The 123898-nt window shown below is 45.9% G+C and overlaps 5 protein-coding genes across 9 annotated transcripts in view; 1 reads left to right on the forward strand and 4 right to left on the reverse strand.

The window, feature by feature from the left end:
- Positions 1 to 555: 555 nt before the first annotated feature.
- On the reverse strand, positions 556 to 32213 carry LOC133363004 (zinc finger protein 883-like). 3 transcript variants are annotated; one of them, XM_061582009.1, is made up of 6 exons: positions 31958 to 32213; positions 29954 to 30050; positions 27307 to 28675; positions 26938 to 26943; positions 12839 to 13584; positions 556 to 4698 (listed from the first exon to the last, which is right to left on the reverse strand). In XM_061582009.1, the coding sequence occupies exons 3-6, from the start codon at positions 28633 to 28635 to the stop codon at positions 3435 to 3437; spliced, it is 3345 nt and encodes a 1114-aa protein (XP_061437993.1). In that variant the 5' UTR covers positions 28636 to 28675; positions 29954 to 30050; positions 31958 to 32213; the 3' UTR covers positions 556 to 3434. The 3 variants fall into 3 exon arrangements, with proteins under 3 accessions (XP_061437993.1, XP_061437992.1, XP_061437991.1); XM_061582008.1 differs by lacking the exons at positions 556 to 4698; positions 12839 to 13584 and having other exon boundaries at positions 24107 to 28645; XM_061582007.1 differs by lacking the exons at positions 556 to 4698; positions 12839 to 13584; positions 29954 to 30050 and having other exon boundaries at positions 24107 to 28675.
- Positions 32214 to 32850: 637 nt separating this feature from the next.
- Positions 32851 to 50625, reverse strand: LOC133363070 (zinc finger protein 79-like). Its single transcript, XM_061582080.1, has 5 exons — positions 50621 to 50625; positions 37058 to 37115; positions 36818 to 36882; positions 36373 to 36611; positions 32851 to 32864 (listed from the first exon to the last, which is right to left on the reverse strand). Exons 1-5 carry the CDS (start codon positions 50623 to 50625, stop codon positions 32851 to 32853), a joined length of 381 nt encoding a protein of 126 aa, XP_061438064.1.
- LOC133363003 (zinc finger protein 883-like) lies at positions 48147 to 56253 on the reverse strand. 3 transcript variants are annotated; one of them, XM_061582006.1, is made up of 3 exons: positions 55998 to 56253; positions 53994 to 54090; positions 48147 to 52685 (listed from the first exon to the last, which is right to left on the reverse strand). In XM_061582006.1, the coding sequence occupies exon 3, from the start codon at positions 52673 to 52675 to the stop codon at positions 50927 to 50929; it is 1749 nt and encodes a 582-aa protein (XP_061437990.1). In that variant the 5' UTR covers positions 52676 to 52685; positions 53994 to 54090; positions 55998 to 56253; the 3' UTR covers positions 48147 to 50926. The 3 variants fall into 3 exon arrangements, with proteins under 3 accessions (XP_061437990.1, XP_061437988.1, XP_061437989.1); XM_061582004.1 differs by having other exon boundaries at positions 48147 to 52715; XM_061582005.1 differs by lacking the exon at positions 53994 to 54090 and having other exon boundaries at positions 48147 to 52715.
- Positions 56254 to 57359: 1106 nt separating this feature from the next.
- LOC133338954 (zinc finger protein 729-like) lies at positions 57360 to 88259 on the reverse strand. The gene is made up of 8 exons (XM_061547081.1): positions 86411 to 88259; positions 85630 to 85676; positions 83065 to 84343; positions 81443 to 81476; positions 78103 to 78199; positions 75051 to 76803; positions 65011 to 65018; positions 57360 to 61867 (listed from the first exon to the last, which is right to left on the reverse strand). Exons 3-8 carry the CDS (start codon positions 84301 to 84303, stop codon positions 60109 to 60111), a joined length of 4890 nt encoding a protein of 1629 aa, XP_061403065.1. The 5' UTR covers positions 84304 to 84343; positions 85630 to 85676; positions 86411 to 88259; the 3' UTR covers positions 57360 to 60108.
- A 26931-nt stretch (positions 88260 to 115190) lies between these two features.
- Positions 115191 to 123898, forward strand: part of LOC133338955 (carbohydrate-responsive element-binding protein-like) — a 25566-nt gene continuing 16858 nt past the window's right edge. Inside the window, exons 1-4 of the mRNA XM_061547082.1 lie at positions 115191 to 115286; positions 119396 to 119780; positions 121130 to 121285; positions 122783 to 123503. Coding sequence (XP_061403066.1) covers positions 119415 to 119780; positions 121130 to 121285; positions 122783 to 123503 — 1243 coding nt within the window. The 5' untranslated portion in view covers positions 115191 to 115286; positions 119396 to 119414. The remainder of the gene's footprint in view (positions 115287 to 119395; positions 119781 to 121129; positions 121286 to 122782; positions 123504 to 123898) is intronic.

A 123898-nucleotide genomic window follows, 5' to 3' on the forward strand; every position in this document is an offset into this window, starting at 1 on the left:
GTGGGGGTTGAGAAATGTGACGTCACATCAAAATGCGCAACTTTAAATACATATAGACAACACGTTCTACTTAATTAAATAGACTTTTTAATGTTTTCTCCTACATCAGAATGCAGCGCCACATTAAATACGCACTACAATGACAATAGTTTAAAGCAATTTGAAGCGTGTTATATTTTATTTGGGGGGCAGAGCTGTGTGACGTCATATTTGAGGGGGTTTGACTTTTTGTGACGCCGTGTGACGCGGGTGGGGGGGTCAAAAATCGTCCAAAATCGCGTGACCTCATTTATGGACGGCCCCCATAACCAGTGGAGATGATTTTTTTAACCGGTCCTGAGCCGCCCCTACATCGACTCAGCCTCAAATGCGTACCCGGTGCGGTGTGCGAATATCGCCACCCGCTAACAGCACTTGCTCCAATAGTCTGTGAAGGCTATACCGGGGGGATCTTTGTCTTTGTATGTACACACACACGTGGCCGATTACACAGATTAAAGGTCTCGACACACGTTGCCGTGAAAGTTCACAAATTCACGTGTCTGGTTTATTGTGTTTGGTTACAATTATTCAAAACTCGTAAATTACAGGGCGTTTCAGAAGGGTGGACCGCATCTGCTTTGAAATTGGGTGTTATGTCATTTCTGTACGATTCCAATCATTTTCGATTTAAAGTTTTCGTGACTGCAGGGATTCATCTTCTTGGTTCTTTCGGTAAAGTCACGTAAAAGGGAAATAATAAAACAATAAATAAAACATACTAAAATAAAATTCTCACGTTTCGGCCAAAACGCAAGCAGGTCTGTCACCTGAGGGCGGCTGCTTGCGTTGTGGCCGAAACGTCGTGAGAATTATTTTAAAAAGTTTTATTTTTATTATTTCCCTTCTACGTGACTTTACCGAAAGAACCAAGAAGATGATTCCAATCATTTTTACACGCTTCTATTTAACTCACTTCGTCTGTTGTATCCTCAAAAACGAAATCTTCTAACTCAAATTTTACACACTTCCCAATGTGCTATCGACTGCAAACTTGGTATAGCGATGTCATATTGATGACAACACGATATTATATCATACAAAATCCAAAACATAGATTTTTTTTTACATTTAACACGCTTTTATTTAAATTTACTGTATGTGTTGTATCCAAAAATCTTGTAACTCAATTTCAACCGTATTCCCAATGTATCGAATGCAAAATTCGTAGAGGTGTGTCATACTGATGACAATACCATATTTTATCATTAAAAATAAATAAATATTTTTTTACAATCTTTTTTACGGCTATAATTGTCAACGCTCAACCTGACGTTGCCTGTAAATCACCGCGGTCCCTTACGTCACGGCAAGCCTTGGGGAGCCACGCCCAGGGCCGGGGCATGTGGAAGAGGAGCGATGAGAGAAGGGGGCAGGGGCAGCTCGGACAGTACATTTCATTAAAGCGTGTTTTTAAAAAAAGTATTTTAAAATATTTTATTTTAACTGTCTGTTGTCGTTTTTGTCGTATTCTCAAATCTTGTAACTCAATTTTAACCAACTTCCCAATGTGGTATCGACTGCAAACTTGGTATACTTATGTCATACTGATGACAATACTATATTCTATCATTAAAAAAAATATATTTTTAAACATTCTTTTTTATATATTATGTTTCGGTCTAATTGTCCCCACAGTCAACTGACGTTGGCTATAATTGGCCACTGTCCCTTACGTTATGGCAAGCTTCGGGGCCATTTCCTGGAGTCGTGGAGTTCTGCCATTACTAGTACATTTCATAAAAGCACGTATGAAAAAACAAGTGTTTTTCTTAATTATTTATTTATAGTCAAAATCGCCAAATTTGCGGAGCTTCGCTGCAAGTACAGGGAGAGACGAGAGGTGAGGCAGCGACGCGCTCAGCCTCCCCTCCGATTGCGCAACCCCTCAGACACTGGATGGAACTCGGGCAGTAAGGGTGTGCCTGTTACTATCTCAGCATGTCACCAATGGAATGTGTGTAGACCCCTTCATTACATGTCCTCGCCTTCCATAGTCCAGGTAACTGAGTTCAAGTACAGTAGAATGTCTGGTCATGATCATAATTCGTTCCATAACTTTGGTCGCAACCTGATTTGGTCATGACTCAAACTTAATTTCCCCATTGGATTGTATGTAAGTACGATTAATCCGTTCCAGACTCCTACAAACTGTATATAGAGTTTTAAAAAGATTTTTAAGCACAAAAATAGTTAATTATGCCATAGAATTCAGTGTAATAGGAAACTAAATGTAAAAACATTGCATAACACTGAGAAAACCTTGAACAGAGAAAACTAACATTGCCGCGTCAAGGTGTAGAATCATTCAACAAGATTACTGTTTCGTCTGCTACATCAGTCGGTCGATTCTGGAAGAGAATATTCGTATGAGCAATTCATGTTTCTATTGAAAGTTAACAGTAATATCTGGGTACAGTATTGTTTTTGGAAGCATTCACCGTAATATCGTATGAACGTTTACTTCACCGCATCATCGTATGAATGATGCGAGAAGAGATTAACGGGTTCTTATGTTAGCGATTTACGTACTCAGCGTTTTCGCTCTCTAAATTATGGCTTGAATGAGGGGGGACGGGTATGACTACACTTACAAAATGTATACATATCTTACTAGGAATTTTATATAGCAAAATATATATACATAACTGTTACGCTTTGTGTAATTCAACAACAAAAATGGCGCGGAAGGGGAAAGCGGCCGTGTTTGATCGCCACCCGAGTATGTGTTCGTGACCAGATTAAATAAACTGCTGTAAATGTTTTGGTCGAAACCCAATTTGGTCGTGGTCAGAAGCATTCGTGACCAGAGGTTCTACTGTATGTGCATAAAGATACGTAGGCTCGCTGGTCTCGTCATGAAACTCCAATGAAAAAGCACCAGGGGAGGCAGCTATCACATCTGCCTCACTGAGGGGGGGGCGTGTCAGACACCCCCCCCCTCGGTGAGGCCACGCCCCCGGTGCCTCCCCAGCCACTGACCTCACGCCATGTCACTGGCTCCCATCCATCGCGTTCAGTGTTAATTACCGAGGCTCACAGAGCAAGACTAAGGCTCCCATAGGGTTCAGTGTTAATCACCGAGGCTCACAGTGCCAGACTAAGGCTCCCATAGGCTTCAGTGTGAATCACTGAGGCTCACAGACCCAGACAAAGGGTCCCATAGGCTTCAGTGTGAATCACTGAGGCTCACAAGAGCCAGATGAAGGCTCCCATATGGTTCAGTGTGAAACACCGATGCTCCTGGTGAGATATCTACCCAACCAACAGATCCACCAAGACTGGCCGTTCTTACCCTACAGGTTGAACCTAAGATTTCAATGTTCTACTTCACATTATTTTCATTAAAGGCCTGTGACAAAGGTGCATCTATTGGGAGCGACATCGTCTCAAGCTTACACATCTACCGAGTCTCCATTTGACTTTATATTGTCGAGGAAGTCCACCCACACCTCCACTTCCACAAACTGCTGCGAGTTGCCTCGCTCTGCCTCACAGTCAGAATTCCCCTCTTGCTTCACGTTGCCTCCACCGATGTGAAGGTCCCATTCTGGAGTCGAATTTTCATCTTCACATTTTACCTTCACATCTTCGCTCTTCAACGTCACCTCTTCACATTTCACAATCACCTCTTCAAATTTCACCTTGATACCTTTCAAAGTGCCCAAGCTGGGATTTTCTTCCGGTACTTGTTTCATGAGGGATGGGCTCCTTATGGCACTTTGACTTTCACAAGCTGATTTCAGACTCCACTCCTTGTGGATCTTCTGATGCTTCTGTGTTCTCTGGTGTTCTTGAAGATGTTGTGAACGTGCAAACGCCTTCCCGCACAGAGTGCACCTGAAGGGTTTCTCTCCTGTGTGTGTTCTCTGGTGTGTTGCAAGATTTGAGGACTGTGAAATAGCCTTCCCACACACACTGCACTTGAAGGGTTTCTCTCCTGTGTGTGTTCTCTGGTGTATTTGACAATTTGATGGACCTGCAAACGCCTTCCCACACACACTGCACTTGAAGGGTTTCACTCCTGTGTGTGTTCTCTGGTGTGTTGCAAGATGTTGTGACCGTAAAAATGCCTTCTCACACACACTGCACTTGAAGGGTTTCTCTCCTGTGTGAGTTCTCTGGTGTCTTGCAAGAACATATGACTGTGAAAATGCCTTCCCACACAGAGTGCACTTGAAGGGTTTCACTCCTGTGTGTGTTCTCTGGTGTTTTGCAAGATGTTGTGACCGTAAAAATGCCTTCTCACACACACTGCACTTGAAGGGTTTCTCTCCAGTGTGAGTTCTCTGGTGTCTTGCAAGAACATATGACTGTGAAAATGCCTTCCCACATAGAGTGCACTTGAAGGGTTTCTCTCCTGTGTGTGTTCTCTGGTGTATTGCAAGATGTTGTGACCGTAAAAATGCCTTCCCACACACACTGCACTTGAAGGGTTTCTCTCCTGTGTGTGTTCTCTGGTGTCGTGCAAGATATTGTGACTGTGAAAATGCCTTCCCACACACACTGCACTTGAAGGATTTCTCTCCTGTGTGTGTTCTCTGGTGTTTTTGAAGAGTTGATGAATCTGCAAACGCCATCTCACACCGAGTGCACTTGAAGGGTTTTTCTCCCGTGTGTTTTTTCTGGTGCTGTGTCAAAATTCCAGTCCGATCCGTGCTGTATGCACGCTGGTCGGATTGTTGCCTTGCCGTACCGAGCCGCGCTGACTGCCTGTGCTCCATTAGACCAATTCTGCAGAGGAAGCGTCAGAGGAAGCGACAGCTGCAAACAGAAAATAGCATCTACACGGCAGTATCAAGGCACAGAGGAATGAATATACGCATATATAAGTACACAATCTTGATTTGAAGTCACGTAGGTAGAATTAACATAAATGACGTTTCGAACGCAACACAAGCGTTCGTCTTTGGGTGAAAATCGCGATAGCTGAGATGTCTGCTGTGATTTATTTTAATAAACGCACTCATTTAACTCACTGTCTGTTGTTGTTGTTATCATTGTTGTATCCTCAAATCTTGTAACTCAATTTTAACCCACTTCCCAATGTAATATCGACTGCTAACTTGGTATACTTATGCCATACTGATGACAAAACTACATTCTATCATTAAATAAAAAAAAATTTTAACAATCTTTTTTACATGTTATGTTTCGGCTTGGGTCTAATTGTCCACGGTAAACTGACGTTGGCTGTAATTGACCACGGTCGCTTGTGTTACGGCAAGCCTCGGGGCCACTTCCTGGAGTTGTGGAGTTCTTCCATTACTAGTACATTTCATAAAAGCGTGTTTTTAAAAGTTTTTTTAAATTTTACTTATTTTATTTCTACCTACGTGACTTTACCGAAAGAACCAAAGAGTATATATAAATACAGTAACACATGACTAACACGTCTATACGTATTCATATATTCATGATAGAGTTAAAAAGTTTCCCAAATTCATCACACGGGCTGTTATGGCGCACTACGAGAGGGCAAATGGTCATAAACATTCCTGGAAGCCCTCGTATCTTCAAAATGAATGTTAACCCAAAACTCCAAGCACACAATTTTGGCTGTCTGGCTACAAAATGAATATTCATAAGAGCTAAATTCAGCTGACATAGCAAAGGGTGTTGAAAATAATACTACTTGTGTTATGCATAAATTCATGTTCAATCGCAACTTAGAGGTGTGAAGCCAGGCTCAGGTTTCTTTGAATGCTGGGATGAACAGATCTAACGTCAGCTGTATGTGTGCTGTGTCAACTTCCTGACTGCTTTCATTCTCATAAAGAGTTCCAGATGAAAACAAAAAACATAAACCATTGTTTTCATATATCCTCCATGTTCAATAGAGTTAATAGACTTCACTGCAAACACAAACTTGACACTGCCACACACTGCCGCGTTAAACAGGTGGTGGCGTGTCCAGAACCATGCCTGGCCACACACCTTCATCTGCTCAGTATTAATGTTTCAGTTTCATTTATTAGGTACTAGCTTTACTACCTGGCTTAGCCCGAGACTTGGATTCTTGTCTTGAATGAATCCACGGCCTACGCGGAGGGTGGGGGGTGCGTGACGTCAGCAAGCACACTGCGTGACGCAGCCGCATGAGGGTGACATCACAGACGTGAGGTCACCGCTCACTTGCCGTGCTAAATATATCCATTATTGCGCCCCCCCACCCCACAAAAATGCAAAAGTAAATTTTTATACTTTTTGCATTGTGTACAATCTGGAAGCTACCCACATGCCAAATTTAAAGTTTGTTGCATGTCGGAAAGTATGCTAAACATTTAGAACAGATACACATTCACAAATTTCCCTTTTATATATAGATAACCCCGTGAGCCATGCGGCTCTTGACTCGGGGGCAACTGCAACAAACAAAAACATGAACAAGAAACATCTTAAAGTGACTACACGCAACAGAAAAATCCAGGAAAAAACAACAGAAAAAACACCGTATTTCAACGCTGTGTGCAAAAATCCCAGTGGGATGCAAGTCAAACAATAACAACCATAAGACAACTTAGATTAAAGGTATCAGTCTAACTCTGTACTACCACAAACAAACATGGCTAAACCAAACGTTTTCAATGCTTACTCACTCCACCAAATAATTGAGGATCAAATCAACATAACCGAGTTTGCGTGTCTCCCTCTCTCTCCGTGGTGGCGTGGATTTTCCTCCGGATGCAACTCCACATTTAAGAGTGAACATCAGCACGCGTTTAGAGCCTTTGACCGATAGTCATTTCCACACGTTGACAAAGCCCACCTTTGTTGTGTGGGCAGGTCGCGTCTGAAAACAAGAGCGGACGCTTTTCGCACGAAACGTCGTGATTTATTTTATTTTCTGACCTACGTGACTCTACCGAAAGAACCAAAGAGTATGGATTCCTGCACTCACGAAAGGTTCAAATCATAAGAGCGGTACAGCAGCTCAAGCGGGCTTGGCCTGGTTACATTTCCTGCAGTCACGAAAGCTCCAAATCTCTCATTGCCATGCTCATTTCTCTACCCCCCCCCGTCTCTCTCTGCCCCCCTCTCTCTCTATTTAAGGCCTCGACACAGAGGTGGTGTTTCTGTGTGTGCCTATGTGTGTGTCTCTCTCTCTGTGTTATCTCTGTGTGTTTGTCTCTCTCTCTCTCTGTGCCTATGTGTGTCTCTCTGTGTGCCTATGTGTATGTCTCGCTCTGTGTGCCTTTGTGTGTGTGTCTATGTGTGTCTCTGTCTCTTTGTTATCTCTCTGTGAGCCTATGTGTGTGTCTCTATCTCTCATCGTGTCTCTATCTGTGTCTATGTGTGTGTCTCTGTGTCTTTGTGTTATCTCTCTCTGTGTGTGTATCTCTCTGTAATGCCTATGTGTCTCTCTCTGTCTCATCTCTCTCTGCTTATGTGTGTCTCTCTCTGTGTGTCGGTATCTCTCTCTGCTTGTGTGTCTGTGTGTCTCCGTGTCTGTGTTTAGTTCTCTCAAATTTAGCAATCTTTGGAAGAACGTTAATCAACCAGGTGGGGTGTTGACTGTAATGTTAGCCGACTCGCTGTGTTGTGTTGTATTGCAATGAACCAAAAAATATAGTTCTAAGTTTACAAGCTTTGTTTTCTCATTCATTTGTACCTGATGGTGGTTGCTCGTGTCGCAAAGGAAACGTCGTATGCTATTACTTAATTAATGTTTTCTTTCCACGTGACTTTACCTAAAGAACCAAATAGTATGGATCCCTGCACTCACGAAGCTCCAGATCAAGTTTAAACGAGATAATTCTATGTTTGTTTCGGTAAAGTCACGTAGGTAAAACAATAAAATGAAACAACTAAATTAAATTAGTTTTTTTTATTTTGTTAAAAACATTTTTGATGAAAAATAAAATATTATGAATAAACAACTAAAATAAATGAAACGAAATAGTTTTTTCATTTTTTACGAAACTAAATTTGTATTTAAAAAATATTATGAAAAAACAACTAAAATTTGAAAAAACAACTAAATTAAATTGGTTGTTTCTTCATTTATTGTATTTCTGCTGCCGTCACGAAAGCTTCCAGATCAAGTTGAAGCGAGATAATTCAAACAAAGGCCTTCAGGCGAGGGCAGGAGGCGAGGCCCCGCGTGGCTAGGCCCCGCGTTGTAATGTCCCAACCTTGACATGGATTCCCATACTCGCTGCGACTCAATTGACATCCATACGAGAGAGAGGCTCTACCTGGGTAAACAACAACAACCACAACAACCACCACAACAACAACAACCACCACGATGAAAATCTCTCACCTCAGATTTCATCGGCAGCTTGTCGTAACCTCGCTACGTTATGGCGGCAGCAGGATGTGACGTAAAATTCACTTCCGGGGTACAAGACACGCCCCCAACGAGCGGTGCTGGGTAACTGAATAACTTATTCGAGAATTGAAGCTTTCGTCAACTGCAGGAATGACTCAACTCGTTGTACACTCATTGGCTCTTTCGGTAAAGTCACACGTCGAGGGATGATGGGGCGTGGGTGCTGAACCCGTCGCAATAAAAAACAAACTCGCGACGGCTTTTAACGAATATATTATGTAAATTGTATTTCATTTCTTTACCGAAATAACCAATGAGCAATTCCTGCAGTCACCAAAGCTTAGATCCTAGATTATGTTAATGAGCCGCCAGTCACTGGGCGTAGCTTTGCCCAAATAAGGATTGTACGGGTCAGACATCGACGGGGACCAAGCAGGGGTGACATGACGTCACTAGCGAGGCGCACCGCCCCCCCTGGCGTTTCACGCCGATGAGGTAATGCTTAGTGGTGACGTCAGAGAGAGGGGTCAGAGTTAAAGTTTTGCGTACAGAGGCCGTCCATAAATGACGTCACGCGATTTTGGACAATTTTTGATCCCCCTCCCCCCTCGTCACACAGCGTCACAAAAAGTCAGACCCCCCTCAAATATGACGTCACAAAGCTCTACCCCCCCCCCCCCTTCAAAAAAAACACGCTTCAAATCGCTTTAAACTATTGTCATTGTAGTGCGTATTTAATGTGGCGCTGCACTCTGTTGTTGTAGAAGAAAACATTTATTAAAAAGGAGACCAGGGGGGTGGGGGTTGAGAAATGTGACATCACATCAAAATGCGCAACTTTAAATACATATAGACAACACATTCTACATAATTAAATAGACTTTTTAATGTTTTCTCCTACATCAGAATGCAGCGCCACATTAAAAACGCACGACAATGACAATAGTTTAAAGCAATTTGAAGCGTGTTATATTTTATTTGGGGGGCAGAGCTGTGTGACGTCATATTTGAGGGGGTTTGACTTTTTGTGACGCCGTGTGACGCGGGTGGGGGGGTCAAAAATCGTCCAAAATCGCGTGACCTCATTTATGGACGGCCCCCATAACCAGTGGAGATGATTTTTTTAACCGGTCCTGAGCCGCCCCTACATCGACTCAGCCTCAAATGCGTACCCGGTGCGGTGTGCGAATATCGCCACCCGCTAACAGCACTTGCCCCAATAGTCTGTGAAGGCTATACCGGGGGGGATCTTTGTGTTTGTATGTACACACACACGTGGCCGATTACACAGATTAAAGGTCTCGACACACGTTGCCGTGAAAGTTCACAAATTCACGTGTCTGGTTTATTGTGTTTGGTTACAATTATTCAAAACTCGTAAATTACAGGGCGTTTCAGAAGGGTGGACCGCATCTGCTTTGAAATTGGGTGTTATGTCATTTCTGTACGATTCCAATCATTTTCGATTTAAAGTTTTCGTGACTGCAGGGATTCATCTTCTTGGTTCTTTCGGTAAAGTCACGTAAAAGGGAAATAATAAAACAATAAATAAATAAAACATACTAAAATAAAATTCTCACGTTTCGGCCAAAACGCAAGCAGGTCTGTCACCTGAGGACGGCTGCTTGCGTTGTGGCCGAAACGTCGTGAGAATTATTTTAAAAAGTTTTATTTTTATTATTTCCCTTCTACGTGACTACCGAAAGAACCAAGAAGATGATTCCAATCATTTTTACACGCTTCTATTTAACTCACTTCGTCTGTTGTATCCTCAAAAACGAAATCTTCTAACTCAAATTTTACACACTTCCCAATGTGCTATCGACTGCAAACTTGGTATAGCGATGTCATATTGATGACAACACGATATTATATCATACAAAATCCATAACATAGATTTTTTTTTACATTTAACACGCTTTTATTTAAATTTACTGTATGTGTTGTATCCAAAAATCTTGTAACTCAATTTCAACCGTATTCCCAATGTATCGAATGCAAAATTCGTATAGGTGTGTCATACTGATGACAATACCATATTTTATCATTAAAAATAAATAAATATTTTTTTACAATCTTTTTTACGGCTCTAATTGTCCACGCTCAACTGACGTTGCCTGTAAATCACCGCGGTCCCTTACGTCACGGCAAGCCTTGGGGAGCCACGCCCAGGGCCGGGGCATGTGGAAGAGGAGCGATGAGAGAAGGGGGCAGGGGCAGCTCGGACAGTACATTTCATTAAAGCGTGTTTTTAAAAAAAGTATTTTAAAATATTTAATTTTAACTGTCTGTTGTCGTTTTTGTCGTATTCTCAAATCTTGTAACTCAATTTTAACCAACTTCCCAATGTGGTATCGACTGCAAACTTGGTATACTTATGTCATACTGATGACAATACTATATTCTATCATTTAAAAAAATATATTTTTAAACATTCGTTTTTATGTTATGTTTCGGTCTAATTGTCCCCACAGTCAACTGACGTTGGCTATAATTGGCCACTGTCCCTTACGTTATGGCAAGCTTCGGGGCCATTTCCTGGAGTCGTGGAGTTCTGCCATTACTAGTACATTTCATAAAAGCACGTATGAAAAAGCAAGTGTTTTTCTTAATTATTTATTTATAGTCAAAATCGCCAAATTTGCGGAGCTTCGCTGCAAGTACAGGGAGAGACGAGAGGTGAGGCAGCGACACGCTCAGCCTCCCCTCAGACACTGGATGGACCGCGGGCAGTAAGGGCTTGCCTGTTACTATCTCAGCATGTCACCAATGGAATGTTTGTAGACCCCTTCATTGCATGTCCTCGCCTTCCATAGTCCAGGTAACTGAGTTCAAGTACAGTAGAACCTCTGGTCACGACCATAATTCGTTCCATAACTTTGGTCGCAACCCGATTTGGTCGTGACTCAAACCTAATTTCCCCATTGGATTGTATGTTAATACGATTAATCCATTCCAGACTCCTACGAACTGTATATAAAGTTTTTAAAATATTTTTAAGGACAAAAATAGTTAATTATGCCATAGAATTCATTGTAATAGTAAACTAAATGTAAAAACATTGCATAACACTGAGAAAACCTTGAAAAACAGAGAAAACTGACAAGGTTTAGAATTGTTCAACAAGATTACTGTTTCGTCTGCTACATCAGTCGGTCGATTCTGAGAGAGCATATTCATATGAGCAATTTATGTTTCTATTGAAAGTTAACAGTAATATTTGAGTACAGTATTGTTTTTGGAAGCATTCACCGTAATATCGTATGAACGTTTACTTCACCGCATCATCGTATTAATGCGAGAAGAGATTAACGGGTTCTTATGTTAGCGATTGACGTACTCAGCGCTTTCGCTCTCTAAACTATGGCTTGAATGAGGAAGGAGGGGTATGACTACACTTACAAAATGTATACATATCTTACTAGGAATTTTATATTACAAAAGATATATACATAACTGTTACGCTTTGTGTAATTCAACAACAAAAATGGCGCGGAAGGAGAAATCGGCCGCGGCCCTGTTTGATCTCCACCCGAGTATGTGTTCGTGACCAGATTAAATAAACTGTTGTAAATGTTTTGGTCGAAACCCAATTTGGTCGTGATCAGAAGCATTCGCGACCAGAGGTTCTACTGTATGTGCATAAAGATACGTAGGCTCGCTGGTCTCGTCATGAAACTGCAATGAAAAAGCACCAGGGGAGGCAGCTATCACATCTGCCTCACTGAGGGGGGTGGGCGTGTCAGACACCGGTGAGGCCACGCCCCCAGTGCCTCCCCAAACACTGACCTCACGCCATGTCACTGGCTCCCATCCATCGCATTCATTGTTAATTACCGAGGCTCACAGAGCAAGACTAAGGCTCCCATAGGCTTCAGTGTGAATCGCTGAGGCTCACAAGAGCCAGATGAAGGCTCCCATAGGGTTCAGTGGTAAACACCGAAGCTCCTGGTGAGATATCTACCCAACCAACAGATCCACCAAGACTGGCCGCTCTTACCCTGCAGGTTGAACCTAAGATTTCAATGTTCTACTTCACGTTATTTTCATTAAAGGCCTGTGACAAAGGTGCATCTATTGGAAGCGACATCGTCTCAAGCTTACACATCTACCGGGTCTCCATTTGACTTTATATTGTCTAGGAAGTCCACCCACACCTCCACTTCCACAAACTGCTGTGAGTTGCCTCGCTCTGCCTTACAGTCAGAATTCCCCTCTTGCTTCACGTTGCCTCCACCGATGTGAAGGTCCCATTCTGGAGTCGAATTTTCATCTTCACATTTTACCTTCACTTCTTCGCTCTTCAACGTCACCTCTTCACATTTCACAATCACCTCTTCAAATTCCGCCTTGATACCTTTTAAAGTGCCCAAACTGGGATTTTCTTCCGGTACTTGTTTCATGAGGGATGGGCTCCTTACGGCACTTTGACTTTCACAAGCTGATTTCAGACTCCACTCCTTGTGGATCTTCTGATGCTTCTGTGTTCTCTGGTGTTCTTGAAGATGTTGTGAACGTGCAAACGCCTTCCCGCACAGAGTGCACCTGAAGGGTTTCTCTCCTGTGTGTGTTCTCTGGTGTCTTGCAAGAACAGATGAGTATGAAAATGCCTTCCCACACACACTGCACTTGAAGGGTTTCTCTCCTGTGTGTGTTCTCCGGTGTGTTGCAAGATTTGAGGACTGTGAAAATGCCTTCCCACACACTCTGCACTTGAAGGGTTTCTCTCCTGTGTGTGTTCTCTGGTGTCTTGCAAGAACAGATGAATATGAAAATGCCTTCCCACACACACTGCACTTGAAGGGTTTCTCTCCTGTGTGTGTTCTCCGGTGTGTTGCAAGATTTGAGGACTGTGAAAATGCCTTCCCACACACTCTGCACTTGAAGGGTTTCTCTCCTGTGTGTGTTCTCTGGTGTATTGCAAGATCAGATGACTGTGAAAATGCCTTGCCACACACACTGCACTTGAAGGGTTTCTCTCCTGTGTGTGTTCTCTGGTGTTTTGCAAGATCACTTGACTCTGAAAATGCCTTCCCACACACACTGCACTTGAAGGGTTTCTCTCCTGTGTGTGTTCTCTGGTGTTTTGCAAGATTTGAGGACTGTGAAAATGCCTTCCCACACACTCTGCACGTGAAGGGTTTCTCTCCTGTGTGTGTTCTCTGGTGTATTGCAAGATGTTGTGACCGTAAAAATGCCTTCCCACACACACTGCACTTGAAGGGTTTCTCTCCTGTGTGTGTTCTCTGGTGTCGTGCAAGATTAGATGACTGTGAAAATGCCTTCCCACACACAATGCACTTGCAGTCCGATCCGTGCTGTATGCACGCTGGTCAGATTGTTGCCTTGCCGTACCGAGCCGCGCTGACTGCCTGTGCTCCATCAGACCAATTCTGCAGTGGAAGCGTCAGAGGAAGCGACAGCTGCAGACAGAAAATAGCATCTACACGTCAGTATCGAGGCACAGAGGAATGAATATACGCATATATAAGTACACAATCTTGATTTGAAGCTTTTATGACTGCAGGAATCCATACTCTATGGTTCTTTTGGTAAAGTCACGTAGGTAGAATTAACATAAATGACGTTTCGAACGCAACACAAGCGTTCGTCTTCGGGTGAAAATTGCGATAGCTGAGATGTCTGCTGTGATTTATTTTAATAAACGCTTTCATTTAACTCACTGTCTGTTGTTGTTGTCATTGTTGTTGTTGTATCCTCAAATCTTGTAACTCAATTTTAACCCACTTCCCAATGTGATATCGACTGCAAACTTGGTATACTTACGCCATACTGATGACAATACTATATTCTATCATTAAATAAAACAAATTTAAACAATCTTTTTTACATGTTATGTTTCGGCTTGGGTCTAATTGTCCACGGTAAACTGACGTTGGCTGTAATTGACCACGGTCGCTTGTGTTACGGCAAGCCTCAGAGCCACTTCCTGGAGTCGTGGAGTTCTTCCATTACAAGTACATTTCATAAAAGCGTGTTCTTAAAAGTTTTTTAAAATTTTACTTATTTTATTTCTACCTACGTGACTTTACCGAAAGAACCAAAGAGTATATATAAATACAGTCACACATGACTAACACGTCTATACGTATTAATATATTCATGATAGAGTTAAAAGTTTCCCAAATTCATCACACGGGCTGTTATGGCGCACTATGAGAGGGCAAATGGTCATAAACATTCCTGGAAGCCCTCGTATCTTCAAAATGAATGTTAACCCAAAACTCCAAGCACACAATTTTGGCTGTCTGGCTACAAAATGAATATTCATAAGAGCTAAATTCAGCTGACATAGCAAAGGGTGTTGAAAATAATACTACTTGTGTTATGCATAAATTCATGTTCAATCGCAACTTAGAGGTGTGAAGCCAGGCTCAGGTTTCTTTGAATGCTGGGATGAACAGATCTAACGTCAGCTGTATGTGTGCTGTGTCAACTTCCTGACTGCTTCCATTCTCATAAAGAGTTCCAGATAAAAACAAAAAACATAAACCATGCTTTTGATATAACCTCCGTGTTCAATAGAATTAATAGACTTTACTGCAAACACAAACTTGACACTGCTACACACTGCCGTGTTAAACAGGTGGTGTCGTGTCCAGAACCATGCCTGGCCCCACACCTTCATCTGCTCAGTATTAATGTTTCAGTTTCATTTATTAGGTACTAGCTTTACTATCTGGCTTCGTCCGAGACTTGGATTCTTGTCTTGAATGAATCCACGGCCAACGCGGAGGGTGGGAGATGCGTGACGTCAGCATGCACACTGCGTGACACTGCCGCATGCGGGTGACATCACAGATGTGAGGTCACCGCTCACTTGCCATGCAAAATATATCCATTATTGCGCACACTCCCCAAAAAATGCAAAAGTAAATTTTTATACTTTTTGCATTGTGTACAGTCTGGAAGGTACCCACATGCCAAATTTCAAGTTTGTTGCATGTCAGAAAGTATGCTAAACATTTCGAACAGACACACATTCACAAATTTCCCTTGCCATAGGACAATTCAGATTAAAGTTGTCAGGCTAACTCTGTACTACAACAAGCAAACATGGCTAAACCAAAAGTTTTCAATGCTTCCTCACTCCATCAAGTAATTGAGGATTAAATCAACATAACAGAGTTTGCGTGTCTCCCTCTCTCTCAGTGGTGACGTGGATTTTCCTCCGGATGCCCCTCCACATTTAAGAGTGAACATCAGCACGCGTTTAGAGCCTTTGACCGATAGTCATTTCCACACGTTGACAAAGCCCACCTTTAAATTTTGATTTAAAGCTTTCGTGACTGCAGGGATTCATATTCTTGGTTCTTTCGGTAAAGTCACATAAAAGGGAAATAACAAAATAATATCAATATAAAACAACAAATGCACTCACGAAAGCTTCAAATCATAAGAGCGGTAACAGCAGCACAAGTGGGCTCGGTGTTGTATCCTAACCCTTCTTCCAAAACTGAGATTAATCATATTTGATGAGATTTTTATATATTATCTTTTACTTGTTTTTTTTTAATGAATGAAACACACCAGAGCGCAGCAAACTGCAAAACACCAGGTGTTGTTAAGTAATGAACAGGAGGAGGGCTAGGATGGCAGAATTTGCAACCTTGCTTCAAGGCAAAGGCAATGAAAGAAAGTAGAGGCGCCTTTGTCTACATCACAACCACAGAAAGCCAGGAATCATCACTGATTGTGTGTTCAGGGATTCCGAGCTAGTTAGAACACGTGCACACTGAGGGAACAAAGAAGTGGGTCAGCTCAAGGCTGTGTGCACAGGGGGGGAGCTGATTTAAAAGAGTGTTGTATATCTCTCAAGGCGGGCAAGACCCAGCTGAATAACAAGTCTGCGGGGGTCACCAGAAGTTCGCATTCGCCTAGTTAAGACAAAAAGCTCAATTATTCTGTATTGCTATTAAAGTAACGTTAAAGTCGGAATTTAACAACAGGGTAGGCTAAAGTTATTGATATTCACACCCACTCCAATTAAACCAGGCCACAAGTTACGCCTACTAAACCATCACCATCATTAAGTCAATATGAAATGTTATTTCCATACTTTAATACTTTCTATACAACTCGACCCGAAGCATATGACAATCAGAACCTTCCTAAGTCAAAATTGAATCGCACCCAGACAGGAGCGAATATATCATATATAAGGTTGAAGAGGGAAGGAAATTAAGAGCACGGCGGCAGACAAAAACCAGAACTGACTCCAAGGTTCAACCGCCCTCCCCTACAAGGAGTGACGGAAATTAATGAGGCCTTGAGTTAACGGCCAGCTGGACGGCAACAACAACGGCGAGCAGAGATAGGGTGGGGCAAAGACTGCGGGGCTATGAAATGCAACTTCGTGTCAGTAAAGCTCTGACAAACAAGTTAAGTTAAAGACATCACAATACATAATATCGGACATAACATCAATGTTAACGCTATTCACCGTAAACTATATTCCGCTTATATAACCATGCAGACACCAAGGAATACGAATTCCTAGGATCAAGAAGCTTACCCCTTGACCTAAGATATCGGAAATAAGTTAATAATAATAAGCATATGCATGAAAAGACAAAGTAAAACTTATGAAAAGCCAGGATAACGGGATGAATCACCACCAGGTCGAATATAATACATAATAAAAAAACGATGTTAAACCCAGGGTCGGAGAGAAAGGGAGATCCCGGCCGTCTTTGTATCCCCGCAGAGCGGGATAGGAGTGTGTATACGCTCGGGGAAACACCTCCACTGGAGTCAAGCACCACGATGGGAAACGACAGACCTTAGGTTACATACAGAATCATAACTGTGAAATAGTAAGGGACAAATGTTAACTTAAAACTTTTTAACCATTTCTTTGTGCGCCGGGTCGGAGAGAGCGTTGCCCCTCCCTCCAGGTGATGCAACACGAACAAAGACCCCTATGAGACGATTTGTGATGTCTGTGTTTTGGGTTCATGAAGAAGGCCAAACAAGAGATAATATTGCACCCAGACAGAGAGACGACCTCGAGGCAATTTGTAACATCTGATTGTTTGCTCGTGGGTTTATGGAGGGAGTGTGACAACGGAATATACCGTGGGTGATGCACACAAGGACATACGGACGTACGGACACACACATGGACACACCTACCTACGGACAAATCCTGACACGGCAAAAATCGAAAGAAGCCCCGCCTTGTGGGCGGGATCCAGGGGGATTTTTCGGCATAAAGGAAGGATCCTGAGCATTGGAAACTAGTGCGACCAGCGGGTCCACTCAGGAGTGCGACCGGGAGAGTCGGCTCAGGAGGAGTGCGACCAGCGGGTCCACTCAGGAGTGCGACCAGCGGGTCCACTCAGGAGTGCGACCAGTGGGTCGACTCAGGAGTGCGACCGGGAGGGTCGACTCAGGAGCGAGGGCGACCAGCGGGTCGACCCAGGAGCGAGCTCGACCGGGAGGGTCGGCTCAGGAGCGAGCTGCGACCAGCGGGTCGGCTTGACTCATCTTCAGCTCGTCAACCTCTGCCGAGTCGGAGGTCTCTGCTGCCGCCGGAGTGGCGAGGGTCGCGGTTTGGCGACGACCCAGCGCTGCGCGCTGCGAGCGGGTTGTGGGCGCCACCTACCGACCGGGTTCTGAACTGCGACAGCGTATCAACAGCCATCCGAACCAGTTCACCACGGTGACAGGGGAGCGACTGATACGTATGACGCGCACCGCCCCCTCACCACACGACCACCAGGCGTCTGTTTGACATAAAGAATCGACTCCGAACACTGACTATTCAAGACAACTCTTACCACTCAAACACACTCGAACCCATAAGCCATCCGTGGCTGGGAAGGCATCACAACGAGACCGAGTGATGGCCATCCGTCGTTTATAAGAGTCTTCGTAATTTTTATCTTTAATATTTAGTGGGCTGTACTCTTAATCGCATAAATTCCCAACAGATCCATCAATACGAACTGATTCTTGGCACCTCCTTCCGCCGAGCCACGCTCACGTGGGGAGTGGTGGCCCACCGGATCCTTATCAGGTGATCTGGTCCCCAATTAGTAAACTTGGTATAAGATAACGATCTTCGGAAAAGGAGCACCGTCGCAGGCCCTTACTCCGAGCCGTTCTGTTGGCAGATAACCTGCCGATGTATCTGTTGAGATTGGTGCCTTTAAGAATAATAACTGTTTTGATTGTGTTTTTTTATCGCCGTATAATCTTTCAAGTATCTTTCAGTCATAATCGCCGCACGTACTCGCATCCTCTACAGAGTATTCAACTGTTCCGTGACCCAAGGTGTTAACAACGTGATAAGGGTTGCGTATGATCAATAAGGAGTGCGGTACTGCGTGAACAATATTGAGTATAATCATTCATTAACGTTAAGGTTTTCTTAGCATAGTATTTGCATATTTTAACGACTCTCTCTCTCACTAACAACCATCGCGTTATGCGGGATCCATGTGCCGTTGTCAAAGTGAAATCAGACAATCGTTGATGATACTGTATTGATGCCGTGTTGACGTTCCGGGATTGAGAGTTCGCATACTATATCATAGTTAAGGTTGAATTAGTAATAAATTGATCAATACAGAAGTGGTTGTGTGATTCTTTCCTGAAATCTATGCATAAGATCTGCTTCTGCGTTGAGATCTGAACTTGGTGACCTTAATAAACACACTAATACATACTCAGTAAATGTTAAAGCAATAACGGGGTGAACCGGGGACCTAAATACAACCACGAGTACACACTCTGGGAATGTTAAAGCGAGAATGAGACGAACCTAGACAACGATGCCGAGTTAATCTAAGTTAATCTTGCATACTTACACCACACCTGCATAACTGCATACGATTAATTGCCTTATTCCGATCGATAACCCACCCTCGTCACCGAGGCGGGGTCTGGTTATCATAACGACTTGCATTATCATAATTACACCCACTCGCATAATTAATACGATTACCTCTCGAATTGGCATAATTAAAATGTGCGTAATTACATAAATTAACATATTTCCGGATAATTACACATTTGGCCAAATTTCATTTAATTATTATTTTCACTGAATATTCATAACCCACATATACAACATAATAATTTCACCCACGCACGCATACACCATAACAAATTTCGATACCCAACATATACAACATCGGCCTGGTTACATAAAATAGAAACTTAAGTTGTCCTCGTGTTGTATTTCCTGCAGTCACGATAGCTCCAAATCTCTCATTGCCATGCTCATTTCTCTACACCCCCCCCCCCCCCCCGTATCTCTCTGCCCCCCTCTCTATTTAAGCCCTTAACACAGAGGTGTTGTTTCTGTGTGTGCCTATGTGTGTGCCTACGTGTCTGTGTTATCTCTCCCTGTGTGCCTATGTGTCTCTCTCTGTGTGCCTGTGTCATCTCTCTGTGTCTCTGTGTGTTTATGTGTGTCTGTCTCTCTGTGTGCCTATGTGTGCCTATGTGTGTGTCTATCTCCATGTCTATATGTGTCTCTTTCTCTGTGTCTCTCTGTGTGCCTATGTGTCTCTCTGTCTGTGTTATCTCTCTCTGCTTGTGTGTATGTGTCTCCATGTCTGTGTTTAGTTCTCTCTCTAAAATTTAGCAATCTTTGGAAGAACGTTAATAAACCAGGTGGGGTGTTGACTGTTATGTGAGCCGACTCGCTGTGTTGTGTTGTATTGCATTGTAGTTCTAAGTTTATTTTATTTTATACCTATGTAACTTTACCGAAAGAACCAAAGACTATTGTTCTAAGTTTACAATCTTTGCTTTCTCATTCATTTGTACCTGATGGTGATTGCTCGTGTTGCAAAGGAAACATCGTATGCTATTATTTAATTAATGTGTTCTTTCTACGTGACTTTACCGAAAGAACCAAAGAGTATGGATCCCTGCACTCACGAAAGCTCCAGATCAAGTTTAACCGAGATAATTATTTGTTCTTTTCGGTAAGGTCACGTAGGTAAAAAAATTAATGAAACGAATAAATTATGAAATATTTTTTAGTATTAAAAAGTTTTAATGAAAAAAATTGTATTAAAAATTAAATATGAAAAAAAAGAAACTAAATACATTTTGTTTTTTCATTTATGAAAAAAAGTTTGGATAAAAAAAATATGATATAACTAAAATAAATGAAAAAAAACCACCACATTAAATTGGTTGTTTCTTCATTTATTGTATTTCTGCTGCCGTCACGAAAGCTTCCAGATCAAGTTGAAGCGAGAGAATTCAAACAAAGGCCTTCAGGCGAGGGCAGGAGGCGAGGCCCCGCGTGGCTAGGCCCCGCGTTGTAATGTCCCAACATGGACATGGATTCCCATACTCGCTGCGACTCAATTGACATCCCTACGAGAAAGAGAGGCTCTACCTTGGTAAACAACAACAACCACCACCACCACAACCACCACGATGAAAATCTCTCACCTCGGATTTCATCGGCAGCTTCTCGTTACCTCGCTACGTTATGGCGGCAGCAGGATGTGACGTAATATTCACTTCCGGGGTACAAGACACGCCCCCAACGAGCGGTGCTGGGTAACTGAATAACTTATTCGAGAATTGAAGCTTTCGTCAACTGCAGGAATGACTCAACTCGTTGTACACTCATTGGCTCTTTCGGTAAAGTCACACGTCGAGGGATGATGGGGCGTGGGTGCTGAACCCGTCGCAATAAAAAAACAAACTCGCGACGGCTTTTAACGAATATATTATGTTAATTGTATTTCATTTCTTTACCGAAATAACCAATGAGCAATTCCTGCAGTCACCAAAGCTTAGATCCTAGATTATGTTAATGAGCCGCCAGTCACTGGGCGTAGCTTTGCCCAAATAAGGATTGTACGGGAACAGACATCGACGGTGACCAAGCAGGGGTGACATGACGTCACTAGCGAGGCGCACCGCCCCCCCCGTGGCGTTTCACGCCGATGAGGTAATGCTTAGTGGTGACGTCAGAGAGCGAGGTCAGAGTTCAAGTTTTGCGTCCAGAGGCCGTCCATAAATGACGTCACGCGATTTTGGACGATTTTTGATCCCCCTCCCCCCCTCGTCACACGGCGTCACAAAAAGTCAGACCCCCTTCAAATATGACGTCACAAAGCTCTACCCCCCCCCCCTTAAAAAAAATACACGCTTCAAATCGCTTTAAACTATTGTCATTGTAGTGCGTATTTAATGTGGCGCTGCACTCTGATGTTGTAGAAAACATTTATTAAAAAGGACACCAGGGGGGTGGGGGTTGAGAAATGTGACGTCACATCAAAATGCGCAACTTTAAATACATATAGACAACACGTTCTACTTAATTAAATAGACTTTTTAATAAATGTTTTCTCCTACAACATCAGAATGCAGCGCCACATTAAATACGCACGACAATGACAATAGTTTAAAGCAATTTGAAGCGTGTTATATTTTCAATATTTTCAACCTGTCCATCAAAGAAGCATCAGTTCCTCTAGAATGGAAACATTCCTATGTTCGTCCACTTCACAAAGGGGGCCCTAAAGATGATCCAAATAACTACCGACCTATCTCAATTTTGTCCCCGTTGATGAAAATTTTTGAAAAATTATTGACCTACCAAATTAGCAGTTTCCTGTCCGCCAACAATCTATTACATCTAAAACAATCTGGGTTCCGAAAAAAATACAGCACCACATCTGCTGCATTAGACTCTCTGAATCACATTTACAGTAGCCTTGATAATAAGCAGTACTGCGCCTGTCTTTTTCTTGACTTGTCCAAAGCTTTTGATACAGTAGACCACAACATCCTGCTTAGTAAAATAAGTTGCCTCGGTTTTTCCGAAAACACAGTAAAATGGTTAAAAAATTACCTCTTTTCTCGCACCCAAACTGTATTCACAGATGGTTGGAGGTCAAACAGTGTTAAGATAACAAAAGGGGTTCCACAGGGTTCCATTCTCGGCCCCCTCTTGTTCTCTCTTTATGTAAATGACTTGGGCACTGAACTGGATTATTCCAGGGTAAATCTTTTTGCAGATGACACGGTACTAATTACTGCTGGCCGCTCTCCGGATGACGTGATTGCTAAGCTCCAGAGTGATTTCAACAAACTACAACATCAGCTAGTTGCTCTTAAACTAGTCCTAAATCCTGCCAAAACCAAGGTGCTATGCTTCTCACCAGGACTAAAGCGGGAAGTTATTTTTCCCCAATTACATACCTTAAATAATGATCAAATAGAGCAAGTCAAGATCTATAAGTATCTTGGGGTCATCCTGGATTCAAAACTGAATTTTGAAGATCACATTGATTATATTGGGAAAAAGACAAAAATTAAAATTGGTTTTCTATATCGACACAAGCACTGCTTCCCTCCTATGTTCCGTTTGGAATTGATTAAAGCTACCGTACTGCCTCTACTTGATTACTGTGACATTGTGTATAAATCAGCCCCAAGTACTGTACTGAAGAAGCTTGACTCAATGTATCACTCGGCCTTAAGATTTGCATTGAACTGCCCATATAGGACTCACCACTGTGATCTCTACATTGGGTCAAACTTAACATCTCTGAATGTTCGACGGCGTGTGCACCAGATCTTATTTATTCATGATGTACTTGCAAAAAAATCTGCAGATTACCTGCTGGATCTCGTCTCTGTTTCAAAGAACAAATTTGATCTAAGGTCTACACTCATTTACCAGCTTAATATTCCCTATTGCCGTACATATACTGGAGGAAGGGCCTTTGCTATTGATGCCCCCAGGGTCTGGAATGCTGTTGCAAATAAATTGAAACTTGAGTCACTACCTATGAGATCTTCACTCAAAACTGCTTTAGAGGAGTTGTACACCCCTAGCTGCCAGTGCTATTCAGTGACCTAAAATAAAATGTTTCGCTCCGGATGATCGCTACAAAGTATGACCTGTGTTTTGATTTAGTGTGCTGATCTTAAAGGTGCATTGAAAAATTACAATACTCCGATTGATGCTCCTGCTGTTGTGGAGTGACTCATGCAGCCAGCTATGGCTGCAGGGTTTTGGTAGTACATGTTGTTTATGCCATTTATTGTGAAAATTCCGTCAGTTCCTATGATTGCTTTTTCATTGCCTTCATGGCTTTATTTTGGTGATTTCGAAAAGTGTATTGGTTTAGCCATGTTTGTGTTGTTGTAGTACAGAGTTAGACTGATGGCCTTAATCTAAGTTGTCTTGTGGTTGTTGTTGTTGTTTGACTTGCATCCCACTGGCATTTTTGCACACAGCGTTGGTGTACGGTGTTTTTTCTGCAATATTTTTGCTGTCTTTTCTTGGATTTTCTGTTTGCACTTAGTCACATATTCACTTTAAGATGTTTTTTTGTTCATGTTTTTGTTTTTTGTTTGTTGCGGTTGCACCCGATTCAAGAGCTGAATGGCTCACAGGGCTATACCTAATAAATGAACTTGAAATGAACTTGAACTTGATTTGGGGGACAGAGCTGTGTGACGTCATATTTGAGGGGGTTTGACTTTTTGTGACGCCGTGTGACGCGGGTGGGGGGGTCAAAAATCGTCCAAAATCGCGTGACCTCGTTTATGGACGGCCCCCATAACCAGTGGAGATGATTTTTTTAACCGGTCCTGAGCCGCCCCTACATCGACTCAGCCTCAAATGCGTACCCGGTGCGGTGTGCGAACATCGCCACCCGCTAACAGCACTTGCCCCAATAGTCTGTGAAGACTATACCGGGGGGGATCTTTGTCTTTGTATGTACAAACACACGTGTCCGATTACACAGATTAAAGGTCTCGACACACGTTGCCGTGAAAGTTCACAAATTCACGTGTCTGGTTTATTGTGTTTGGTTACAATTATTCAAAACTCGTAAATTACAGGGCGTTTCAGAAGGGTGGATCGCATCTGCTTTGAAATTGGGTGTTATGTCATTTCTGTACGATTCCAATCATTTTCGATTTAAAGTTTTCGTGACTGCAGGGATTCATCTTCTTGGTTCTTTCGGTAAAGTCACGTAAAAGGGAAATAATAAAACAATAAATAAAACATACTAAAATAAAATTCTCACGTGTCGGCCAAAACGCAAGCAGGTCTGTCACCTGAGGACGGCTGCTTGCGTTGTGGCCGAAACGTCGTGAGAATTATTTTAAAAAGTTTTATTTTTATTATTTCCCTTCTACGTGACTTTACCGAAAGAACCAAGAAGATGATTCCAATCATTTTTACACGCTTCTATTTAACTCACTTCGTCTGTTGTATCCTCAAAAACGAAATCTTCTAACTCAAATTTTACACACTTCCCAATGTGCTATCGACTGCAAACTTGGTATAGCGATGTCATATTGATGACAACACGATATTATATCATACAAAATCCATAACATAGATTTTTTTTTACATTTAACACGCTTTTATTTAAATTTACTGTATGTGTTGTATCCAAAAATCTTGTAACTCAATTTCAACCGTATTCCCAATGTATCGAATGCAAAATTCGTATAGGTGTGTCATACTGATGACAATACCATATTTTATCATTAAAAATAAATACATATTTTTTTACAATCTTTTTTACGGCTCTAATTGTCCACGCTCAACTGACGTTGCCTGTAAATCACCGCGGTCCCTTACGTCACGGCAAGCCTTGGGGAGCCACGCCCAGGGCCGGGGCATGTGGAAGAGGAGCGATGAGAGAAGGGGGCAGGGGCAGCTCGGACAGTACATTTCATTAAAGCGTGTTTTTAAAAAAAGTATTTTAAAATATTTTATTTTAACTGTCTGTTGTCGTTTTTGTCGTATTCTCAAATCTTGTAACTCAATTTTAACCAACTTCCCAATGTGGTATCGACTGCAAACTTGGTATACTTATGTCATACTGATGACAATACTATATTCTATCATTAAAAAAAATATATTTTTAAACATTCTTTTTTATATGTTATGTTTCGGTCTAATTGTCCCCACAGTCAACTGACGTTGGCTATAATTGGCCACTGTCCCTTACGTTATGGCAAGCTTCGGGGCCATTTCCTGGAGTCGTGGAGTTCTGCCATTACTAGTACATTTCATAAAAGCACGTATGAAAAAACAAGTGTTTTATTTATTTATTTATAGTCAAAATCGCCAAATTTGCAGAGCTTCGCTGCAAGTACAGGGAGAGACGAGAGGTGAGGCAGCGACGCGCTCAGCCTCCCCTCAGACACTGGATGGACCGCGGGCAGTAAGGGCTTGCCTGTTACTATCTCAGCATGTCACCAATGGAATGTTTGTAGACCCCTTCATTGCATGTCCTCGCCTTCCATAGTCCAGGTAACTGAGTTCAAGTACAGTAGAACCTCTGGTCACGACCATAATTTCGTTCCATAACTTTGGTCGCAACCCGATTTGGTCGTGACTCAAACCTAATTTCCCCATTGGATTGTATGTTAATACGATTAATCCATTCCAGACTCCTACGAACTGTATATAAAGTTTTTAAAATATTTTTAAAGACAAAAATAGTTAATTATGCCATAGAATTCATTGTAATAGTAAACTAAATGTAAAAACATTGCATAACACTGAGAAAACCTTGAAAAACAGAGAAAACTGACAAGGTTTAGAATTGTTCAACAAGATTACTGTTTCGTCTGCTACATCAGTCGGTCGATTCTGAGAGAGCATATTCGTATGAGGAATTTATGTTTCTATTGAAAGTTAACAGTAATATTTGGGTACAGTATTGTTTTTGGAAGCATTCACCGTAATATTGTATGAACGTTTACTTCACCGCATCATCGTATTAATGATGCGAGAAGAGATTAACGGGTTATGTTAGCGATTGACGTACTCAGCGCTTTCGCTCTCTAAACTATGGCTTGAATGAGGAAGGAGGGGTATGACTACACTTACAAAATGTATACATATCTTACTAGGAATTTTATATTACAAAAGATATATACATAACTGTTACGCTTTGTGTAATTCAACAACAAAAATGGCGCGGAAGGGGAAATCGGCCGCGGCCCTGTTTGATCTCCACCCGAGTATGTGTTCGTGACCAGATTAAATAAACTGTTGTAAATGTTTTGGTCGATACCCAATTTGGTCGTGGTCAGAAGCATTCGCGAACAGAGGTTCTACTGTATGTGCATAAAGATACGTAGGCTCGCTGGTCTCGTCATGAAACTGCAATGAAAAAGCACCAGGGGAGGCAGCTATCACATCTGCCTCACTGAGGGGGGTGGGCGTGTCAGACACACCGGTGAGGCCACGCCCCCAGTGCCTCCCCAGCCACTGACCTCACGCCATGTCACTGGCTCCCATCCATCGCGTTCAGTGTTAATTACCGAGGCTCACAGAGCAAGACTAAGGCTCCCATAGGCTTCAGTGTGAATCGCTGAGGCTCACAAGAGCCAGATGAATGCTCCCATAGGGTTCAGTGTGAAACACCGAAGCTCCTGGTGAGATATCTACCCAACCAACAGATCCCCCAAGATTGGCCGCTCTTACCCTGCAGGTTGAACCTAAGATTTCAATGTTCTACTTCACGTTATTTTCATTAAAGGCCTGTGACAAAGGTGCATCTATTGGAAGCGACATCGTCTCAAGCTTACACATCTACCGGGTCTCCATTTGACTTTATATTGTCTAGGAAGTCCACCCACACCTCCACTTCCACAAACTGCTGTGAGTTGCCCCGCTCTGCCTTACAGTCAGAATTCCCCTCTTGCTTCACGTTGCCTCCACCGATGTGAAGGTCCCATTCTGGAGTCGAATTTTCATCTTCACATTTTACCTTCACTTCTTCGCTCTTCAACGTCACCTCTTCACATTTCACAATCACCTCTTCAAATTCCGCCTTGACACCTTTTAAAGTGCCCAAACTGGGATTTTCTTCCGGTACTTGTTTCATGAGGGATGGGCTCCTTACGGCACTTTGACTTTCACAAGCTGATTTCAGACTCCACTCCTTGTGGATCTTCTGATGCTTCTGTGTTCTCTGGTGTTCTTGAAGATGTTGTGAACGTGCAAACGCCTTCCCGCACAAAGTGCACCTGAAGGGTTTCTCTCCTGTGTGTGTTCTCTGGTGTCTTGCAAGAACAGATGAGTATGAAAATGCCTTCCCACACACACTGCACTTGAAGGGTCTCTCTCCTGTGTGTGTTCTCTGGTGTTTTGCAAGATCACTTGACTCTGAAAATGCCTTCCCACACACACTGCACTTGAAGGGTTTCTCTCCTGTGTGTGTTCCCTGGTGTTTTGCAAGATCACTTGACTCTGAAAATGCCTTCCCACACACACTGCACTTGAAGGGTTTCTCTCCTGTGTGTGTTCTCTGGTGTCGTGCAAGATGTTGTAACTGTGAAAATGCCTTCCCACACACACTGCACTTGAAGGGTTTCTCTCCGGTGTGTGTTCTCTGGTGTTGTGCAATTTGTTGCAACTGTAAAAATGCCTTCCCACACACACTGCACTTGAAGGGTTTCTCTCCTGTGTGTGTTCTCCTGTGTGTTGCAAGATTTGAGGACTGTGAAAATGCCTTCCCACACACTCTGCACTTGAAGGGTTTCTCTCCTGTGTGTGTTCTCTGGTGTATTGCAAGATCAGATGACTGTGAAAATGCCTTGCCACACACACTGCACTTGAAGGGTTTCTCTCCTGTGTGTGTTCTCTGGTGTATTTGACAATTTGATGGACCTGCAAACGCCTTCCCACACACACTGCACTTGAAGGGTTTCACTCCTGTGTGTGTTCTCTGGTGTGCTGCAAGATGTGGTGACTGTAAAAATGCCTTCTCACACACACTGCACTTGAAGGGTTTCTCTCCTGTGTGAGTTCTCTGGTGTTTTGCAAGATCATATGACTGTGAAAATGCCTTCCCACACAGAGTGCACTTGAAGGGTTTCTCTCCTGTGTGTGTTCTCTGGTGTATTGTAAGATGTTGTGACCGTAAAAATGCCTTCCCACACACACTGCACTTGAAGGGTTTCTCTCCTGTGTGTGTTCTCTGGTGTCGTGCAAGATATTGTGACTGTGAAAATGCCTTCCCACACACACTGCACTTGAAGGATTTCTCTTCTGTGTGTGTTCTCTTGTGTTTTGCAAGATTAGATGACTGTGAAAATGCCTTCCCACACACAATGCACTTGAAGGGTTTCTCTCCCGTGTGTTTTCTCTGGTGTCTTTGAAGAGTTGATGAATCTGCAAACGCCATATCACACCGAGTGCACTTGAAGGGTTTTTCTCCCGTGTGTTTTTTCTGATGCTGTGTCAAAATTTCAGTCCGATCCGTGCTGTATGCACGCTGGTCGGATTGTTGCCTTGCCGTACCGAGCCGCGCTGACTGCCTGTGCTCCATCAGACCAATTCTGCAGAGGAAGCGTCAGAGGAAGCGACAGCTGCAGACAGAAAATAGCATCTACACGTCAGTATCAAGGCACAGAGGAATGAATATACGCATATATAAGTACACAATCTTGATTTGAAGCTTTCATGACTGCAGGAATCCATACTCTATGGTTCTTTCGGTAAAGTCACGTAGGTAGAATTAACATAAATGACGTTTCGAACGCAACACAAGCGTTCGTCTTCGGGTGAAAATTGCGATAGCTGAGATGTCTGCTGTGATTTATTTTAATAAACGCTTTCATTTAACTCACTGTCTGTTGTTGTTGTCATTGTTGTCGTTGTATCCTCAAATCTTGTAACTCAATTTTAACCCACTTCCCAATGTGATATCGACTGCAAACTTGGTATACTTACGCCATACTGATGATAATACTATATTCTATCATTAAATAAAAAAAATTTAAACAATCTTTTTTACATGTTATGTTTCGGCTTGGGTCTAATTGTCCACGGTAAACTGACGTTGGGTGTAATTGACCACGGTCGCTTGTGTTACGGCAAGCCTCAGGGCCACTTCCTGGAGTCGTGGAGTTCTTCCATTACAAGTACATTTCATAAAAGCGTGTTCTTAAAAGTTTTTTAAAATTTTACTTATTTTATTTCTACCTACGTGACTTTACCGAAAGAACCAAAGAGTATATATAAATACAGTCACACATGACTAACACGTCTATACGTATTAATATATTCATGATAGAGTTAAAAGTTTCCCAAATTCATCACACGGGCTGTTATGGCGCACTATGAGAGGGCAAATGGTCATAAACATTCCTGGAAGCCCTCGTATCTTCAAAATGAATGTTAACCCAAAACTCCAAGCACACAATTTTGGCTGTCTGGCTACAAAATGAATATTCATAAGAGCTAAATTCAGCTGACATAGCAAAGGGTGTTGAAAATAATACTACTTATGTTATGCATAAATTCATGTTCAATCGCAACTTAGAGGTGTGAAGCCAGGCTCAGGTTTCTTTGAATGCTGGGATGAACAGATCTAACGTCAGCTGTATGTGTGCTGTGTCAACTTCCTGACTGCTTCCATTCTCATAAAGAGTTCCAGATAAAAACAAAAAAACATAAACCATGCTTTTGATATAACCTCCGTGTTCAATAGAATTAATAGACTTTACTGCAAACACAAACTTGACACTGCTACACACTGCCGTGTTAAACAGGTGGTGGCGTGTCCAGAACCATGCCTGGCCCCACACCTTCATCTGCTCAGTATTAATGTTTCAGTTTCATTTATTAGGTACTAGCTTTACTACCTGGCTTCGTCCGAGACTTGGATTCTTGTCTTGAATGAATCCACGGCCAACGCGGAGGGTGGGAGATGTGTGACGTCAGCATGCACACTGCGTGAGACTGCCGCATGCGGGTGACATCACAGACGTGAGGTCACCGCTCACTTGCCATGCAAAATATATCCATTATTGCGCACACTCCCCAAAAAATGCAAAAGTAATTTTTTATACTTTTTGCATTGTGTACAGTCTGGAAGGTACCCACATGCCAAATTTCAAGTTTGTTGCATGTCAGAAAGTATGCTAAACATTTCGAACAGACACACATTCACAAATTTCCCTTGCCATAGGACAATTCAGATTAAAGTTGTCAGGCTAACTCTGTACTACAACAAGCAAACATGGCTAAACCAAAAGTTATCAATGCTTCCTCACTCCATCAAGTAATTGAGGATTAAATCAACATAACAGAGTTTGCGTGTCTCCCTCTCTCTCAGTGGTGGCGTGTATTTTCCTCCGGATGCCCCTCCACATTTAAGAGTGAACATCAGCACGCGTTTAGAGCCTTTGACCGATAGACATTTCCACACGTTGACAAAGCCCACCTTTAAATTTTGATTTAAAGCTTTCGTGACTGCAGGGATTCATATTCTTGGTTCTTTCGGTAAAGTCACATAAAAGGGAAATAACAAAATAATATAAATATAAAACAACAAATGCACTCACGAAAGCTTCAAATCATAAGAGCGGTAACAGCAGCACAAGTGGGCTCGGCCTGGTTACATAAAATAGAAACTTAAGTTGTCCTCGTGTTGTATTTCCTGCAGTCACGAAAGCTCCAAATCTCTCATTGCCATGCTCATTTCTCTCCCCGTATCTCTCTGCCCCCCTCTCTATTTAAGCCCTTAACACAGAGGTGTTGTTTCTGTGTGTGCCCTATGTGTGTGCCTACGTGTCTGTGTTATCTCTCCCTGTGTGCCTATGTGTCTCTCTCTGTGTGCCTGTGTCATCTCTCTCTGTGTCTCTCTGTGTGTCTGTCTCTCTGTGTGCCTATGTGTGTGTCTATCTCCATGTCTATATGTGTCTCTTTCTCTGTGTCTCTCTGTGTGCCTATGTGTCTCTCTGTCTCTGTGCTATCTCTCTCTGCTTGTGTGTATGTGTCTCCATGTCCGTGTTTAGTTCTCTCTCTAAAATTTAGCAATCTTTGGAAGAACGTTAATAAACCAGGTGGGGTGTTGACTGTTATGTGAGCCGACTCGCTGTGTTGTGTTGTATTGCATTGTAATTCTAAGTTTATTTTATTTTATACCTATGTAACTTTACCGAAAGAACCAAAGACTATTGTTCTAAGTTTACAATCTTTGCTTTCTCATTAATTTGTACCTGATGGTGATTGCTCGTGTTGCAAAGGAAACGTCGTATGCTATTATTTAATTAATGTGTTCTTTCTACGTGACTTTACCGAAAGAACCAAAGAGTATGGATCCCTGCACTCACGAAAGCTCCAGATCAAGTTTAACCGAGATAATTATTTGTTCTTTTCGGTAAGGTCACGTAGGTAAAAAAATTAATGAAACGAATAAATTATTAAATATTTTTTAGTATTAAAAAGTTTTAATTAAAAAAATTGTATTAAAAATTAAATATGAAAAAAAGAAACTAAATACATTGTTTTTTCATTCATGAAAAAAAGTTTGGATAAAAAAAATATGATATAACTAAAATAAATGAAAAAAAAACCACCACATTAAATCGGTTGTTTCTTCATTTATTGTATTTCTGCTGCCGTTACGAAAGCTTCCAGATCAAGTTGAAGCGAGAGAATTCAAACAAAGGCCTTCAGGCGAGGGCAGGAGGCGAGGCCCCGCGTGGCTAGGCCCCGCGTTGTAATGTCCCAACATGGACATGGATTCCCATACTCGCTGCGACTCAATTGACATCCCTACGAGAAAGAGAGAGGCTCTACCTTGGTAAACAACAACAACAACCACCACCACCACAACAACCACCACGATGAAAATCTCTCACCTCAGATTTCAACGGCAGCCTCTCGTTACCTCGCTACGTTATGGCGGCAGCAGGATGTGACGTGATATTCACTTCCGAGGTACAAGACACGCCCCCAACGAGCGGGGCTGGGTAACTGAATAACTTATTCGAGAATTGAAGCTTTCGTCAACTGCAGGAATGACTCAACTCGTTGTACACTCATTGGCTCTTTCGGTAAAGTCACGCGTCGAGGGATGATGGGGCGTGGGTGCTGAACCCGTCGCAATAAAAAACAAACTCGCGACGGCTTTTAACGAATATATTATGTAAATTGTATTTCATTTCTTTACCGAAATAACCAATGAGCAATTCCTGCAGTCACCAAAGCTTAGATCCTAGATTATGTTAATGAGCCGCCAGTCACTGGGCGTAGCTTTGCCCAAATAAGGATTGTACGGGTCAGACATCGACGGGGACCAAGCAGGGGTGACATGACGTCACTAGCGAGGCGCACCGCCCCCCCTGGCGTTTCACGCCGATGAGGTAATGCTTAGTGGTGACGTCAGAGAGAGGGGTCAGAGTTAAAGTTTTGCGTACAGAGGCCGTCCATAAATGACGTCACGCGATTTTGGACAATTTTTGATCCCCCCCCCCCCTCGTCACACAGCGTCACAAAAAGTCAGACCCCCCTCAAATATGACGTCACAAAGCTCTACCCCCCCCCCCCCCTTCAAAAAAAACACGCTTCAAATCGCTTTAAACTATTGTCATTGTAGTGCGTATTTAATGTGGCGCTGCACTCTGTTGTTGTAGAAGAAAACATTTATTAAAAAGGAGACCAGGGGGGTGGGGGTTGAGAAATGTGACATCACATCAAAATGCGCAACTTTAAATACATATAGACAACACATTCTACATAATTAAATAGACTTTTAATGTTTTCCTCCTACATCAGAATGCAGCGCCACATTAAAAACGCACGACAATGACAATAGTTTAAAGCAATTTGAAGCGTGTTATATTTTATTTGGGGGGCAGAGCTGTGTGACGTCATATTTGAGGGGGTTTGACTTTTTGTGACGCCGTGTGACGCGGGTGGGGGGGTCAAAAATCGTCCAAAATCGCGTGACCTCATTTATGGACGGCCCCCATAACCAGTGGAGATGATTTTTTTAACCGGTCCTGAGCCGCCCCTACATCGACTCAGCCTCAAATGCGTACCCGGTGCGGTGTGCGAATATCGCCACCCGCTAACAGCACTTGCCCCAATAGTCTGTGAAGGCTATACCGGGGGGGATCTTTGTGTTTGTATGTACACACACACGTGGCCGATTACACAGATTAAAGGTCTCGACACACGTTGCCGTGAAAGTTCACAAATTCACGTGTCTGGTTTATTGTGTTTGGTTACAATTATTCAAAACTCGTAAATTACAGGGCGTTTCAGAAGGGTGGACCGCAATCTGCTTTGAAATTGGGTGTTATGTCATTTCTGTACGATTCCAATCATTTTCGATTTAAAGTTTTCGTGACTGCAGGGATTCATCTTCTTGGTTCTTTCGGTAAAGTCACGTAAAAGGGAAATAATAAAACAATAAATAAATAAAACATACTAAAATAAAATTCTCACGTTTCGGCCAAAACGCAAGCAGGTCTGTCACCTGAGGACGGCTGCTTGCGTTGTGGCCGAAACGTCGTGAGAATTATTTTAAAAAGTTTTATTTTTATTATTTCCCTTCTACGTGACTACCGAAAGAACCAAGAAGATGATTCCAATCATTTTTACACGCTTCTATTTAACTCACTTCGTCTGTTGTATCCTCAAAAACGAAATCTTCTAACTCAAATTTTACACACTTCCCAATGTGCTATCGACTGCAAACTTGGTATAGCGATGTCATATTGATGACAACACGATATTATATCATACAAAATCCATAACATAGATTTTTTTTACAGTTAACACGCTTTTATTAAATTTACTGTATGTGTTGTATCCAAAAATCTTGTAACTCAATTTCAACCGTATTCCCAATGTATCGAATGCAAAATTCGTATAGGTGTGTCATACTGATGACAATACCATATTTTATCATTAAAAATAAATAATATTTTTTACAATCTTTTTTACGGCTCTAATTGTCCACGCTCAACTGACGTTGCCTGTAAATCACCGCGGTCCCTTACGTCACGGCAAGCCTTGGGGAGCCACGCCCAGGGCCGGGGCATGTGGAAGAGGAGCGATGAGAGAAGGGGGCAGGGGCAGCTCGGACAGTACATTTCATTAAAGCGTGTTTTTAAAAAAAGTATTTTAAAATATTTAATTTTAACTGTCTGTTGTCGTTTTTTGTCGTATTCTCAAATCTTGTAACTCAATTTTAACCAACTTCCCAATGTGGTATCGACTGCAAACTTGGTATACTTATGTCATACTGATGACAATACTATATTCTATCATTTAAAAAAATATATTTTTAACATTCGTTTTTATGTTATGTTTCGGTCTAATTGTCCCCACAGTCAACTGACGTTGGCTATAATTGGCCACTGTCCCTTACGTTATGGCAAGCTTCGGGGGCCATTTCCTGGAGTCGTGGAGTTCTGCCATTACTAGTACATTTCATAAAAGCACGTATGAAAAAGCAAGTGTTTTTCTTAATTATTTATTTATAGTCAAAATCGCCAAATTTGCGGAGCTTCGCTGCAAGTACAGGGAGAGACGAGAGGTGAGGCAGCGACACGCTCAGCCTCCCCTCAGACACTGGATGGACCGCGGGCAGTAAGGGCTTGGCCTGTTACTATCTCAGCATGTCACCAATGGAAATGTTTGTAGACCCCTTCATTGCATGTCCTCGCCTTCCATAGTCCAGGGAACTGAGTTCAAGTACAGTAGAACTCTGGTCACGACCATAATTCGTTCCATAACTTTGGTCGCAACCCGATTTGGGGTCGTGACTCAAACCTAATTTCCCCCATTGGATTGTATGTTAATACGATTAATCCATTCCAGACTCCTACGAACTGTATATAAAGTTTTAAAAATATTTTTAAGGACAAAAAAAGTTAATTATGCCATAGAATTCATTGTAATAGTAAACTAAATGTAAAAACATTGCATAACACTGAGAAAACCTTGAAAAACAGAGAAAAACTGACAAGGTTTAGAATTGTTCAACAGATTACTGTTTCGTCTGCTACATCAGTCGGTCGATTCTGAGAGAGCATATTCATATGAGCAATTTATGTTTCTATTGAAAGTTAACAGTAATATTTGAGTACAGTATTGTTTTTGGAAGCATTCACCGTAATCGTATGAACGTTAACTTCACCGCATCATCGTATTAATGCGAGAAGAGATTAACGGGTTCTTATGTTAGCGATTGACGTACTCAGCGCTTTCGCTCTCTAAACTATGGCTTGAATGAGGAAGGAGGGGTATGCCTACACTTACAAAAATGTATACATATCTTACTAGGAATTTATATTACAAAAGATATATACATAACTGTTACGCTTTGTGTACTTCAACAACAAAAATGGCGCGGAAGGAGAAATCGGCCGCGGCCCTGTTTGATCTCCACCCGAGTATGTGTTCGGGACCAGATTAAATAAACTGTTGTAAATGTTTTGGTCGAAACCCAATTTGGTCGTGATCAGAAGCATTCGCGGACCAGAGGTTCTACTGTATGTGCATAAAGATACGTAGGCTCGCTGGTCTCGTCATGAAACTGCAATGAAAAAGCACCAGGGGAGGCAGCTATCACATCTGCCTCACTGAGGGGGGTGGGCGGTCAAGACACACCGGTGAGGCCACGCCCCCAGTGCCTCCCCAGCCACTGACCTCACGCCATGTTCACTGGCTCCCATCCATCGCATTCATTGTAATTACCGAGGCTCACAGAGCAAGACTAAGCTCCCATAGGCTTCAGTGTGAATCGCTGAGGCTCACAGAGCCAGATGAAGGCTCCCATAGGGTTCAGTGGTAAACACCGAAGCTCCTGGTGAATATCTACCCAAAACCAACAATCCACCAAGACTGGCCGCTCTTACCTGCAGTTGAACCTAAGATTTCAATGTTCTACTTCACGTTATTTTCATTAAAGGCCTGATGACAAAGGTGCATCTATTGGAAGCGACATCGTCTCAACGCTTACACATCTACCGGGTCTCCAATTTGACTTTATATTGTCTAGGAAGTCCACACCACACCTCCACTTCCACAAACGGCTGTGAGTTGCCTCGCTCTGCCTTACAGTCAGAATTCCCCTCTTGCTTCACGTTGCCTCCACCGATGTGAAGGTCCCATTCTGGAGTCGAATTTTCATCTTCACATTTTACCTTCACTTCTTCGCTCTTCAACGTCACCTCTTCACATTTCACAATCACCTCTTCAAATTCCGCCTTGTACCTTTTAAAGTGCCCAAACTGGGATTTTCTTCCGGTACTTTTCATGAGGGATGGGCTCCTTACGGCACTTTGACTTTCACAAGCTGATTTCAGACTCCACTCCTTGTGGATCTTCTGATGCTTCTGTGTTCTCTGGTGTTCTTGAAGATGTTGTGAACGTGCAAACGCCTTCCCGCACAGAGTGCACCTGAAGGGTTTCTCTCCTGTGTGTGTTCTCTGGTGTCTTGCAAGAACAGATGAGTATGAAAATGCCTTCCCACACACACTGCACTTGAAGGGTTCTCTCCTGTGTGTTCTCGGTGTGTTGCAAGATTTGACTGTGAAAATGCCTTCCCACACACTCTGCACTTGAAGGGTTTCTCTCCTGTGTGTTCTCTGGTGTCTTGCAAGAACAGATGAGTATGAAAATGCCTTCCCACACACACTGCACTTGAAGGGTTTCTCTCCTGTGTGTGTTCTCCTGTGTCGTGCAATGTTGTAACTGGAAAATGCCTTCCACACACTCTGCACTTGAAGGGTTTCTCTCCTGTGTGTGTTCTCTGGTGTTGCAATTGTGACTGTGAAAAATGCCTTCCCACACACTGCACTTGAAGGTTTCTCTCCTGTGTGTGTTCTCCTGGTGTTGCAAGATTTGTGAAAATGCCTTCCCACACACACTGCACTTGAAGGGTTTCTCTCCTGTGTGTGTTCTCTGTGTTTGCAAGATTGAGACTGTGAAAATGCCTTGCCCACACACTGCCTGAAGGGTTTCTCTCCTGTGTGTGTTCTCTGGTGTATTGCAAGATTATGACTGCAAAAGCCTTCCCACACACACTGCACTTGAAGGGTTTCACTCTCCTGTGTGTGTTCTCTGGTGTCTTGCAAGAAGATGGTAAAAATGCCTTCTCCACACACTGCACTTGAAGGGTTTCACTCCTGTGTGAGTTCTCTGGTGTTTTGCAAGATCATATGACTGTGAAAATGCCTTCCCACACAGAGTGCACTTGAAGGGTTTATCTCCTGTGTGGTCTCTGTGTATTGTAAGATGTTGTGACCGTAAAATGCCTTCCCACACACAGTGCACTTGAAGGGTTTCTCTCCTGTGTTGTTCTCTGGTGTGCAAGATTTGTGACTGTGAAAAATGCCTTCCCACACACCTGCACTTGAAGGATTTCTCTCTGTGTGTGTTCTCTGGTTTGTGCAAGATTAGATGACTGTGAAAATGCCTTCCCACCACAATGCACTTGAAGGGTTTTCTCCCGTGTGTTTTCTCTGGTGTCTTTGAAGAGTTGATGAATCTGCAAACGCCATCTCACACCGAGTGCCTTGAAGGGTTTTTCTCCCGTGTGTTTTTTCTGATGCTGTGTCAAAATTCAGTCCGATCCGTGCTGTATGCACGCTGGTCGGATTGTTGCCTTGCCGTACCGAGCCGCGCTGACTGCCTGTGCTCCATAGACCAATTCTGCAGTGGAAGCGTCAGAGGAAGCGACAGCTGCAGACAGAAAATAGCATCTACGTCAGTATCAAGGCACAGAGGAATGAATATACGCATATAAGTACACAATCTTGATTTGAAGCTTTCATGACTGCAGGAATCCATACTCTATGGTTCTTTCGGTAAAGTCACGTAGGTAGAATTAACATAAATGACGTTTCGAACGCAACACAAGCGTTCGTCTTCGGGTGAAAATTGCGATAGCTGAGATGTCTGCTGTGATTTATTTAATAAACGCTTTCATTTAACTCACTGTCTGTTGTTGTTGTCATTGTTGTTGTTGTATCCTCAAATCTTGTAACTCAATTTTAACCCACTTCCCAATGTGATATCGACTGCAAACTTGGTATACTTACGCCATACTGATGACAATACTATATTCTATCATTAAATAAAACAAATTTAAACAATCTTTTTTACATGTTATGTTTCGGCTTGGGTCTAATTGTCCACGGTAAACTGACGTTGGCTGTAATGACCACGGTCGCTTGTGTTACGGCAAGCCTCAGAGCCACTTCCTGGAGTCGTGGAGTTCTTCCATTACAAGTACATTTCATAAAAGCGTGTTCTTAAAAGTTTTTTAAAATTTTACTTATTTTATTTCTACCTACGTGACTTTACCGAAAGAACCAAAGAGTATATATAAATACAGTCACACATGACTAACACGTCTATACGTATTATATATTCATGATAGAGTTAAAAGTTTCCCAAATTCATCACACGGGCTGTTATGGCGCACTATGAGAGGGCAAATGGTCATAAACATTCCTGGAAGCCCTCGATCTTCAAAATGAATGTTAACCCAAAACTCCAAGCACAATTTTGGCTGTCTGGCTACAAAATGAATATTCATAAGAGCTAATTCAGCTGACATAGCAAAGGGTGTTGAAAATAATACTACTTGTGTTATGCATAAATTCATGTTCAATCGCAACTTAGAGGTGTGAAGCCAGGCTCAGGTTTCTTTGAATGCTGGGATGAACAGATCTAACGTCAGCTGTATGTGTGCTGTGTCAACTTCCTGACTGCTCCATTCTCATAAAGAGTTCCAGATAAAAACAAAAACATAAACCATGCTTTTGATATAACCTCCGTGTTCAATAGAATTAATAGACTTTACTGCAAACACAAACTTGACACTGCTACACTGCCGTGTTAAACAGGTGGTGTCGTGTCCAGAACCATGCCTGGCCCCACACCTTCATCTGCTCATATTAATGTTTCAGTTTCATTTATTAGGGTACTAGCTTTACTATCTGGCTTCGTCCAGACTTGATTCTTGTCTTGAATGAATCCACGCCCACGCGGAGGGTGGGAGATGCGTGACGTCAGCATGCACACTGCGTGACACTGCCGCATGCGGGTGACATCACAGATGTGAGGTCACCGCTCACTTGCCATGCAAAATATATCCATTATTGCGCACACTCCCCAAAAAATGCAAAAGTAAATTTTTATACTTTTTGCATTGTGTACAGTCTGGAAGGTACCCACATGCCAAATTTCAAGTTTGTTGCATGTCAGAAAGTATGCTAACATTTCGAACAGACACACATTCACAAATTTCCCTTGCCATAGGACAATTCAGATTAAAGTTGTTCAGGCTAACTCTGTACTACAACAAGCAAACATGGATAATACCAAAGTTTTCAATGCTTCCTCACTCCATCAAGTAATTGAGGATTAAATCAACATAACAGAGTTTGCGTGTCTCCCTCTCTCTCAGTGGTGACGTGGATTTCCTCCGGAGGCCCCTCCACATTTAAGAGTGAACATCAGCACGCGTTTAGAGCCTGTGACCGATAGTCATTTCCACACGTTGACAAAGCCCACCTTTAAATTTTGATTTAAAGCTTTCGTGACTGCAGGGATTCATATTCTTGGTTCTTTCGGTAAAGTCACATAAAAGGGAAAATAACAAAATAATATCAATATAAAACAACAAATGCACTCACAAAGCTTCAAATCATAAGAGCGGTAACAGCAGCACAAGTGGGGCTCGGTGTTGTATCCTAACCCTTCTTCCAAAACTGAGATTAATCATATTTGATGAGATTTTTATATATTATCTTTTACTTGTTTTTTTTTAATGAATAAACACACCAGAGCGCAGCAAACTGCAAAACACCAGGTGTTGTTAAGTAATGAACAGGAGGAGGGCTAGGATGGCAGAATTTGCAACCTTGCTTCAAGGCAAAGGCAATGAAAGAAAGTAGAGGCGCCTTTGTCTACATCACAACCACAGAAAGCCAGGAATCATCACTGATTGTGTGTTCAGGGATTCCGAGCTAGTTAGAACACGTGCACACTGAGGGAACAAAGAAGTGGGTCAGCTCAAGGCTGTGTGCACAGGGGGGGAGCTGATTTAAAAGAGTGTTGTATATCTCTCAAGGCGGGCAAGACCCAGCTGAATAACAAGTCTGCGGGGGTCACCAGAAGTTCGCATTCGCCTAGTTAAGACAAAAAGCTCAATTATTCTGTATTGCTATTAAAGTAACGTTAAAGTCGGAATTTAACAACAGGGTAGGCTAAAGTTATTGATATTCACACCCACTCCAATTAAACCAGGCCACAAGTTACGCCTACTAAACCATCACCATCATTAAGTCAATATGAAATGTTATTTCCATACTTTAATACTTTCTATACAACTCGACCCGAAGCATATGACAATCAGAACCTTCCTAAGTCAAAATTGAATCGCACCCAGACAGGAGCGAATATATCATATATAAGGTTGAAGAGGGAAGGAAATTAAGAGCACGGCGGCAGACAAAAACCAGAACTGACTCCAAGGTTCAACCGCCCTCCCCTACAAGGAGTGACGGAAATTAATGAGGCCTTGAGTTAACGGCCAGCTGGACGGCAACAACAACGGCGAGCAGAGATAGGGTGGGGCAAAGACTGCGGGGCTATGAAATGCAACTTCGTGTCAGTAAAGCTCTGACAAACAAGTTAAGTTAAAGACATCACAATACATAATATCGGACATAACATCAATGTTAACGCTATTCACCGTAAACTATATTCCGCTTATATAACCATGCAGACACCAAGGAATACGAATTCCTAGGATCAAGAAGCTTACCCCTTGACCTAAGATATCGGAAATAAGTTAATAATAATAAGCATATGCATGAAAAGACAAAGTAAAACTTATGAAAAGCCAGGATAACGGGATGAATCACCACCAGGTCGAATATAATACATAATAAAAAAACGATGTTAAACCCAGGGTCGGAGAGAAAGGGAGATCCCGGCCGTCTTTGTATCCCCGCAGAGCGGGATAGGAGTGTGTATACGCTCGGGGAAACACCTCCACTGGAGTCAAGCACCACGATGGGAAACGACAGACCTTAGGTTACATACAGAATCATAACTGTGAAATAGTAAGGGACAAATGTTAACTTAAAACTTTTTAACCATTTCTTTGTGCGCCGGGTCGGAGAGAGCGTTGCCCCTCCCTCCAGGTGATGCAACACGAACAAAGACCCCTATGAGACGATTTGTGATGTCTGTGTTTTGGGTTCATGAAGAAGGCCAAACAAGAGATAATATTGCACCCAGACAGAGAGACGACCTCGAGGCAATTTGTAACATCTGATTGTTTGCTCGTGGGTTTATGGAGGGAGTGTGACAACGGAATATACCGTGGGTGATGCACACAAGGACATACGGACGTACGGACACACACATGGACACACCTACCTACGGACAAATCCTGACACGGCAAAAATCGAAAGAAGCCCCGCCTTGTGGGCGGGATCCAGGGGGATTTTTCGGCATAAAGGAAGGATCCTGAGCATTGGAAACTAGTGCGACCAGCGGGTCCACTCAGGAGTGCGACCGGGAGAGTCGGCTCAGGAGGAGTGCGACCAGCGGGTCCACTCAGGAGTGCGACCAGCGGGTCCACTCAGGAGTGCGACCAGTGGGTCGACTCAGGAGTGCGACCGGGAGGGTCGACTCAGGAGCGAGGGCGACCAGCGGGTCGACCCAGGAGCGAGCTCGACCGGGAGGGTCGGCTCAGGAGCGAGCTGCGACCAGCGGGTCGGCTTGACTCATCTTCAGCTCGTCAACCTCTGCCGAGTCGGAGGTCTCTGCTGCCGCCGGAGTGGCGAGGGTCGCGGTTTGGCGACGACCCAGCGCTGCGCGCTGCGAGCGGGTTGTGGGCGCCACCTACCGACCGGGTTCTGAACTGCGACAGCGTATCAACAGCCATCCGAACCAGTTCACCACGGTGACAGGGGAGCGACTGATACGTATGACGCGCACCGCCCCCTCACCACACGACCACCAGGCGTCTGTTTGACATAAAGAATCGACTCCGAACACTGACTATTCAAGACAACTCTTACCACTCAAACACACTCGAACCCATAAGCCATCCGTGGCTGGGAAGGCATCACAACGAGACCGAGTGATGGCCATCCGTCGTTTATAAGAGTCTTCGTAATTTTTATCTTTAATATTTAGTGGGCTGTACTCTTAATCGCATAAATTCCCAACAGATCCATCAATACGAACTGATTCTTGGCACCTCCTTCCGCCGAGCCACGCTCACGTGGGGAGTGGTGGCCCACCGGATCCTTATCAGGTGATCTGGTCCCCAATTAGTAAACTTGGTATAAGATAACGATCTTCGGAAAAGGAGCACCGTCGCAGGCCCTTACTCCGAGCCGTTCTGTTGGCAGATAACCTGCCGATGTATCTGTTGAGATTGGTGCCTTTAAGAATAATAACTGTTTTGATTGTGTTTTTTTATCGCCGTATAATCTTTCAAGTATCTTTCAGTCATAATCGCCGCACGTACTCGCATCCTCTACAGAGTATTCAACTGTTCCGTGACCCAAGGTGTTAACAACGTGATAAGGGTTGCGTATGATCAATAAGGAGTGCGGTACTGCGTGAACAATATTGAGTATAATCATTCATTAACGTTAAGGTTTTCTTAGCATAGTATTTGCATATTTTAACGACTCTCTCTCTCACTAACAACCATCGCGTTATGCGGGATCCATGTGCCGTTGTCAAAGTGAAATCAGACAATCGTTGATGATACTGTATTGATGCCGTGTTGACGTTCCGGGATTGAGAGTTCGCATACTATATCATAGTTAAGGTTGAATTAGTAATAAATTGATCAATACAGAAGTGGTTGTGTGATTCTTTCCTGAAATCTATGCATAAGATCTGCTTCTGCGTTGAGATCTGAACTTGGTGACCTTAATAAACACACTAATACATACTCAGTAAATGTTAAAGCAATAACGGGGTGAACCGGGGACCTAAATACAACCACGAGTACACACTCTGGGAATGTTAAAGCGAGAATGAGACGAACCTAGACAACGATGCCGAGTTAATCTAAGTTAATCTTGCATACTTACACCACACCTGCATAACTGCATACGATTAATTGCCTTATTCCGATCGATAACCCACCCTCGTCACCGAGGCGGGGTCTGGTTATCATAACGACTTGCATTATCATAATTACACCCACTCGCATAATTAATACGATTACCTCTCGAATTGGCATAATTAAAATGTGCGTAATTACATAAATTAACATATTTCCGGATAATTACACATTTGGCCAAATTTCATTTAATTATTATTTTCACTGAATATTCATAACCCACATATACAACATAATAATTTCACCCACGCACGCATACACCATAACAAATTTCGATACCCAACATATACAACATCGGCCTGGTTACATAAAATAGAAACTTAAGTTGTCCTCGTGTTGTATTTCCTGCAGTCACGATAGCTCCAAATCTCTCATTGCCATGCTCATTTCTCTACACCCCCCCCCCCCCCCCGTATCTCTCTGCCCCCCTCTCTATTTAAGCCCTTAACACAGAGGTGTTGTTTCTGTGTGTGCCTATGTGTGTGCCTACGTGTCTGTGTTATCTCTCCCTGTGTGCCTATGTGTCTCTCTCTGTGTGCCTGTGTCATCTCTCTGTGTCTCTGTGTGTTTATGTGTGTCTGTCTCTCTGTGTGCCTATGTGTGCCTATGTGTGTGTCTATCTCCATGTCTATATGTGTCTCTTTCTCTGTGTCTCTCTGTGTGCCTATGTGTCTCTCTGTCTGTGTTATCTCTCTCTGCTTGTGTGTATGTGTCTCCATGTCTGTGTTTAGTTCTCTCTCTAAAATTTAGCAATCTTTGGAAGAACGTTAATAAACCAGGTGGGGTGTTGACTGTTATGTGAGCCGACTCGCTGTGTTGTGTTGTATTGCATTGTAGTTCTAAGTTTATTTTATTTTATACCTATGTAACTTTACCGAAAGAACCAAAGACTATTGTTCTAAGTTTACAATCTTTGCTTTCTCATTCATTTGTACCTGATGGTGATTGCTCGTGTTGCAAAGGAAACATCGTATGCTATTATTTAATTAATGTGTTCTTTCTACGTGACTTTACCGAAAGAACCAAAGAGTATGGATCCCTGCACTCACGAAAGCTCCAGATCAAGTTTAACCGAGATAATTATTTGTTCTTTTCGGTAAGGTCACGTAGGTAAAAAAATTAATGAAACGAATAAATTATGAAATATTTTTTAGTATTAAAAAGTTTTAATGAAAAAAATTGTATTAAAAATTAAATATGAAAAAAAAGAAACTAAATACATTTTGTTTTTTCATTTATGAAAAAAAGTTTGGATAAAAAAAATATGATATAACTAAAATAAATGAAAAAAAACCACCACATTAAATTGGTTGTTTCTTCATTTATTGTATTTCTGCTGCCGTCACGAAAGCTTCCAGATCAAGTTGAAGCGAGAGAATTCAAACAAAGGCCTTCAGGCGAGGGCAGGAGGCGAGGCCCCGCGTGGCTAGGCCCCGCGTTGTAATGTCCCAACATGGACATGGATTCCCATACTCGCTGCGACTCAATTGACATCCCTACGAGAAAGAGAGGCTCTACCTTGGTAAACAACAACAACCACCACCACCACAACCACCACGATGAAAATCTCTCACCTCGGATTTCATCGGCAGCTTCTCGTTACCTCGCTACGTTATGGCGGCAGCAGGATGTGACGTAATATTCACTTCCGGGGTACAAGACACGCCCCCAACGAGCGGTGCTGGGTAACTGAATAACTTATTCGAGAATTGAAGCTTTCGTCAACTGCAGGAATGACTCAACTCGTTGTACACTCATTGGCTCTTTCGGTAAAGTCACACGTCGAGGGATGATGGGGCGTGGGTGCTGAACCCGTCGCAATAAAAAAACAAACTCGCGACGGCTTTTAACGAATATATTATGTTAATTGTATTTCATTTCTTTACCGAAATAACCAATGAGCAATTCCTGCAGTCACCAAAGCTTAGATCCTAGATTATGTTAATGAGCCGCCAGTCACTGGGCGTAGCTTTGCCCAAATAAGGATTGTACGGGAACAGACATCGACGGTGACCAAGCAGGGGTGACATGACGTCACTAGCGAGGCGCACCGCCCCCCCCGTGGCGTTTCACGCCGATGAGGTAATGCTTAGTGGTGACGTCAGAGAGCGAGGTCAGAGTTCAAGTTTTGCGTCCAGAGGCCGTCCATAAATGACGTCACGCGATTTTGGACGATTTTTGATCCCCCTCCCCCCCTCGTCACACGGCGTCACAAAAAGTCAGACCCCCTTCAAATATGACGTCACAAAGCTCTACCCCCCCCCCCTTAAAAAAAATACACGCTTCAAATCGCTTTAAACTATTGTCATTGTAGTGCGTATTTAATGTGGCGCTGCACTCTGATGTTGTAGAAAACATTTATTAAAAAGGACACCAGGGGGGTGGGGGTTGAGAAATGTGACGTCACATCAAAATGCGCAACTTTAAATACATATAGACAACACGTTCTACTTAATTAAATAGACTTTTTAATAAATGTTTTCTCCTACAACATCAGAATGCAGCGCCACATTAAATACGCACGACAATGACAATAGTTTAAAGCAATTTGAAGCGTGTTATATTTTCAATATTTTCAACCTGTCCATCAAAGAAGCATCAGTTCCTCTAGAATGGAAACATTCCTATGTTCGTCCACTTCACAAAGGGGGCCCTAAAGATGATCCAAATAACTACCGACCTATCTCAATTTTGTCCCCGTTGATGAAAATTTTTGAAAAATTATTGACCTACCAAATTAGCAGTTTCCTGTCCGCCAACAATCTATTACATCTAAAACAATCTGGGTTCCGAAAAAAATACAGCACCACATCTGCTGCATTAGACTCTCTGAATCACATTTACAGTAGCCTTGATAATAAGCAGTACTGCGCCTGTCTTTTTCTTGACTTGTCCAAAGCTTTTGATACAGTAGACCACAACATCCTGCTTAGTAAAATAAGTTGCCTCGGTTTTTCCGAAAACACAGTAAAATGGTTAAAAAATTACCTCTTTTCTCGCACCCAAACTGTATTCACAGATGGTTGGAGGTCAAACAGTGTTAAGATAACAAAAGGGGTTCCACAGGGTTCCATTCTCGGCCCCCTCTTGTTCTCTCTTTATGTAAATGACTTGGGCACTGAACTGGATTATTCCAGGGTAAATCTTTTTGCAGATGACACGGTACTAATTACTGCTGGCCGCTCTCCGGATGACGTGATTGCTAAGCTCCAGAGTGATTTCAACAAACTACAACATCAGCTAGTTGCTCTTAAACTAGTCCTAAATCCTGCCAAAACCAAGGTGCTATGCTTCTCACCAGGACTAAAGCGGGAAGTTATTTTTCCCCAATTACATACCTTAAATAATGATCAAATAGAGCAAGTCAAGATCTATAAGTATCTTGGGGTCATCCTGGATTCAAAACTGAATTTTGAAGATCACATTGATTATATTGGGAAAAAGACAAAAATTAAAATTGGTTTTCTATATCGACACAAGCACTGCTTCCCTCCTATGTTCCGTTTGGAATTGATTAAAGCTACCGTACTGCCTCTACTTGATTACTGTGACATTGTGTATAAATCAGCCCCAAGTACTGTACTGAAGAAGCTTGACTCAATGTATCACTCGGCCTTAAGATTTGCATTGAACTGCCCATATAGGACTCACCACTGTGATCTCTACATTGGGTCAAACTTAACATCTCTGAATGTTCGACGGCGTGTGCACCAGATCTTATTTATTCATGATGTACTTGCAAAAAAATCTGCAGATTACCTGCTGGATCTCGTCTCTGTTTCAAAGAACAAATTTGATCTAAGGTCTACACTCATTTACCAGCTTAATATTCCCTATTGCCGTACATATACTGGAGGAAGGGCCTTTGCTATTGATGCCCCCAGGGTCTGGAATGCTGTTGCAAATAAATTGAAACTTGAGTCACTACCTATGAGATCTTCACTCAAAACTGCTTTAGAGGAGTTGTACACCCCTAGCTGCCAGTGCTATTCAGTGACCTAAAATAAAATGTTTCGCTCCGGATGATCGCTACAAAGTATGACCTGTGTTTTGATTTAGTGTGCTGATCTTAAAGGTGCATTGAAAAATTACAATACTCCGATTGATGCTCCTGCTGTTGTGGAGTGACTCATGCAGCCAGCTATGGCTGCAGGGTTTTGGTAGTACATGTTGTTTATGCCATTTATTGTGAAAATTCCGTCAGTTCCTATGATTGCTTTTTCATTGCCTTCATGGCTTTATTTTGGTGATTTCGAAAAGTGTATTGGTTTAGCCATGTTTGTGTTGTTGTAGTACAGAGTTAGACTGATGGCCTTAATCTAAGTTGTCTTGTGGTTGTTGTTGTTGTTTGACTTGCATCCCACTGGCATTTTTGCACACAGCGTTGGTGTACGGTGTTTTTTCTGCAATATTTTTGCTGTCTTTTCTTGGATTTTCTGTTTGCACTTAGTCACATATTCACTTTAAGATGTTTTTTTGTTCATGTTTTTGTTTTTTGTTTGTTGCGGTTGCACCCGATTCAAGAGCTGAATGGCTCACAGGGCTATACCTAATAAATGAACTTGAAATGAACTTGAACTTGATTTGGGGGACAGAGCTGTGTGACGTCATATTTGAGGGGGTTTGACTTTTTGTGACGCCGTGTGACGCGGGTGGGGGGGTCAAAAATCGTCCAAAATCGCGTGACCTCGTTTATGGACGGCCCCCATAACCAGTGGAGATGATTTTTTTAACCGGTCCTGAGCCGCCCCTACATCGACTCAGCCTCAAATGCGTACCCGGTGCGGTGTGCGAACATCGCCACCCGCTAACAGCACTTGCCCCAATAGTCTGTGAAGACTATACCGGGGGGGATCTTTGTCTTTGTATGTACAAACACACGTGTCCGATTACACAGATTAAAGGTCTCGACACACGTTGCCGTGAAAGTTCACAAATTCACGTGTCTGGTTTATTGTGTTTGGTTACAATTATTCAAAACTCGTAAATTACAGGGCGTTTCAGAAGGGTGGATCGCATCTGCTTTGAAATTGGGTGTTATGTCATTTCTGTACGATTCCAATCATTTTCGATTTAAAGTTTTCGTGACTGCAGGGATTCATCTTCTTGGTTCTTTCGGTAAAGTCACGTAAAAGGGAAATAATAAAACAATAAATAAAACATACTAAAATAAAATTCTCACGTGTCGGCCAAAACGCAAGCAGGTCTGTCACCTGAGGACGGCTGCTTGCGTTGTGGCCGAAACGTCGTGAGAATTATTTTAAAAAGTTTTATTTTTATTATTTCCCTTCTACGTGACTTTACCGAAAGAACCAAGAAGATGATTCCAATCATTTTTACACGCTTCTATTTAACTCACTTCGTCTGTTGTATCCTCAAAAACGAAATCTTCTAACTCAAATTTTACACACTTCCCAATGTGCTATCGACTGCAAACTTGGTATAGCGATGTCATATTGATGACAACACGATATTATATCATACAAAATCCATAACATAGATTTTTTTTTACATTTAACACGCTTTTATTTAAATTTACTGTATGTGTTGTATCCAAAAATCTTGTAACTCAATTTCAACCGTATTCCCAATGTATCGAATGCAAAATTCGTATAGGTGTGTCATACTGATGACAATACCATATTTTATCATTAAAAATAAATACATATTTTTTTACAATCTTTTTTACGGCTCTAATTGTCCACGCTCAACTGACGTTGCCTGTAAATCACCGCGGTCCCTTACGTCACGGCAAGCCTTGGGGAGCCACGCCCAGGGCCGGGGCATGTGGAAGAGGAGCGATGAGAGAAGGGGGCAGGGGCAGCTCGGACAGTACATTTCATTAAAGCGTGTTTTTAAAAAAAGTATTTTAAAATATTTTATTTTAACTGTCTGTTGTCGTTTTTGTCGTATTCTCAAATCTTGTAACTCAATTTTAACCAACTTCCCAATGTGGTATCGACTGCAAACTTGGTATACTTATGTCATACTGATGACAATACTATATTCTATCATTAAAAAAAATATATTTTTAAACATTCTTTTTTATATGTTATGTTTCGGTCTAATTGTCCCCACAGTCAACTGACGTTGGCTATAATTGGCCACTGTCCCTTACGTTATGGCAAGCTTCGGGGCCATTTCCTGGAGTCGTGGAGTTCTGCCATTACTAGTACATTTCATAAAAGCACGTATGAAAAAACAAGTGTTTTATTTATTTATTTATAGTCAAAATCGCCAAATTTGCAGAGCTTCGCTGCAAGTACAGGGAGAGACGAGAGGTGAGGCAGCGACGCGCTCAGCCTCCCCTCAGACACTGGATGGACCGCGGGCAGTAAGGGCTTGCCTGTTACTATCTCAGCATGTCACCAATGGAATGTTTGTAGACCCCTTCATTGCATGTCCTCGCCTTCCATAGTCCAGGTAACTGAGTTCAAGTACAGTAGAACCTCTGGTCACGACCATAATTTCGTTCCATAACTTTGGTCGCAACCCGATTTGGTCGTGACTCAAACCTAATTTCCCCATTGGATTGTATGTTAATACGATTAATCCATTCCAGACTCCTACGAACTGTATATAAAGTTTTTAAAATATTTTTAAAGACAAAAATAGTTAATTATGCCATAGAATTCATTGTAATAGTAAACTAAATGTAAAAACATTGCATAACACTGAGAAAACCTTGAAAAACAGAGAAAACTGACAAGGTTTAGAATTGTTCAACAAGATTACTGTTTCGTCTGCTACATCAGTCGGTCGATTCTGAGAGAGCATATTCGTATGAGGAATTTATGTTTCTATTGAAAGTTAACAGTAATATTTGGGTACAGTATTGTTTTTGGAAGCATTCACCGTAATATTGTATGAACGTTTACTTCACCGCATCATCGTATTAATGATGCGAGAAGAGATTAACGGGTTATGTTAGCGATTGACGTACTCAGCGCTTTCGCTCTCTAAACTATGGCTTGAATGAGGAAGGAGGGGTATGACTACACTTACAAAATGTATACATATCTTACTAGGAATTTTATATTACAAAAGATATATACATAACTGTTACGCTTTGTGTAATTCAACAACAAAAATGGCGCGGAAGGGGAAATCGGCCGCGGCCCTGTTTGATCTCCACCCGAGTATGTGTTCGTGACCAGATTAAATAAACTGTTGTAAATGTTTTGGTCGATACCCAATTTGGTCGTGGTCAGAAGCATTCGCGAACAGAGGTTCTACTGTATGTGCATAAAGATACGTAGGCTCGCTGGTCTCGTCATGAAACTGCAATGAAAAAGCACCAGGGGAGGCAGCTATCACATCTGCCTCACTGAGGGGGGTGGGCGTGTCAGACACACCGGTGAGGCCACGCCCCCAGTGCCTCCCCAGCCACTGACCTCACGCCATGTCACTGGCTCCCATCCATCGCGTTCAGTGTTAATTACCGAGGCTCACAGAGCAAGACTAAGGCTCCCATAGGCTTCAGTGTGAATCGCTGAGGCTCACAAGAGCCAGATGAATGCTCCCATAGGGTTCAGTGTGAAACACCGAAGCTCCTGGTGAGATATCTACCCAACCAACAGATCCCCCAAGATTGGCCGCTCTTACCCTGCAGGTTGAACCTAAGATTTCAATGTTCTACTTCACGTTATTTTCATTAAAGGCCTGTGACAAAGGTGCATCTATTGGAAGCGACATCGTCTCAAGCTTACACATCTACCGGGTCTCCATTTGACTTTATATTGTCTAGGAAGTCCACCCACACCTCCACTTCCACAAACTGCTGTGAGTTGCCCCGCTCTGCCTTACAGTCAGAATTCCCCTCTTGCTTCACGTTGCCTCCACCGATGTGAAGGTCCCATTCTGGAGTCGAATTTTCATCTTCACATTTTACCTTCACTTCTTCGCTCTTCAACGTCACCTCTTCACATTTCACAATCACCTCTTCAAATTCCGCCTTGACACCTTTTAAAGTGCCCAAACTGGGATTTTCTTCCGGTACTTGTTTCATGAGGGATGGGCTCCTTACGGCACTTTGACTTTCACAAGCTGATTTCAGACTCCACTCCTTGTGGATCTTCTGATGCTTCTGTGTTCTCTGGTGTTCTTGAAGATGTTGTGAACGTGCAAACGCCTTCCCGCACAAAGTGCACCTGAAGGGTTTCTCTCCTGTGTGTGTTCTCTGGTGTCTTGCAAGAACAGATGAGTATGAAAATGCCTTCCCACACACACTGCACTTGAAGGGTCTCTCTCCTGTGTGTGTTCTCTGGTGTTTTGCAAGATCACTTGACTCTGAAAATGCCTTCCCACACACACTGCACTTGAAGGGTTTCTCTCCTGTGTGTGTTCCCTGGTGTTTTGCAAGATCACTTGACTCTGAAAATGCCTTCCCACACACACTGCACTTGAAGGGTTTCTCTCCTGTGTGTGTTCTCTGGTGTCGTGCAAGATGTTGTAACTGTGAAAATGCCTTCCCACACACACTGCACTTGAAGGGTTTCTCTCCGGTGTGTGTTCTCTGGTGTTGTGCAATTTGTTGCAACTGTAAAAATGCCTTCCCACACACACTGCACTTGAAGGGTTTCTCTCCTGTGTGTGTTCTCCTGTGTGTTGCAAGATTTGAGGACTGTGAAAATGCCTTCCCACACACTCTGCACTTGAAGGGTTTCTCTCCTGTGTGTGTTCTCTGGTGTATTGCAAGATCAGATGACTGTGAAAATGCCTTGCCACACACACTGCACTTGAAGGGTTTCTCTCCTGTGTGTGTTCTCTGGTGTATTTGACAATTTGATGGACCTGCAAACGCCTTCCCACACACACTGCACTTGAAGGGTTTCACTCCTGTGTGTGTTCTCTGGTGTGCTGCAAGATGTGGTGACTGTAAAAATGCCTTCTCACACACACTGCACTTGAAGGGTTTCTCTCCTGTGTGAGTTCTCTGGTGTTTTGCAAGATCATATGACTGTGAAAATGCCTTCCCACACAGAGTGCACTTGAAGGGTTTCTCTCCTGTGTGTGTTCTCTGGTGTATTGTAAGATGTTGTGACCGTAAAAATGCCTTCCCACACACACTGCACTTGAAGGGTTTCTCTCCTGTGTGTGTTCTCTGGTGTCGTGCAAGATATTGTGACTGTGAAAATGCCTTCCCACACACACTGCACTTGAAGGATTTCTCTTCTGTGTGTGTTCTCTTGTGTTTTGCAAGATTAGATGACTGTGAAAATGCCTTCCCACACACAATGCACTTGAAGGGTTTCTCTCCCGTGTGTTTTCTCTGGTGTCTTTGAAGAGTTGATGAATCTGCAAACGCCATATCACACCGAGTGCACTTGAAGGGTTTTTCTCCCGTGTGTTTTTTCTGATGCTGTGTCAAAATTTCAGTCCGATCCGTGCTGTATGCACGCTGGTCGGATTGTTGCCTTGCCGTACCGAGCCGCGCTGACTGCCTGTGCTCCATCAGACCAATTCTGCAGAGGAAGCGTCAGAGGAAGCGACAGCTGCAGACAGAAAATAGCATCTACACGTCAGTATCAAGGCACAGAGGAATGAATATACGCATATATAAGTACACAATCTTGATTTGAAGCTTTCATGACTGCAGGAATCCATACTCTATGGTTCTTTCGGTAAAGTCACGTAGGTAGAATTAACATAAATGACGTTTCGAACGCAACACAAGCGTTCGTCTTCGGGTGAAAATTGCGATAGCTGAGATGTCTGCTGTGATTTATTTTAATAAACGCTTTCATTTAACTCACTGTCTGTTGTTGTTGTCATTGTTGTCGTTGTATCCTCAAATCTTGTAACTCAATTTTAACCCACTTCCCAATGTGATATCGACTGCAAACTTGGTATACTTACGCCATACTGATGATAATACTATATTCTATCATTAAATAAAAAAAATTTAAACAATCTTTTTTACATGTTATGTTTCGGCTTGGGTCTAATTGTCCACGGTAAACTGACGTTGGGTGTAATTGACCACGGTCGCTTGTGTTACGGCAAGCCTCAGGGCCACTTCCTGGAGTCGTGGAGTTCTTCCATTACAAGTACATTTCATAAAAGCGTGTTCTTAAAAGTTTTTTAAAATTTTACTTATTTTATTTCTACCTACGTGACTTTACCGAAAGAACCAAAGAGTATATATAAATACAGTCACACATGACTAACACGTCTATACGTATTAATATATTCATGATAGAGTTAAAAGTTTCCCAAATTCATCACACGGGCTGTTATGGCGCACTATGAGAGGGCAAATGGTCATAAACATTCCTGGAAGCCCTCGTATCTTCAAAATGAATGTTAACCCAAAACTCCAAGCACACAATTTTGGCTGTCTGGCTACAAAATGAATATTCATAAGAGCTAAATTCAGCTGACATAGCAAAGGGTGTTGAAAATAATACTACTTATGTTATGCATAAATTCATGTTCAATCGCAACTTAGAGGTGTGAAGCCAGGCTCAGGTTTCTTTGAATGCTGGGATGAACAGATCTAACGTCAGCTGTATGTGTGCTGTGTCAACTTCCTGACTGCTTCCATTCTCATAAAGAGTTCCAGATAAAAACAAAAAAACATAAACCATGCTTTTGATATAACCTCCGTGTTCAATAGAATTAATAGACTTTACTGCAAACACAAACTTGACACTGCTACACACTGCCGTGTTAAACAGGTGGTGGCGTGTCCAGAACCATGCCTGGCCCCACACCTTCATCTGCTCAGTATTAATGTTTCAGTTTCATTTATTAGGTACTAGCTTTACTACCTGGCTTCGTCCGAGACTTGGATTCTTGTCTTGAATGAATCCACGGCCAACGCGGAGGGTGGGAGATGTGTGACGTCAGCATGCACACTGCGTGAGACTGCCGCATGCGGGTGACATCACAGACGTGAGGTCACCGCTCACTTGCCATGCAAAATATATCCATTATTGCGCACACTCCCCAAAAAATGCAAAAGTAATTTTTTATACTTTTTGCATTGTGTACAGTCTGGAAGGTACCCACATGCCAAATTTCAAGTTTGTTGCATGTCAGAAAGTATGCTAAACATTTCGAACAGACACACATTCACAAATTTCCCTTGCCATAGGACAATTCAGATTAAAGTTGTCAGGCTAACTCTGTACTACAACAAGCAAACATGGCTAAACCAAAAGTTATCAATGCTTCCTCACTCCATCAAGTAATTGAGGATTAAATCAACATAACAGAGTTTGCGTGTCTCCCTCTCTCTCAGTGGTGGCGTGTATTTTCCTCCGGATGCCCCTCCACATTTAAGAGTGAACATCAGCACGCGTTTAGAGCCTTTGACCGATAGACATTTCCACACGTTGACAAAGCCCACCTTTAAATTTTGATTTAAAGCTTTCGTGACTGCAGGGATTCATATTCTTGGTTCTTTCGGTAAAGTCACATAAAAGGGAAATAACAAAATAATATAAATATAAAACAACAAATGCACTCACGAAAGCTTCAAATCATAAGAGCGGTAACAGCAGCACAAGTGGGCTCGGCCTGGTTACATAAAATAGAAACTTAAGTTGTCCTCGTGTTGTATTTCCTGCAGTCACGAAAGCTCCAAATCTCTCATTGCCATGCTCATTTCTCTCCCCGTATCTCTCTGCCCCCCTCTCTATTTAAGCCCTTAACACAGAGGTGTTGTTTCTGTGTGTGCCCTATGTGTGTGCCTACGTGTCTGTGTTATCTCTCCCTGTGTGCCTATGTGTCTCTCTCTGTGTGCCTGTGTCATCTCTCTCTGTGTCTCTCTGTGTGTCTGTCTCTCTGTGTGCCTATGTGTGTGTCTATCTCCATGTCTATATGTGTCTCTTTCTCTGTGTCTCTCTGTGTGCCTATGTGTCTCTCTGTCTCTGTGCTATCTCTCTCTGCTTGTGTGTATGTGTCTCCATGTCCGTGTTTAGTTCTCTCTCTAAAATTTAGCAATCTTTGGAAGAACGTTAATAAACCAGGTGGGGTGTTGACTGTTATGTGAGCCGACTCGCTGTGTTGTGTTGTATTGCATTGTAATTCTAAGTTTATTTTATTTTATACCTATGTAACTTTACCGAAAGAACCAAAGACTATTGTTCTAAGTTTACAATCTTTGCTTTCTCATTAATTTGTACCTGATGGTGATTGCTCGTGTTGCAAAGGAAACGTCGTATGCTATTATTTAATTAATGTGTTCTTTCTACGTGACTTTACCGAAAGAACCAAAGAGTATGGATCCCTGCACTCACGAAAGCTCCAGATCAAGTTTAACCGAGATAATTATTTGTTCTTTTCGGTAAGGTCACGTAGGTAAAAAAATTAATGAAACGAATAAATTATTAAATATTTTTTAGTATTAAAAAGTTTTAATTAAAAAAATTGTATTAAAAATTAAATATGAAAAAAAGAAACTAAATACATTGTTTTTTCATTCATGAAAAAAAGTTTGGATAAAAAAAATATGATATAACTAAAATAAATGAAAAAAAAACCACCACATTAAATCGGTTGTTTCTTCATTTATTGTATTTCTGCTGCCGTTACGAAAGCTTCCAGATCAAGTTGAAGCGAGAGAATTCAAACAAAGGCCTTCAGGCGAGGGCAGGAGGCGAGGCCCCGCGTGGCTAGGCCCCGCGTTGTAATGTCCCAACATGGACATGGATTCCCATACTCGCTGCGACTCAATTGACATCCCTACGAGAAAGAGAGAGGCTCTACCTTGGTAAACAACAACAACAACCACCACCACCACAACAACCACCACGATGAAAATCTCTCACCTCAGATTTCAACGGCAGCCTCTCGTTACCTCGCTACGTTATGGCGGCAGCAGGATGTGACGTGATATTCACTTCCGAGGTACAAGACACGCCCCCAACGAGCGGGGCTGGGTAACTGAATAACTTATTCGAGAATTGAAGCTTTCGTCAACTGCAGGAATGACTCAACTCGTTGTACACTCATTGGCTCTTTCGGTAAAGTCACGCGTCGAGGGATGATGGGGCGTGGGTGCTGAACCCGTCGCAATAAAAAACAAACTCGCGACGGCTTTTAACGAATATATTATGTAAATTGTATTTCATTTCTTTACCGAAATAACCAATGAGCAATTCCTGCAGTCACCAAAGCTTAGATCCTAGATTATGTTAATGAGCCGCCAGTCACTGGGCGTAGCTTTGCCCAAATAAGGATTGTACGGGTCAGACATCGACGGGGACCAAGCAGGGGTGACATGACGTCACTAGCGAGGCGCACCGCCCCCCCTGGCGTTTCACGCCGATGAGGTAATGCTTAGTGGTGACGTCAGAGAGAGGGGTCAGAGTTAAAGTTTTGCGTACAGAGGCCGTCCATAAATGACGTCACGCGATTTTGGACAATTTTTGATCCCCCTCCCCCCTCGTCACACAGCGTCACAAAAAGTCAGACCCCCCTCAAATATGACGTCACAAAGCTCTACCCCCCCCCCCCCTTCAAAAAAAACACGCTTCAAATCGCTTTAAACTATTGTCATTGTAGTGCGTATTTAATGTGGCGCTGCACTCTGTTGTTGTAGAAGAAAACATTTATTAAAAAGGAGACCAGGGGGGTGGGGGTTGAGAAATGTGACATCACATCAAAATGCGCAACTTTAAATACATATAGACAACACATTCTACATAATTAAATAGACTTTTTAATGTTTTCTCCTACATCAGAATGCAGCGCCACATTAAAAACGCACGACAATGACAATAGTTTAAAGCAATTTGAAGCGTGTTATATTTTATTTGGGGGGCAGAGCTGTGTGACGTCATATTTGAGGGGGTTTGACTTTTTGTGACGCCGTGTGACGCGGGTGGGGGGGTCAAAAATCGTCCAAAATCGCGTGACCTCATTTATGGACGGCCCCCATAACCAGTGGAGATGATTTTTTTAACCGGTCCTGAGCCGCCCCTACATCGACTCAGCCTCAAATGCGTACCCGGTGCGGTGTGCGAATATCGCCACCCGCTAACAGCACTTGCCCCAATAGTCTGTGAAGGCTATACCGGGGGGGATCTTTGTGTTTGTATGTACACACACACGTGGCCGATTACACAGATTAAAGGTCTCGACACACGTTGCCGTGAAAGTTCACAAATTCACGTGTCTGGTTTATTGTGTTTGGTTACAATTATTCAAAACTCGTAAATTACAGGGCGTTTCAGAAGGGTGGACCGCATCTGCTTTGAAATTGGGTGTTATGTCATTTCTGTACGATTCCAATCATTTTCGATTTAAAGTTTTCGTGACTGCAGGGATTCATCTTCTTGGTTCTTTCGGTAAAGTCACGTAAAAGGGAAATAATAAAACAATAAATAAATAAAACATACTAAAATAAAATTCTCACGTTTCGGCCAAAACGCAAGCAGGTCTGTCACCTGAGGACGGCTGCTTGCGTTGTGGCCGAAACGTCGTGAGAATTATTTTAAAAAGTTTTATTTTTATTATTTCCCTTCTACGTGACTACCGAAAGAACCAAGAAGATGATTCCAATCATTTTTACACGCTTCTATTTAACTCACTTCGTCTGTTGTATCCTCAAAAACGAAATCTTCTAACTCAAATTTTACACACTTCCCAATGTGCTATCGACTGCAAACTTGGTATAGCGATGTCATATTGATGACAACACGATATTATATCATACAAAATCCATAACATAGATTTTTTTTTACATTTAACACGCTTTTATTTAAATTTACTGTATGTGTTGTATCCAAAAATCTTGTAACTCAATTTCAACCGTATTCCCAATGTATCGAATGCAAAATTCGTATAGGTGTGTCATACTGATGACAATACCATATTTTATCATTAAAAATAAATAAATATTTTTTTACAATCTTTTTTACGGCTCTAATTGTCCACGCTCAACTGACGTTGCCTGTAAATCACCGCGGTCCCTTACGTCACGGCAAGCCTTGGGGAGCCACGCCCAGGGCCGGGGCATGTGGAAGAGGAGCGATGAGAGAAGGGGGCAGGGGCAGCTCGGACAGTACATTTCATTAAAGCGTGTTTTTAAAAAAAGTATTTTAAAATATTTAATTTTAACTGTCTGTTGTCGTTTTTGTCGTATTCTCAAATCTTGTAACTCAATTTTAACCAACTTCCCAATGTGGTATCGACTGCAAACTTGGTATACTTATGTCATACTGATGACAATACTATATTCTATCATTTAAAAAAATATATTTTTAAACATTCGTTTTTATGTTATGTTTCGGTCTAATTGTCCCCACAGTCAACTGACGTTGGCTATAATTGGCCACTGTCCCTTACGTTATGGCAAGCTTCGGGGCCATTTCCTGGAGTCGTGGAGTTCTGCCATTACTAGTACATTTCATAAAAGCACGTATGAAAAAGCAAGTGTTTTTCTTAATTATTTATTTATAGTCAAAATCGCCAAATTTGCGGAGCTTCGCTGCAAGTACAGGGAGAGACGAGAGGTGAGGCAGCGACACGCTCAGCCTCCCCTCAGACACTGGATGGACCGCGGGCAGTAAGGGCTTGCCTGTTACTATCTCAGCATGTCACCAATGGAATGTTTGTAGACCCCTTCATTGCATGTCCTCGCCTTCCATAGTCCAGGTAACTGAGTTCAAGTACAGTAGAACCTCTGGTCACGACCATAATTCGTTCCATAACTTTGGTCGCAACCCGATTTGGTCGTGACTCAAACCTAATTTCCCCATTGGATTGTATGTTAATACGATTAATCCATTCCAGACTCCTACGAACTGTATATAAAGTTTTTAAAATATTTTTAAGGACAAAAATAGTTAATTATGCCATAGAATTCATTGTAATAGTAAACTAAATGTAAAAACATTGCATAACACTGAGAAAACCTTGAAAAACAGAGAAAACTGACAAGGTTTAGAATTGTTCAACAAGATTACTGTTTCGTCTGCTACATCAGTCGGTCGATTCTGAGAGAGCATATTCATATGAGCAATTTATGTTTCTATTGAAAGTTAACAGTAATATTTGAGTACAGTATTGTTTTTGGAAGCATTCACCGTAATATCGTATGAACGTTTACTTCACCGCATCATCGTATTAATGCGAGAAGAGATTAACGGGTTCTTATGTTAGCGATTGACGTACTCAGCGCTTTCGCTCTCTAAACTATGGCTTGAATGAGGAAGGAGGGGTATGACTACACTTACAAAATGTATACATATCTTACTAGGAATTTTATATTACAAAAGATATATACATAACTGTTACGCTTTGTGTAATTCAACAACAAAAATGGCGCGGAAGGAGAAATCGGCCGCGGCCCTGTTTGATCTCCACCCGAGTATGTGTTCGTGACCAGATTAAATAAACTGTTGTAAATGTTTTGGTCGAAACCCAATTTGGTCGTGATCAGAAGCATTCGCGACCAGAGGTTCTACTGTATGTGCATAAAGATACGTAGGCTCGCTGGTCTCGTCATGAAACTGCAATGAAAAAGCACCAGGGGAGGCAGCTATCACATCTGCCTCACTGAGGGGGGTGGGCGTGTCAGACACACCGGTGAGGCCACGCCCCCAGTGCCTCCCCAGCCACTGACCTCACGCCATGTCACTGGCTCCCATCCATCGCATTCATTGTTAATTACCGAGGCTCACAGAGCAAGACTAAGGCTCCCATAGGCTTCAGTGTGAATCGCTGAGGCTCACAAGAGCCAGATGAAGGCTCCCATAGGGTTCAGTGGTAAACACCGAAGCTCCTGGTGAGATATCTACCCAACCAACAGATCCACCAAGACTGGCCGCTCTTACCCTGCAGGTTGAACCTAAGATTTCAATGTTCTACTTCACGTTATTTTCATTAAAGGCCTGTGACAAAGGTGCATCTATTGGAAGCGACATCGTCTCAAGCTTACACATCTACCGGGTCTCCATTTGACTTTATATTGTCTAGGAAGTCCACCCACACCTCCACTTCCACAAACTGCTGTGAGTTGCCTCGCTCTGCCTTACAGTCAGAATTCCCCTCTTGCTTCACGTTGCCTCCACCGATGTGAAGGTCCCATTCTGGAGTCGAATTTTCATCTTCACATTTTACCTTCACTTCTTCGCTCTTCAACGTCACCTCTTCACATTTCACAATCACCTCTTCAAATTCCGCCTTGATACCTTTTAAAGTGCCCAAACTGGGATTTTCTTCCGGTACTTGTTTCATGAGGGATGGGCTCCTTACGGCACTTTGACTTTCACAAGCTGATTTCAGACTCCACTCCTTGTGGATCTTCTGATGCTTCTGTGTTCTCTGGTGTTCTTGAAGATGTTGTGAACGTGCAAACGCCTTCCCGCACAGAGTGCACCTGAAGGGTTTCTCTCCTGTGTGTGTTCTCTGGTGTCTTGCAAGAACAGATGAGTATGAAAATGCCTTCCCACACACACTGCACTTGAAGGGTTTCTCTCCTGTGTGTGTTCTCCGGTGTGTTGCAAGATTTGAGGACTGTGAAAATGCCTTCCCACACACTCTGCACTTGAAGGGTTTCTCTCCTGTGTGTGTTCTCTGGTGTCTTGCAAGAACAGATGAGTATGAAAATGCCTTCCCACACACACTGCACTTGAAGGGTTTCTCTCCTGTGTGTGTTCTCCGGTGTGTTGCAAGATTTGAGGACTGTGAAAATGCCTTCCCACACACTCTGCACTTGAAGGGTTTCTCTCCTGTGTGTGTTCTCTGGTGTATTGCAAGATCAGATGACTGTGAAAATGCCTTGCCACACACACTGCACTTGAAGGGTTTCTCTCCTGTGTGTGTTCTCTGGTGTTTTGCAAGATCACTTGACTCTGAAAATGCCTTCCCACACACACTGCACTTGAAGGGTTTCTCTCCTGTGTGTGTTCTCTGGTGTTTTGCAAGATTTGAGGACTGTGAAAATGCCTTCCCACACACTCTGCACGTGAAGGGTTTCTCTCCTGTGTGTGTTCTCTGGTGTATTGCAAGATCAGATGACTGTGAAAATGCCTTCCCACACACACTGCACTTGAAGGGTTTCTCTCCTGTGTGTGTTCTCTGGTGTCTTGCAAGAACAGATGAGTATGAAAATGCCTTCCCACACACACTGCACTTGAAGGGTTTCACTCCTGTGTGTGTTCTCTGGTGTGTTGCAAGATGTTGTGACCGTAAAAATGCCTTCTCACACACACTGCACTTGAAGGGTTTATCTCCTGTGTGAGTTCTCTGGTGTCTTGCAAGATCATATGACTGTGAAAATGCCTTCCCACACAGAGTGCACTTGAAGGGTTTCTCTCCTGTGTGTGTTCTCTGGTGTATTGCAAGATGTTGTGACCGTAAAAATGCCTTCCCACACACACTGCACTTGAAGGGTTTCTCTCCTGTGTGTGTTCTCTGGTGTCGTGCAAGATTAGATGACTGTGAAAATGCCTTCCCACACACAATGCACTTGAAGGGTTTCTCTCCCGTGTGTTTTCTCTGGTGTCTTTGAAGAGTTGATGAATCTGCAAACGCCATCTCACACCGAGTGCACTTGAAGGGTTTTTCTCCCGTGTGTTTTTTCTGGTGCTGTGTCAAAATTTCAGTCCGATCCGTGCTGTATGCACGCTGGTCAGATTGTTGCCTTGCCGTACCGAGCCGCGCTGACTGCCTGTGCTCCATCAGACCAATTCTGCAGTGGAAGCGTCAGAGGAAGCGACAGCTGCAGACAGAAAATAGCATCTACACGTCAGTATCGAGGCACAGAGGAATGAATATACGCATATATAAGTACACAATCTTGATTTGAAGCTTTTATGACTGCAGGAATCCATACTCTATGGTTCTTTTGGTAAAGTCACGTAGGTAGAATTAACATAAATGACGTTTCGAACGCAACACAAGCGTTCGTCTTCGGGTGAAAATTGCGATAGCTGAGATGTCTGCTGTGATTTATTTTAATAAACGCTTTCATTTAACTCACTGTCTGTTGTTGTTGTCATTGTTGTTGTTGTATCCTCAAATCTTGTAACTCAATTTTAACCCACTTCCCAATGTGATATCGACTGCAAACTTGGTATACTTACGCCATACTGATGACAATACTATATTCTATCATTAAATAAAACAAATTTAAACAATCTTTTTTACATGTTATGTTTCGGCTTGGGTCTAATTGTCCACGGTAAACTGACGTTGGCTGTAATTGACCACGGTCGCTTGTGTTACGGCAAGCCTCAGAGCCACTTCCTGGAGTCGTGGAGTTCTTCCATTACAAGTACATTTCATAAAAGCGTGTTCTTAAAAGTTTTTTAAAATTTTACTTATTTTATTTCTACCTACGTGACTTTACCGAAAGAACCAAAGAGTATATATAAATACAGTCACACATGACTAACACGTCTATACGTATTAATATATTCATGATAGAGTTAAAAGTTTCCCAAATTCATCACACGGGCTGTTATGGCGCACTATGAGAGGGCAAATGGTCATAAACATTCCTGGAAGCCCTCGTATCTTCAAAATGAATGTTAACCCAAAACTCCAAGCACACAATTTTGGCTGTCTGGCTACAAAATGAATATTCATAAGAGCTAAATTCAGCTGACATAGCAAAGGGTGTTGAAAATAATACTACTTGTGTTATGCATAAATTCATGTTCAATCGCAACTTAGAGGTGTGAAGCCAGGCTCAGGTTTCTTTGAATGCTGGGATGAACAGATCTAACGTCAGCTGTATGTGTGCTGTGTCAACTTCCTGACTGCTTCCATTCTCATAAAGAGTTCCAGATAAAAACAAAAAACATAAACCATGCTTTTGATATAACCTCCGTGTTCAATAGAATTAATAGACTTTACTGCAAACACAAACTTGACACTGCTACACACTGCCGTGTTAAACAGGTGGTGTCGTGTCCAGAACCATGCCTGGCCCCACACCTTCATCTGCTCAGTATTAATGTTTCAGTTTCATTTATTAGGTACTAGCTTTACTATCTGGCTTCGTCCGAGACTTGGATTCTTGTCTTGAATGAATCCACGGCCAACGCGGAGGGTGGGAGATGCGTGACGTCAGCATGCACACTGCGTGACACTGCCGCATGCGGGTGACATCACAGATGTGAGGTCACCGCTCACTTGCCATGCAAAATATATCCATTATTGCGCACACTCCCCAAAAAATGCAAAAGTAAATTTTTATACTTTTTGCATTGTGTACAGTCTGGAAGGTACCCACATGCCAAATTTCAAGTTTGTTGCATGTCAGAAAGTATGCTAAACATTTCGAACAGACACACATTCACAAATTTCCCTTGCCATAGGACAATTCAGATTAAAGTTGTCAGGCTAACTCTGTACTACAACAAGCAAACATGGCTAAACCAAAAGTTTTCAATGCTTCCTCACTCCATCAAGTAATTGAGGATTAAATCAACATAACAGAGTTTGCGTGTCTCCCTCTCTCTCAGTGGTGACGTGGATTTTCCTCCGGATGCCCCTCCACATTTAAGAGTGAACATCAGCACGCGTTTAGAGCCTTTGACCGATAGTCATTTCCACACGTTGACAAAGCCCACCTTTAAATTTTGATTTAAAGCTTTCGTGACTGCAGGGATTCATATTCTTGGTTCTTTCGGTAAAGTCACATAAAAGGGAAATAACAAAATAATATCAATATAAAACAACAAATGCACTCACGAAAGCTTCAAATCATAAGAGCGGTAACAGCAGCACAAGTGGGCTCGGTGTTGTATCCTAACCCTTCTTCCAAAACTGAGATTAATCATATTTGATGAGATTTTTATATATTATCTTTTACTTGTTTTTTTTTAATGAATGAAACACACCAGAGCGCAGCAAACTGCAAAACACCAGGTGTTGTTAAGTAATGAACAGGAGGAGGGCTAGGATGGCAGAATTTGCAACCTTGCTTCAAGGCAAAGGCAATGAAAGAAAGTAGAGGCGCCTTTGTCTACATCACAACCACAGAAAGCCAGGAATCATCACTGATTGTGTGTTCAGGGATTCCGAGCTAGTTAGAACACGTGCACACTGAGGGAACAAAGAAGTGGGTCAGCTCAAGGCTGTGTGCACAGGGGGGGAGCTGATTTAAAAGAGTGTTGTATATCTCTCAAGGCGGGCAAGACCCAGCTGAATAACAAGTCTGCGGGGGTCACCAGAAGTTCGCATTCGCCTAGTTAAGACAAAAAGCTCAATTATTCTGTATTGCTATTAAAGTAACGTTAAAGTCGGAATTTAACAACAGGGTAGGCTAAAGTTATTGATATTCACACCCACTCCAATTAAACCAGGCCACAAGTTACGCCTACTAAACCATCACCATCATTAAGTCAATATGAAATGTTATTTCCATACTTTAATACTTTCTATACAACTCGACCCGAAGCATATGACAATCAGAACCTTCCTAAGTCAAAATTGAATCGCACCCAGACAGGAGCGAATATATCATATATAAGGTTGAAGAGGGAAGGAAATTAAGAGCACGGCGGCAGACAAAAACCAGAACTGACTCCAAGGTTCAACCGCCCTCCCCTACAAGGAGTGACGGAAATTAATGAGGCCTTGAGTTAACGGCCAGCTGGACGGCAACAACAACGGCGAGCAGAGATAGGGTGGGGCAAAGACTGCGGGGCTATGAAATGCAACTTCGTGTCAGTAAAGCTCTGACAAACAAGTTAAGTTAAAGACATCACAATACATAATATCGGACATAACATCAATGTTAACGCTATTCACCGTAAACTATATTCCGCTTATATAACCATGCAGACACCAAGGAATACGAATTCCTAGGATCAAGAAGCTTACCCCTTGACCTAAGATATCGGAAATAAGTTAATAATAATAAGCATATGCATGAAAAGACAAAGTAAAACTTATGAAAAGCCAGGATAACGGGATGAATCACCACCAGGTCGAATATAATACATAATAAAAAAACGATGTTAAACCCAGGGTCGGAGAGAAAGGGAGATCCCGGCCGTCTTTGTATCCCCGCAGAGCGGGATAGGAGTGTGTATACGCTCGGGGAAACACCTCCACTGGAGTCAAGCACCACGATGGGAAACGACAGACCTTAGGTTACATACAGAATCATAACTGTGAAATAGTAAGGGACAAATGTTAACTTAAAACTTTTTAACCATTTCTTTGTGCGCCGGGTCGGAGAGAGCGTTGCCCCTCCCTCCAGGTGATGCAACACGAACAAAGACCCCTATGAGACGATTTGTGATGTCTGTGTTTTGGGTTCATGAAGAAGGCCAAACAAGAGATAATATTGCACCCAGACAGAGAGACGACCTCGAGGCAATTTGTAACATCTGATTGTTTGCTCGTGGGTTTATGGAGGGAGTGTGACAACGGAATATACCGTGGGTGATGCACACAAGGACATACGGACGTACGGACACACACATGGACACACCTACCTACGGACAAATCCTGACACGGCAAAAATCGAAAGAAGCCCCGCCTTGTGGGCGGGATCCAGGGGGATTTTTCGGCATAAAGGAAGGATCCTGAGCATTGGAAACTAGTGCGACCAGCGGGTCCACTCAGGAGTGCGACCGGGAGAGTCGGCTCAGGAGGAGTGCGACCAGCGGGTCCACTCAGGAGTGCGACCAGCGGGTCCACTCAGGAGTGCGACCAGTGGGTCGACTCAGGAGTGCGACCGGGAGGGTCGACTCAGGAGCGAGGGCGACCAGCGGGTCGACCCAGGAGCGAGCTCGACCGGGAGGGTCGGCTCAGGAGCGAGCTGCGACCAGCGGGTCGGCTTGACTCATCTTCAGCTCGTCAACCTCTGCCGAGTCGGAGGTCTCTGCTGCCGCCGGAGTGGCGAGGGTCGCGGTTTGGCGACGACCCAGCGCTGCGCGCTGCGAGCGGGTTGTGGGCGCCACCTACCGACCGGGTTCTGAACTGCGACAGCGTATCAACAGCCATCCGAACCAGTTCACCACGGTGACAGGGGAGCGACTGATACGTATGACGCGCACCGCCCCCTCACCACACGACCACCAGGCGTCTGTTTGACATAAAGAATCGACTCCGAACACTGACTATTCAAGACAACTCTTACCACTCAAACACACTCGAACCCATAAGCCATCCGTGGCTGGGAAGGCATCACAACGAGACCGAGTGATGGCCATCCGTCGTTTATAAGAGTCTTCGTAATTTTTATCTTTAATATTTAGTGGGCTGTACTCTTAATCGCATAAATTCCCAACAGATCCATCAATACGAACTGATTCTTGGCACCTCCTTCCGCCGAGCCACGCTCACGTGGGGAGTGGTGGCCCACCGGATCCTTATCAGGTGATCTGGTCCCCAATTAGTAAACTTGGTATAAGATAACGATCTTCGGAAAAGGAGCACCGTCGCAGGCCCTTACTCCGAGCCGTTCTGTTGGCAGATAACCTGCCGATGTATCTGTTGAGATTGGTGCCTTTAAGAATAATAACTGTTTTGATTGTGTTTTTTTATCGCCGTATAATCTTTCAAGTATCTTTCAGTCATAATCGCCGCACGTACTCGCATCCTCTACAGAGTATTCAACTGTTCCGTGACCCAAGGTGTTAACAACGTGATAAGGGTTGCGTATGATCAATAAGGAGTGCGGTACTGCGTGAACAATATTGAGTATAATCATTCATTAACGTTAAGGTTTTCTTAGCATAGTATTTGCATATTTTAACGACTCTCTCTCTCACTAACAACCATCGCGTTATGCGGGATCCATGTGCCGTTGTCAAAGTGAAATCAGACAATCGTTGATGATACTGTATTGATGCCGTGTTGACGTTCCGGGATTGAGAGTTCGCATACTATATCATAGTTAAGGTTGAATTAGTAATAAATTGATCAATACAGAAGTGGTTGTGTGATTCTTTCCTGAAATCTATGCATAAGATCTGCTTCTGCGTTGAGATCTGAACTTGGTGACCTTAATAAACACACTAATACATACTCAGTAAATGTTAAAGCAATAACGGGGTGAACCGGGGACCTAAATACAACCACGAGTACACACTCTGGGAATGTTAAAGCGAGAATGAGACGAACCTAGACAACGATGCCGAGTTAATCTAAGTTAATCTTGCATACTTACACCACACCTGCATAACTGCATACGATTAATTGCCTTATTCCGATCGATAACCCACCCTCGTCACCAAGGCGGGGTCTGGTTATCATAACGACTTGCATTATCATAATTACACCCACTCGCATAATTAATACGATTACCTCTCGAATTGGCATAATTAAAATGTGCGTAATTACATAAATTAACATATTTCCGGATAATTACACATTTGGCCAAATTTCATTTAATTATTATTTTCACTGAATATTCATAACCCACATATACAACATAATAATTTCACCCACGCACGCATACACCATAACAAATTTCGATACCCAACATATACAACATCGGCCTGGTTACATAAAATAGAAACTTAAGTTGTCCTCGTGTTGTATTTCCTGCAGTCACGATAGCTCCAAATCTCTCATTGCCATGCTCATTTCTCTACACCCCCCCCCCCCCCGTATCTCTCTGCCCCCCTCTCTATTTAAGCCCTTAACACAGAGGTGTTGTTTCTGTGTGTGCCTATGTGTGTGCCTACGTGTCTGTGTTATCTCTCCCTGTGTGCCTATGTGTCTCTCTCTGTGTGCCTGTGTCATCTCTCTGTGTCTCTGTGTGTTTATGTGTGTCTGTCTCTCTGTGTGCCTATGTGTGCCTATGTGTGTGTCTATCTCCATGTCTATATGTGTCTCTTTCTCTGTGTCTCTCTGTGTGCCTATGTGTCTCTCTGTCTGTGTTATCTCTCTCTGCTTGTGTGTATGTGTCTCCATGTCTGTGTTTAGTTCTCTCTCTAAAATTTAGCAATCTTTGGAAGAACGTTAATAAACCAGGTGGGGTGTTGACTGTTATGTGAGCCGACTCGCTGTGTTGTGTTGTATTGCATTGTAGTTCTAAGTTTATTTTATTTTATACCTATGTAACTTTACCGAAAGAACCAAAGACTATTGTTCTAAGTTTACAATCTTTGCTTTCTCATTCATTTGTACCTGATGGTGATTGCTCGTGTTGCAAAGGAAACATCGTATGCTATTATTTAATTAATGTGTTCTTTCTACGTGACTTTACCGAAAGAACCAAAGAGTATGGATCCCTGCACTCACGAAAGCTCCAGATCAAGTTTAACCGAGATAATTATTTGTTCTTTTCGGTAAGGTCACGTAGGTAAAAAAATTAATGAAACGAATAAATTATGAAATATTTTTTAGTATTAAAAAGTTTTAATGAAAAAAATTGTATTAAAAATTAAATATGAAAAAAAAGAAACTAAATACATTTTGTTTTTTCATTTATGAAAAAAAGTTTGGATAAAAAAAATATGATATAACTAAAATAAATGAAAAAAAACCACCACATTAAATTGGTTGTTTCTTCATTTATTGTATTTCTGCTGCCGTCACGAAAGCTTCCAGATCAAGTTGAAGCGAGAGAATTCAAACAAAGGCCTTCAGGCGAGGGCAGGAGGCGAGGCCCCGCGTGGCTAGGCCCCGCGTTGTAATGTCCCAACATGGACATGGATTCCCATACTCGCTGCGACTCAATTGACATCCCTACGAGAAAGAGAGGCTCTACCTTGGTAAACAACAACAACCACCACCACCACAACCACCACGATGAAAATCTCTCACCTCGGATTTCATCGGCAGCTTCTCGTTACCTCGCTACGTTATGGCGGCAGCAGGATGTGACGTAATATTCACTTCCGGGGTACAAGACACGCCCCCAACGAGCGGTGCTGGGTAACTGAATAACTTATTCGAGAATTGAAGCTTTCGTCAACTGCAGGAATGACTCAACTCGTTGTACACTCATTGGCTCTTTCGGTAAAGTCACACGTCGAGGGATGATGGGGCGTGGGTGCTGAACCCGTCGCAATAAAAAAACAAACTCGCGACGGCTTTTAACGAATATATTATGTTAATTGTATTTCATTTCTTTACCGAAATAACCAATGAGCAATTCCTGCAGTCACCAAAGCTTAGATCCTAGATTATGTTAATGAGCCGCCAGTCACTGGGCGTAGCTTTGCCCAAATAAGGATTGTACGGGAACAGACATCGACGGTGACCAAGCAGGGGTGACATGACGTCACTAGCGAGGCGCACCGCCCCCCCCGTGGCGTTTCACGCCGATGAGGTAATGCTTAGTGGTGACGTCAGAGAGCGAGGTCAGAGTTCAAGTTTTGCGTCCAGAGGCCGTCCATAAATGACGTCACGCGATTTTGGACGATTTTTGATCCCCCTCCCCCCCTCGTCACACGGCGTCACAAAAAGTCAGACCCCCTTCAAATATGACGTCACAAAGCTCTACCCCCCCCCCCTTAAAAAAAATACACGCTTCAAATCGCTTTAAACTATTGTCATTGTAGTGCGTATTTAATGTGGCGCTGCACTCTGATGTTGTAGAAAACATTTATTAAAAAGGACACCAGGGGGGTGGGGGTTGAGAAATGTGACGTCACATCAAAATGCGCAACTTTAAATACATATAGACAACACGTTCTACTTAATTAAATAGACTTTTTAATAAATGTTTTCTCCTACAACATCAGAATGCAGCGCCACATTAAATACGCACGACAATGACAATAGTTTAAAGCAATTTGAAGCGTGTTATATTTTCAATATTTTCAACCTGTCCATCAAAGAAGCATCAGTTCCTCTAGAATGGAAACATTCCTATGTTCGTCCACTTCACAAAGGGGGCCCTAAAGATGATCCAAATAACTACCGACCTATCTCAATTTTGTCCCCGTTGATGAAAATTTTTGAAAAATTATTGACCTACCAAATTAGCAGTTTCCTGTCCGCCAACAATCTATTACATCTAAAACAATCTGGGTTCCGAAAAAAATACAGCACCACATCTGCTGCATTAGACTCTCTGAATCACATTTACAGTAGCCTTGATAATAAGCAGTACTGCGCCTGTCTTTTTCTTGACTTGTCCAAAGCTTTTGATACAGTAGACCACAACATCCTGCTTAGTAAAATAAGTTGCCTCGGTTTTTCCGAAAACACAGTAAAATGGTTAAAAAATTACCTCTTTTCTCGCACCCAAACTGTATTCACAGATGGTTGGAGGTCAAACAGTGTTAAGATAACAAAAGGGGTTCCACAGGGTTCCATTCTCGGCCCCCTCTTGTTCTCTCTTTATGTAAATGACTTGGGCACTGAACTGGATTATTCCAGGGTAAATCTTTTTGCAGATGACACGGTACTAATTACTGCTGGCCGCTCTCCGGATGACGTGATTGCTAAGCTCCAGAGTGATTTCAACAAACTACAACATCAGCTAGTTGCTCTTAAACTAGTCCTAAATCCTGCCAAAACCAAGGTGCTATGCTTCTCACCAGGACTAAAGCGGGAAGTTATTTTTCCCCAATTACATACCTTAAATAATGATCAAATAGAGCAAGTCAAGATCTATAAGTATCTTGGGGTCATCCTGGATTCAAAACTGAATTTTGAAGATCACATTGATTATATTGGGAAAAAGACAAAAATTAAAATTGGTTTTCTATATCGACACAAGCACTGCTTCCCTCCTATGTTCCGTTTGGAATTGATTAAAGCTACCGTACTGCCTCTACTTGATTACTGTGACATTGTGTATAAATCAGCCCCAAGTACTGTACTGAAGAAGCTTGACTCAATGTATCACTCGGCCTTAAGATTTGCATTGAACTGCCCATATAGGACTCACCACTGTGATCTCTACATTGGGTCAAACTTAACATCTCTGAATGTTCGACGGCGTGTGCACCAGATCTTATTTATTCATGATGTACTTGCAAAAAAATCTGCAGATTACCTGCTGGATCTCGTCTCTGTTTCAAAGAACAAATTTGATCTAAGGTCTACACTCATTTACCAGCTTAATATTCCCTATTGCCGTACATATACTGGAGGAAGGGCCTTTGCTATTGATGCCCCCAGGGTCTGGAATGCTGTTGCAAATAAATTGAAACTTGAGTCACTACCTATGAGATCTTCACTCAAAACTGCTTTAGAGGAGTTGTACACCCCTAGCTGCCAGTGCTATTCAGTGACCTAAAATAAAATGTTTCGCTCCGGATGATCGCTACAAAGTATGACCTGTGTTTTGATTTAGTGTGCTGATCTTAAAGGTGCATTGAAAAATTACAATACTCCGATTGATGCTCCTGCTGTTGTGGAGTGACTCATGCAGCCAGCTATGGCTGCAGGGTTTTGGTAGTACATGTTGTTTATGCCATTTATTGTGAAAATTCCGTCAGTTCCTATGATTGCTTTTTCATTGCCTTCATGGCTTTATTTTGGTGATTTCGAAAAGTGTATTGGTTTAGCCATGTTTGTGTTGTTGTAGTACAGAGTTAGACTGATGGCCTTAATCTAAGTTGTCTTGTGGTTGTTGTTGTTGTTTGACTTGCATCCCACTGGCATTTTTGCACACAGCGTTGGTGTACGGTGTTTTTTCTGCAATATTTTTGCTGTCTTTTCTTGGATTTTCTGTTTGCACTTAGTCACATATTCACTTTAAGATGTTTTTTTGTTCATGTTTTTGTTTTTTGTTTGTTGCGGTTGCACCCGATTCAAGAGCTGAATGGCTCACAGGGCTATACCTAATAAATGAACTTGAAATGAACTTGAACTTGATTTGGGGGACAGAGCTGTGTGACGTCATATTTGAGGGGGTTTGACTTTTTGTGACGCCGTGTGACGCGGGTGGGGGGGTCAAAAATCGTCCAAAATCGCGTGACCTCGTTTATGGACGGCCCCCATAACCAGTGGAGATGATTTTTTTAACCGGTCCTGAGCCGCCCCTACATCGACTCAGCCTCAAATGCGTACCCGGTGCGGTGTGCGAACATCGCCACCCGCTAACAGCACTTGCCCCAATAGTCTGTGAAGACTATACCGGGGGGGATCTTTGTCTTTGTATGTACAAACACACGTGTCCGATTACACAGATTAAAGGTCTCGACACACGTTGCCGTGAAAGTTCACAAATTCACGTGTCTGGTTTATTGTGTTTGGTTACAATTATTCAAAACTCGTAAATTACAGGGCGTTTCAGAAGGGTGGATCGCATCTGCTTTGAAATTGGGTGTTATGTCATTTCTGTACGATTCCAATCATTTTCGATTTAAAGTTTTCGTGACTGCAGGGATTCATCTTCTTGGTTCTTTCGGTAAAGTCACGTAAAAGGGAAATAATAAAACAATAAATAAAACATACTAAAATAAAATTCTCACGTGTCGGCCAAAACGCAAGCAGGTCTGTCACCTGAGGACGGCTGCTTGCGTTGTGGCCGAAACGTCGTGAGAATTATTTTAAAAAGTTTTATTTTTATTATTTCCCTTCTACGTGACTTTACCGAAAGAACCAAGAAGATGATTCCAATCATTTTTACACGCTTCTATTTAACTCACTTCGTCTGTTGTATCCTCAAAAACGAAATCTTCTAACTCAAATTTTACACACTTCCCAATGTGCTATCGACTGCAAACTTGGTATAGCGATGTCATATTGATGACAACACGATATTATATCATACAAAATCCATAACATAGATTTTTTTTTACATTTAACACGCTTTTATTTAAATTTACTGTATGTGTTGTATCCAAAAATCTTGTAACTCAATTTCAACCGTATTCCCAATGTATCGAATGCAAAATTCGTATAGGTGTGTCATACTGATGACAATACCATATTTTATCATTAAAAATAAATACATATTTTTTTACAATCTTTTTTACGGCTCTAATTGTCCACGCTCAACTGACGTTGCCTGTAAATCACCGCGGTCCCTTACGTCACGGCAAGCCTTGGGGAGCCACGCCCAGGGCCGGGGCATGTGGAAGAGGAGCGATGAGAGAAGGGGGCAGGGGCAGCTCGGACAGTACATTTCATTAAAGCGTGTTTTTAAAAAAAGTATTTTAAAATATTTTATTTTAACTGTCTGTTGTCGTTTTTGTCGTATTCTCAAATCTTGTAACTCAATTTTAACCAACTTCCCAATGTGGTATCGACTGCAAACTTGGTATACTTATGTCATACTGATGACAATACTATATTCTATCATTAAAAAAAATATATTTTTAAACATTCTTTTTTATATGTTATGTTTCGGTCTAATTGTCCCCACAGTCAACTGACGTTGGCTATAATTGGCCACTGTCCCTTACGTTATGGCAAGCTTCGGGGCCATTTCCTGGAGTCGTGGAGTTCTGCCATTACTAGTACATTTCATAAAAGCACGTATGAAAAAACAAGTGTTTTATTTATTTATTTATAGTCAAAATCGCCAAATTTGCAGAGCTTCGCTGCAAGTACAGGGAGAGACGAGAGGTGAGGCAGCGACGCGCTCAGCCTCCCCTCAGACACTGGATGGACCGCGGGCAGTAAGGGCTTGCCTGTTACTATCTCAGCATGTCACCAATGGAATGTTTGTAGACCCCTTCATTGCATGTCCTCGCCTTCCATAGTCCAGGTAACTGAGTTCAAGTACAGTAGAACCTCTGGTCACGACCATAATTTCGTTCCATAACTTTGGTCGCAACCCGATTTGGTCGTGACTCAAACCTAATTTCCCCATTGGATTGTATGTTAATACGATTAATCCATTCCAGACTCCTACGAACTGTATATAAAGTTTTTAAAATATTTTTAAAGACAAAAATAGTTAATTATGCCATAGAATTCATTGTAATAGTAAACTAAATGTAAAAACATTGCATAACACTGAGAAAACCTTGAAAAACAGAGAAAACTGACAAGGTTTAGAATTGTTCAACAAGATTACTGTTTCGTCTGCTACATCAGTCGGTCGATTCTGAGAGAGCATATTCGTATGAGGAATTTATGTTTCTATTGAAAGTTAACAGTAATATTTGGGTACAGTATTGTTTTTGGAAGCATTCACCGTAATATTGTATGAACGTTTACTTCACCGCATCATCGTATTAATGATGCGAGAAGAGATTAACGGGTTATGTTAGCGATTGACGTACTCAGCGCTTTCGCTCTCTAAACTATGGCTTGAATGAGGAAGGAGGGGTATGACTACACTTACAAAATGTATACATATCTTACTAGGAATTTTATATTACAAAAGATATATACATAACTGTTACGCTTTGTGTAATTCAACAACAAAAATGGCGCGGAAGGGGAAATCGGCCGCGGCCCTGTTTGATCTCCACCCGAGTATGTGTTCGTGACCAGATTAAATAAACTGTTGTAAATGTTTTGGTCGATACCCAATTTGGTCGTGGTCAGAAGCATTCGCGAACAGAGGTTCTACTGTATGTGCATAAAGATACGTAGGCTCGCTGGTCTCGTCATGAAACTGCAATGAAAAAGCACCAGGGGAGGCAGCTATCACATCTGCCTCACTGAGGGGGGTGGGCGTGTCAGACACACCGGTGAGGCCACGCCCCCAGTGCCTCCCCAGCCACTGACCTCACGCCATGTCACTGGCTCCCATCCATCGCGTTCAGTGTTAATTACCGAGGCTCACAGAGCAAGACTAAGGCTCCCATAGGCTTCAGTGTGAATCGCTGAGGCTCACAAGAGCCAGATGAATGCTCCCATAGGGTTCAGTGTGAAACACCGAAGCTCCTGGTGAGATATCTACCCAACCAACAGATCCCCCAAGATTGGCCGCTCTTACCCTGCAGGTTGAACCTAAGATTTCAATGTTCTACTTCACGTTATTTTCATTAAAGGCCTGTGACAAAGGTGCATCTATTGGAAGCGACATCGTCTCAAGCTTACACATCTACCGGGTCTCCATTTGACTTTATATTGTCTAGGAAGTCCACCCACACCTCCACTTCCACAAACTGCTGTGAGTTGCCCCGCTCTGCCTTACAGTCAGAATTCCCCTCTTGCTTCACGTTGCCTCCACCGATGTGAAGGTCCCATTCTGGAGTCGAATTTTCATCTTCACATTTTACCTTCACTTCTTCGCTCTTCAACGTCACCTCTTCACATTTCACAATCACCTCTTCAAATTCCGCCTTGACACCTTTTAAAGTGCCCAAACTGGGATTTTCTTCCGGTACTTGTTTCATGAGGGATGGGCTCCTTACGGCACTTTGACTTTCACAAGCTGATTTCAGACTCCACTCCTTGTGGATCTTCTGATGCTTCTGTGTTCTCTGGTGTTCTTGAAGATGTTGTGAACGTGCAAACGCCTTCCCGCACAAAGTGCACCTGAAGGGTTTCTCTCCTGTGTGTGTTCTCTGGTGTCTTGCAAGAACAGATGAGTATGAAAATGCCTTCCCACACACACTGCACTTGAAGGGTCTCTCTCCTGTGTGTGTTCTCTGGTGTTTTGCAAGATCACTTGACTCTGAAAATGCCTTCCCACACACACTGCACTTGAAGGGTTTCTCTCCTGTGTGTGTTCCCTGGTGTTTTGCAAGATCACTTGACTCTGAAAATGCCTTCCCACACACACTGCACTTGAAGGGTTTCTCTCCTGTGTGTGTTCTCTGGTGTCGTGCAAGATGTTGTAACTGTGAAAATGCCTTCCCACACACACTGCACTTGAAGGGTTTCTCTCCGGTGTGTGTTCTCTGGTGTTGTGCAATTTGTTGCAACTGTAAAAATGCCTTCCCACACACACTGCACTTGAAGGGTTTCTCTCCTGTGTGTGTTCTCCTGTGTGTTGCAAGATTTGAGGACTGTGAAAATGCCTTCCCACACACTCTGCACTTGAAGGGTTTCTCTCCTGTGTGTGTTCTCTGGTGTATTGCAAGATCAGATGACTGTGAAAATGCCTTGCCACACACACTGCACTTGAAGGGTTTCTCTCCTGTGTGTGTTCTCTGGTGTATTTGACAATTTGATGGACCTGCAAACGCCTTCCCACACACACTGCACTTGAAGGGTTTCACTCCTGTGTGTGTTCTCTGGTGTGCTGCAAGATGTGGTGACTGTAAAAATGCCTTCTCACACACACTGCACTTGAAGGGTTTCTCTCCTGTGTGAGTTCTCTGGTGTTTTGCAAGATCATATGACTGTGAAAATGCCTTCCCACACAGAGTGCACTTGAAGGGTTTCTCTCCTGTGTGTGTTCTCTGGTGTATTGTAAGATGTTGTGACCGTAAAAATGCCTTCCCACACACACTGCACTTGAAGGGTTTCTCTCCTGTGTGTGTTCTCTGGTGTCGTGCAAGATATTGTGACTGTGAAAATGCCTTCCCACACACACTGCACTTGAAGGATTTCTCTTCTGTGTGTGTTCTCTTGTGTTTTGCAAGATTAGATGACTGTGAAAATGCCTTCCCACACACAATGCACTTGAAGGGTTTCTCTCCCGTGTGTTTTCTCTGGTGTCTTTGAAGAGTTGATGAATCTGCAAACGCCATATCACACCGAGTGCACTTGAAGGGTTTTTCTCCCGTGTGTTTTTTCTGATGCTGTGTCAAAATTTCAGTCCGATCCGTGCTGTATGCACGCTGGTCGGATTGTTGCCTTGCCGTACCGAGCCGCGCTGACTGCCTGTGCTCCATCAGACCAATTCTGCAGAGGAAGCGTCAGAGGAAGCGACAGCTGCAGACAGAAAATAGCATCTACACGTCAGTATCAAGGCACAGAGGAATGAATATACGCATATATAAGTACACAATCTTGATTTGAAGCTTTCATGACTGCAGGAATCCATACTCTATGGTTCTTTCGGTAAAGTCACGTAGGTAGAATTAACATAAATGACGTTTCGAACGCAACACAAGCGTTCGTCTTCGGGTGAAAATTGCGATAGCTGAGATGTCTGCTGTGATTTATTTTAATAAACGCTTTCATTTAACTCACTGTCTGTTGTTGTTGTCATTGTTGTCGTTGTATCCTCAAATCTTGTAACTCAATTTTAACCCACTTCCCAATGTGATATCGACTGCAAACTTGGTATACTTACGCCATACTGATGATAATACTATATTCTATCATTAAATAAAAAAAATTTAAACAATCTTTTTTACATGTTATGTTTCGGCTTGGGTCTAATTGTCCACGGTAAACTGACGTTGGGTGTAATTGACCACGGTCGCTTGTGTTACGGCAAGCCTCAGGGCCACTTCCTGGAGTCGTGGAGTTCTTCCATTACAAGTACATTTCATAAAAGCGTGTTCTTAAAAGTTTTTTAAAATTTTACTTATTTTATTTCTACCTACGTGACTTTACCGAAAGAACCAAAGAGTATATATAAATACAGTCACACATGACTAACACGTCTATACGTATTAATATAGAGTTAAAAGTTTCCCAAATTCATCACACGGGCTGTTATGGCGCACTATGAGAGGGCAAATGGTCATAAACATTCCTGGAAGCCCTCGTATCTTCAAAATGAATGTTAACCCAAAACTCCAAGCACACAATTTTGGCTGTCTGGCTACAAAATGAATATTCATAAGAGCTAAATTCAGCTGACATAGCAAAGGGTGTTGAAAATAATACTACTTATGTTATGCATAAATTCATGTTCAATCGCAACTTAGAGGTGTGAAGCCAGGCTCAGGTTTCTTTGAATGCTGGGATGAACAGATCTAACGTCAGCTGTATGTGTGCTGTGTCAACTTCCTGACTGCTTCCATTCTCATAAAGAGTTCCAGATAAAAACAAAAAAACATAAACCATGCTTTTGATATAACCTCCGTGTTCAATAGAATTAATAGACTTTACTGCAAACACAAACTTGACACTGCTACACACTGCCGTGTTAAACAGGTGGTGGCGTGTCCAGAACCATGCCTGGCCCCACACCTTCATCTGCTCAGTATTAATGTTTCAGTTTCATTTATTAGGTACTAGCTTTACTACCTGGCTTCGTCCGAGACTTGGATTCTTGTCTTGAATGAATCCACGGCCAACGCGGAGGGTGGGAGATGTGTGACGTCAGCATGCACACTGCGTGAGACTGCCGCATGCGGGTGACATCACAGACGTGAGGTCACCGCTCACTTGCCATGCAAAATATATCCATTATTGCGCACACTCCCCAAAAAATGCAAAAGTAATTTTTTATACTTTTTGCATTGTGTACAGTCTGGAAGGTACCCACATGCCAAATTTCAAGTTTGTTGCATGTCAGAAAGTATGCTAAACATTTCGAACAGACACACATTCACAAATTTCCCTTGCCATAGGACAATTCAGATTAAAGTTGTCAGGCTAACTCTGTACTACAACAAGCAAACATGGCTAAACCAAAAGTTATCAATGCTTCCTCACTCCATCAAGTAATTGAGGATTAAATCAACATAACAGAGTTTGCGTGTCTCCCTCTCTCTCAGTGGTGGCGTGTATTTTCCTCCGGATGCCCCTCCACATTTAAGAGTGAACATCAGCACGCGTTTAGAGCCTTTGACCGATAGACATTTCCACACGTTGACAAAGCCCACCTTTAAATTTTGATTTAAAGCTTTCGTGACTGCAGGGATTCATATTCTTGGTTCTTTCGGTAAAGTCACATAAAAGGGAAATAACAAAATAATATAAATATAAAACAACAAATGCACTCACGAAAGCTTCAAATCATAAGAGCGGTAACAGCAGCACAAGTGGGCTCGGCCTGGTTACATAAAATAGAAACTTAAGTTGTCCTCGTGTTGTATTTCCTGCAGTCACGAAAGCTCCAAATCTCTCATTGCCATGCTCATTTCTCTCCCCGTATCTCTCTGCCCCCCTCTCTATTTAAGCCCTTAACACAGAGGTGTTGTTTCTGTGTGTGCCCTATGTGTGTGCCTACGTGTCTGTGTTATCTCTCCCTGTGTGCCTATGTGTCTCTCTCTGTGTGCCTGTGTCATCTCTCTCTGTGTCTCTCTGTGTGTCTGTCTCTCTGTGTGCCTATGTGTGTGTCTATCTCCATGTCTATATGTGTCTCTTTCTCTGTGTCTCTCTGTGTGCCTATGTGTCTCTCTGTCTCTGTGCTATCTCTCTCTGCTTGTGTGTATGTGTCTCCATGTCCGTGTTTAGTTCTCTCTCTAAAATTTAGCAATCTTTGGAAGAACGTTAATAAACCAGGTGGGGTGTTGACTGTTATGTGAGCCGACTCGCTGTGTTGTGTTGTATTGCATTGTAATTCTAAGTTTATTTTATTTTATACCTATGTAACTTTACCGAAAGAACCAAAGACTATTGTTCTAAGTTTACAATCTTTGCTTTCTCATTAATTTGTACCTGATGGTGATTGCTCGTGTTGCAAAGGAAACGTCGTATGCTATTATTTAATTAATGTGTTCTTTCTACGTGACTTTACCGAAAGAACCAAAGAGTATGGATCCCTGCACTCACGAAAGCTCCAGATCAAGTTTAACCGAGATAATTATTTGTTCTTTTCGGTAAGGTCACGTAGTTAAAAAAATTAATGAAACGAATAAATTATTAAATATTTTTTAGTATTAAAAAGTTTTAATTAAAAAAATTGTATTAAAAATTAAATATGAAAAAAAGAAACTAAATACATTGTTTTTTCATTCATGAAAAAAAGTTTGGATAAAAAAAATATGATATAACTAAAATAAATGAAAAAAAAAACCACCACATTAAATCGGTTGTTTCTTCATTTATTGTATTTCTGCTGCCGTTACGAAAGCTTCCAGATCAAGTTGAAGCGAGAGAATTCAAACAAAGGCCTTCAGGCGAGGGCAGGAGGCGAGGCCCCGCGTGGCTAGGCCCCGCGTTGTAATGTCCCAACATGGACATGGATTCCCATACTCGCTGCGACTCAATTGACATCCCTACGAGAAAGAGAGAGGCTCTACCTTGGTAAACAACAACAACAACCACCACCACAACAACCACCACGATGAAAATCTCTCACCTCAGATTTCAACGGCAGCCTCTCGTTACCTCGCTACGTTATGGCGGCAGCAGGATGTGACGTGATATTCACTTCCGAGGTACAAGACACGCCCCCAACGAGCGGGGCTGGGTAACTGAATAACTTATTCGAGAATTGAAGCTTTCGTCAACTGCAGGAATGACTCAACTCGTTGTACACTCATTGGCTCTTTCGGTAAAGTCACGCGTCGAGGGATGATGGGGCGTGGGTGCTGAACCCGTCGCAATAAAAAACAAACTCGCGACGGGTTTTAACGAATATATTATGTAAATTGTATTTCATTTCTTTACCGAAATAACCAATGAGCAATTCCTGCAGTCACCAACGCTTAGTTCGTAGATTATGTTAATGAGCCGCCTGTCACTGGGCGTAGCTTTGCCCAAATAAGGACTATACCGGAACAGAGATCGGCGGTGACCAAGCAGGGGTGACATAACGTCACTAGCGAGGCGCACCGCCCCCCCGGCGTTTCACACCGATGAGGTAATGCTTAGTGGTGACGTCAGAGAGCGGGGGTCAGAGTTCAAGTTTTGCGTATCGGGACCGTCCACAAATGACGTCACGTGATTTTGGCCGTTTTTTGACCCCCCTCCCCCCCCTCGTCACAAAGTCAGACACCCTCAAATATGACGTCACAAAGCTCTGCCCCCCCCAAATATATAAAACACGCTTCAAATCGCTTTAAACTATTGTCATTGTAGTGCGTATTTAATGTGGCGCTGCACTCTGATGTTGTAGGAGAAAAAAATTATTAGAAAGGAGACCAGGGGAGCAGAGGTTTGAGAAATGTGACGTCACATCAAAATGCTCAACTTTAAATACATATAGAGTATAGACAAAACGTTTTACTTAAGTCTAGATTTGAAGCTTTCGTGACTGCAAGGATTCATACTCTGTTTTTTTCGGGAAAGTCACGTTCGTTCTACTTAATTAAATATTTTTTTATAAATGTGTATATATTTGTAAACATTCTTTTTCATATGTTATGTTTCGGCTTGGGTCTAATTGTCCACGATGGGCAAACGCACAAAATCAGCAGGGGATCAAATACTTTTTTCCCTCACTGTACTTATGCCAAACTGATGACAATACTATATTCTATCATTAAATAACATGTTTTAAACAATCTTTTTTACATGTTATGTTTCGGCTTGGGTCTAATTGTTCCCACGGTCAACTGACGTTGGATGTAATTGTCCACCGTCCCTTACGTTATGGCAAACTTCAGGGCCACTTCCTAGAGTCGTGGAGTTCTTCCATTACTAGTACATTTAATAAAAGCGTGTTTTTAAAAAAAGTTTTTTACAGGTTACATACTTATAGTCAAAATCTCCAAATTTGCGGAGCTTCGCTGCAAGTACAGGGCGAGACGAGGGGTGAGGCAGCGACGCGCTCAGCCTCCCCTCTGATTGCGCAACCCCTCAGACACTAGATGGAACGCGGGCACTAAGGGCTTGCCTGTTGCCATCTCAGCATGTCACCAATGGAATGTTTGTAGACCCCTTCATTACATGTCCTCGCCTTCCATAGTCCGGGTAACTTAGTTCAAGTACAGTAGAACCTCTGGTCACGACCATAATTCGTTCCATAACTTTGGTCGCAACCCGATTTAGTCGTGATTCGAACCTAATTTCCCCATTGGATTGTATGTAAATACGATTAATCCTACGAACTGTCTATAGTTTTTTAAAGATTTTTAAGCACAATAATGGTTAATTATGCCATAGAATTTAGTGTAATAGTAAACTAAATGTAAAAACATTGCATAACACTGAGAAATCCTTGAACAGAGAAAACTAACATTTCCGCGTCAAGGTTTAGAATCGTTCAACAAGATTACTGTTTCGTCTGCTACATCAGTCAGTCGATTCTGAGAAAGAGAATATTCGTATGAGCAATTCATGTTTCTATTGAAAGTTAACAGTAATATTTGGGTACAGTAATGTTTTTGGAAGCATTCACCGTAATATCGTATGAACGTTAACTTCACCGCATCATCGTATGAATGATGCGAGAAGAGATTAACAGGTTCTTATGTTAGCGATTTACGTACTCGGCGCTTTCGCTCTAAATTATGGCTTGAATGAGGGGAGAGGGGTATGACGACACTCACACAATTTATATCTTACTAGCAATTTTATATAGCAAAAGTTATATACATAACTGTTACGCTTTGTGTAATTCAACAAAAATGGCGCAGAAGGGGGAAATCGGCCGCGGCCGTGTTTGATCGCCACCCGAGTATGTGTTCGTGACCAGATTAAAAAATGTCAATGTTTTGGATGGAACCCAATTTGGTCGTGGTCAGAAGCGTTCGTGACCAGAGGTTCTACTGTATGTGTATAAAGATACGTAGGCTCGCTGGTCTCGTCATGAAACTGCAATGAAAAAGCACCAGGGTAGGCAGCTATCACATCTGCCTGAGGGGGGGGGGGGCGTCAGACACACCCCCCCTTCGGTGAGGCCACGCCCCCGGTGCCTCCAACAGCCATAGACCTCACCCCATGTCACTGGCTCCCATCTATCGCGTTCAGTGTTAATTACCGAGGCTCACAAAGCCAGACTCAGGCTCCCATAGGCTTCAGTGTTAATCACTGAGGCTCACAGAGCCAGACTAAGGCTCCCATAGGTTCCAGTGTTAATCACTGAGGCTCAGAGCCAGACGAAGGCTCCAATAGGCTTCAGTGTGAATCACTGAGGCTCACAGATCCAGACTAAGGCTCCCATAGGCTTCAGTGTGAATCACTGAGGCTCACAGAGTCAGACGAATGCTCCAATACGGTTCAGTGTGAATCACTGAGGCTCCTGGTGAGATATCTACCCAACCAACAGATCCACCAAGACTGGCCACTCTTACCCTGCAGGTTGAACCTAAGATTTCAATGTTCAACTGTGACAAAGGTGCATCTATTGGGAGCGACATCGTCTCAAGCTTACACATCTAACGAATCTCCATTTGACTTTGTATTATCTAGGAAGTCCACCCACACCTCCACTTCCACATACTGCTGCAAGTTGCCTCGCTCTGCTTCACAGTCAGAATTCCCCTCCTGCTTCACGTTGCCTCCATCGATGTGAAGGTCCCATTTTGGAGTAGAGTCTTCATCTTCACATTTTACCTTCACTTCTTCGCTCTTCACCGTCACCTCTTCACATTTCACAATCACGTCTTCAAATTCCGCCTTGATACCTTTAAAAGTGCCCAAGCTGGGATTTTCTTCCGGTACTTGTTTCATGAGGGATGGGCTACTTACGGCACTTTGACTTTCACAAGCTCTTTTCAAACTCCACTCCTTGTGGATTTTCTGATGCATTTGTGTTCTCTGGTGTTCTTGAAGACCTTGTGACCGTGCAAACGCCTTCCCGCACAGAATGCACTTGAAGGGTTTCTCTCCTGTGTGTGTTCTCTGGTGCATTTGACAATGTGATCGACCTGCAAACGCCATTCCACACACACTGCACTTGAAGGGTTTCACTCCTGTGTGTGTTCTCTGGTGTTTTCTAAGAGCAGATGAATGTGTAAATGCCTTCCCACACACACTGCACTTGAAGGGTTTCACTCCTGTGTGTGTTCTCTGGTGTATTGTAAGATCAGATGAATGTGAAAATGCCTTCCCACACACACTGCACTTGAAGGGTTTCTCTCCTGTGTGTGTTCTCTGGTGTATTGCAAGATCAGATGAATGTAATAATGCCTTCCCACACACACTGCACTTGAAGGGTTTCTCTCCTGTGTGTGTTCTCTGGTGTTTTGCAAGACCAGATGGCTGTGAAAATGCCTTCCCACACACACTGCACTTGAAGGGTTTCTCTCCTGTGTGTTTTCTCTGGTGTTGTGCAAGATTTCCTGACTGTGAAAATGCCTTCCCACACACACTGCACTTGAAGGGTTTCTTTCCCGTGTGTTTTCTCTGGTGTCTTTGAAGATTTGATGAATCTGCAAATGCCATCTCACACAGAGTGCACTTGAAGGGTTTCTCTCCCGTGTGTGTTCTCTCGTGTCTTTGAAGAGTTGATAAACCTGCAAACGCCATCTCACACAGAGTGCACTTGAAGGGTTTCTCTCCCGTGTGTTTTTTCTGGTGCTGTGTCAAACTTCCAGTCCGATCCGTGCTGTATGCACGCTGGTCCCATTGTTGCCTTGCCGTACCGAGCCGCGCTGACTGCCTGTGCTCCATCAGACCAATTCTGCAGAGGAAGCTTCAGAGCAAGCGACAGCTGCAGACATAAAAGACCATCTTCACGTCAGTATCGAAGCACAGAGGAATGAATATACGCATATATATGTACACAATCTTGATTTGAAGCTTTCATGACTGCAGGAATCCATACTCTATGTGGTTCTTTCGGTAAAGTCACGTAGGTAAAAATAACATAAATGACGATGTTTCGAATGCAACACAAGCGTTCGTCTTCGGGTGAAATCGAGATAGCTGAGATGTCTGCTGTGATTTATTTTAATACACGCTTTCATTTAACTCACTCTGTCTGTTGTTATTGTTGTCGTTGTTGTATCAAATCTTGTAACTCCATTTTAACCCACTTCCCAATGTGGTATCGACAGCAAACTTGGTATACTTATGTTGTACTGATGACAACACTATATTCTATCATTAAATAAAAAAACGATCTTTTTTACATGTTATGTTTCGGCTTGGTTTTAATTGTCCACGGTAAACTGACGTTGGCTATAATTGACCCTGGTCGCTTGTGTTACGGCAAGCCTCGGGGCCACTTCCTGGAGTCGTGGAGGTCTTCCATTACTAGTACATTTCATAAAAGCGTGTTTTTAAAAGTTTTTTAAAATATAACTTATTTTATTTCTATCTACGTGACTTTACCAAAAGAACCAAAGAGTATATATAAACAGTCACACATGACTAACACGTCTATACGTATTCATATATTCATGATAAAGTTAAAAAGTTTTCCAAATTCATCACACGGGCTGTTATGGCGCACAATGAGAGGGCAAATGGTCATAAACATTCCTGGAAGCCCTCGTATCTTCAAAATGAATGTTAACCCAAAACTCCTAGCACACAATTTCGGCTGTCTGGCTACAAAATGAATATTCATGAGAGCTAAATTCAGCTGACATAGCAAAGGGTGTTGAAAATACTACTACTTGTGTTATGCATAAATTCATGTTCAATCGTAACTTAGAGGTGTGAAGCCAGGCTCAGATTTCCTTGAATGCTGGGATGAACAGATATAACGTCAGCTGTATGTGCTGTGTCAACTTCCTGACTGCTTCCATTCTCATAAAGAGTTCCAGATAAAAACAAAAAACGTAAACCATTGTTTTCATATAACCTCAATTTTCAATAGAATTAATAGATTTTACTGCAAACACAAACTTGACACTGCCACACACTGCCGCGTTAAACAGGTGGTGGCGTGTCCAGAACCATGCCTGGCCCCACACCTTCATCTGCTCAGTATTAATGTTTCAGTTTCATTGATTTATTTCAGTTTCATTTATCAGGTACGAGCTTTACTACCTGGCTTCGCCCGAGACTTGGACTCTTGTCTTGAATGAATCCACGGCCTATGCGGAGGATGGGGGGTGGGGGATGCGTAACGTCAGGATGCACACAACATGACGCTGCCGCATGCGGGTGACATCACAGACGTGAGGTCACCGCTCACTTGCCGTGCAAAATATATCCATTATTGTGCCCCCCTCCCAGAAAAATGTAAAAGTCAATTTTTATACTTTTTGCATTGTGTACAGTCTGGAAGGTACCCACATGCCAAATTTCAAGTTTGTTGCATGTCGGAAAGTATGCTAAACCTTTCGAACAGATACACGTTCACAAATTTCCCTTTTATATATAGATAACCCCGTGAGCCATGTGGCTCTTGACTCGGGGGCAAACGCAACTAACAAAAACGTGAACAAGAAACATCTTAAAGTGACTACACGCAACGGAAAATTCCAGGAAAAAACAGCAAAAAAACACCGCATTTCAACGCTTTATGCAGAAAATCCCAGTGGGATGCAAGTCAACAAAAACAACCATAGGACAATTTAGATTAAAGTTATCAGGCTAACTGTGTACTATGAAAAAACAAACATGGCAAAACAAAAACGTTTTCAATGCTTCCTCACTCCACCAAATAATTCAGGATGAAATCAACATGGCTGAGTTTGCGTGTCTCCCTCTCTCTCTGTGGTGGCGTGGATTTTCCTCCAGATCCCCCTCCACATTTAAAAGTGAATATCAGCACGCGTTTAGAGCCTTTGACCGATAGTCATTTCCACACGTTGACAAAGCCCACCTTTGTTGTGCGGGCAGGTCGCTTCGGAAAACAAGAGTGGACGCTTGTGTTGCGCCCAAAACGTCGTGATTTATTTAATTTTCTACCTACGTGACTCTACTGAAAGAATCAAAGAATATGGATTCCTGCACTCACGAAAGCTTCAAATCATAAGAGCGGTATAGCAGCTCAAGCGGGCTTGGCCTGGTTACATAAAATAAAAACTTAAAGTGTCCTCGTGTTGTAGTATTTCCTGCAGTCACGAAAGCTCCAAATCTCTCATTGCCATGCTAATTTCTCTACCCCCCCTCTCTCTCAGCCCCCTTTTCTCTCTATTTAAGTCCTCAACACAGGTGTTGTTTCTGTGTGTGCCTACGTGTGTGTCTCTGTGTCTGTGTTATCTCTCTCTGTGTGCCTCTGTGTCTCTCTCTGTCTCTATCTGTGTCCATGTGTGTGTCTCTCTCTCTGCGTGTCTCTCTCTCGGTGTGTCTCTTTCTGTGTGCCTATGTGTGTCGCCCTCTGTGTGCCTATGTGTGTGTGTCTATGCGTCTCTCTCTCTGTCTCTTATCTCTGTGTGCCTGTGGCTCTCTCTCTCTTTGTGTCTCTCTCTGTGTGCCTGTGTGTCTGTCTTTGTGTTATCTCTCTGTGTACCTACGTGTGTGTGCGTGTGTCTCTCTCTCTCTTTGTGTGCCTATGTGTGTCTCACTCTGTGTGCCTGTGTGTGTCTCTCTCTGTCTGTGTTATCTCTCTGCTTATGTGTGTCTCTCTCTGTGTCTCCGTGTCTGTGTTTAGTTCTCTCTCTCAAATTTAGCAATCTTTGGAAGAACTTTAATAAACCAGGTGGGGTGTTGACTGTTATGTTAGCCGACTCTCTGTGTTGTATTGCATTGTAGTTCTAAGTTTATTTAATTTTATACCTACGTAACTTTACCGAAAGAACCAAAGAGTATAGTTCAAGTTTACAAGCTTTGCTTTCTCATTCATTTGTACCTGATGGTGATTGCTTGTGTTGCAAAGGAAACGTCGTATGCTATTACTTAATTTATTTTTTCTTCCTACGTGACTTTACCGAAAGAACCAAAGAGTATGGATTCCTGCACTCACGAAAGCTTCAAATCATAAGAGCGGTACAGCAGCTCAAGTGGGCTTGGCCTGGTTACAAAAAATAAAAACCGAAAGTGTCCTCGTGTTGTAGTATTTCCTGCAGTCACGAAAGCTCCAAATCTCTCATTGCCATACTCATTTCTCTACCCCCCTCTCTCTCAGCCCCCTTCTCTCTCTATGCAAGGCCTTGTCACAGAGGTGTTGTTTCTGTGTGTGCCTACGTGTGTCTCTCTGTGTCTATGTGTGTATCTCTGTGTGTCTCTGTGTTATCTCTCTGTGTCTCTCTCTGTGTGCCTATGTGTCTCTCTCTGTGTGCCTCTGTCTCTGTGTTATCTCTCTGCTTATTGGTGTCTCTCTCTCTGTGTCTGTGTTATCTCTCTCTGCTTGTGTGTCTGTGTGTCTCCGTGTATGTGTTAAGTTCTCTCTCAAATTTTGCAATTTTTGGAAGAACGTTAATAAACTAGGTGGGGTGTTGACTGTTATATTAACCGACTCGCTGTGTTGTGTTGTATTGCATTGTCGTTCTAAGTTTATTTTATACCTACGTAACTTTACCGAAAGAACCAAAGAATATAGTTCTAAGTTTACAAGCTTTTCTTTCTCATTCATTTGTACCTGATGGTGATTGCTCGTGTTGCAAAGGAAACGTCGTATGCTATTACTTAATTAATGTTTTCTTTCTACGTGACTTTACCGCAAGAACCAAAGAGTATGAATCCCTGCACTCACGAAAGCTCCAGATCAAGATAATTATTTTAGTTTTTTTCCGGCAAAGTCACGTCGGTAAAAAATGAAATGCGACTAAAATAAAAGAAAAAATGTATTATTTTTTTATTAAAAATATTTTTAATAAAAAAATATTTGATTTAATAAAAAAATTATATTATGAATAAGCAACTAAAATAAATGAAACAAAATACATTGTTGTTTTTTCATTGTTTATGAAAAAAAATGTGTATTAAAAAAATATTACGAAAAAACAACTAAAATAAATGAAACAAAATACATTCAATTGGTTGTTTCTTCATTTATTTTATTGCTGCTGCCTTCACGAAACCTTCCAGATCAAGTTGAAGCGAGATAATTTAAACAAAGGCCTTCAGGCGAGGGCAGGAGGCAAGGCCCCGCGTGGCTAGGCCCCACGTTGTAATGTCCCAACCTTGACATGGATTCCCATTCTCGCTGCGACTCAATTGACATCCCTACGAGAGAGAGGCTCTACCTTGGTAAACAACAACAACCACCACGATGAAAATCTCTCACCTCGGATTTCAACGGCAGCTTCTAGTTACCTCGCTACGTTATGGCGGCAGCAGGATGTGACGTAAATTCACTTCCGGGGTACAAGACACGCCCCCAACGAGCGGTGCTGGGTAACTGAATAACTTATTCGAGAATTGAATCTTTCGTCAACTGCAGGAATGACTCAACTCGTTGTACACTCATTGGCTCTTTCGGTAAAGTCACGCGTCGAGGGATGATGGGGCGTGGGTGCTGAACCCGTCGCAATAAAAAACAAACTCGCGACGGCTTTTAACGAATATATTATGTTAATTTTATTTAATTTCTTAACCGAAATAACCAATGAGCAATTCCTGCAGTCACCAAAGCTTAGATCGTAGATTATGTTAATGAGCCGCCAGTCACTGGGCGTAGCTTTGCCCAAATAAGGACTATACCGGAACAGATATTGGCGGTGACCAAGCAGGGGTGACATGACGTCACTAGCGAGGCGCACCGCACCCCCGTGGCGTTTCACGCCGATGAGGTAATGCTTAGTGGTGACGTCAGAGAACGGGGTCAGAGTTCAAGTTTTGCGTACAGGGGCTGTCCATAAATGACGTCACGCGATTTTGGACGATTTTTGACCCCCCTCTCCCCCTCCCCCCCTCGTCACAAAAAGTCAGACCCCCCTCAAATATGACGTCACAAAGCTCTACCCCCCCCCCCCAAAAAAAAAGAACACGCTTCAAATCGCTTTAAACTATTGTCATTGTAGTGCGTATTTAATGTGGCGCTGCACTCTGATGTTGTAGGAGAGAACATTTATTTAAAAGGCGTTGGAAAGACGTCACGCACCTATGGGGGGGGGCGGAGGGTTTCAGACCTTTGTGACGATGTGTGACGGGGGGGGGTGGGGTGAGAAATGTGACGTCACATCAAAAAACTACAACCACACAAACATGGCCAAACCAAAAAACGTATCGAAAATCACCAAAATAAAGCCATGAAAGCAATGAAACAGCGGTCATAGGAACTGTGACCGAATTTTCACAATAAACGACGTCAACAACATGTACCACCAAAACCCTGCAGCCATAGCTGGCTGCATGAGTCACTCCACAGCATCAGCAGCTTTGACGGTTCCACCTGAAGATGGAGGCTTGTGTTGCCTCCGAATCGTCGTGATTTTTATTTTATTAATTTCTTGTACCCACGTGATTTTACCGAAAAAAGCCTAAGAATAAGAACGGCATCTCACAGGTCATGGGGCCGATGGTCAGTGGGCACCTCAGCTCCGCGGAAGGTTCTTGGCGTCGAGGACATGGGCCAACTTCTAGATGTGAAGCTTTCGTGACTGCAGGGATTCATCTTCTTGGTTCTTTCGGTAAAGTCATCACGTAGAAGGGAAATAATAAAGTAATATAAATAAAACATAATAAAATAATATAATAATATAATAACTATGATAAAATATTTTATTATGTTTTAAATAAAAATAATATAATAATATAATAAATCTAATAACATTTTATTATGCTTTATTTTTATTATTTCCCTTCTACGTGACTTTACCGAAAGAACCAAGAAGAATAAGAGCGGTGTGGTGGTTTTAACCCGAAGCGGTGAGAAGTCAGCCACGAGCCATGGCCCCACAGGGAGGACTTTGCTGGTGGGTGCGGTGATGGCGATCACTCGATAGGAGGTTCAAGGGGGAGAGGAGAAGGGGGGCATCAGCCGTCACAGTCTCTCTGTCCGCCTCTGTGTGTCTCTCAGAGGTCGCAACCGGGTACCCGATACCCGTACCCTACCCGATACCCGGCTACCCGTACCCGGCCGGGTACGAGTACCCGTTTGCGATCCTGGTGCAGCCGGGTACGGGTAGGCCGTGAGTCACCGGTGAGTAACCGTTTGTCACTCAATTCAGGTAGGGTACGGGTACGGATATCCGTTTGCGATCCTGGTGTAGCCGGGTACGGGTACGGGTAGGCCGTGAGTCACCGGTGAGTAACCGTTCGTCACTCATTTCCCAACGTCTTGTCTCTTCTCACAATTCAAGTTCCTAGAATCAACCCACCCGCGCCTGCAACATGGCTTCATCCCAGAGCTCGCAATCGGGTACCCGATACCCGTACCCTACCCGTACCCAGTCGGGCATGGGTAGGGTATGGGTACGGCCGGGTACGTATGGGTACGGGTACCCGTTTGCGACCCTGGTGCGGCCGGGTACGGGTAGGCCGTGAGTCACTGGTGAGTCACCGTTTGTCACTCATTTCCCAACGTCTTGTCTCTTCTCACAATTCAAGTTCCTAGAATCAACCCACCCGCGCCTGCAACATGGCTTCATCCCAGAGGTCGCAATCGGGTACCCGATACCCGTACCCTACCTGTACCCAGTCGGGTACGGGTAGGGTACGGGTACGGCCGGGTACGTACGGGTACGGGTACCCGTTTGCGACCCTGGTGCGGCCGGGTACGGGTACGGGTAGACCGTGAGTCACTGGTGAGTCACCGTTTGTCACTCATTTCCCAATGTCTTGTGTCTCTTCTCACAATTCAAGTTCCTAGAATCAACCCACCCGCGCCTGCAACATGGCTTCATCCCAGAGGTCGCAATCAGGTACCCGATACCGGTACCCTACCCGTACCCAGCCGGGTACGGTACGGGTACCCGATTGCGACCCTGGTGCGGCCGGGTACGGGTACGGGTAAGGAATCAAAACCCGTTTGCGACCTCTGGTGTCTCTTCTCTCGTCTGTATCTGTCTCTGTGTGTTTCTCTGATCTGTGTCTGTCCGCCGCTGTTATCAATATGTGTGTGTGTCTCTCTTATCAGCGTCGATCCAACCGTGTTCAGCAGCTGTCAAGTAGCACCACGCGCCCTTTCAACTCCCACACGACTACCTGGGACTCAGACTTGCCTTTAAACACACAAAGACAAAGATCCCCTGTATAGTCTGAACAGACTGTTGGGGCAAGTGCTGTTAGCGAGCACCTCGCACACAGAGTGAGACCAGACCGTCGCTTGATTTTAGAGGCTTTATTTCGTGAGATGGGTGCACCACCACCATCATCATGACCACCACCATCACCACCATCATCATCACCACCACCATCACCACCATCATCTTCATCATCACTACCATCATCACCACCATCACCATCATCATCACCACCATCACCCTCACCAATAACCTCCATCAATATCACCACCATAAACATCACCATCGACATCACCAACAATAACCTCCATCAACATCACCCTCACCACCATCACCACCAATAACCTCCATCAACACCATCAACATCATCGAAATCACCACCATCAGCATCACCACTAATAACATCCATCACCACCATCACCCTCACCACCACCACCACCACCAATAACCTCCATAAACATCATCACCACGACCATCACTATCACCAAAAACCTCCATCAACATCACCATCGACATCACCACCTGCAACATCATCAACACTATCACCACCATCAGCACCATCAACACCAATAACATCCATCTCCATCAACACCATCACCAGCATCAGTATCACCATCGGTGATCAGCCATCAGTGGTCGATGGCTCTCAGCTCGGAGTCATTGATCAGCGATCAGCGGTCGATGGCTCTCAGCTCAAAGTCATTGATCAGCGGTCAGCGGTCGATGTCTCTCTGTAGTCGATGATCAGCGATCAGCAGTCGGTGTCTCTCTGTAGTCGATGATCAGTGATCAGCAGTCGATGTCTCTCTGTAGTCGATGATCAGCGATCAGCGGTCGATGTCTCTCTGGAGTCGATTATCAGCGATCAGTGGTCGATGTCTCTCTGGAGTCGATGATCAGTGATCAGCAGTCGATGTCTCTCTGTAGTCGATTATCAGCGATCAGTGGTCGATGTCTCTCTGTAGTCGATGATCAGTGATCAGTGGTCGATGTCTCTCTGGAGTCGATGATCAGTGATCAGTGGTCGATGTCTCTCTGGAGTCGATTATCAGCGATCAGCGGTCGATGTCTCTCTGTAGTCGATGATCAGCGGTCGATGTCTCTCTGGAGTCGATGATCAGCGATCAGCGGTCGATGTCTCTCCGGAGTCGATGATCAGTGATCAGCGGTCGATGTCTCTCTGGAGTCGATGATCAGCGATCAGCGGTCGATGTCTCTCTGGAGTCGATGATCAGCGATCAGCGGTCGATGTCTCTCTGGAGTCGATGATCAGTGATCAGCGGTCGATGTCTCTCTGGAGTCGATGATCAGCAATCAGCGGTCGATGTCTCTCTGGAGTCGATGATCAACGATCAGCGGTCGATGTCTCTCTGGAGTCGATGATCAGCGATCAGCGGTCGATGTCTCTCTGGAGTCGATTATCAGCGATCAGCGGTCGATGTCTCTCTGGAGTCGATGATCAGCGATCAGTGGTCGATGTCTCTCTGGAGTCGATGATCAGCGATCAGCGGTCGATGTCTCTCTGGAGTCGATGATCAGTGATCAGCGGTCGATGTCTCTCTGGAGTCGATGATCAGTGATCAGCGGTCGATGTCTCTCTGGAGTCGATTATCAGCGATCAGCGGTCGATGTCTCTCTGGAGTCGATGATCAGCGATCAGCGGTCGATGTCTCTCTGGAGTCGATTATCAGCGATCAGCGGTCGATGTCTCTCTGGAGTCGATGATCAGTGATCAGCGGTCGATGTCTCTCTGGAGTCGATTATCAGCGATCAGCGGTCGATGTCTCTCTGGAGTCGATGATCAGTGATCAGCGGTCGATGTCTCTCTGGAGTCGATGATCAGTGATCAGCGGTCGATGTCTCTCTGGAGTCGATTATCAGCGATCAGCGGTCGATGTCTCTCTGGAGTCGATGATCAGCGATCAGCGGTCGATGTCTCTCTGGAGTCGATTATCAGCGATCAGCGGTCGATGTCTCTCTGGAGTCGATGATCAGTGATCAGCGGTCGATGTCTCTCTGGAGTCGATTATCAGCGATCAGCGGTCGATGTCTCTCTGGAGTCGATGATCAGCGATCAGCGGTCGATGTCTCTCTGTAGTCGATGATCAGCGATCAGCAGTTGATGTCTCTCTGCTCACGGTCGATGATCAGCGGGAGTGAGTGGGTAAGTTAGTGGGTAGGTGGGTGGGTGACTGAGTGGGTGGGCGAATGAGTGGGTGGGCGAGTGAGTGGGCGAGTGAGTGGGTTAGTTAGTGGGTAGGTAGGTGGGCGAGTAAGTGGGTGGGCGAATGAGTGGCTGGGTGAGTGAGTGGGTGGGTTAGTTAGCGAGTGGGTGACTGAGTGTGCTAGCGAGTGGCTGGGCGAGCGGCATCCACCGCCACTTCCCCACCCACTTTAATCGCTGTCAAACCCATCCTCGTCATCAAACACAACTCCATAGTCGGTGATCAACACCTTCGCCCTCTCCCTCCTGGGCACCTGCAGCTGGGCGATGGTTTGGCCCTGCATGTTCCCCACACGCATCGAGAAGCCCGTGAACTTCAACTTGACCGTGCCCCTGGCGGGAATGGTTATGGGCGGAGAGCTGTGGGTAAACACCACCCGGGGCTCGTTCGTCGTGTTCTTGATCTTGGTCGTCATCTTTGAAGTGTTCGCGGTACCACTTCTTCTCTCTCTGCGTGTGTGTCTCTCTCGCGCGTCCCGCCGGTATTTAAGGGCGGCCGGTGTGTGTGTGTGCGTGTGTGTGTGCGTGGGCGTGTGTGCGCGTGCATGTGTGTGTGGGTGTGTGGGCGTGATCACGATATCCGACCCGCCATAAAAATGTTATAAGATTTTGCTGACCATTCCGTGGAGGTGTTTGGCGCGGGGGGGGGGGCGAGGGGGGGGGTGAGAGGGGAGGGGAAATCCGTCGGTTATCCCCCTGCGGGGCAACGTAGGGGGATATCGGAAGAAGTCACCCCCTGTGAGACATCTCCTTTACCAGTGGCAAAATATAGTAATTGCCACTGGTAAAGGAGATGTCTCATAGTGTAAATGCTTACCCCGAGCTCTCAATGCTCTGAAAGTGCACTGTTTTTGAGTTGTACGCCTTTTGGCGTCATCTGGTCCAACACCAATGGAGACTAGGCTCTAAGAAAAGCTGTCTCGGTTGTGCACCAATCAACTTCAAGGACAGTGCATATCATTATCAGAGTGGTTTCTTTTTGTTTGCATTTTTACTGCTTGTGTTGTGGTTATTGCAAACATAATGCCTTGTATAAAGGTGTCAGTTTTTTGTACCAGTTGAAAGGGTAAACACCTATTACTAAGTCACCCACTGTGAGTGGCCTGGATGAGGTGTTCCATCTGTTGGGGGGAGTACGGAAGGCGATCCAGACAGAGTCTGAGACCAGGAACGGCACCGGGCATTGATGATCTCCCAAGCGAAATGCTGAGGGAGGGTGGCGTTTGTGCACAGACTGCCCTATATGACATCATAATAACAGTCTGGACCACTGGACGGGTTCTGCAGGATTGGAAGGATGCCCTGGTGCCCCCCCTCTTTAAGAAGGGGGACCGCACAGACTGTAACAACTACAGGGGCATCTCACTCCTCAGTGTGAGGCCGGGAAAGGTCCTGGCAAGGATTATTTAACATCGCCTTGCTAGGCACGCTGAGGAGAGGCTTGCGGAGCCCCAAAGCGGTTTAAGGAAAGGGCGGTCCTGCACAGATGCCATATTCTCTGTCCATCTGCTACAGCAGATGTGTGGGGAATTCCAACAAGACCTACATCTTTGCTTTATTGACCAGGCCTATGATACGATCAATAGGCCTGGGCTCTGGGTTGTTCGGTGAGCAGGCCCGGGTAAAACAACGTGGCCGGGAGTCGGAGCCATTCCCTGTTCACCATGGGGTGTGACAGGGATGTCCTCTGGCTCCCACATTATGTAACATCTATTTTGACCATGTAGTTCGTGAAGCCTTCAATAGTTGTACCCGGAGGAATCTCCATATGGTACAGATACAATGGGAGGCTGATCGATGCCCGTGTGCAGTCAAGGGATGGCTCCCTATTGCTCAACCATGTTATATATGCCGATGATGTGGTGATTTCTGCTCACTCAGAGGAGGAGTTGGAGGCGCTGCTGCTGAACCTGGAGGTGGGGCCTTACCGTCAGCCCCACCAAAACTAAGCACCAGCCTGGATATTTTGTGCCATCGGACACTCCAACCCCACGATTCCCAATCGGTGATGGGGCAGTTGTGGAGAGAGTGGAGAGTTTCCCATACCTGGGTGGTGTGCTCATGACCGGCTCCGGTTTGACAGCAGAGGTCTCATTCCGAATCAGTCGAGCGGTAATATATTATAAACGGTGGCGTAACGCTGTGCAAAAGCTACCTGGTCTGTCGCTCCGCACGAAGCTTCAGGTCTTCTCGGCCACAGGCATTCCTTCCCTTCTCTACGCTTGCGAAACGTGGACCCCTCTCGTGGAATATCTTCGCCAGTTAGAAACATTGTGGCTGGCCTGCCTATGATCCATCCTGGGTTTAACCAGCAGGCTGGATTGTGTGAGGAGCTCACAAATCCTTGATAGATCTGGACCATCGGTGAGCTCCTCTGGCAGGCAAGGCTGCGTTGGCTGGGTCATGTAACCCGCATGCCCAGCCACCGCATGCCCAAACAGCTTTTGTTCGGCCGGATCGAGGGGGCTAAACTGACGCGGCACGGGCTAGAGAAGAGATGGAGTGATGTGGTACAGGAGGACGTGGAGCTGAGTGGACTTGCCGATGACCGGTACCAACGGTGTCAAGATAGGCCTCTGTGGAGGAGGCTCGTGAAGGACGCTGCTACTGGACAGTGCCAGGCTAGATGCACCGTGAGGTTACTGGGCAGTTGGAGGCAGTCGCCCTCCAGCAACAACGAAGCACAGAGGAGCGACGCTCACAACAACGAGCGGAGCGCCGGGTGGGTAAAACACAGCGAGTTGGCACAGTAGGGGGCACAGGTGGTGCATCGGCCATGAGTCATCTCAGTCAGTGGATCCATGGCACCTGCGAGGTTTGTCCCGTGACCTCCTGCCAGCTGGTGTTCGACATTTCACGTGGTTTTAATGTGTACCTAGCCTGGCACAGGCGCCGTAGAGACGTTACCGCCACTTAGTGGAACCGAGCGTGTTGTTGGGTGAATGATTCCGTGGATGAGTGAGTGAATGAGTGGATGGAACAGTGAGTGGCTGGGTGAGTGAACGAGTGAGTGAGTGAGTTATTGTGTGAATGAGTCGGTGAGTGAGTGAGTGATTATTGAGTGAATGAGTGGATGGGTGAGTGAGTGTCTGAGTGAGTTAATGTGTGATTGAGTAGCTGAGTGGATGAGTGAGTGTACGAGTGAGTGAGTGAGTTATTGTGTGAATGAGTCGGTGGGTGACTGAATGAGTGACTGTGTGAGTGAATGAGTGGGTGGGTCAATGAGTGGCTGATTGAGTGAATGTGTGATTGAGTCGCTGAGTGAGTCACTGAGTGGATGAGTGAGTGAGTGAGTGACCGAGCGGGTGGGTGGGTGAGTGAATGCATGAGTGAGTGGCTGAGTGAGTGACTGAGTGACTAAGTGAGTGACCGAGTGAGTGAATGAGTGAGAAGGTGAGTGTGCGTGTGTCCGTGCCGTGCCCTTCATAGGGGCTGGTGACTTGCGAGCAGCACTTGCCCGTGCAGCCCACGATGTAAGCCTACACGGGGGATCTTTGTCTTTGGAGTTGGAAGTGGGAGTTTGTTCAGCTTGACAATTAGGTCTCGTAAAGTCGTAAAATCGTTGACATTCTGACCCAACCCTTTACAAGAAACGCGTGACCCCCACTCCCATAGCCCCCACCCCCATAGCCCCCACTCCCATAGCCCCCACTCCCATAACCCCCACTCCCATAACCCCCACTCCCATAACCTCCACTCCCATAACCCCCACTCCCATAACCCCCACTCCCATAACCCCCACTCCCACAACCCCCACTCCCATAACCCCCACTCCCATAACCCCCACTCCCATAACCCCCACTCCCATAACCCCCGCTCCTATAACCCCCACTCCCATAACCCCCACTCCCATAACCCCACTCCCACAACCCCACTCCCATAACCCCCACTCCCATAACCCCACTCCCACAACCCCCACTCCCATAACCCACTCCCACAACCCCCACTCCCACAACCCCACTCCCATAACCCCACTCCCATAACCCCACTCCCACAACCCCACTCCTATAACCCCCACTCCCACAACCCCCACTCCCATAACCCCCACTCCCACAACCCCCACTCCCATAACCCCACTCCCACAACCCCACTCCCATAACCCCACTCCCATAACCCCCACTCCCATAACCCCCACTCCCACAACCCCCACTCCATAACCCCCACTCCCATAACCCCCACTCCCACAACCCCCACTCCCACAACCCCCACTCCCACAACCCCCACTCCATAAACCCCACTCCCATAACCCCCACTCCCATAACCCCCACCCCATAACCCCCACTCCTATACCCCCACTCCCACAACCCCACTCCCCACAACCCCACTCCCACAACACCCACTCCCCTAACCCCCACTCCCACAACCCCACTACCCATAACCCCCACTCCCACAACCCCCACTCCCATAACACCCCCACTCCCATAACCCCCACTCCCACAACCCCCACTCCCACAACCCCCACTCCCACAACCCCCACTCCCATAACCCCCACTCCCATAACCCCCCTCCCATAACCCCCACTCCTATAACCCCCCACTCCCACAACCCCCCCACTCCCACAACCCCACTCCCACAACCCCCACTTCCCATAACCCCCACTACCACAAACCCCCACTCCCATAACCCCCACTCCCACAACCCCCACTACCATAACCCCCACTTCCCATACCCCCCACTCCCACAACCCCCCCCCCCCACTCCCACAACCCCCACTCCCACAACCCCCACTCCCATACCCCCACTCCCACACCCCACCTCCCATTAACCCCCACTCCCACAACCCCCACTCCCATAACCCCCACTCCCACAACCCCCACTCCCACAACCCCCACTCCCCAACCCCCACTCCCACAACCCCCACTCCCATAACCCCCACTCCCACAACCCCCACTCCCACAACCCCCACTCCCCACAACCCCCACTCCCATAACCCCCACTCCATAACCCCCACTCCCACAACCCCCACTCCCACAACCCCACTCCCATAAACCCCCACTCCCACAACCCCCACTCCCATAACCCCACTCCCACAACCCCCACTCCCACAACCCCCACTCCCACAACCCCCACTCCCATAACCCCCACTCCCACAACCCCCACTCCCACAACCCCCACTCCCATAACCCCACTCCCACAACCCCCACTCCCAACCCCCACTCCCATAACCCCACTCCCACAACCCCCACTCCCATAACCCCCACTCCCATAACCCCCACTCCCACAACCCCCACTCCCATAACCCCCACTCCCACAACCCCCCCACTCCCACAACCCTCACTCCCATAACCCCCACTCCCACAACCCCCACTCCCATAACCCCCACTCCCATAACCCCACTCCCATAACCCCACTCCCATAACCCCCACTCCCATAACCCCCACTCCCACAACCCCCACTCCCACAACCCCCACTCCCCAACCCCCCACTCCCATAACCCCCCTCCCTAACCCCACTCCCCAACCCCCACTCCCACAACCCCCACTCCCACAACCCCCACTCCCATAACCCCCACTCCCATACCCCCCTCCCATAACCCCCACTCCCATAACCCCCACTCCCATAACCCCCTCCCATAACCCCCACTCCCACAACCCCCACTCCCATAACCCCCACTCCCATAACCCCCACTCCCTAACCCCCACTCCCACAACCCCCACTCCACAACCCCCACTCCCATAACCCCACTCCCATAACCCCTCCCATAACCCCCCTCCCATACCCCCACTCCCATAACCCCCGCTCCCATAACCCCACTCCCATAACCCCACTCCCATAACCCCCACTCCCATAACCCCCACTCCCATACCCCCACTCCCACAACCCCCACTCCCATAACCCCACTCCCATAACCCCCACTCCCATAACCCCCCCCTCCCACAACCCCCACTCCCACAACCCCCACTCCCACAACCCCCACTCCCACAACCCCCACTCCCACAACCCCCACTCCCATAACCCCCACTCCATAACCCCCCACTCCACAACCCCCCACTCCCACAACCCCACTCCCACAACCCCACTCCCATAACCCCCACTCCCATAACCCCCACTCCCACAACCCCCACTCCCATAACCCCCACTCCCATAACCCCCACTCCCATAACCCCCACTCCCACAACCCCCACTCCCACAACCCCCACTCCTACAACCCCCACTCCCACAACCCCCACTCCCATAACCCCCACTCCTACAACCCCACTCCCACAACCCCCACTCCCACAACCCCACTCCCATAACCCCCACTCCCACAACCCCCACTCCCACAACCCCCACTCCCATAACCCCACTCCCATAACCCCCACTCCCACAACCCCCACTCCCACAACCCCCACTCCCATAACCCCCACTCCATAACCCCCACTCCCATAACCCCACTCCCATAACCCCCACTCCTACAACCCCCACTCCCATAACCCCCACTCCCATAACCCCCACTCCCACAACCCCACTCCCATAACCCCACTCCCATAACCCCACTCCCATAACCCCACTCCCATAACCCCCACTCCCACAACCCCCACTCCCATAACCCCCACTCCCCATAACCCCCACTCCCATAACCCCCACTCCCACAACCCCACTCCTACAACCCCCACTCCCACAACCCCACTCCCATAACCCCCACTCCCATAACCCCCACTCCCACAACCCCCACTCCCATAACCCCCACTCCCACAACCCCCACTCCCATAACCCCCACTCCAACAACCCCCACTCCCACAACCCCCACTCCCATAACCCCCACTCCCACAACCCCCACTCCCATAACCCCCACTCCCATAACCCCCACTCCAACAACCCCCACTCCAACAACCCCCACTCCAACAACCCCCACTCCCACAACCCCCACTCCCATAACCCCCACTCCAACAACCCCACTCCCATAACCCCCACTCCAACAACCCCCACTCCCATAACCCCCACTCCCACAACCCCCACTCCCATAGCCTTCACTGCCAATGTACGGTCATGGGAGGGTTACGACTCATTGAGCCTCACAGAGACCCACAGAGATAGATAGAGATCACAACCACCACCACAACCACCACCACCACCACAAACACCACCATCCCCACCACCACCATCACTAATATCATCATCACCACCACCATCACCACCATCACCACCACCATCATCACCACCATAAACATCATCATCACCACCACCATCACCACCATCACCACCATCACCACCATCACTAACATCATCATCATCACCACCATCACCACCATCACCACCATCACCACCACCATAACCACCATCACCACCACCGTCAACACCATCACCACCAGCATCACCACCATCACTAACATCATCATCACCACCACCATCACCACCATAACCACCACCATTACCAACATCATCATCATCACCACCATCACCACCATCACCATCACCACCATCATCATCACCACCACCATCACCACCACTACCACCATAACCACCACCATCACCATCACCACCACCATCATCACCACCACCACCATAACCCCCACCACCACCGCCATCAACACCACCACCATCACCACCACCGTCAACACCATCACCACCACCACCATCACCACCATCACCACCATCACTACCATCACCACCACCATCACCACCACCAATAATACCACCACCACCACGAGCATCAACACCACCACCATCACCACGACCATAAACACCACCATCAATACGACCACCATCAACACCACCATCAATACGACCACCATCACCACCATCACCATCACAATCACCACCATCACTATCATCACCACCACCACCACAACCACCATCACCCACTCACCCAGCCACTTCTCTTCCCATAAGTTGTAAAAACAAGTTGGTCAGTAAACAAAACGTGAACTTTGCAGTGTCTGAGTAATCACTTATACACCACCATCACCACCACCACCACCATCACCACCACCACCACTATCACTAACATCATCATCATCACCACCACCACCACCACCATAACCAACATCATCATCATCATCACCACCACCATCACCACCATCACCAACATCATCATTATCATCATCACCACCACCATAACCACCACCATCATCACCACCACCAACACCACCAACACCATCACCACCATCATCACCATCATCATCACCACCACCACCATCATCATCATCACCTCTCCCACCACCACCACCATTACCACCACTATCACCACCAATGACTGAGTGGCTGAGTAAGTGACTGAGTGGCTGAGTGAATGGCTGAGTAGCTGAGTGAGTTACTGAGGGAATGAGTGAGTGGCTGAGTGAGTGGCTGAGTGAGTGACTGAATGGATGAGTGAGTGGCTGAGTGGCTGAGTGAGTGGCTGAGTGAGTTAGTGGATGAGTGAGTGGCTGAGTGGCTGAGTAATTGAGTGAGTGGCTGAGTGGATGGCTGAGTAGCTGAGTGAGTTACTGAGGGAATGAGTGAGTGGCTGAGTGAGTGGCTCAGTGAGTGACTGAATGGATGAGTGAGTGGTTGAGTGGCTGAGTGAGTGGCTGAGTGAGTGAGTGGATGAGTGAGTGGCTGAGTGGCTGAGTAATTGAGCGAGTGGCTGAGTGGATGAGTGAGTGACTGAGTGAGTGACTGAGTGAGTGACTGAGTGAGTGACTGAGTGAGTGGCTGAGTGGATGAGTGAGTGGCTGAGTGACTAAGTGAGTGACCGAGTGAGTGAATTAGCGAGCGAGTGGGTGATTGTGTGTTCGTCCGTGCCGTGCCCTTGATGGAAGCCTACACGGGGGATCTTTGTCTTTGAAGTTGGAAGTGGGAGTTTGTTCAGATTGCCAATCTGGTCTCGTAAAGTCGTAAAGTCATTGAAATTCTGACCCTTTACAAGAAACGCGTGACCCCCACCCCCATAGCCTCCACTCCCATAGCCCCCACTGCTAATGTCCGGTCATGGGAGGGTTACGACTCATAGAGACCCACAGAGATCCGCAGAGACCCACAGAGATACATGGAGATCCACAAAGACCCACAAAGACACACAGATACCCACAGAGACGTATAGAGACCCACAGAGACCATAGAGATCCACAGAGACCCACAGAGACCCACATAGACTTATAGAGACCCACAGAGACCCACAGAGATCCACAGAGACCCACAGAGATCCACAGAGACCCACAGATACCCACAGAGACTTATAGAGACCCACAGAGACCCACAGAGATACATAGAGACCCATAGAGACCCGCAGAGATAGATAAAGACCACCACAACCACCACCGCCATCACCACCACCACAAGCACCATAACCACCACCACCCACTCACCGAGCCTCCTCTCTTCCCATAAGTTGTAAAATCAAGTTGGTCAGTAAACGAAACGTGAACTTTGCAGTGTCTGAGTTATCACTTATACACCACCATCACCACCATCACCACCACCATCACCACCATCACCACTATCATCATCATCACCACCACCATCACCACCACCACCATAACCACCATCATCACCAACATCATCATCACCATCACCACCACCATCACCACCACTATCACCACCATCACCACCACCATCACCACCACCATTACCACCACCATCACCACCACCATCACCACCACCACAACCACCATCACCAACATCACCAACATCATCATCATCACCACCATCACCACCATCATCACTACCACCACCACCTCCATCACCACCACCATCACCAACATCATCATCACCACCAACAACAACCGCCATTCGCCACTAAGTGGCGGTGACGTCACCACGACGCTTGTGCCAGGCCATGTGCACCTTGAGGCCACGTGAAGTGTCGAACGCCCGCTGGCGGGAGGTCACGGGGCAGACCCAGGTGCCACGGGTCGAATGACTGAGATGACCGAGATGACTGCCTGATGCACCACCTGTGCCCCCTACTCTGCCAACTTGCTGTGCTTTATCCACCCGGCGCTCCGCTCGTTGTTGTGAGCGTCGCTCCTCCGCCCTCCGTTGTTGCTGGAGGGCGACTGCCTCCAACTGCCCAGTAGCGTCCTTCACGAACCTCCTCCACAGAGGCCGATCTTGACACCGCTGGTACCGGTCATCGGCAAGTCCACTTAGCTCCACGTCCTCCCGTACCACATCACTCCATCTCTTCTCTAGCCCGTGCCGCGCCCGTTTAGCCTCCTCGATCCGGCCGAACAAAAGCTGTTTCGGCATCCGGTGGCTGGGCATGTGGGCTACATGACCCAGCCATCGCAGCCTTGCCTGCCGGAGGAGCTCACCGATGGGACTTTGCCCAGATCTTTTAAGGATTTGTGAGCTCCTCACACAATTCAGCCTGGTTAAACCCAGGATAGATCGTAGGCAGGCCAGCCTAAATGTTTCCAACAGGCGAAGATGCTCCATTAGGGGGGTCCACGTTTTGCAAGCGTAGAGAAGGGAGGGAATGACTGTGGCCGAGAAGACTTGAAGCCTCGTACGGAGCGATAGACCAGGTAGCTTCCACACAGCGTTACGCAATCGATGAAAATATATTACCGCTCGACTGATTCGGAGTGAGACCTCTGCTGTCAAACCAGAGCCGGTCATGAGCACACTACCCAGGTATGGGAAACTCTCCACTTTCTCCACAACTGCCCCATCACCGATTGGAAATTGTGGGGGTGGAGTGTTTGATGGCACAAAATACCCAGGCTGGTGCTTAGTTTTGGTGGGGCTGACGGTAAGGCCCCACCTCCAGGTGCAGCAGCAGCACCTCCAACTCCTCCTCTGAATGAGCAGCAATCACCAGATCATCGGCATACATAACGTAGTTGAGCATCCCTTGACCGCACCCGGGCATCGATCAGTCTCCCATTGTATCTGTACCAGATGGAGATTTTTCCGGGTACAGCTATTGAATGCTTCACGAACTACGTGGTCAAAATAGATGTTAGATAATGTGGGAGCCAGAGGATATCCCTGTCACACCCCAAGGTGAACAGGGAATGGCTGCGACTCTCAGCCACGTAGTTTTACCCGGGCCTGCTCACCGAACAACCCAGAGCCCAGGTCTTCTGATGGTATCATAGGCCAGGTAAATAAAGCAGAGATGTAGATCTTGTTGGAATTCCCTACACCTCTGCTGTAGCAGACGGACAGAGAATATGGCATTTGTGCAGAACCGCCCTTTCCTGAAACCGCATTGGGGCTCCGCAAGCCTCTCCTCAGCGTGCCTAGCAAGGTGATGTTGAATAATCCTTGCCAGGACCTTTCCCGGCCTCACACTGAGGATTGAGATCCCCCTGTAGTTGTTACAGTCTGTGCGGCCTCCCTTCTTAAAGAGGGGGACCACCAGGGCATACTTCCAATCCTGCGGAACCCATCCAGCGGTCCAGACTGTTTTTATGATGTCATGTAGGGCAGTCTGTGCACAAATGCCACCCTCCCTCAGCATTTCACTTGGGAGATCATCAATGCCCGGTGCCTTTCCTGGTCTCAGACTCTGTCTGGATCGCCTTCCGTACTCCCCCCAAAAGATGGAACACCTCAGCCCGGCCACTCACAGGGGGTGACTACTACTTCCGAAATTTGAGGCATCAGCAGCCTCAGCAGGGTCATCCCCCTACGTTGCCCCGTAGGGGGATGACCGACAGATCCCCCCCCTCCTACCCCCTCCGCGCCAAACACTTCGATGGAATGGTCAGCAAAATCTTATCGCTAAACATTTTTATTGCGGGTCGGATTTCGTGATCACACCCACACACCTACGCACGCACACACCCACGCACGCCCACACACACACACACGCACACACACACGCACCTACCCACCCACACGCGCACACCGGCCGCCCTTAAATACCGGCGGGATGAGCGAGCGAGAGAGACGTGGCACCGCGAATGCCCTCGACAATGTCTACCGAAATCAATAAGTTTAAGAACGAGCTCATGTCCACTCCTGGCGTGGAGCAGGCCGGCGGGGTGGAATTCACCACCGTTAAGGTCAAGACGACGGAGTCGCATGGACAAACCGTCACCGAGTACAAGAAAGAGAAGGTCAAGATGATTTTCGACAGTCAGAATGCCATAAAAGACTTGATGTATGACAGCGATTAAAGTATGAAGCTGTGGATGACCTCCCCACCTCTCCCCGCTCCCCCACCGTCTTTCTCCGCTCACCCGTCCAGCCATCCGGGAGAAGCACCGCCAGGCATTGCACGGGAAAGAACTTATCGCTGATCATCGACTCGGAGCAGAGAGACATCGACCGCTGATCGCTGATCACCGATGGTGATGCTGATGGTGGTGGTGATGTTGATGGAAGTTATTGGTGGTGGTGGTGATGGTGGTTGTGATGTTGATGATGTTGCAGGTGGTGATGTCGATGGTGATGTTGATGGTGGTGGTGATGTTGATGGAGGTTATTGGTGGTGGTAATGGTGGTGTGGGTGATGGTGGTGAGATGGATGGAGGTCATACTGGTAGGAACGAAGTGGACCAGACCACCAATAGATTAATGTGTCCGTCCGTCCGTCTGTGTATCAACATCGCCCCCTACTGCAAACACTTGGCATGACCCTGTCCGACAAGATGGCCGCCCGCTCCCCCTGCGATCTGTCAACTAAACAAGATGGCCGTCGCTTCCGGCGCCTCACGGCAAAACTTTAAACTTCGCTTCAAATTTACTTTACTGAAACGCAGCACGTTTTTTTTAACACAGAGACAAGAAACATTTATCAACACAGAGACGAGATACATCTAATCGCCTTATTTGTGCACGAAAAGCACGGCGCGAGGCCTAGTGCGGCAGGCTTCGCGAGGCCTAGTGTGGCAGGCTTATTAACAGAGACGAGATACATTTAATCGCCTTATTTGTGCACGAAAAGCGCGGCTTCGCGAGGCCTAGTGCAGAAGGCTTCGCTAAGTCTACTGCAGAGAAGGCTTCGCGAGGCCTAGTGCAGCAGGCTTCGCGAGGCCTAGTGCGGCAGGCTTCGCGAGGCCTAGTGCAGAAGGCTTCGCGAGGCCTAGTGCGGCAGGCATCGCAAGGCCTAGTGCAGAAGGCTTCGCTAAGTCTATTGCAGAGAAGGCTTCGCGAGGCCTATGCAGCAGGCTTCGCGAGGCCTAGTGCGGCAGGCTTCGCGAGGCCTAGTGCAGAAGGCTTCGATAAGCGTTTCTTGTAAAAAAAACACTTTTAATTAACGTTACACTAGAATACAGTAATTTTTTCTTTAACTCCTCTATACCCGGTCGATATCCCTGTACCGGTACTAAGTATTATTCCTACCAGCCCACCCCGCAGGGTCCTGTTACTGGTAGGAACGAAGTGGACCAGACCACCAATAGATTAATGTGTCCGTCCGTCCGTCCGTGTATCAACATCGCCCCCTACTGCAAACACTTGGCATGACCCTACAAAAACCTTTAGACTCAGTGACACTATCCTGGTAGCAACATCGCCCCCTACTGCAAACACTTGGCATGACATGTGTAACATTCCCTTATAATTCCCTGAGATAGCTTTTAATTAAAACTTTGAAATTAAATAAAAAAACTCACAGCGCCCTAAAGCCTACAGCTAGGCCTAAAGCCTAGAACTAGGCCTGAAACTCTCCCTTCGTATCGTACCCCCGCGTGTGTGAAAGGGAGTTATGTTTAACAATGTTACATTCCCTCATGTTTTTAAATAGAAACATTTAAATTTAAAGCTTTTACATTAATCATTAAAACATTTAAATTAAAAATGAACTCACAGCGCCCTAAAGCCTACAGCTAGGCCTAAAGCCTAGAACTAGGCCTCAATCTCTCCCTTCGTATCGTCCGATTTGGTGTAGCAACATCGCCCCCTACTGCAAACACTTGGCAGGACCCTACAAAAACCTTTTGACTCAGTGGGGCTTTCCTGGCTTAACAAGTGTAATAATAAACTTCGCTTCAAATTTACTTTACTGAAACGCAGCACGTTTTTTTTAACACAGAGACAAGATACATTTATTAACACAGAGACGAGATACATCTAATCGCCTTATTTGTGCACGAAAAGCACGGCGCGAGGCCTAGTGCGGCAGGCTTCGCGAGGCCTAGTGCGGCAGGCTTCGCGAGGCCTACTGCAGAAAAGGCATCGCGAGGCCTACTGCAGGGAAGGCTTCGCGAGGCCTACTGCAGGGAAGGCTTCGCGAGGCCTACTGCAGGGAAGGCTTCGCGAGGCCTAGTGCAGAAGGTGGTGGTGGGGGGTGGTGGGGGGGTGGTGAGGGCTGGTGGGAGGGGTGGTGTTGAGGGTGGTGTTGGAAATGAAAGACTACGAGAATTTAAATCTCACAGCGTTTCTTGTCAAAACAAACACTTTTAATTAACGTTACACTAGAATACAGTAATTTTTTCTTTAACTCCTCTATACCCGGTCGATATCCCTGTACCGGTACTAAGTATTATTCCTACCAGCCCACCCCGCAGGGTCCTGTTTGGTGGTGATGGTGATGGAGAAGTTGATGATGTTGCAGGCCGTGATTTCGATGGTGATCTTGTTGATGTCGGTGAAGGTTATTCGTGGTGGTGATGGTGGTGATGGTGGTGATGATGATGGTGGTGATGATGGTGGTGGTGATGGTGGTGATGATGATGGTGGTGATGATGGTGATGATGATGGTGGTGGTGCTAGTGTGCACCCATCTCACGAAATAAAGTCTCTAAGATGAACGGGCGGTCTGCTGTTGGTGATTGGGGTGCCGAGTGGCGTGGGAGATCACGTCCAGCTACTCACCCAGCCACTCACCCAGCCACTCACCTACATACCCAGCCACTCACCAAGCCACTCACCCAGCCACTCACCTACATACCCAGCCACTTACCCAGCTACTCACCCAGCCACTCACCCAGCCACTCACCCAGCCACTCACATACCCAGCCACTTACTCAGCCACTCACCCAACCACTCACCCAGCCACTCACCTAGCCACTCACCTACATACCCAGCCACTCACCCAGCCACTCACCCAGCCACTCACCCAGCCACTCACCCAGCAACTCACCCAGCCACTCACCTACATAGCCAGCCACTCACCCGGCCACTCGCCTACACAGCCAGCCACTCACTCAGCCACTCACCCAGCCACTCACCCAGCCACTCACATACATACCCAACCACTCACCCAGCCACTCACCCAGCCACTCACCCAGCCACTCACCTACATACCCAGCCACTCACCCAGCCACTCACCCAGCCACTGATCTACACAGCCAGCCACTCACCCAGCCACACACCCAGCAACTCACCCATCCACTCACCCAGCCACTCACCTACACAGCCAGCCACTCACCCAGCCACTCACCCAGCCACTCACCCAGCAACTCACCCAGCCACTCACCCAGCCACTCACCTACACAGCCAGCCACTCACCCAGCCACTCACTCAGTAACTCACCCAGCCACTCACTCATTCACTGAGTCACTCACTCATCCACTCAGTCACTCACTCATCCACCCAGCCACTCACTCAGCCACTCGCTCACTCACTCAGCCCCTCACCCAGCCACTCACCCAGCCACTCACCTAGCCACTCACTGTCCCACCCACTCATTCACTCACACAGTCACTCATTCAGTCACCCACCGACTCATTCCCACAATAACTCACTTACTCACTCGTTCACTCACTCATCCACTCAGCTACTCAATCACACATTCACTCACACAGTCACTCATTCAGTCACCCAACAACTAATTCACTCAATAAATCACTCACTCGTTCACTCACCCAGCCACTCACTGTCCCACCCACTCATTCACTCACACAGTCACTCATTCAGTCACCCACCGACTCATTCACACAATAATTCACTCACTCGTTCACTCACAGAGCCACTCACTGTCCCACCCACTCATTCACTCACACAGTCACTCATTCAGTCACCCACCGACTCATTCACACAATAATTCACTCACTCGTTCACTCACAGAGCCACTCACTGTCCCACCCACTCATTCACTCACACAGTCACTCATTCAGTCACCCACCGACTCATTCACACAATAATTCACTCACTCACTCGTTCACTCACAGAGCCACTCACTGTCCCACCCACTCATTCACTCACACAGTCACTCATTCAGTCAGCCACCGACTCATTCACACAATAACTCACTCACTCACTCGTTCACTTACAGAGCCACTCACTGTTCCACCCACTAATTCACTCACTCATCCACGTAATCACTCATCCAACAACACACTCGGTTTCACTAAGTGGCGGTGACGTCACTACGGCGCCTGTGCCAGGCTAGGTACACATTAAAACCACGTGAAATGTCGAACACCAGCTGGCAGGAGGTCACGGGACAAACCTAGCAGGTGCCATGGATCCACTGACTGAGATGACTCGTGGCCGATGCACCACCTGTGCCCCCTACTGTGCCAACTCGCTGTGTTTTATCCACCCGGCGCTCCGCTCGTTGTTGTGAGCGTCGCTCCTCTGTGCTTCGTTGTAGCCCCCACTCCCATAACCCCAACCACACAGCCATGGATTCACTGACCCACAGAGACACATAGAGACCCACAGAGACCCATAGAGACCCACAGAGATACATGGAGATCCACAGAGACCCACAAAGATCCAAAGAGACCCACAGAGACACCTAGATTACATAGAGATCCATAAAGATCGATAGAGACCCACGGAGATCGATAGAGACCCACAGAGAGACATTGAGACCCACAGCGATACATAGAGATCGATAGAGACCCACAGAGATACACAGAGATCCACAGAGACACATAAAGATCCATAGAGACCCACAGAAACACCTAGATTACACAGAGACCCACAAAGATCCATAGAGACCCACAGAGATACATAGAGACCCACAGAGACCCACAAAGATCCATAGAGACCCACAGAAACACCTAGATTACACAGAGACCCACAAAGATCCATAGAGACCCACAGAGATACATAGAGACCCACAGAGACCCACAAAGATCCGTAGAGACCTACAGAGACACATAGATTACATAGAGATCCATAAAGATAGAGAGAGTCCCACAGATATACAATGAGACCACCACCACCACCACAACCACCACCATAATCACTACCACCATCACCACCACCATCATCACCATCATCACCACCACCACCACCATCATCACCATCACCACCACCATCATCACCATTACCACCACCATCACCACCATCATCACCACCACCACCACCACCATCATCATCACTACCACCACCATCATCACCACCACCATCATCATCACCACCACCATCATCACCACCACCATCACCACCACCATCACCACCACCACCACCATCACCACCACCACCACCATCATCACCATCATCACCACCATCACCACCACCACCATCATCACCATCATCACCACCATCATCACCACCACCACCATCACCACCATCATCACCACCACCATCACCACCACCATCATCACCATCACCACCACCATCATCACCACCACCACCACAGAGACCCATAGACTCACTCACACAGGGACCCACAGACTCACTCACACAGAGACCCACAGACTCACTCACACAGAGACCCACAGACTCACTCACACAGAGACCCATAGACTCACTCACACAGAGACCCACAGACTCACTCACACAGAGACCCATAGACTCACTCACACAGAAACCCACAGAGTCACTCACACAGAGACCCACAGACTCACTCACACAGAGACCCATAGACTCACTCACACAGAGACCCACCGACTCACTCACACAGAGACCCACAGACTCACTCACACAGAGACCCACAGACTCACCCACACAGAGACCCATAGACTCACTCACACAGAGACCCACAGACTCACTCACACAGAGACCCATAGACTCACTCACACAGAGACCCATAGACTCACTCACACAGAGACCCACAGACTCACTCACACAGAGACCCATAGACTCACTCGCACAGAGACCCACAGACTCACCCACACAGAGACCCACAGACTCACTCACACAGAGACCCACAGACTCACCCACACAGAGACCCACAGACTCACCCACACACAGACCCATAGACTCACACAGAGACCCATAGACTCACTCACACAGAGACCCACAGACTCACTCACACAGAGACCCACAGACTCACCCACACAGAGACCCATAGGCTCACTCACACAGAGACCCATAGACTCACTCACACAGAGACCCACAGACTCACTCACACAGAGACCCACAGACTCACTCACACAGAGACCCACAGACTCACCCACACAGAGACCCACAGACTCACTCACACAGAGACCCACAGACTCACTCACACAGAGACCCACAGACTCACCACACAGAAATCCACAGACTCACTCACACAGAGACCCATAGACTCACACAGAGACCCACAGACTCACTCACACAGAGACCCATAGACTCACTCACACAGAGACCCACAGACTCACTCACACAGAGACCCACAGACTCACCCACACACAGACCCACAGACTCACTCACACAGAGACCCATAGACTCACTCACACAAAGACCCATAGACTCACCCACACAGAGACCCATAGACTCACTCACACAGAGACCCACAGACTCACTCACACACAGACCCATAGACTCACACAGAGACCCACAGACTCACACTGAGACCCACAGACTCACCCACACAGAGACCCACAGACTCACTCACACAGAGACCCACAGACTCACCCACACAGAGACCCATAGACTCACTCACACAGAGACCCACAGACTCACCCACACAGAGACCCACAGGCTCACCCACACAGAGACCCACAGACTCACCCACACAGAGACCCACAGACTCACCCACACAGAGACCCATAGACTCACTCACACAGAGACCCACAGACTCACCCACACACAGACCCATACCCTCACACAGAGACCCATAGACTCACTCACACAAAGACCCACAGACTCACACTGAGACCCACAGACTCACTCACACAGAGACCCACAGACTCACCCACACACAGACCCATAGACTCACACAGAGACCCACAGACTCACACTGAGACCCACAGACTCACTCACACACAGACCCACAGACTCACTCACACAGAGATCCATAGACTCACTCACACAGAGACCCACAGACTCACCCACACAGAGACCCATAGACTCACTCACACAGAGACCCATAGACTCACCCACACATAGACCCACAGACTCACCCACACACAGACCCATAGACTCACACAGAGACCCATAGACTCACTCACACAGAGACCCACAGACTCACCCACACACAGACCCACAGACTCACTCACACAGAGACCCACAGACTCACTCACACAGAGACCCACAGACTCACTCACACAGAGACCCACAGACTCACTCACACAGAGACCCACAGACTCACTCACACAGAGACCCACAGACTCACACAGAGACCCACAGACTCACACAGAGACCCATAGACTCACACAGAGACCCACAGACTCACCCACACAGAGACCCATAGACTCACACAGAGACCCACAGACTCACACTGAGACCCACAGACTCACCCACACAGAGACCCACAGACTCACTCACACAGAGACCCACAGACTCACACAGAGACCCACAGACTCACCCACACAGAGACCCACAGACTCACCCACACACAGACCCATAGACTCACACAGAGACCCATAGACTCACTCACACAGAGACCCACAGACTCACTCACACAAAGACCCACAGACTCACTCACACAGAGACCCATAGACTCACACAGAGACCCACAGACTCACTCACACAGAGACCCATAGACTCACTCACACAGAGACCCACAGACTCACTCACACAGAGACCCACAGACTCACCCACACACAGACCCATAGACTCACACAGAGACCCACAGACTCACACTGAGACCCACAGACTCACTCACACACAGACCCACAGACTCACTCACACAGAGACCCACAGACTCACTCACACACAGACCCACAGACTCACTCACACACAGACCCACAGACTCACTCACACAGAGACCCACAGACTCACTCACACAGAGACCCATAGACTCACTCACACAGAGACCCACAGACTCACTCACACAGAGACCCACAGACTCACTCACACAGAGACCCACAGACTCACCCACACACAGACCCATAGACTCACACAGAGACCCACAGACTCACACTGAGACCCACAGACTCACTCACACACAGACCCACAGACTCACTCACACAGAGACCCACAGACTCACTCACACACAGACCCACAGACTCACTCACACACAGACCCACAGACTCACTCACACAGAGACCCACAGACTCACTCACACAGAGACCCATAGACTCACTCACACAGAGACCCACAGACTCACTCACACAGAGACCCATAGACTCACTCACACACAGACCCACAGACTCACTCACACACAGACCCACAGACTCACTCACACAGAGACCCATAGACTCACTCACACAGAGACCCATAGACTCACTCACACAAAGACCCATAGACTCACTCACACAGAGACCCACAGACTCACTCACACAGAGACCCACAGACTCACTCACACAGAGACCCATAGACTCACCCACACACAGACCCATAGACTCACACAGAGACCCACAGACTCACACAGAGACCCACAGACTCACTCACACAGAGACCCACAGACTCACTCACACACAGACCCATAGACTCACACAGAGACCCATAGACTCACCCACACACAGACCCATAGACTCACACAGAGACCCACAGACTCACACAGAGACCCACAGACTCACTCACACAGAGACCCATAGACTCACTCACACAGAGACCCACAGACTCACCCACACACAGACCCACAGACTCACACAGAGACCCATAGACTCACTCACACAGAAACCCACAGACTCACTCACACAGAGACCCACAGACTCACTCACACACAGACCCATAGACTCACACAGAGACCCACAGACTCACACACACACAGACCCACAGACTCACCCACACACAGACCCACAGACTCACTCACACACAGACCCACAGACTCACTCACACACAGACCCACAGACTCACCCACACACAGACCCACAGACTCACCCACACACAGACCCACAGACTCACCCACACACAGACCCACATACTCACTCACACACAGACCCACAGACTCACTCACACACCCCCAGAATCACACAGAGACCCACAGACTCACTCACACTGAGACCCACAGACTCACCCACACACAGACCCACAGACTCACCCACACACAGACCCACAGACTCACTCACACTGAGACCCACAGACTCACTCACACACCCCCAGAATCACACTCAGTTGGTCGAGCCCGTCACGTGACCGAAGCAATGGGAAGCGTGGTCACTCCACTAGCCCCACCCCTCCACCGTTCTCCGCGCGCTCATTGGCCGAGAGCCGCGTCACGTGGGCGCGGCAGCAGTCGAGGTTTCTTGGGTTTCTCGCTCACGTGGAGCTCTGAGCTGCAGTCTCTGTCCGCTGCTGGATCGATTGGCCATACTTCACCTCGCGGGGCCGTGCCGTGGCCGGTGAGGCCTCCCCCTCTCTGTGCGCGAGTCTGTGGGTGTCTGTGTGAGTCTGTGTGAGTCTGTGGGGTCTCTGTGTGAGTCTGTGGGGTATCTGTGGGTGTCTGCGTGAGTCTGTGAGTCTGTGTGTGGGTGTCTGTGTGAGTCTGTGTGAGTCTGTGGGTGTCTGTGTGAGTGTCTGTGTGAGTCTGTGGGTGTCTGTGTGAGTCTGTGGGTGTCTGTGTGAGTGTCTGTGGAAGTCTCTGTGGGTGTCTGTGTGAGTGTCTGTGTGAGTCTGTGGGTGTCTGTGTGAGTCTGTGTGAGTCTGTGGGTGTCTGTGTGAGTCTGTGGGTGTCTGTGTGGGTGTCTGTGTGAGTCTGTGGGGTCTCTGTGTGAGTCTGTGGGGTCTCTGTGGGTGTCTGTGTGAGTGTCTGTGTGAGTCTGTGGGTGTCTGTGTGAGTCTGTGGGTGTCTGTGTGAGTGTCTGTGGAAGTCTCTGTGGGTGTCTGTGTGAGTGTCTGTGTGAGTCTGTGGGTGTCTGTGTGAGTCTGTGTGAGTCTGTGGGTGTCTGTGTGAGTCTGTGGGTGTCTGTGTGGGTGTCTGTGTGAGTCTGTGGGGTCTCTGTGTGAGTCTGTGGGGTCTCTGTGGGTGTCTGCGTGAGTCTGTGAGTCTGTGTGTGGGTGTCTGTGTGAGTGTCTGTGTGAGTCTGTGGGTGTCTGTGTGAGTCTGTGGGTGTCTGTGTGAGTGTCTGTGGAAGTCTCTGTGGGTGTCTGTGTGAGTGTCTGTGTGAGTGTCTGTGTGAGTCTGTGGGTGTCTTTGTGAGTCTGTGGGTGTCTGTGTGAGTCTGTGGGTGTCTGTGTGGGTGTCTGTGTGAGTCTGTGGGGTCTCTGTGTGAGTCTGTGGGGTCTCTGTGGGTGTCTGCGTGAGTCTGTGAGTCTGTGTGTGGGTGTCTGTGTGAGTGTCTGTGTGAGTCTGTGGGTGTCTGTGTGAGTCTGTGGGTGTCTGTGTGAGTGTCTGTGGAAGTCTCTGTGGGTGTCTGTGTGAGTGTCTGTGTGAGTGTCTGTGTGAGTCTGTGGGTGTCTTTGTGAGTCTGTGGGTGTCTGTGTGAGTCTGTGGGTGTCTGTGTGTGAGTCTGTGTGAGTGTCTGTGTGAGTCTGTGTGGGTGTCTGTGTGAGTCTGTGGGTGTCTGTGTGAGTCTGTGGGTGTCTGTGAGTCTGTGTGTGGGTGTCTGTGGGTGTCTGTGGGTGTCTGTGTGAGTCTGTGGGTGTCTGTGAGTCTGTGGGTTTCTGTGTGAGTCTGTGGGTGTCTGTGTGAGTCTGTGGGTGTCTGTGTGAGTCTGTGTGGGTCTGTGTGAGTGTCTGTGTGAGTCTGTGGGTGTCTGTGAGTCTGTGTGTGGGTGTCTGTGGGTGTCTGTGGGTGTCTGTGTGAGTCTGTGGGTGTCTGTGAGTCTGTGGGTTTCTGTGTGAGTCTGTGGGTGTCTGTGTGAGTCTGTGGGTGTCTGTGTGAGTCTGTGTGGGTCTGTGTGAGTGTCTGTGTGAGTCTGTGGGTGTCTGTGTGAGTCTGTGTGAGTCTGTGGGTGTCTGTGTGAGTCTGTGAGTCTGTGGGTGTCTGTGTGTCTGTGGGTGTCTGTGTGAGTCTGTGAGTCTGTGAGTCTGTGTGTGTCTGTGTGAGTCTGTGAGTGTCTGTGTGAGTCTGAGTGAGTCTGTGAGCGTCAGTCTCTGTCCGCTGCTGGATAGATTCACCATACTTCACCTCGCGGGGGCCGTGCCGTGGCCGGTGAGGCCTCTCCCTCTCTGTGCGCGAGTCTGTGGGGTCTCTGTGGGTGTGTCTGTGTGAGTCTGTGTGAGTCTGTGTGAGTCTGTGAGTCTGTGGGTGTCTGTGTGAGTCTGTGTGAGTTTGTGGGTGTCTGTGTGAGTCTGTGGGTGTCTGTGTGAGTCTGTGGGTGTCTGTGTGAGTCTGTGGGTGTCTGTGTGAGTCTGTGGGTGTCTGTGTGAGTCTGTGGGTGTGTGTGGGTCTGTGGGTGTCTGTGTGAGTCTGTGGGTGTCTGTGTGAGTCTGTGGGTGTCTGTGTGAGTGTCTGTGTGAGTGTCTGTGTGAGTCTGTGGGTGTCTGTGTGAGTGTCTGTGTGAGTCTGTGGGTGTCTGTGTGAGTCTGTGGGTGTCTGTGTGAGTCTGTGGGTCTGGGTGTGAGTCTGTGGGGTCTCTATGGGTGTCTGTGTGGGGGGGGAGTGTGTGGGTCTCTGTGGGTGTCTGTGTGAGTTTGTGGGTCTGGGTGTGAGTCTGTGGGGTCTCTGTGGTTGTCTGTGAGTCTGTGGGTGTCTGTGTGTCTGTGTGTGAGTCTGTGTGAGTCTGTGGGTGTGTGTGTGAGTCTGGGTGAGTTTGTGTGAGTCTGAGTGAGTCTGTGTGAGTCTGTGGGTGTCTGTGTGAGTCTGTGTGAGTCTGTGGGTGTCTGTGTGAGTCTGTGAGTCTCTGGGTGTCTGTGTGAGTCTGTGGGTATCTGTGTGAGTCTGTGAGTCTCTGGGTGTCTGTGTGAGTCTGTGGGTGTCTTTGTGAGTCTGTGGGTGTCTGTGTGAGTGTCTGTGCGCGAGTCTGTGGGGTCTCTGTGGGGTCTCTGTGGGTGTCTGTGTGAGTCTTGTGGGTGTCTGTGTGTATCTGTGGGTCTCTGTGTGAGTCTGTGGGTGTCTGTGTGAGTCTGTGAGTCTCTGGGTGTCTGTGTGAGTCTGTGGGTGTCTGTGTGAGTCTGTGTGAGTCTCTGTGTGAGTATGTGGGTGTCTGTCTGAGTCTGTGGGTGTCTGTGGGTGTCTGTGTGAGTCTGTGAGTCTCTGGGTGTCTGTGTGAGTCTGTGGGTGTCTGTGTGAGTCTGTGAGTCTATGTGTGAGTCTGTGGGTGTCTGTCTGAGTCTGTGGGTGTCTGTGGGTGTCTGTGTGAGTCTGTGAGTCTCTGGGTGTCTGTGTGAGTCTGTGGGTGTCTGTGTGAGTCTTTGGGGTCTCTGTGTGTGTGGGGGGGAGTGTGTGAGTCTGTGTGTGACTCTGTGTGTGTGAGTCTGTGGGTGTCTGTGTGAGTCTGTGTGAGTCTGTGTGAGTCTGTGGGTGTCTGTGTGAGTCTGTGTGGGTGTGTGAGTCTGTGGGTGTTTGTGGGTGTCTGTGTGAGTCTGTGGGTGTTTATGGGTGTCTGTGTGAGTCTGTGTGAGTCTGTGGGTGTCTGTGTGAATCTGTGGGTGTCTGTGGGTGTCTGTGTGAGTCTGTGTGAGTCTGCGTGCGTCTGTGAGTGTCTGTGAGTGTCTGTGTGAGTCTGGGTGTCTGTGTGAGTCTGTGTGAGTCTGAGTGAGTCTGTGAGTCTCTGTGTGAGTCTGTGGGTGTCTGAGTGTCTGTGTGAGTCTGTGGGTGGCTGTGTGAGTATGTGAGTCTCTGTGAGTCTGTGGGTGTGTGTGGGAGTGTGTGAGTCTGTGGGTGTGTGTATGTGTGTATGTGTGTATGTGTGTCTGTATGTATGTGAGTCTGTGTGTGTACGTGTGTATGTACGTGTGTGTGTATGTTTGTGAGTCTGTGGGTGTATGTGTGTATGTATGTGTATGTGAGTGAGTCTGTGTGTGTACGTGTGTGTGTATGTGTGTATGTGTGTCTGTATGTATGTGAGTCTGTGGGTGTATGTGTGTATGTATGTGTATGTGAGTGAGTCTGTGTGTGTACGTGTGTGTGTATGTGTGTATGTACGTGTCTGTATGTATGTGAGTCTGTGTGTGTCTGTGTGTGTGACTGAGTGAGTCTGTGTGTGTCTGTGTGTGTGAGTGAGTGAGTCTGTGTGTGTCTGTGTGTGTGAGTGAGTGAGTCTGTGTGTATGTGAGTCTGTGTGTGTGTGTATGTGAGTCTTTGTATGTGTGTGTGAGTGAGTGAGTCTGTGTGTGTCTGTGTGTGTGAGTGAGTGAGTCTGTGTGTGTCTGTGTGTGTGAGTGAGTGAGTCTGTGTGTATGTGAGTCTGTGTGTGTGTGTATGTGAGTCTTTGTATGTGTGTGTGAGTGAGTGAGTCTGTGTGTGTCTGTGTGTGTGACTGAGTGAGTCTGTGTGTGTCTGTGTGTGTGAGTGAGTGAGTCTGTGTGTGTCTGTGTGTGTGAGTGAGTGAGTCTGTATGTATGTGAGTCTGTGGGTGTCTCCGCAGATGTCGCTTCCCGGTCCGCCCCGGGATCCCGGTGGCGCGGAGCAAAACCCGGCAGCGGAGCCGGATCCGGATTCCGGCACGGATCGGGAGACTGACTCAGGGAAGGGGGCCGGAGGAAAACCCGGAGCCTCGGATCTCCGCGCGGATCGGGAGGAGAGCGAGGGGGGCAATGGGGAGGGAATGAAACGTGAGGAGGGAGCGAATGGGGAGGGAATGAATCAGGAGGAGGGAGGGAATGACGTGGGAATGAGTGAGGGTGGTGGTGGGGGTCTGTATCCCTACATCATGCCACAATTCTTCACCTCGGAGATCCACAAGATGGAGTTGCAGAACATTCCTCGCTACAGCAGCGCCCTGGACATCAAGGTGTGGGTGGGGTGGGTGGGTGGGTGGGTGGGTGGGTGAGTGGGTGGGTGGGTGGGTGGGTGGGTGGGTGGGTGGGTGAGTGGGTGGGTGGGTGGGTGGGTGGGTGAGTGGGTGAGTGGGTGAGTGGGGTGGGTGGGGGTGAGTGGGTGGGTGAGTGGGTGGGTGGGTGAGTGGGTGAGTGGGTGAGTGGGTGGGTGGGTGGGTGGGTGAGTGGGTGGGTGGGTGGGTGGGTGGGTGAGTGGGTGGGTGAGTGGGTGAGTGGGTGAGTGGGTGGGTGGGGGTGGGTGGGTGGGTGAGTGGGTGGGTGAGTGGGTGGGTGAGTGGGTGAGTGGGTGGGTGGGTGCGTGGGTGAGTGGGTGAGTGGGTGAGTGGGTGGGTGGGTGAGTGGGTGAGTGGGTGAGTGGGTGGGTGAGTGGGTGAGTGGGTGAGTGGGTGAGTGGGTGGGTGGGGGTGGGTGCGTGGGTGAGTGGGTGGGTGAGTGGGTGAGTGGGTGGGTGAGTGGGTGGGTGGGTGAGTGGGTGAGTGGGTGAGTGGGTGGGTGAGTGGGTGGGGTGGGTGGGTGAGTGGGTGGGTGGGTGAGTGGGTGGGTGAGTGGGTGAGTGGGTGGGTGGGTGAGTGAGTGGGTGGGTGGGTGGGTGGGGTGGGTGGGGGGGTGCGTGGGTGAGTGGGTGAGTGGGTGGGTGGGGTGGGTGGGGGTGGGTGAGTGGGTGAGTGGGTGAGTGGGTGAGTGGGTGGGTGAGTGGGTGGGTGGGTGAGTGGGTGAGTGGGTGGGTGCGTGGGTGGGTGAGTGGGTGGGTGAGTGGGTGGGTGGGTGGGTGCGTGGGTGAGTGGGTGGGTGCGTGGGTGAGTGGATGGGTGGGTGAGTGGGTGAGTGGGTGAGTGGGTGGGTGGGTGGGTGAGTGGGTGGGTGGGGTGGGTGGGTGAGTGGGTGAGTGGGTGGGTGGGGTGGGTGGGTGGGGTGGGTGGGTGAGTGGGTGGGTGGGGTGGGTGGGTGAGTGGGTGAGTGGGTGGGTGGGGTGGGTGAGTGGGTGGGTGGGTGGGTGCGTGGGTGGGTGGGTGGGGTGGGTGGTGGTGGGGGGGTGGGTGCGTGGGTGGGGGGGTGGGTGCGTGGGTGGGTGGGTGAGTGGGTGAGTGAGTGGCGCATCACGGCGTGCGTGCGCACAAGGTGAAGGCTCTGGGCAGGGCTACCCACCCACCCACTGACCCACTCACCCACTCACTCACTCACCCACCCACTCACCCACCCACTCACCCACCCACCCACTGACCCACCCACCCACTAACCCACCCACCCACTCACCCATCCACCCACCCACCCACCCACTCACCCACCCACCCTCCACCCACAGAAGCTGCTGGCGCGTCATGGCGTGCGTGCGCACAAGGTGAAGGCTCTGGGCCGGGCTACCCACGCGTTTGTGACGTTCGCCAGCGGAGGGGAGAGGGACCGCGCCATCGGAGCCCTCAACGCCCTCACCTGGAAGGGCCGGACACTCGCAGCAAAGGCACGCAGAGACTCACCACACACCACACACTCACCACGCAGAGACTCACCACACAGACTCACCAAACACTCACCATGGAGACTCACAGACTCGGCAAACACTCACCAAACACTCACCACACAGAGACTCACAGACTCACCACACAGACTCACCACGCACTCACCACGCAGACTCACCACACAGAGACTCACCACACAGAGACTCACCACACAGAGACCCACCACACAGACTCACCACACAGAGACTCACAGACTCACCAAACAGACTCACAGACTCATCACACAGAGACCCACTGACTCACCAAACACTCACCATGCAGACTCACCACACAGAGACTCACCACACAGAGACCCACCACACAGACTCACCACGCAGACTCACAGACTCACCACACAGAGACCCACAGACTCACCAAACACTCACCATGCAGACTCACCACACAGAGACCCACAGACTCACCACAGACTCACCACGCAGAGACACACCACACAGACTCACCACACAGACTCACCACAGACTCACCACACACTCACCACGCAGACTCACCACACAGACTGACCACGCAGACTGACCACGCAGACTCACCACGCAGACTCACCACACAGACTCACCACACAGACTCACCACACAGACTCACCACACAGACTCACCACACAGACTCACCACACAGACTCACCACACAGACTCACCACACAGACTCACCACACAGACTCACCACACAGACTCACCACGCAGACTCACCACGCAGACTCACCACACAGACTGACCACGCAGACTGACCACGCAGACTCACCACGCAGACTCACCACGCAGACTCACCATGCAGACTCACCACACAGAGACTCACAGACTCACCACGCACTCACCACGCAGACTCACCAAACACTCATCACGCAGACTCACCACACAGACTCACCACGCAGAGACACACAGATTCACCACACAGACTCACCACACAGACTCACAGACTCACCACACAGAGACCCACAGACTCGCCACACAGACTCACCACATAGAGATGTTGATGATGATGGTGATGTTGGTGGTGATGATGTTGGTGATGATGATGGTGGTGATGGTGGTGATGGTGGTGATGATGATCGTGGTGATGGTGGTGATGATGGTGGTGGTAATGGTGGTGGTGATGATGGTGGTGATGATGATGGTGGTGATGGTGGTGATGATGATGGTGGTGATGATGGTGGTAATGGTGGTGGTGGTGATGATGATGATGGTGGTGATGATGATGATGATGGTGGTGATGATGGTGATGATGGTGGTGATGATGGTGGTGGTGGTGGTGATGATGGTGGTGATGGTGGTGATGGTGTTGATGATGTTGATGATGATGGTGATGATGGTGATGATGGTGATGATGTTGATGTTGGTGATGATGTTTGTGATGATGTTGGTGTTGATGTTGGTGATGATGATGGTGATGATGATCGTGGTGGTGATTATGATGTTGGTGATGATGGTGGTGACTGACTCCATCAGGTGGCGCAGCCTAAAGTGGACCCATTGGCGCTCAAGCGAAGCACCTCCACCATCACCACCATCACCTCCCCATCCTCCACCATCACCACCTCCTCCACCATCACCACCATCACCTCCTCCACCTCCTCGCTGGATCCTCCACCGTGCAAGAAACGATTCCAGCCATCGGCTTCGGTATCATCATCGTCAGCAGCATCATCATCAGCAGCAGCAGCATCATCATCAGCAGCAGCACCATCATCATCAGCAGCAGCACCATCATCATCAGCAGCAGCGTCATCATCTCCGGCACCATCAGTATCATCATCATCAGCAGTAGCAGCTTTGGTATCATCATCATCAGCAGCACCATCATCGGTAGCATCATCATCAACACCACCATCATTATCATCATCAGCAGCAGCAGCAGCATCATCAGCAGCAGCAGCATCATCATCAGCAGCAGCAGCATCATCATCAACACCACCACCATCATCAGCACTACCATCATCAGCACCACCACCATCATCATCATCGCCACCACCACCATCATCATCATCAGCGCCACCATCATCATCATCAGCACCATCATCATCAGCGCCCACGTGGGAGCGACTGGCTGATGCGGTCACGCCGCTGTGGCGAGTCGCCTACGGCCTGCAGCTGCAGCAGAAGCAGGGCCTGGCTAAGGCTGTGCTGATGCGTCTAGCCAAGTACGCACAGACACTGACTCACTCAGTCAGTCACTCACTCACTCACTCAGTCAGTCACTCACTCAGTCACTCACTCACTCAGTGACTCACTCACTCAGTCAGTCAGTCACTGACACACTCACTGACTCACTCACTGACTCACTCACTGCAGCTGCAGCAGAAGCAGGGCCTGGCTAAGGCTGTCCTGATGCGTCTAGCCAAGTACGCACAGACACTGACTCACTCACTCAGCCACTCACTCAGTCACTCACTCAGTCACTCACTCACTCACTCAGTCAGTCAGTCAGTCACTCACTCACTCAGTCAGTCACTCACTCACTCAGTCAGTCAGTCACTCACTCACTCACTCAGTCACTCACTCAGTCACTCACTCACTCACACACTCACTCACTGACTCACTGCAGCTGCAGCAGAAGCAGGGCCT

The sequence above is a fragment of the Lethenteron reissneri genome, unplaced genomic scaffold, assembly GCF_015708825.2.
Source record: "Lethenteron reissneri isolate LAM-NWPU_2019-01 unplaced genomic scaffold, ASM1570882v1 scaffold_1639, whole genome shotgun sequence".
NCBI lineage: Eukaryota > Metazoa > Chordata > Hyperoartia > Petromyzontiformes > Petromyzontidae > Lethenteron > Lethenteron reissneri.

What these genes read in the sequence shown, in the direction of transcription:
- LOC133363070 (XM_061582080.1), bottom strand. An exon ending in AGAAACCCTTCAGGCAGTGT is followed by an intron (nt 36,883 to 37,057) that starts GTGGGCAAGGCA and finishes CATTTTTCACAG; the next exon opens with TCACAATTGCAACACCAGAG. An exon ending in AAGTGCAGAGTGTGTGGAAG is followed by an intron (nt 36,612 to 36,817) that starts GCATTTTCCAGT and finishes GAGAACACACAG; the next exon opens with GAGAGAACCCTTCAAGTGCA.
- LOC133363003 (XM_061582005.1), bottom strand. Translation starts at nt 52,675, where the DNA reads ATGGAGCACAGGCAGTCAGCGCGGCTCGGTACGGCAAGGCAACAATCC.
- LOC133338954 (XM_061547081.1), bottom strand. Translation starts at nt 84,303, where the DNA reads ATGGAGCACAGGCAGTCAGCGCGGCTCGGTACGGCAAGGCAACAATGG. An exon ending in CAAATGGAGATTCGTTAGAT is followed by an intron (nt 81,477 to 83,064) that starts GTGTAAGCTTGA and finishes CTGTACTTGCAG; the next exon opens with CGAAGCTCCGCAAATTTGGA. An exon ending in TTTGGAGATTTTGACTATAA is followed by an intron (nt 78,200 to 81,442) that starts GTATGTAACCTG and finishes CGCATGCGGCAG; the next exon opens with TCTCACGCAGTGTGCATGCT.
- LOC133363004 (XM_061582009.1), bottom strand. Translation starts at nt 28,635, where the DNA reads ATGGAGCACAGGCAGTCAGCGCGGCTCGGTACGGCAAGGCAACAATCC. An exon ending in TGCACTCTGTGCGGGAAGGC is followed by an intron (nt 4,699 to 12,838) that starts GTTTGCACGTTC and finishes GCGTGCATACAG; the next exon opens with CACGGATCGGACTGGAATTT.